A 143,675-nucleotide genomic window follows, 5' to 3' on the forward strand; every position below is an offset into this window, starting at 1 on the left:
ATTTAGAAAGACGGTACTGGCAATCCTACATGCAAGGCAGCAAAGGAGACACAGATGTAAAGAACAGGCTTTTGGACTCAGTGGGAGAAGGCAAGGGTGGGATGATTTGAGACAACAGCATTGAAATATGTACATTACAATACGGAAAAGGGATGGCCAGTGAAAGTTCAATGCACAAAGCAGGGCACCCAAAGCCTGTGCTCTGAGACAACCCTGAGAGGGGTGGGGTGGGGTGGGGTGGGGTGGGGTTGGGCTGGGGAGTGGAGGGAACTGTTACAGGGAGGTTTAAAAGCTTTAAACTCTAAGCACCTACGTCACTCCAGATTAGCCTGAAACTACTTTCACAAGAGAAAAAGATATCTCCCCCACCTCTCTACGAGGTTAAGCTCCTGAGCTCCCTAAATCACTCTCAGCTACGATGCAGTCCCTGGGAAGCGAGGGCCCCAGAACGAGACGACCGGGGCGAACGCTCGCACGGTCCCACAATGCCCCGCTCGCGCCACCGTGAGGGCGGAGAGAAAAGACGGCTGCCGGTGTAGGGAATCCGACGCGAGCTCCGAGAAGTGCGCGTGCGCACTGACCCCGGCGGACCCTAGCAACCAGAGCAGTGACAGTAGCAACCGCCGGAATGGTAAGTACCCTCTAGGCCTCGCAGCCAAAGCTGCAAGTAGATTGGAAGTGAAAAAGGGTAACTGTGGAGGGTTGACGGTGGGGGACATCCTCGAACACCGGAAGAGAGCAAGTAGCGGATGCCTGCTCGGTGGATTCAGAGGCCTGGGGCGAAAGAGAAGCCCTGCCATTGGGTTGTCTGGGGGTGAGGGCGGCCCGGGCAGAGAAAAGGCAGGGCAAAGAGCAGAAAATTCTCGAAAAAGAGCGGATTAGAGTGGGACAAGTGATGGAAGGGAGAGTGTGAATAAGGATATCTTTTTAATATAAGCAATTTACCCTCCCACCCCCAAGCGAGATGGAGGGTGGGGTTGATTAGGAGAGATTGTGTGTAACACTGGTTGCTGCAATGTTTATAAACCTGTGATGTCACCATGTTCCACTCTGAACGACTCTCAGTTCAGTTGTTAGTAAACATTGTAAAACCCTCTCTGATAGAACATATTAGGATAGTGTTTCTCAAATTTAAGTATGCATAAGTATGATTTTGGACTAAAGTGAAGTGCTGATTATGAATTTTTAACATAAGTGGGGTTCTTCAGAAATGTGCATTTCAAGTGACTAAAATTAGAGAGCTCCTCCTGACACTTTGAGAAATATTGCTGTCTTAGGCTTGAAATCTGTCGGTGGTGTATCCAATCAAATCTCTTTATGAAGTAATGATTTTACCTAGTGATGTTCATTTCCTACTTAAAGTGAGCACTGTCTTGCTTACATGCTTGGTAGATTCAACTAGTAGTTTAAGTTGGTTGGCTAAAGACCCAACCAAAGCTATTTAGCAAGGTATGTGATTGTCCTGCCTAATGGAAATATTTACTGTTGTTCAGTTGCTAAATCGTGTCCTACTTTTTGCAGTCCCATGGATTGCAGCAGGCCAGACTTCCCTGTCCTTCACTTTCTCCAGAGTTTGCTCAAACTCATGTCTATTGAGTCCATGAGGCTCTCTGTCTTATCCTCTGCCATCTATTTTTCCTTTTGTCTTCAATCTTTCCCAGCAACAGGGTCTTTTCCAATGCAAAATATTTATAAAGAATAAGTTTAATTTTCTGCTATTGAAGTGAGCAGAAATTGAACCCTGGAAATTCAAATGATGAGGAAAACATGCCTGCCCTCAGCCACCAGGTTAAATTCTACTCTTAAAAGTAGTTTCCCTTCTACATTTCTTACTATATTCCACAACCATTTAGCTGAAAAAAAAAAAAAGGAAAGTTTAAAAATTCTGGAACATAGATTTATATTCAGGTGAAGAAATAACTGGCCCTAAATAATTCTGAAAGTAGGAACCGTAAAAATTATTGAAAATCTTCAAATAGAGAATCGGAATTCGTAGTTAAGTGAAGCTCGCTGAAGCTGCAAGCTTGTAGTTTTGGGGCCCTCTATAAATACTGTCCCACATAGTTTTTTATTTAAGAAAATTAGCTTCTAGTGTCTTAAAAATGATCATATTTTACACCAAAATGCAGATTTTTGGCTTCTCTGAAAAATCCAAAATACCATATTTTACTATCAGACACATCTTTTTTCATATTTTTGTATTACTGAAATATGATGGTGTGATATAATTGGCAGCATATTTTCTTTCCTGATGGTATATAAAGTAAGGGTGTTACTTTCAATTAACAAGAGTTTTCATATTTGAAGAAATGTGATATTAGGGTAACCCTGGTCCCAAGTCCCACCTGCCAGTGGTTTTCTAGAACCGAATAGTGGTTATCCTCTTTGCATGGCCAGCTTTACCCATTAATGATGTCCACTGGTTATTTAGGTATTTCAGGTTTTAACTCCTGCTACCTATAGGGGAACTAGTCATTTTATAGACCAATTTATGGATAACTTGATTGCTTCCAACTTGAAAGTGTTCCTATAAGTGTCTTTTTTTGGATCCATCCATGGATTTCTCTATGGGCTTCCCTGGTGGCTCAGAGGTTAAAGCGTCTGCCTGCAATGCAGGAGACCTAGGTTCGATCCCTAGGTCAAGAAGATTTCCTGGAGAAGGAAATGGCAACCCACTCCAGTATTCTTGCCTGGAGAATCCCATAGACGGAGGAGCCTGGTGGGCTACAGTCCATGGGGTTGCAAAGAGTCGGACACGACTGAGCAACTTCACTTTCACTTTTCTTTAGTGACTCAGTGGTACAGAATCCGCTGGCCAAAGAAGGAGACATGGGTTTGATCCTTGGGTTGGGAAGATCCCCTGGAGAAGGAAATGGCAATCCACTCCAGTATTCTTGCCTGGGAAATCCCAGGTACAGAGGAGCCTGGCAGGCTACAGTCCATGAGGTTGTAAAGAGTCGGACATGACTTAATGACTAAAGCAACAACAAGGATTTCCCAGGAAAATATACCCAGGAGTGAGATTGTGGGATCATAGGGTCTCTGCATACTTAATTTCCCTAGGCATTGTCAGATTGGGTTCCAGAACAGCTATACTATTTCTTACTACCTTCAGTGATGCATAAAAGTTTCTATTTCTCTACATTCTCACCAATTTTCTGACTTTTGCCTATATGAGGATGTATTTTAGTATCCCATTGTTTTACTGCATTTCTCTGATTTTTAGTGAGTTCAAATATCTCATTGTTAGTCATCATCTGGATTTCAGTTTATGTAAATTTTCTGTATATATTTTTTGCCAACTTTTCCCTTTTTTTAATTTGTTTTTTAAATTTCCGTAGTTCCTTGTATATTCTAGATATTAGTCTTTCGTTGGTTTTATTTTGAAAATATCTCTCAATTTTTCTAACTTGTCAACAGTGTCCTGCATTTGCTGTATTCTAGTATTTATTAGTTTATTCTATTGCATTTTCTACACAGATGATCATCTACACATAGTTTTATTTTTTAGTGTAATATTGATAAAGATCTTTTGTACCATGTTAAACAGTGGCAATGATAGGAGATAGGCATCCTTGATGTGTCTGGGATCTTAAAGAGAATACTTTTTTCTTTTCTATTGAAGTATAGTTGATTTACAATGTTGTGTTGTTTTCTGGTATATAGCAAAGTGATTCAGTTACACGTGTATATATATATATATATATATATATATATATATATATTCTTTTTCATATTCTTTTCCATTATAGTTTATTTCAAGACATTGAATATAGTTCCCTGTCCTAAACAGGGACCTTGTTGTTTATCTATTTTATAAATAGTATGTATATGCTGCTCCTAAATTCCTAATTTATCTCTCCTCCATTTTTTCCCTTTGGTAACCGTAAGTTTGTTTTCTATGTCATGAGTCTACCTTTGTTTTGTAAATAAGTTAGTTTGTAAATTTTTTTTTAGGTTCCACATATAAGTGATATCATATGATATTTGTCTTTCTCTGTCTGGCTTACTTCACTCAGTATGATAATCTCTGGGTCCATCCATATTGCTGCAAGTGGCATTATTTCATTCTTTCATGGCCGAGTTGTATTCCATTGTACATATGTATATACCACATCTTTATCCATTCATCTGTCAATGGACATTTAGCCATGTCTTGGCTATTGTAGAATAGTGCTTCAGTGAACACTGGAATGCATGTATCTTTCCAAACTATGGTTTTCTCCAGATATATGCCCAGGAGTAGGGCTGCTGGATCATATAGTAGTTCACTTTCTTGTTTTTTTAAGAACATTCCATTTTCTGTACTGGCTGCACCAATTTACAGTCCCACCAAAAGGGCAGGAGTGTTCTCTTTTCTCCACACCCTTGCCAACATTTATTATTTGTGGACTTAAATTAAAAAAATTTTTTTGTTGAAGTATTGTTGATGGTTTTGAAATTATGGTGCTGGAGAAGACTCTTAAGAGTCCCTTGCACTTTGAGGACATCAAATCAGTCAATCCTAAAGGAAATCAACCCTGAATATTCATTGGAAGGACTGTTGCTGAAGCTCCAATACTCTGGCCACCTAATATGAAGAGCCACCTCATTGGAAAAGACCCTAACGCTGGGAAAGATTGAAGGCAAAACAAGCTCCAAGAGATAGTGGATGACAGAGGAGCCAAGCATGCTGCAGTCTGGGGTCACAAAGAGTCAGACACAACTTAGCAACTGAGTAACAATGTCAACAACAACAACATAGCTGATTTACAGTGTTGTGTTAGTTTCAGGAGACAGCAAAGTGAATCAGTATAGACTTTTCAATGATGGCTGTTCTGACCCATGTGAGGTGATAGCTGTTTGTAGTTTTGATTTGCATTTCTCTAATAATTAGTGATGTTGAAAATCCTTCACGTGCCTATTGGCCATCTGTATGTCTTCTTTGGAGAAATGTCTGTTTAGGTTTTCTGCTCATTTTTTTCAGTGGGTTGTTTGTTTGTTTTTTACCATACCATGCAGCATGTGGGATCCTGTTTCCCAATTAGAAATTTAACCTATGCCCCCTGTAGTGGAAGCATGGAGTTTTAACCGCTGGACCACCAGGGAAGTCCTTGAATTTTTGTTGTTGTTGTTGTTACTGACTTATATGAGCTGTTTGTATACTTTGGAAATTAAGCCCTTCATCAGTCACATCATTTACAAATAATTTCTTCCAACCCACAGGTTGTTTTGTTTATGGTGGTTTTGCTGTGCAAAACTTTTGAGTTTCGTTAGGTCCCATTTGTTTGTTTTTGTTTTTATTTCTTTTACCTTTTGTGCCTACGTTGTCTTCTAGGAGTTTGAGGATACTTTGTTACCTTCCCAATTTGGCTCACCTTGACCACCTTATTTAAAATAAATATCCACCATACACATATACACACATCCTGATACTCTTTACCGAGCTCAGCTTTTTCTTTTTCCTTAGTAATTATCACCTTCTAATATGCTATATGACTTATCTATTTATTTATTATATCAGTTACCATCGGTCTCCTAGCAATAGATGTAGATTCCCGTAAGGCAGGAATCTTTGTTCTGTTCATTGATATATCTGAAGCAAGTGGAAGAATGCTTGGTATATAGGAGGTAATCAGTGAATATTTGCTCAAATTAATGAATTTATTATTCAAGCTGGTATTGGTTAGAGCTTTTTGATATATGCATGAATGCATGCTAAGTTGCTTCAGTCGTGTCCGACTCTCCACGACCTATGGACTGTAGCCTGCTAGGCTCCTCTGTCCATGGGATTCTCCAGGCAAAAATACTGGAGTGGGTTGCCATTTCCTTCTCCGTTTTGATATATAGCTTTTATCAAATAAGGAATTTTGCTTTAACCCTTAGTTAAAAGCTTTTAATATCTGAGGTAGAACTTTATCAAATGCTCTTTCTGCACTTACTGAAGTAAATGTAATTTCCCACTTTTAATCCATTAATAAATGGATTACATTTGTAATAGATTTTTCTGTTGTTAAACAATCTATATGCCCCTGGCATAAGCCATTTTTGATCATGATCATTATACACCATTGGCTTTGGAAATCTAATATTGTGCATCTAAGATTTTTCAAATCTGTTTTGAGAAGTAAAGAGGGCCCCTTATCTAGTTATAGCATCAAGATTATTCTAGTCTCATAAAATAAGTTGGCAGCTTTCCTTCTTTTTTTTTCCTGGTTTCTGAAACAACTTGCATAACAAGGAATATCTGCTCCTTGAAAGGTTGGTAGAACTTATTTGCAGTTTATCTAGATTTGGGGCTTTAGGGGAAATTTTCAAATAGTTATTGATCTATTCATATTTTCTGATTCTTCTTGTGAGTTTTGGCATTTTTGTTTTTTTCTAGAAATGTATACTTTGGGTTTTCAAAATTATAATATTTTATTTTAAAAATCTCTGTGGTATCTGTGTCATCTCTCCTTATTTATTCTGTATTTTTAATTTGTATATCTCTCTGTTTTGCTCAGTCAGGCTTGCCAGAAACTTAAGAATTAGCGTTTAGTTTTGTTCGTCTTTTTTCTTCTCAGTCTGTTTTTCATTGATTTCTTCCTTTCTGTTTCCTTCTGCCTTCATGATGTACTTTTCCAAATATTTTTAATGCTTAATTTATTTTTTTTCTATCTCTTGCTTTCTCTTATTTTTAAAAATTTATTTTATTCAAATATAGTTGATTTGCAATGTTGTGTTTACTCCTGCTAAACAGCAAAGTGATTCAGTTATATATATATATATATATATGTTCCTTTTCATATTATTTTCCATTATGGTTTATCACAGAATATTGAATATAGTTCCCTGTTCTCTTATTTTTAACTTAATGTATTTTAAGCATAAGTTTCCTTTTAAGTGTTCTATTCCTCCAATTTTTACATTCTTTGTCTTTAATTTTATTATTTTACTTAAATTAATAGTTTATTTTTAACTTGTGTTATTTATTAGTGCATCTTTACTTCAGAGACATAATTCCTTTTATTATTGTTTAGGATTCTCTCTTTTATAAAATAACCTCCAGCAAAGATTCAAAGGATGTTCTTCCTTTTCTTAGCTTTTAAGATTTTAATATCATATTAAATTGAATCTAAGATACTATTGATTATAAGGTGCAACATTATTTTATCTTCTTCTAAGAAAGAAAAGTAATGATTCATGTTGTTGTACACCAGGAACCAACACAACCTTGTAAAGCAATTATCTTCCAATTAAAAAATTAAAAATAAGAAAAATAAGAAGTTGGAATTAAACTGTGACATAATTTCCTATCACGTAGAAATTTTATTTTGTATTTATTGATAGAGTTATTTTAAACGTATTTACGCATATAGATTCTTATCATGTGTTATCCTTTGATAAACATACAAATGAATATATATGGTATGTATATTAAATAAGATGGTTAATATTTTTTCTGAATCTTCATCAGTGCTACCTGGCTACAGCAATTATAAATTTTTCCTGGTTGTAAGATGTATCCAGACTTCAAAGATATTAAAATGTAAAGGAAGATATAAATCTTAGAATAATGAAATAAGATATATTTTAATATCAGTGTTGACAGCTCTGTTTTTTGTAAACCATGTGAGAGTAAAGGATAATACATGGTACATCATGATTTCCTTAATTTCTCTGAGAGGTATTTAAGTATTTCTTATTTTAGGAAATTAAAACATTCTCTTTTCATATAAAGTCTCAAAAAAAGAAATCTTTTTAATGGTAGATGCCAGGGCTAATGATTGTTGCATGAAAATTGAGCCAACAAATCACACCAATAAAGATAACCTTGTTTTTTCTTCTCTTTTTAAGGCGAAAGCAACAACAATCAAAGAAGCCCTAGCCAGATGGGTGAGTTTATGAGTTCTTACTTCCAGAAACCATATTAGGATAAGTTTTGGACAGTTATTTAAATCTGATCATTCAATACAAGGGATCTTTTGGTATTGAAAGTGTTTCGTTATCTTGATGGTGTTAGTGGATACATGAGCCTACACAGGTGATAAAATTATATAGACCTCAATACACACATGCAAACATATTCACACTCACATGTACAAATGAGTATAAGTAAAATTGGAAAAATCTGATTAAAGTTAGTGGATTGTATCAATATCAATATCTTGGTTGTGATACTATAATTTTAAAAAATGTTACCATTAGGGGAAACTGGGCAAAGTGTATAAAGACTCTCTCTGTATTATTTCTTATAACTGCACATGACTCTTCAAATATCTCAATAAAAATTTCAGTTAAAAAGTCTGACCATTGGAAAATTTAAATCTGGAAAGGCTAATTGTCTGTTACTGTGATAGCTGGAATCTCCATGTTCTTTTTCAACTTTATCGTTATTAAACCACATATCATTTTTAGGTGATAGAGTGATATGTGCTGTTGATGATCTAGGTTTTAGATAAATGATGATTTTAATCTCTTGGAGGTTAGAACAGAGACAGTCAGTGTGAACAAATGAAAATCATGCATAGACAAATGAAAAAACCTCAAATAAAAATTCGAAAATGATACTCAACATGACTGATCGTCAGAGAAATGCATATCAAAACCCCAAAGAGATATCACCTTACACCTGTTAAAATGGCTGTCATCAAAAATATGAGAGAAGAGTGTTGGTGAGGAAATGGAGAAAAGGGAACCCTTTTGCACTTTGGTGGGAATGTAAGTTGGCATAGTGTTATGGTGGAGAGGTTAATATAAACACTGTGGAGATTCCTCAAAAATTAAAAGTAGAACTACCATAAAATCCAGGAGTCGTACTTCTGGATATATATCTGAAGGAAGTGAAATCACTATCTCAAAGAGTGATTATCCCCAGGTTCATTGCAGCATTATTCAGAATAGCCAAGACATGAAAACAACCTAAATGGCTATCAGTGGATGAATGGACAAAGAAAATGTGTATTTGTATACAATGGAATATTACTCAGCCATAAAAAGAAGAAAGTCCTGCCATTTGTGACAACATGGAAGGACCTTGAATGCATTATGCTAAATGATGTAGTCAGATAGGTAAAGACAATTTGAGGTTTTTTCATTTGTGATCTCACTTATATGTGAAATCTAAAAAAGCCAACTCATAGAAACAGATTATAATGGTGGTTACCAAAGTTGAGGAATGGAGGAAATGAGGAAAAGTTGGTCAAAGGGTAGAAGCTTCCAGTTATAAGATCAATAAGTTCTGGGAATCTGTATATAGCATAGTTAATGATACTGTATTATATACTCCAAAGTTGCTAAGAGAGTAATCCTAAATGTTCTCAACACATCGAAATTTATTGTATGAGGTGCTGGATGTGTTAACCTTATTCTGGTAATCATCTTGTAATATGTACATATATCAAAGTATCACATTGCATACCTTAAACATAAATAATGTTATATGTCAATTATATCTCAATAAATCTATAAAAAGTAGTGATAATTTTGTACTGTATAGAAATATTGAATCACTTTGTTGTACACCAGAAACTAACATAGCACTGTAAGTCAATTATGTTTCAACAAACAGACAAATTCATAGAAAAAGACACTAGATTTGCAGTAACCAGAGGCAAGGGGTAGGGGTAAGGGAAATTGGATGAAGATAGTCAATAGATACAAGCTTCCAGTTACAAGATAAGTACGTACTAGAGATGCAGTGTACAAAATGATTAAATAATTAACATCAGTCCCATCGCGTCATGGCAAATAGATGAGGGAAAGTGGAAACAGTGACAGATTTTATTTTCTTGGGCTCCAAAATCACTTCAGATGGTGATTGTAACCTTGAAATTAAAAGACGCTTGCTCCTTGGAAGAAAAGCTATGACAAACCCAGACAGAGTATTAAAAAGTGGAGACATCACTTTGCCAACAAAGGTCCATATAGTCAAATCTATGGTTTTTACAGTAGTCATGTATGGATGTGAGAGTTGGACCATAAAGAAGGCTGAATACCAAAGAATTGTTGCTTTTGAATTGTGGTGCTGAAGAAGATGCTTGAGAATCCCTTGGACCGCAAGGAGATCAAACCAGTCAGTCCTACAGGAAATCAACCTTCCTATTCATTGGAAGGACTGATGCTGAAGCTGAAGCTCCAATACTTTGGCCACCTGATGTGAAGAGCTGACTCACTGGAAAAGACCCTGATGCTGGGAAAGATTGAGGGCAAGAGGAGAAGAGGGCGACACAGGATGAGATCGTTGGATGGCATCACTGATTCAATGGACATGAATTTTGAGCAAACTCCAGGAGATGATGAAGGACAGGGAAGCCTGGCAAGCTGTAGTCCATGGGGTGGCAAAGAGTTGGACAGAACTTAGCAACTGAAGAACAACGACACAGCTGTATGTTATATACGAAAGTTAAGAGAGTTAAGTCCCAAGAGTTTTCATCACAGGGAGAAAAATTTTATTTCTTTTATTTTGTATCTGCTTGAGATGATGGATGTTCACTAAACTTACTGTGGTCATCATTTCATGATTATGAAAGTCAAATCAGTATGTTGTATGTCTTAAATTTATTCAGTGCTGTATATCAGTTATATTTGGAAAAACACACAAGATATGTTTTTTAAAAGCACATAGTAATGTTAGGAAATGGCATTGTAAAATGCATTAAATTTAAACAAATATTTTGAATATAAAATTCTATAAAGTTTGAATGGTTGTATTTCAGCATTATGGATAGAATTTCCAGAGAGTATAGAGATGGCTCCTCAATTTCTATCCCCAATGATAGCTTATTTGACTGTATTATCAGTTTTTTGTATAATAATGTATCTTTGCTTTTGTAGCTGGGCTTTAAATAAAAAGTCTTTCAAGAAACTTGGTGTCTATGGAAAACAGACAAAGTGGCTAGGATAATGAAATATTTGAATTCTTGTTTTTAGTGCTTATAAGTTTCTTTATACCCTAATTGCAATTTAAAAATTCCTTTTCTGTTTAGCTAGTGAAAAATCTGTTTTGTTTCATTAAAAAAGTATAGAGTAGGCTTAGTATTCAATACAGTTTCCTTGAAGCAGATTTTAGGATAACATAATAATATTTATATTAACAAGTGGTTAGTGACACTTGGTTTATAATAACAAGTAGTTGGCTATTTGGTTTGGTTTGTACATTTTATTTATAGATTATATTATGGCCATAAGTCTTTAAGATTATTTGAAGATATCATGCTCATTCTTACTCTCATTAACACAACATTTATTAAAGATGTCAGTCTCCCATCTCCTAACCTATGGCCCACAAAAAAATACCGAGTGGATGTGTATTAGATGTCTTTCAACTGATTATATATTTTCTATTATTGATGTGTTATGATTTGATTTTTTTTTAAAGCCTTTTTTGTGTCTTATATCACACTAGTTATAGAAAACATGAGTTTGAGCACGCTCCGGGAGATAGTGAAGAACAGGGAAGCCTGGAGTGCTGCAGTCCATGGGGTCACAAAGGGTTAGACACAACTTAGCGACTAAACAACAACAATAGAAAACATAGGAAAGCCAAAAAAATGGTCCCTGAGCTGCAGTATCTTCTTGTTTTGTTGGAGAGATAGAACTAAGTACTGAGGTACTTAGGAAACATTATTAGGCAGCATATCCTGGTAATTAAAATTTAAATTGTATTAGGTACTGAAATTAAACTGTAACATAGAATTTAGTAGTAAATTATTGTAGAACAAATCAATTTGACCTTAGCTTTGTCATAAAGAGAATATCTTCCCAAATTCTTGGTATTTGGTAGTTGTAACTCAGACTGAATTGAATATAGGAACGGAAAGATAAGATGACAAAAACAGCTCATCTTATAGATCTAAATCTGATACTTAAGTTTGTTTAGGGACAAGGAATCCTTCCCAGGAAAATGTTTTTTTGTGTGTGTTTTATTTTTGTTTATTAATTGGTAGACTCTTAGATTTTAAAAACTATAGAAATAAAAGTTATTTTCTTTCCTCTTTTCCGCTTGGCTGAGACCTGACAGGGAATTATCTGAATCAGCCATATAAAAGCTAGTTATCAGGTTCAGTAAGTAAGTGTTGTCAATAAGTATACTGTCAAGAATGTACAGAATTACTGAATTTTAATAGCTATTTTGAAATAAATATTGAAAAGCCTTGAGAAAATCTGGCCTTTTTAGTTCCACATTATAATCTGGGATTATTTTCTTCCACATTAACTTTTTATTATAGGAAGAGAAAACCAGCCAGAAGCCATCTGAAGCCAGAGAGATAAAGCTGTATGCCCAGATTCCCCCTATAGAGAAGATGGATGCATCCTTGTCCACGCTTTCTAATTGCGAGTAAGTGCTTCTCTTTTTTCATCCTTTCTAGTATTGCTGTTAAGTTTCCCTTCCTTTTCTAAATATACAGACTAAAAATATTTATTTATTTTCTTGGTTTTCGTTTCTCTTCCTCCCTCCCTTCCTTCTCCCTGTGATTCTCCCTTTGGCAAGGCCAAATATTAAAGATTGTTGGTTTATAGGGTCGTTAATAGAGTAACCCTAAACTATCCTGTATCGCATTTTTGGGGGGATGGTTTTTTGTTTTGATCGTGCCGGGTCTTTGCTGCTGGCACGGACTCTTGGCTGCAACACAGAGGCTTCTCGAGTTTGGGTGTTCAGGCTTAGTTGCCCGGTGGTTCTTAGTTCCCCGACCAGGGATTGCACCCGTGTCCCCTGCATTAGAAGGTGAATTCTTTACACAAATTTCCTGTCTCTTAGGAGAAGCTAAATAACACCATAAAACTATTTCTGTCATAAACCTAGTAGTTTCTCTTGTAAAATTATCCATCAAAGTCAATACTATACTTACTCAGAAGCATAGAAGTAACTGCTTTTGAAAAATTTCTCAAATTATGAAAATACATTGTAAAACATCTAGAAAATATTAAAAACACAAAGAAAAGGAAATATCAACCAAAATTGTACCAGTTTTTGAGTACCAGGCTTAGCATTTTTAAAAATTTCATTTTATTACTATTATTATTGGTTGCTCCACACAGCATGTAAGATCTTAGTTCCCTCACCAGAGACTGAATCCATGCAATGGACGCATGAAGTCTTAACTACTGGACCACTAGGGAAGTCCTAGCATTCTCATGTAGAGCCTTCTAATTTTTTTTTTCTCATTGGCACTAAGTTACACTTACTTATAATCCTGTTTTCCCAAGACTTTAAGTATCAGATCTATGTTTATTATTTTAACTGACTTCCTGAATATTCTGCATACTTTTTAGCAGGGTTCTGTGACTAATTTGAGGCAATTATACCATGACACCTGTGTTATGTGTTATAACCATGACACCATGGTTATGCTCTTAAGCTGCAATGTCTTATCAGGGCTATAGAATGTTATAGAATCACTTGTTATAGAATATTGGAAAATCCTATATTTTCCTAAGTGTGGTTCCCTGACTACCTACATAAGAACTTCCTTGTGCAGCAGATAAGCCCCACTTCAAATTTATAGAAAAAGAATCTACTGATGAAACTAGGTATCTGGATTTACAGTAAGCAATCTGAATGACTCTTAAGCATGTATTTGTGAACGCATGCATTAGACTAATGTCTATCTTTGGAATTAAAGGGAAAAGCAAACAATTTAGTTGTTGTATGCAGCTTGTCCTTTGTGATGAGAACACAGTGTATTACATAAAAATCCACCTTAAATGTGTTTTTGGCTTCAAAATCATGATTTCAAAGAGCATTATTTCAAAGTGGTCAAATATCTTTTTATCAAACCTTGAGACGGTTCTATACCTCATACCAAAGTACCCTAGAAACTGCTTAAGAGTCATCCTGTTCATATTTTTGCTGACAATCTTTGGGCAGGTTGCCTATACAACAACTACAGAATTATTCCCCAACTGTATTCCCGCTTTTCCACTCCATTTTTCACTTTCATTGGTAATTCTTGGGAGTGGGGAATGACTAGAAAATACACACATATGACCAATAATTTACAGTGTACAGTAATTGCTTTTACTGTTTTAAGCAAAAAAAAAAAAAAAAGAATAATTCCTCTTCAAATCAAATCAGAAGGATAAGATCACATGTTCTAGGGTCAGTTTTGGGGGGTTTTAAATTTGGATATGCTACTTTCTGGCTGTGCAATAGTAGGCAAATTACTTAACATCTTTGTGTCTCAATTTCCTCACTTATAAAATATGATTACTAATATGTAGCTCTTAGGATCATTCTGATGGTTAAAATAGTTAATACATGTAAAGTATTTAGAAGAATACCAGGCACATATGAAGCATTCAATAAATTAGCTTTTATTATATCTTTGCATGAAGTTTACTAAGATATTAAACATTTTTGTCAAGAGAAGATTAATATTGTATAATTATGCTCCCTTTAAAATTTTGTTTTTATATGATTAAAGTGTATATAGGGAAAAATATAGAATATATATATAAACTGGTAAAAGTATTTATCTCTGGGGGAATGTCTAGGGTGGTTAGGATTACATTGACTTTTTGTAATATACATATCATGGACATTTTCCAAAGTTGTATGTATGGCCCGATCTTGTTTGTTTTAGTGGCAACATAGTATTTTGTTATTTGTATTCCTCAGCTGATGGGTGTTTATAAATTTTTTTCCCATTTTTTTGCTATTATAATAATATAGTAAATAGTTTAATTCATATATATTTGGCATTAGTATTTCTATAGGATATGTTCCTATAAATGAATTACTGGGTCAAAGAAAATATGCATTAAAAAAATTTAATAGAAAACACCAAATTGTCCACAAAAAAGTTTTTTTAATTTTATACAGTGAATGTTTACTAACTTTTGTAATCAGGGAAACAGTATGACGATTTCAAAATAAAAGAATATGTGCCATGTCTGAGAGGGGAAAAAAGGATTCAATGTGAAAAGGAAATGTCTGAGAGAACTTGAAGAATAATTTCTATTATACTATTAACTTTCTTTCTTATTAATTCAAGTATTCTTTTTTTTTTCTCCTTTAGGAAGCTTTCACTGTCTACAAACTGTATTGAAAAAATTGCAAACCTGAATGGCTTAAGTAAGTGATCCATAGTAACAGATGGTTCTAGAATTTTTTTAGTTATTTGGAATAAACATTCCAGAGACACTGCATAATCCTAGAAGCTGGCACCTGTTTCAACCACAGTAATTGTCAGATGATAGAAAGAATGTATAAACTATGTGTCTTGTTTGACTATCCAAAGAAAATTAGAGATAACATGAAACCTGAATAGTTTAAGGACATTTTAAAGCTTGTAGAGTTAGAATTGAAATATCTGAACTAGAAAATCAATTTTTTTTAATCTGTTTTTGTCCAGATTTCTCTTGTATTTCATACTTATTGTATCTAAAATTTTGTTTGTTTTTCCTATGCGCCTTATCTTTTTTAATGGCATTAACTCCTTCCCAGTTGTCAAGGTTCCTTATGCAAGTTGCCTCTGGGCTGCAAACATTTTGTGGCTTAAAGCTTCAGAAATTTATTCCCTCACAATTCTAGAGGCCAGAAGTCTGAAATCAGTTTCACTGGGCCAATATCAGTGTTTTAAGAGGGCCATGGTTTCTCTGGAGGCTTTAAGGGAGAATCTTTTCCTTGCCTGTTCTGGGTTCTAATGACTGCTGCATTCCTTGGCTTGTGACTGTGTCACTCCAGTCTCTGCCTCTGTGATCATATTTCCTCCTACTGTTTTGTCTCTGTCATATCTTTTTCTGTCACCCTCTTATAAGGACATACATGATTGCATTTAGGAAACACTTAGATAATCAAGGATATTTTCCCCATCTTAAGATTCCTAACTTACTCTTAGCTGCAAAATATTTTTTCCCATATATGGTAACATTCACATCCAGGGATTAAGATGTAGGTATCTTTTGGTGAGCCATCATTTGTCTTATAATATTTCCCCTTTATTTCCCTCAAGCCCTACGTCCAGGTTTATCACTGAGTCCTGTTAAATTTATTCTTTGAAAGAGCTCTCAAATAATTTCTTGTGTTTCCATTTCCAGGAGCTACAGCTTTAATTTAGACCCTCATCATTTCCCCCTTAGGTCATCTTTTTCAAACGTTTTTTACCACTTCCCACAATATGAAGTACAGTTGAATTAATAACTCAGTACATATGTTCATAGGGCTTCCCAGGTGGCTCAGTGATAAAGAATCCATCTGCCAATGCAGGAGATGTGACTTTAATCCCTGGGTTGAAAAGATCCACTGAAAGAGAAAATGGCAACCCCCTCCAGTATTGGTTGGAAAATCCCATGGACAGAGGAGCCTGACAGGCTACAGTCCATGGAGTAGCAAAGAGTCAGACACAACTTAGTGACTGTGCACGCACACACATGATTATACGTATCAAATATACACATACTCATATGAACTGGATTAAAATTTGTAAAACTGTATTTGCCCTTATAGCATAGGTTCCATTATTAAAAAATTTTAGTGTGATTTCATGGTTTTTTAAATGTTTGTCACAATCCACTAAGGTTTTTTCTGTTTGTTTTATTGGAGTATAGTTGATTCACAATGTTATGTTACTCTCAGGTGTACAGCAAAGTGATTCAGTTATACATGTGCATATAGTCATTCTTTTTTAGGTTCTTTTCTCATGTAGGTTATCACAGGATATTGAGTAGATTTTCCTGTTATTAATATATGGTAGGTCCTGGCAACTCACTCCAGTGTTCTTGCCTAGAGAACCCCAGGGACGAGGGAGCCTGGTGGGCTGCCATCTATGGGGTCGCACAGAGTCGGACGCGACTGAAGTGACTTAGCAGCAGCAGCAGCAGGTCCTTGCTGACAACCCATTAAGTTGATTTCACACGATCCATAGTGTGAAAAAACACTGCCTTACAACTTATGTGATAGCCACCCAATTGATCTCCTTATCTCCTATCTTTCTGCTCTTCAGTTGACCTTCAGCACTGACACCAGAGTTTTCTTTGTGAAAATATTGTTCTATTTATCATTCCTCCAGGCCACAGACCTTTAATGACTCCCCTTTGCCTAGTAAAGACCAAATGCCTTAAGGTTGCATTCAGAGTCATTTAAAAGCTTATAACATCCTCTTTATACCCAAATATGTCATTCTTTTTTATGACTTTGTACACTTGTTAATGAGGAACTAAGAAGCCTCTTGATGAAAGTGAAAGTGGAGAGTGAAAAATTGGCTTAAATCTCAACATTCAGAAAACTAAGATCATGGCATCTGGTCCTATCTCTTCATGGCAAATAGGTGGGGAAACAGTGGAAACAGTGGCAGACTTTATTTTGGGGGGCTCCAGAATCACTGCAGATGGTGATTGCAGGCATGAAGTTAAAAGACGCTTACTCCTTGGAAGGAAAGTTATGAACAACCTAGACAGCATATTCAAAAGCAGAGACATTACTTTGCGACTAAGGTCCATCTAGTCAAGGCTATGGTTTTTCCAGTGGTCATGTATGGATGTGAGAGTTGGACTGTGAAGAAAGCTGAGCACTGAAGAATTGATGGTTTTGAACTGTGGTGTTGGAGAAGACTCTTGAGAGTCCCTTGGACTGCAAGGAGTTCCAACCAGTCCATTCTAAAGGAGATCAGTCCTGTGTGTTCTTTGGAAGGAATGATGCTAAAGCCGAAACTCCAATACTTTGGCCACCTCTTGCAAAGAGTTGACTCATTGGAAAAGACTGATGCTGGGAAGGATTGGGGGCAGGAGGAGAAGGGGACGACAGAGGATGAGATGGCTGGATGGCATCACCAACTCAATGGACACGAGTTTGGGTAAACTCTGGGAGTTGGTGATGGACAGGGAAGCCTGGCATGCTGCAATTCATGGGGTCACAAAGAGTAGGACACAACTGAGCAACTGAACTGAACTGAACTGAACACTTGTTAATGCAGTGGTTTTCATTGAGAACAGCCCCTTCCTGTAACAGGAAAACCCTACAAGAAACAAAATTAACATTAAGAATGCAACGTTTAAATGTTATTTAGAGGAAGATCTCTAAAGACTGCTCTGATTTCCATCATCATAATTACTCTTTCTTGGAAACACTTATAACAGTATACCTTGGATTATAATCCAGAAAGTGAAGAGGAACTGAAGAGCCTCTTGATGAAGGTGAAAGAGGAGAGTGAAAAAGCTGGCTTGAAACTCAGCATTCAAAAAACAAAGATCATGGCATCTGGTCCTATCACTTCATGTCAAACAGATGGGGTAAATGTGGAAACAGTGTCAGATTTCATTTTCTTGGGCTCCAGTATCAATGTGGACAGTGACTGCAGCCATGAAATTAAAAGACACTTGCTCCTTGAAAAAAAGCTATGACAAACCCAGACAGTGTATTAAAAAGCAGACACATCACTTTGCCGACAAAGATCAATATAGTCAAAGCTATGATTTTTGCAGGAGTCATGTATGGATGTGAGAGTTGAACCATAAAGAAGACTGAGTGCCAAAGAATTGATGCTTTCTAACTGTGGTGTTGGAGAAGACTCTTGAGAATCCCTTGGACTGCAAGGAGATCAAACCAGTCAGTCCTAAAGGAAATCAAGCCTGAATATTCATTGGAAGGACTGGTGCTGAAGCTGAAGCTCCAGTACTTTGGCCACCTAATGCATAGAACTGACTCATTGGAAAAGACCCTGATGCTGGGAAGGATTGAGGACAGAAGGAGAAGGGGTTGACAGAGGATGAGATGGTTGGATGCCATCACAACTCAATGGACATGAGCAGACTCAGGGAGATAGTAAAGGACAGGAAAGCCTTGCATGCGGCAGTTCGTGGGCCTCAAAGAGTCAGACACAACTTAACAACTGAACAACAGCTTCATATATTTATTTTGAATATTAAATGAGTCAGTGTGTATAAAGTGCTTAGAATAGTGCCTGGTGCATATAAATGCTCAGGAAATAGTAGCTGTTATTATAGTTAGGAATATGTTCTGTCTCTTTAGATAATGAGCCCCTTAGGGCAAGCACCATATTTTATTAATCTTTTAATCTTCTATTCCTAATCTCCGTTTCCCCCTGCCCCTGCCTAATACCTTACTCAAAGTTGCATTCAGTATTTATATAGTGCTGGAGAGGAAGTGTTTACTATTAGAGTTGTATTTAAAATGATTCAGTCTATTTCAGTTTTCACTGACTCGTTAAACAATTTGAGATATTTCATTTTCTTCTCTTTTGGTTTCTTTGTCATTGAAATAACTTGCTTACATGAGGCTAAATTCACAACATTTATCAGTATGAACAACATGCATTTCTTTTGTAAAAACATGACTGTGACATATGAAATTGGGTAAACTTCTATAAAGGGCTGGTAACTCGTGTTCTCTTTAATCACTTCGTAGTGACTCTCAGGAAAATCACGTTAAAAAGAGTTCTAGAAATTCAGTGGGAAAGAGTACCTTGATCAATTAGTGACATCTAATGTAGACATGGAAAGAGAGAGGATAGGCATTTGTATCATGTATTTGCTATACTAGACACATCTCATTTTAGTTCTGCTTGTAACAAATGGTATTTCCGCAGTCTACAGAGAATACACTTTGTCTGTGACTATGAAGCAAAATGAAGCCAACTGATCCATATAAAATACTGAATATATGACTCTAGCTTGCCTCCTACACCTTTCCTTTCATGAGCACTGTGTCTTACCTACTATGCTAATATGAGAAGATCTGAAATAAACAAGTATTGCTATTTAACAGGGGGATTTTAAGGCAGATTAACCCTAACAGCTGTGACAAGAAAAAAGTATGATATGAGTATGTTCAAACTGTGGCTAAAAAGCTGTACAAAATAAATAATACTCTCATTTAAAGATTAAAAAGTAAATATTATTGTTAAAACAGTATACTCCTTCAGTTTACTAAATAAACATAACTTTATGATAATGTTTTGATTTTCCTCAAGACCTAAAAAGTGTTTTCCATATAGTGGTGTTTTACTTATGCAGCATATTAAAATATGGAAAATATGTAATTGTGTAATGTTAGAACAGTTAATCTATTAACTTTGATATCATAATTTATCTCCCTGGATAGCAATAAATAATATCCTTTTAGCCCTCTCATTGCCATTTCATGTACATTTTTTAAAGAGTTGTATATATTAAGCTAGATATTATCTTTGAAAGATCTGCATGTATCTGTTACCTCTGATCTGAGGTCATTTCTCAGTTCTTATCTTAGTTGACCTAAAGTGCATCTTGACATGATGATTTCTTTTTCTTTGCAGCAATTTCTTTATTGGGTTTCTAGGATACTGTACCCTTTCGATTTCCTCCTGCCTTTCTGGCTGTTTCCTCCCAGTCTCATGTCCTCAAATTTTTTAATGTTGGGGTATCCCTGGCCTCAGTTCTTGGATCTTTTTTCTGTCTTTACCTACTCCACATTCTCATCCAGTTCATGGCTTTACCATCTGTATGCTGATGGTTCCCATATTTATAGCTCAAGTCCATATATCTCCTCTGAACTCCAGACTTACACATTCAGTTGCCCGACATTTCCATTGAATGTCTACTGGACATTTCACGCTTAACAGGTTCAAAACTGAGTCCTGCTATCCTTCCCCAGCCTTTGTTAACCCAGCTTCTTGTGTGTCTGTATCAGGCAGTGACAACTGCATTCTTCTAGCTGCTCAGGCCAAATTCCTTGGTAATTTCGTGACTCTTCTGTCATATCCCCTATAAGGCCTTTTTTTTTTTTTTTTTTCTAATTTCATCTCCTATAGCTCTCCTCTGATTCTCTCAGCTAGGTTGTATTTTGTGAATACTTCTGCTATGGCCCTGCTTTGAGGCCTTTGCAGCTGAAGTTCCCTCCGCATGTTTTTCCTCCAGATAGCCTCATGTCTAGCTGCTTCATTTCCTCTGAATCTTTACTTCGAAGTCACCTTCTATCTAACATGTTGGATGCTTCTACCCCCTGCTGTTTCATTCTTTTTGCCTGCTTTTCTTTATGCTTTACACTTGTCACTATCTAACACACTTAATTGTTTTGCTTACTGTCTGCCAGAAATTAGCTCCATGACAGCAGGAATTTAAATCTGTGCTATTCACTATTATATTGCAAGCACTTATAGGTATGCCTGGCACATAGTAGATGCTCAATAATTATGTATTGAATGAATAACTTTTTGAATAAGGTTTTTATTCTGCATTAAATAGAAAAAGATAGTGTTTTCCATATTAAGCTTTAAAGAATAATTGATTATGTGATTTTCTTATACATTTAATTTCTACATATTTATAAGTATATTAGTTTGCTAGGGCTGCCATAACAAATCCCACAGACTGGATGACTTACACAATAGAAATTTATTTTCTCGTAGTTGTACAGGTTAAAGTCCAAAATCAAGGTGTAGGTACAATTGATTTCTTCTGAAGCCTCTCTCCTTGGCTTGCGTATAGCCATCCCTTTGTCTTTGTTTCTGTGTTCTAATCTCCTCTCTTATAAGCGCACCAGTCATATTGGATTTTACCTAAAATGTCATCTTACTTTAATTGCCTCTTTAAAGGTTCTGTCAACAAACAGAGTCACATTCTGAGGTACTGGGGCTTAGGACCTCAACATATGGATTTGTAGGGGACAATTCAGCCTATAACATGGGGTTTTATTTCAACTATTTTACAAGAATTAGATTGCTTTTAAAATATTAATACCTTGTTCTGAAAACTAAATGTTTCTCATAATTTGAAAATTTTATTAAATTAAATAAATTGAAACCAAAGCTTGTATAACTATAAATGCCTGATACCTATACACACATACATCATTTATTGTGTACTTACTATGGATTAGGCATTATGCTGAATATTTTAGACAATTATCTCATTTAGTCCTTATATTCCTATAAGATAGAGCCTATACTTCCTCATTTTACATAAAAGAAAACTGAGATTCTGAGAGCTTTGGTTACTTCCTTGGAGAGCTTGGATTGGATTTTGTTCTTAACCATCGAATTATGGATGTTATAGAACAGTGTTGTCCAATAAAATTCTCTGTATTGTCCCAATATAGTTCCAACTAGCCATTTATAGCTATTAAGCTCTTGAAATGTGGTTAATGTGACTGAGAAACTGAATTTATATATAATTTTAATTAAATTAATGCAGTCCTATGACTTTATGGCAAATAGATGGGTAAAAAGTGGATAGAGTGTCAGATTTCATTTTCTTGGGCTCCAAAAGCAATGTAGATGGTGGATGCAGTCATGAAATTAAAAGACACTTGTTTTGGGGAAGAAAAGCTATGACAAACCTAGACAGTGTATCAAAAAGCAGAGACATCACTTTGCTGACAAAGAGCCATATAGTCAAAGCCATGGTTTTTACAGTAGTCATGTATGGATGTGAGAGTTGGACCATAAAGAAGGCTGAGCACCAAAAAATTGATGCTTTTGAACTGTGGTGCTGGAGAAGACTCTTGAGAGTCACTTGGACAGCAAGGAGATCAAACCAGTCAATCCTAAAGGAAATCAACCCTGAATATTCATTGGAAGGACTAATGCTGAGGCTGAAGCTCCAATACTTTGACTACCTGATGCAAAGAGCCGACTCATCGGAAAAGACCCTGATTCTGGGAACGATTGAGGGCAAAAGAAGAGAGCGACACAGGATGAGATGGTTGGATGGCATCACTGACTCAATGGACATGAGTTTGAGCAAACTCAGGGAGATAGTGAAGGACAGGGAAGCCTGGAGTGCTGCAGTTCATGGGGTTGCAAAGAGTCAGACTCGACTTAGCGACTAAATAACAATGTGGTTAGTAACTACCATATTGGATAGCAAAGTTATAAAAGTTTAAGTTGTGAAAATTAAATGTATAACTTATGCATAAGTAATCACAGTAGATTTTTAGGACAGAAGTGAGATTGCATGTTTTACTAGAAATCTTTTAATTTTGAAAAATAATATGTGTACATGGTGTTATGCAAATAAGTTCAGAAGAAGCTAAATTAAAAATACCTTCCTCTGCCCATAGACTGACTCTCAGTTCCTCCCCCAAACCAACCACTGTTTCTACTTTTTTTCTTCCAGAAATAACCTTATAGATAGACAAAAGAAACATCCTTTTAAAAAACACAAATAGACTTCTTTTTAAACCAAATTACAATCTAATTATTCTAAAAAATAAAACAAAAGATTTTTAAAATGCTAATTTACTTGATTTCGCTTCTTATCTTTTGTGGAGTGAGGTGGGGATTATACATGAGAATGTTTCTATTTTCTAGTATAAGTCCTCATACTATAAGAGATTTGAAATATATATGCTCCCAAATTTAAAGTTCAAATCTTCTTTACTCTTATTTTATCTGTGTAATATTTCTTACTAGCCAGTAATTTAAAACCATGCATTTCAAATAGCTAAACATTTAAAATTTAATATTGATGTGATGTGCAGTTGTAGAGTTTACCTTAGTGATGGGTCAATGTTATTTCCTACTTGATTACCACTTTTTATTAGTACAGCCTTTCTTATTATATAAGAATATTTACTATATAAATGTATTAAAGCTTTATTATATTAGATTTATAACAATTGTGTGATATGATTCTAATAAAGCAAAATTGCTTTCTTTCCTCTACAGAAAACTTAAGAATATTGTCTTTAGGAAGAAACAACATAAAGAACTTAAATGGACTGGTAGGTTGTTATTTACTACTTAAAGAAGCATACACTCTTTTTCTTGAGTATATAAGTAATACTTGTCTGTTGCAGAAACTTTTCAAAATAGAAAAGCAAATATAAAAAGTACCTATATAAAAAAATACCTATATAAAGAAGACGTGGCACATGTATGCAATGAAATAATATTCAGCTGTAAAAAAGAACGAATTTGAGTCAGTTCTAGTGAGGTGGATGAGCCTGGAGCCTGTTATATAGAGTGAAGTAAGTCAGAGAAAACCAAATTTAGAATATTAATATATATATGGAATCTAGAAAAATGGTATTAATGAACCTATTTGCAGGGAAGGAATGGAGATGCAGATGTAGGGAATGGACTTGTAGACACAGTGAGAGAAAGAGAGTGAGATGAATGGAGAAAGTAGCATCAGCATATACACACTGTCATGTGTAAAATGTGTAGCTGATAAGAAGTTGCTGTATAACACAGGGAGCCCAGCCTGGTGCTCTGTGATGACCTCAAGGGGTGGGATGGGGAAAGGGGAGGGAGGCTCAATAGGGGAGGGATATATGTATAATTATGGCTGATTTGCATTGCTGTGTGGCAGAAACCAACAGAACATTGTAAAAATTTTAAAAAAAGGAAAGAAAAATTACTCTTTGTAAACGGGTATTCAGAGGTGAATCGAAGAGTTCTGTGCTGTTCACTTTCAGCGAACAACAGACTTCATCTATTCAGTCTTTAAAAGGAAGCATCACCCAGCAAGCTAACTTCCAAAGAACAGCTTTGAAACTGCTCCTATTTGCAAGCACTGAGATTATTGACAGTAAAACAGAAATCCTGTGGGCTGGTTTAAAAAAAAAAGTACCCATAAACCACTGCTAACATTTTGATTGACATCTTTCTTGCCTTTTTTTTCTTTGCTTTGGTGAGAATGTAGAAAGTGAAATCATACTATACATTTTGTTTTCCATCTCTCTTTTTTTTTTTTTACTTAATATACAAAGATAATGTTTCCATGTCATTCATTCATTCAGCAAATCCATACAGTATATTTCCTGAATGCCTTTTAGCCAGGTACTGTTCTAAGCACTAGAGATACAGCAGAATATAAAACAAAGCCCTTGTTCTCATTGAACTTACATTGTAGTGGAGGGAGACAGACTAGAAAATAATATATAATAATATATCAAGTGGTGGTGAATGCAGTGAAGAAAAACAGGGCATATAAGAGAACGTGGATTGATGGGAAGTCCTCTCTGAAAGTGAGAATGTAGGCTTATAGAGCTGACCGAGGGACCAGCACTCCGGACTGGAGAGGGAGAGCCAGTGCAGGTGTCCTGAAACTGAAGCTGCTTGGTTACTTGAGTGAGAGCAAAAACATTTAATGAGGAACTGCTCTCATTGAGGCTGACGCAGCTAAGAACCCGCACTCATAGGACATGAAACGATTTTAGATTTTTTTCTCAAGTGGCTTGCAAAGCCATTGGAGGTTTTTGATCAGAGGATAGTACTTAAGTTTTTAAAATAATTTGCAACCATATTCTTTTTTAATGACAGCATAATATTCTATTTTATTGATATACCATAATTTATTTAAATAAGTTACTCATTATTCATAATCAATGCTATTATGAGCCTCCTTTTAGTTATATTATTGCATACCTCTATGAATAATTCCTTGGATAAATTCCTTGAAATGGAATTGCAGGGTCAAAAGGTATGAATTTCTTTTAAGGCCTTTGTGACATATTATCAAGTTACACTTTGGAAAGGCTGTACCAATTTATACCACCACCAGTAATGTAAGAGGGTTCCCATTTCCCCTTACCAAACATGGGTTTGTTAAAATTTTTGACAGTGTATTTTATTTGCATATTTATTGGCCATCTCAGTTTCCTTGCAAAGAGGTTGAAATGAAAGAATATTGTAAAACTAGGCAAATTCAGAAAAGATGAAGTTAATTTCTTTTTCTTGTGTATGTTCCCCCAAAGACAGTAATTTTTTTAAGTGCATATTGTTAAATACTTCATAAAAACTCTGAAATATTTTGTAACTCTGGTCTCCTGTTCCCCCACCTCACCTCAGTAAGTCTAGCTTGTGCTTCATCAGAGTCATTGAGGTTGAAACTGTTTTGCTTCTGAAACTGGTAAACTACAGAATAGTAACTGCCCATGACCAGACAGGCTACAATGGCCACCACCATTCCACCCCTTTATAGAAACAGCCAAAACAGCTGAATAGCAATCAGTGTTCAGAGGAGCAGTTTTAGAATTATCTTGAATTATTTGGTAATATCCCCACATCTGCATGTCTGCATACCCACATAAATTCATAAAATGTTGGAAATTCTTAGAGATTACATTCTGAAGTTAATAAAAGGAAGTTTTTTCCCCAACACAATAGCCAGTAGATGAATTGTTTGCTTTCTAGCTAGATATAATTAATAAAATCCTAATGATATATAAATTATTTTTATATTCTAAATGATTGGTAAATTTAAATACATTTTGCTTTCTCTTCATTCTATGAGCTTTAGATGGTAAAATGTCATATATAGGGGGACATTATTCATAATGGGCAAAGTATTAAATTGTAGTACAAAATTTCAGAATTTATTATACTTCAGGCTAAACATTACTTTGAATTTTCTATAAAGGAAGAATTTTCAAATAAATACACCCCCAAATTTTTAGGACCAATATGATAGATGCTGGATTGTCCCCCCAGGTATTTACTGAACACTAACTAGATTCTTAAATATTGATATGGTGTATAAGTTCTCCCATGAAATGTAATATATACCTAGAAACCAATAAGAAATGGTAAATATAGGATTAAAGGCATGAATGGAGATATTATCTAGCTGAACCATCGCTTAGATCTCTTACTTTCTATAAACTGCTATCAGTAACCCCCAACAGTTGCTCTTTTCCCCCCTCAGTTTGTGTGTGTGTGTGTGTACATATACCAAAAATAACATTTAATCCATCTAAAAGCTTTCTACTTATGCACAGACTGAAGAAAAATAAGTCTGCATATGGGTACAGATGCTGGACTTCAGACAGCTTTACATACTAACTGGTTTATTCATCTAGACACATTAGCCTCATAGCATGATTTGAATAGCTGCCTCAGTAACTTACAAATAACTACTCTAGTATATGAAACATGGAATGTTAAATTGAAGGAAGGGAGTCTATATAAAACTACTTAGGAGAACTATTTGTTGTTGGATTTCCACATTACTGGCTCCTTAACTTTCACACTTCAGTTCAGATGTCACTTCCTCAGAAGAGACCCAACTATCCTATCCTAAAACAGAACTCTGGTCAACAACTCTTACCATTCTTAATTTTTCCCGTTTTTCTTATTTGTTTATTCTCTTTCCCTCTCTCTGTCTCTCCCTCTCTTTCTCTCTGTGTCACAGACAAATGCTGATAAGTGTATCAGTTTTGTTCATCAGCATCTACACTGGTGCTTGATACGTGTAGTAGGCACTCTGTAAATATTTATAATGACTCCAAATATTTTATTGCTACTTATAAAAACTATTAGGTTAAATTTTAAATTCTAAGAGTAGTGCATGTAATTGTAAAAAACAAATCAAGCGACTCATAAATAAATGAAATACACAGTGAAAGTCTTTCCTCTTTCTACATTAGCTCCATGAATAACAGAAATAATATTTGTATACTTTAAATTTATTTCTGTGTAGAAACAGACATCTGCGTATGTGTATGTGCATGCAAGTGTGTATGTATGTTATATTTGTACTGATAATATATTGTGCATATTTTTCCTGGTTTTTTAAATCAGGACTATCCTTCCATGTAAAAACAGGCAGATTTAATGCATTCTTTTCCATAGCTGGTTGTTTTCTACTTTATCAGTATATACGTCAATGTGTTTAACTATTCCGATACAACTGAGCATGTAGAATATTTCCATGTATTTTATTGAGGAAGGGGTGTCTTTCTCTCTCTCTCTCTTTTTTTGCTATTACATATCATACTGTAGTGAATATCTTTTTACATATATCCTTTAGCAATTGTTTGAATATTTACATAGGCTAGATTCCTAAAAATAGAAAAGCTGAGTTTATTTTTGTGCATTTAAATTTTGAAAAGTACCTCAGATTGCTCCCATGGTGCTTATGCCAGCCTCCGCTTCCATCAGTGGTATAAAAATGAGGATTACCCCCTCTACCCTCAATATCCCTGAGTATTATCCATATTTTTAGTATCTGTCAATATGTTAGAAACAATATGTTGTTTTAATCTGTGTGATTTTGAACATCTTTTTATATATTTATTTGTTAGCTATGTTTCCTCTTTTGGAAATTGACCTAACATATTTTTTATCCAGTTTCTGCTTTTATCTTTCTCTTCTTAAATTCTAGGCACTCTTCAATATTCCTAATAATTATCCAGTATTGATAATTATGTAGCAGACTCTTTACATGCATTATCTCAGTTGAAACTCATAAGTAGATAATATCCTCATTTTAAGATAAAAAATCCTCAATCTTCATTTTCAGATAAGAAACTGAGGCTCAGATAGTTATGTAAAGTGTCCAAGTATAGTGAACAGGCACTATTAAACCCTGTTGCCGAGATAAGTAGTCATCAATAGTTATCGCAGTCTTCAATGTGTATTTACTTTGTCCCAACTGTTCTATATCAGTAAAAGAGTAAATTCAGCAAATTGGCTATTTGGAGAATTGATCAAGTTGGCTATGTGAAAACTGACCAAGAGTCCTCACCTGCACATGTAAAATGACACTAAATAAGTGGAAGAACCCTAGAATTGAGCCTAAATTTTCTAATTAGTATTTAATCACTATTTTTTTCTGCTGCCTCACACGTTCTAAACTGGAGATATGAGATGGATGGGGACGCAGTACAGTGAAAATGTATGTAACAAAGTTTAAATAATCTCAAGACTGATGCTATATATTATATACTAATTCCTTTGAGAGAAGGTATCAGAATTTACCTGAGGGAGGCTGGTTAAATGACAGAGTTCTAATATAAACTAATTTAGTTCTAATAACATGCTGGAGTGGACTGATTTAAAAGTTTTACTTTGAAAACTGTTGTTTCTTCTACTTAGAAAGTTGAAATTAAGATAAACTGTGGGCCTTGGGATGACACACAGAACTAACTCAGGCCACTCCATTCTCAGCTTTTCCCCTTGGTTCCATTTGTATGGAAAATGCATTAATGATCTTTATCCAGAGTACATGTATTCTCTTATAGTCTTTGAAGTGAAGTACCAGAACATAGACCTGGGCCCTACATTCTAGACATTACCATGCAGATGTAGGTAAATTCTTTTGGGTTAAGAGGGGATTGAGGGAGTACCCTGGCAGTCCAATGGTTAAGACTCCACTCTGTCACTGCAGAGTGCACAGGTTCTGTCCCTGGTTAGGAAAGTAAGATCTTGCATGCTTGGCCAAAAGGAAAAAAAAAAAGAGGACCTTGAACGTTGAGCTGATTCTGCCTAGTAATTTTTGTTTTTTAAGGAACAAATGATCATTACATTTTGTCTTTTGTATATGAAAGAAAAGGTTTTGTGCTACCATCGATTGTATATAGCATTTAAGAGTCAGTATGATATAATCTTTATATTATAATGATGGGTTTTGAGTTTTATACATCAAAAAAAAGAAAAAGATGAATTGATGGAGACATACCAGGATGGATAGATGGACAGATATGTGATAGGAAAAGACAGTAAAATGTTACAGTAGAAACTGGGTAGTGAATATATGGATACTTACGATAATATTCTTTCAACTTTTTTATGTTTGAAAGTTTTCATAACAAATATTGGGGGAAAAAAAACCACCCTGAAATTTAGACCTTTTTTTTTTCTTTTCTTTTTTTGCTGCACCCTGTGACATGTGAGATCTTAGTCTCATATGCTGCACCCTCTGCCTTAAGGCACAGAGTTGTAACCGCTGGACCACCAGGGAAGTCTCCTAGGTCTACTGTCTAATAGCACTGTTGGGCATTTCCTGGCTGTCCAGTGGTGAGAACTCTGAGCTTTCACTGCTGTGGGCCCAAGTTCCATCCCTGGTTGGAGAACCAAGATCCCACAAGCTGCATGGTGTGGTCAAAAACAAAATAGCATTGTGATCTTAGAAAAAGCCCTTAATCTATGTTATAAATTAAATAACATGATTTTCCTATTTTAAATAAGGATTAAATAATACCATGTATAGGGAAGTAATTTGAAAAATATACTGTTCAATAAAAGTGATAAAATAGTACTATTATTCCTCCTCTTGATGATTTCAGTAGCTATTCTTAGTTCAGATTAGTTTGAAGAAAGGAAGAAAATGTTCTACATGGTTTTCTTAATGAAAAAAAAAACTCCCATACAGCCTTCAGCTCTCCTGCCAGTGGACAGGAGGGTCTCAGTTCTCTCTGCAGGCCATTGTCTTTATATTTTTATATTTAAAAAAAAGCATGTAAATCAAATTGCTTTCTATTTCAGGAAGCAGTAGGGGACACACTAGAAGAACTGTGGATCTCGTACAATTTTATTGAGAAGTTGAAAGGGATCCATGTAATGAAGAAACTGAAGATTCTCTACATGTCTAATAACCTGGTGAAAGACTGGGGTGAGGCTGGCTCTTTGCTAATCTTCTACCTCATGTTTATAGAAAATAACCCAGTAGGGAACAAGATACAATTGAGGACATTTCTTTCTCAGCACAGAGGGAAATAGCTGTATGAGTTCCTATATTTCATCTAAATATTTGACATTTACATTTAAATGGTTACTTAGAAATGATTGTAAGGTCCTAGTCCTGTTAATCATGGAAAAAATTTCGATTATTGTCCAAAGGCTAAAAGGAATCAGTTTAATAATTCTTAGGTGGAAGACTTATTTAACATGTAATTGCTTTTCTTTTTTGTTGTGCACCATCCACTTAGCATTTTTAAAGCCCTGCTGTGTGCCTTGAACCATGCCAAGCTCTTGAGATACATAGTTGAATAGGACACTATCCCTGCCCTCAAGGAGTTCACAGCTTAGCGGGCAAGATTAGTTTATGAGTTAATAATCCGAAAACTGGTGTGATAGTTCTACAGTAGAGATTTGAATGTACTTAAGGCTTTAAGTATTCAGAGATGAAGGGATGGGCCGAGACAAAGGCAGTTTAATTTAGCTGATACTGATGCATATAGTATAGAGAAGACCTATCACTGGAGGTTGATTTGTTGATTCTGAACCTCATTTCTTCTTTGTATCCCATCCTTAGACTAACACAAAGGTAGAAGAGGTATGTCCCTTTCTATAATGTCTTCAGAGAATGGCTTCCTATGGTATAATTTCCCCTGCTTCCTTCAAAACTTAACAAGTTGTTCTGAATAGTCACAAACTGAGAGTTAGTGGTACTGGAATTCAACCCCTAAAATCATAACAGTAAATCTTGCCATTTTAATGTGTAATGAATTCTTTGTACTTGTAGCTGAATTTGTGAAGCTGGCAGAACTGCCATGCCTAGAAGACCTGGTGTTTGTAGGCAATCCCTTGGAAGAGAAACATTCTGCTGAGGGGAACTGGGTTGAAGAGGCAACCAAGAGAGTGCCCAAACTGAAAAAGCTAGATGGTGAGTGACTGTGGGCCAGCTGGGAAATATTTTCTGGGTATAAGAATTGAATTTGTAGCACGGAATCATGAAAAGCAGCAAAACTAAAGAAAATGATAGGTCATCTCTCTTTTCCAAGACCATTTCTGTCCATAGGAAATTTTAAGGACCCAGTTTGGGCCAGAGTGAGATGAAAAACTTCTAGGATCTTCCCTAAACCAAAAGCTTATGAGAAATCTGGGTTTATTCTCAAATCCCAAAGATATTATATTGCAAAATAATTAGACATAAATGGTAAACAGTTGCTTTTTCACAATTGGATCAAAACAGTAGTGTTTTCTCTCCTTCTCCCTAATTTTAGTTTCCCAATACCTAAAATTGGAGAAGGAAATGGCAACCCACTCCAGTATTCTTGCCTGGAAATTTCCATGGACAGAGGAGCCTGGCGGGCTACAGTCCATGGGGTCACAAAGAGTTGGACACAACTGAGCAACTAAGCACACACACTCAATACCTAAGATAGGTGACAATGTCAAGAAAAATCCTTGACTAACTGGGTTCAAGTCCCAGTTCTACCACTTAATAGCTTTTTTGTCATTTTGCTGATTAATAATTCACCTTACCAAACTTTCTTCTTTTGTCATCTAAAAACTAGAAATGATAAAAGTCACAGACCTCTCTGGGTCATTCCTCCTGCCAGTGGTTGCTATCAGGAAGCCATTCATGCAGTATGTTCCCTTTTTTCCCTCTGGTTACTTATCAAACGGTAAAGTAACAAAAACTGTAGACTGCCTCTTGTGGGAGGTATAGGAATAAACACGAAGAGCAAACAGGTTTCTTAGATACTGGTGATGTTCTATTTCTTAAACTGGATGATGGGTATATAAAAATTGGTTGTTATTCTTTAAATTATTTATATTGTACCTATATGAAAGAATGTTCATAATTTAAAATAAAATAGCAGAAAAGAGAGGGTATATTAGAGTCTTGGACTTTAGCCTTTTTATGTTCAACTTTGGTTGGATTCCAAAACTATTTGAAATTATTTGTCTTCCTTTCTGATTGTACACAGAAAGTGAATCCCTTCCATTAAGAATAGAAAAGAATCTCTTATGTAGACCCTGAATAGCCCATGCCACATTTAGCCTTTTGGACCAAGTATTGCCTTCAGGCCAGTATGAAGAGCCCCTGGAAGAATGACCTTGGTCTACCTTAAACCAGTGAGATTGAACATACATGGCCACGGCTGCTAACAAGCCTATTTTTGCTCCTCTTCAGTTGCTTGTAAGAAAAACTGAGAGATGTTAAAGAGCTAAAATGAAAAAGACAGACTATACCAAATGTTAGTAGAAAATGGAGCAACTAGAACTCTCATAACCTGCTGGATGGCAGCATAACTTGGTATAACTTTGGAAAACTAGCATTATCTACAAAAGCACTACATACACACCCCTTATGACCCAGCAAATTTTCTCCTACTTACATACCCAAAAGAAAAGAGTATGGATGTTTACCAAAAGGCATGTATGACAATGCTTATAGCACCACTATTTTAATAACTGTAAAGTGGAAAAACCCAAATGCCCACCAATAATAGATAAATTATGACATATTCGTACAATGGAACATTAAACAACAATGAGAATGAATGAACTATGATTTCACACAATGTACATGAATGATACAAACATATTGTTGAACAAAAGAAGCCACAGAGTGTATGTAATATCATTCTAGTCATACCAATTTCAAAATCAGGCAAAATAATCTATGGTGTTAGACATTAGGATAGAATATACCTTTTGTTGGAGGATAATGACTAGGAGGGAGCTTGAGGAAGTTTGGGGGATTCTGATAATGTTCTCTTCCTAATCTGGGTGCTGGTTACCAGATATGGCCATTTTGGGTACATTTATCAATCTGCATACTTGCAATTTATATACTTTGTATGTGTATTTCATACAAAGTATGAAAACAGATGCTGTGGGAAGTACAGAGAGGTAAAACTGCTCATTGCCATAAAGAAGAATCACACAGGAAGAGGCACTGGAGTTGGTTAATTAAAGCTAGGGCTTAGATGGGAGGCGTGTTGGGAAGGCCATTCCAAAATGGAGGAACTTTGTTAACCAAGAGTCCAGAGGTGTAGTGGTTTGCAAGATAAGTTTGGGAGACAATTGAGTTGATCAGTTTATCTGGAGTGGAAGGTGACTTATTGAAGAGGTAAGACAGAATAGTTGACTAAGGTCAGATTATGGGCATGCTTCAAATGCCAGAGCTCAGAAATGGGGTTGCCCAGTGAGAGCTGAAGATGTATTTTGTTTTCTGTTCCTTGGTTCTTTTAATTTTTTTTCTAATTTATCCTCAGTGTTTAATATCTGGGGGAGTAACATGGAAATTCAAATTCTGGCAATACTGGGATTGCGTATTTTATTGTGAAAAATGAGTATTTCTATGTGTTTAATGTACAGACTTTTTCTTGTGTATAGGGCCTTATTTTTCTGCCTGGTACCTGTAGGTGTTTTTATTTGCAGCTCTACATTTGGGGAGCTGAATATATATAATTACCTAATCAGCTTGGAAATTCTTCTTACAGGTTTTTTAGATAACTTGAAATTTAAAAGATTACTTTGTGATATCATTTTATTATGGCACACTTCACAGCATTCTCAGGTTTACAGAAAAATATTTCTATTTTGAATTTCACAATCTCTTGAGAATGACCAGAAATAATTTTCTTTTTCATTCTAGGTACCCCAGTAATTAAAGAAGATGAGGAAGAAGATAACTGACACTACATTTTCCACTTTGTGTTAACTTATTTAAGTGTCATATGAATAGATAAGTTTTGTATAGTTGTTTATTTTAAAGATTCTGTGTGGGGCAAATGGTTCTTAAAACAAACCTCTCATTCCTATCTTTTGTTCTCTTAAACCTATTCAGTATCTCTCCCCCACAACTACACCAACCTTATATATTCTAGTTCTCTTTTTAGAAACTACACATTTTCAATTTTTGTCTTCAGTCCCAGTTACATACTGTGTGGCCCCATCTACTGAAACCTTTATAGACGAGTCATTTTTAATAACAAAAAAAAATGTGTTGCTTTATTCAGTTTGTTTAGATTTGTTTTAGGCCAGACATCTAAATATATATACTTAACTATTGAATCTGTAGGCCATCTTTCCTGAAGGTCCATCTCTTTATGACTCAGAAGCACAAATATGTCATGCCTTTGGTTCGGGAAGAGTTCCTCTTAGAATTACAGCAGCAGCCCTAGAATCAAGACACCAAAGTCGAATTGGAAAAGTTAGGGTGAAAAAAAGGAGAAATTAGTACCTGGAGGCCTTATAAGCCCATGTTGTATTTACTTATCTTTTGTTCCACAAGTGTGTGCATTGTCCACTGGAATTTACGTTATGTTGACCTGCATGTCCACTCAAGTCCTGTACACAATCAGCCAGTTGCTCTGTGATCCTGGTCAGTGGTTAAAATGACTGTCATGATCACTCCTTTGACCAATACTTTGGCCTTATTACACATGTGGACCTGATTTTAGGCACACTTTTTTGGTTTATAGTTCCTTATTTGTTAGATAAGGAAATGTATATACTCAGTAGTTATATATGAATTCCTAGCTTAAATGTTGGCCATTCATATTTTTTAAAATTTGCCCTAATAACTTCAGTCTGTTAACCGTCATGTTGAAAGAAGTAATTGTTGTAAAGGTAAAGAACTTAAAAGACTGGATTTGGTATCTTTCAATAAGTCAAATTTAGTATTTCAAAGTATATTTTTAGAAATGTTTAAGTTAAACAGCTCTAAAAATAAATTATGTAAATGGTTGTGGAAGGAAAAGATGTTTCATTATGGAATCCCAGGCAAATGGCAATATTTTTAAGGATTGCCTCTTCTATGAAGAATACTAGGTGATTTAACCTCAGAACTGCAAAGCAATAGCTGGATGCAGAGTTTAGAATTTATCATATAAGAAAAAATTGTTTTTGGAAAATGCAAGATATGGTAGTCAGTAATCCAGATGAAGTCCACAGTAGGCTGTGACTGAGTCACTGATTGCAAAAAAGAAGTCGAGGCCCTCTGCCAAATTGTGCCTAAAGTCCCTCAACCAGAGACTATTAATGGTTGCTATTAATCTTTCCCCATTTACTTGTGTAAAACCAGTCAAAGAAACAAAAGTAGTCCTGGCTTTCAGAAGCTTTCAGCTATTTTAGTAGGAACTACATGATTTCTCTGAATCACTCTGATCAAAAGGGACCACTGCTTTGACAATCAATTCTAAATAAAAGTCTAGTACTTTTTTAGCTTCCTTATGATCTTCCTTAGTTTGATAGGAAGAAATCTTTGCTCTGACTGGCTTATACATTCAGAGCCTTTGAGTATTTTTTTCCAAACCATAGGCAATGAGAATTACCCTTGGTGATATTTAAGGCCCATAAACTAAGAGGGAAGACTATCTTCTTTTCTTGTACTTTGCACTTCATCTAGTAGGTAAGTTTGAAGCCATATTGCTGTGCATGGATGTATTTTCAAAAGTTAACGCTGGAAGTGAATATAATAGGGAATGAATGAATGACTTCATATTGAATTTATTTATAAAATGGCTTACACTGTTCATTGATTTTTTGAATTCTGTAGTATAGAAAGTAATTTTCTGTTTCTCCTTTTTTTAAAAAAAGTTTTATTGGAGGATAATTGCTTTATCTCCTTGTTTCTTAATGTCTTTTAATCACTGGTAGTTCTCAGAGAAGTGTAAGGTGCTTTTCTGTGTTAATTTCACACACAATTTATAATTCAGTTTCAGTCAACAAATATGCACAAATGACTTCTGTGCATCCTTTTCTTAGAATTAGAGAATTCATGTCATTAGAAAATGAAAGATAAGGTATATAAAGAAGTTCAGAATATTCTTTCAACTAATTCTTTATGTCATCCTTTACTGCTGCAAATTTAGCTGATAGTAAATGCCTTTGGTTTATGCTTCTAGGATTAGATATTTGACCTACTTGAAATGGATTCTGTGCTCCTTGTTTAAAGCATAATGCCATTTTAGTGGATCATTCAATTTCTTCTATTTCTATAGTGATGGAATTAGTGAAAGTGAAAAGTGAAGGTCACTCGGTTGTGTCTGACTCTTTGTGATCCTGTAGACTGTAGCCCGCCAGGCTCCTCTGTCCCTGGAATTCTCCAGGCCAGAATACTGAAGTGGGTAGCTGTTCCCTTCTTCAGGGGATCTTCCTTGACCCAGGGATTGAACCAGGGTCTCCTGCATTGCAGGCAGATTCTTTACCAGCTGAGCTACCAGGGAATCAGTACAATATTTTAATTTTTCACAGGAAATTTTATTATAGCCTACCGAGGAATTCAGCTTCCCTGTGTTCCTCCCTAACTCTAAGCTTATATTGTGTTACCTAGTCAGGTTTTGAAAGATTTTTGTGTTCTTTGTAAATAGGAGTGTGTTCCTTTAAACCAGAGTTTCTCAACCTGGCACTATTAATATTTTATGCTGGAATAGTGTTGCAAGGCACGGCTGGCTGTTCCTGGTAGTGTGGGATGTTTAGCAGCATCTCTGGCTTTCACACACTAGAAGCCAGTAGAACACTCTCCCAAGTTGTGACAACCAAAAGTGTCTCTAGACATAGCCATCTGTCCTCTGGGGCATCAGGGTGGGAACAAATTCGCCCCTGGTTAAGAACCAGTGCTTTGTAGCAACGTTCCTTTTTCCAAGGTCCATTTATTTTCATTCTGTAGTCATATACTACCTGAGTTGTTTCAGAGAAGGTGATGTATTTGGTAATCGTGGATAGAAGGAAATGGTCACTGGTGTTTTCCTTGTAATGCTGTTTTTACTAATTTTCATGTAACATTAGAAACTCAGGGCTGGAAGGCTCAACTTATGTTTTTCAGCAGGGTCTCTACTTTTATTGTTTAGCATTCTTACTTATCTTAGGACAATAAGTGTTAACCTACCTCTCCTTACTATCAACAGAATCCAACTTTATGATAGATTTTGCTTTGTCTCTGAAGTTTAACATTTTGAATATACTTTAGAAAATGGATCATCATTCTTTAGGTGTTCATTCTTTATTCATTGTCCAATAATGCACAAATTTTGTAGACTGTAGCAGTCATTAAATACAGAAAAATATTGTATAAAATTTGGTAATTATATATGAAAGTAGCTGGCATAGACACTGATTTTGCATGTGATCAGAAGAATGTCTGGTCATAACTGGCCAGTAACTTGGTATGGTTACTGGATCTATTCCACAAATAGAGGTGGTATAAGACATGTTAATGCAGTTCCTGTATAGAAAGAGAAATTTTGGCTTGAATAGACGCTTCTGATACCTCTTACCAGTTGGCCTCAAGCAGAATAAGGAGGAGTCAGAAATGAATCTTAACAGTTAACTTATCCTCAAAGTTGGTGATGTGTAAGTTGAGTTGAAGGTAGTTGTCTATGGGACCCAGAATCTTCCAGCTGGATTTTTCTTAGGACTAAATGGAAAATGTGTAGGGCCTGGAAAGGTTGGATTAAGTGACTAACTTAAAAAAAAAAAACTGGGGGGAAGTGTCAAAGCATCGATCATGAGTAGTCTGATTGTCTAAACTGCAATCTGATTGTCTGTTCACAAAGACCTTACATTGTAAATATTGGCAAAGGGAGAAAAAGAACTGTTAAATTGGAAGTTATCCTTTAGCAGAAATCAGTTCCTTTGGCATGCATTTTATTTATTTGGCCTGCTTAATATGTCTGTAAATAACTGAATATAAAACAAATTCAGTGCAGCAGAGCTGGTGCTTCTGACACAGCTAACGACGATATTCCTTTATCTTCAGTTTAGCATGAGTGTTTTTAACTATAAAGTAAGTGCAATAAAAAAAAAATTAAGGGTATTTTTTTTTAAACCACTGAACTTTTAGAAATCCCTCATTTACAACTCCATTCCTGCCTTATTATCAACCAGCGACTACAAAGAAAGAAAATGAACAAGCAGACTGAGTCTTACCTTTTTCTAACCTAAGATAAATTTTCACTTGACTTTTGGAGGAGTCATAACTGGATTCTAGTTAATTTCCCATATTGGGCTGGTTAGAAGGAACCAGCCAACCAAATTATGATCTAGCAAATTTAACAAGGAGGTGGGGGAGAGGAAGCTATTTTACAGTAGATTTGCACTTTAAAATGAACTGGATGTTGGTGAAAAGTACTCTTAAAGGGCACCCAGCCTGCATGTGGATATTAGAGAATTAAAGTTCATCCTTGCTTGTTCTGAGCCCACCGGAGCAGTAGTTCTGTGTCAACATAATGAGAGTCAGGATTTCCTTATTTCCCTAGTTGGTGTCATCTTCCATATCTGCTACATGAAGTCATCCCTCTGGGGGATTTATTAAGTAGAATTCTGCTACTCAGAATGGAAACTTTGTGAGTTATCTTTCCTACATCTAGATTTTAAAAAATTGATTTAATGTTGGCTAGATTAAGTTGTGGCTAATGTTACAATGGTGGGATGTTCTTTGCTTTTTTGATCAGCAGGGTACCTGCCTCTGAGGTGCTATTGCCTAGAGGGATCAGTATCAAAAGACCAGTGAGTTGGTAGCTGTAGAGAATATACATACAGGCAGCTCCTTCCTCCCAGGGTGTCAGTCATGGTCACGAGCATCATTCCAGAATCTTTGGCTTCTAGAACCAACTCCATTCTGAAGAGCATTTTAACATGTATTAATACTTTGGTAATAATCTTTTATATGCAGGAATTTTGTAGCATGACTTTATGACTAAACTTATTGTGTTAAATTATTTAGAAATGTTGAGTTTCTGAATTATTTTGTGAGACTTGTTTTAAAACAATAAATTGTGTTATTTTATAAAAATCTATTTGTATCTTTTTTGGTTACTGTACTTTCATGCATTGGAGAATGAAATAGCAACCCACTCCAGTGTTCTTGCCTGGAGAATCCCAGGGATGGGGGAGCCTGGTAGGCTGCCGTCTATGGGGTCGCACAGAGTCGGACACGACTGAAGTGACTTAGCAGTAGCAGTACATTAGTTTTAACTAATATAGAGCAGTTATGTGAACTCTTAATGATATTCAGTTCCAAAGAAATTCAGTCTTTGGATAACATTCCACACAGCTTGTGTGTGAGTGAGAGGGAGAAAAAGAAGGGGGGATTGACTCATTTCTTTGTGCTAAAATTATTTTTCAGTAGTTTACTACCAATGATAATCTGTGCTGTCAAATGTAACTCTGGTCACAGAATGGGACTGTAGTGCAGTTTCTGCTTCTTTATTCCACAGTTCTTTGGTTATGAGGATATGTTTCTTGCTGTTGTCCTCCTTTATAAAGCAGATTTTGAGCCTATAAAGAGAAAACCTTAATTCAGATCATAAACAACATGTTATTTTCAGTTCATTGTTTTCTAGAATAAAGGGTGAACATCTAGAATTCTGACAGTTTTCTGCCATATATATGTATTGCATTAGTATGCGTGTATGTATACATTGATATATGCAATTACTATATATAGTGAGAGAATCCTAAGTGATGACCTTCCCTCCTAAAATGCAATCAGCTCTGCAGCCATAAAAAGATATGGTATATCCCTATATGCGGATAAAGTATGTCCATATTGGGTAAAAAACATGAAGAACCTCTTTCTTCTTTTTGTTATGAGTATGTATATATGTGTATGGTGGGAAGGGGGAGAATGTTTATGATGGCATGTTGGTGAGAAGGTGGGAGTGAGTATGTTAAGACAGGATTGTGAGAGGTAAGGAGAGTGTGTACCAGTGCCAAGCCTGTGGGAGGGGAGGAGGAAGTTTTGAGTGGGGAAGAGGGGGAATGCAGACATGCTTGTGGAGGTAAGTTAAGGTCTGCAAATGTGTTGTGGAGGTCAAAGATGTGATGTGTGTGTTGAGAGAAGAAAGGAAGATGGAGGAACAGACATGGTAAGTAAGGACATGAATGAATGTACAGAAAAATATACCATATACCAATTATCAGCCTTTATAAATAAGTTTACCTTGTGATCGTTACACAGACCAGCTATAAATTTAAAGCCCTGTTACTATGGGAAAACTCCACTGAACTCTTTATGTTCATTTAATTCTAGTAAATGGGATTGACTAGAATTTCAAAAGATGGACAACTTCAGTTACTGCGTCTCTGGAACCAAATAAACATGTTTTAAGTCTTTTTATATCCCCTTGATATATCTTTATATGTCTTTTTATATCCTCGATATAAGTGACTGCTGTGATACTAAACCATCAATTTTATACAAGTATGATGAGTTATTATTCCTGCAGTGAAACATTTTTAGTGGAAAAAAGATTTAAAATGGTGGGAGTTTGGGGGGGGGGCGGTGTGGGGGAAGCATTGCTCGATAACCTCCTAAACTCCATTTCAGGATTTTCTAACATTTTATAGTAAGTTAATATTTGTTATGTCTATTTTGCCTTCAAACACTTGTCTGGTAGAAAACATGCAAAAATTGAATATATTGAAAGGTACTGAAACTTTAAATTACATAGTATGATATAAAGCTTAAAGTAAAAGAACTGAGGTTTGGGGTTTTTTTCAGTGACATGGCGAAGTCTTCCGAAGAAGATCATAGAGCTTAATTACACTGAAAGTTTTCATACATGTCAGAAAAACAAGACAACAGAATTTTTAAAATATTTTTATTAATAAACATGTACTTGATAACTTCAAATTTAGAACACTTAGAACCAGCATGAACAAGGTAAACTTCTTCAATGATAAAGATTTGAAATGGGGGAATAGATACTGAGCTGGTTCATATTAACCTCCCTGTTCTATTCGTATCTTGTTCAGTGAAAACTTGATTTACACAACTCTAAGTGCAGTATTTCTAACAACTCCTTTTGCAGCCTCAGAACACGTCTCAAACTGATCTAGATGTTTAAAGATGAAAAATGAGAAATTTGCACTGTAAAGTTGAATAATATCTAATTCACATTTCTTTCCATTAATATAAATCAGAAACAATTCACAGTAAACACAAAAACTACTCACAATAGTAGTAATAACAACAGTTCACATTTTTACTCAACACTTCTTGTGTGAGCCAGGCCGTGCACTAAAAACTTCTGAACATGCAATTTCACATTCAGTTACCTCTGGGAAGTGTCACGAGTTCCCATGGTTTTCACAACTGATGATGATGACGCCATGACAGCTTGCAGCACTGACAATTTGCACTGTCCAAGCCTCTCCCTGGCATTGTGGCTGACATGACTCATACTGCAGCAGCTCTGGTGCTGGCTTGCAAGCTTTTACCAATGTTAACGTGAATATGCAGGCCTGACTTACCCCAGAAAAACCACGCTAAGTCTTTACCACTAGGTGACATACCTGCAGGACAGCACAGAGACACGAAAAGCAGCTGTGATCTAGGTCTGCACTAAAGTCAGTTTTCTCGGGACTCAGAAGTGCCCCTCCAGGCCTAACTGCAAGAGGGCGGCTTCAGCCGCCTCCTCCTCTTCCTTGGCCTCCTCCTCACGGATCTGCACAAGCAACTGGAAGAGGTTAGGGGCCGGCCCTTCCGCAGCCCCAGTCAGCCATAGCTGCCTTCGGATGGCCCCGCTGTGGTTGGCCCCGGCAATGACTTGTTCCAGGCGGGCTTGGTTCACGTTATCTTTATCTATGGCTCCCTTCTCCACCACTTTCTGCAGCAGAGGCTCCAGACGAATGACATAAGCAGATAATTTTTCTCCCGGGTTCTGGTAAGTGTTCAGAAATCTGACCTGCACATCCCTGGAGCTCTCCACGCTTCCAAACACCTGCTCAAGCGCCTTCAGGCATTCGGCAGTGGTAATATCTGGGTTGTTGGTCTTGAGGATGCGGATGACATCAGCAGCAGGGCCTCGAAGACTCTCCATCAACCGCCGCCTCTTTTCTATATCAGACACCTGCCACTCCTCAATGACCTCATTAGCGTGCTCCAGCCAGGGCTCAAATGTCTCCTCCCCAGGCCCCGGGATGTCCCTCCCCGAGAACAACGTCAGCTTCTTGTACCATATGGATTCTATAAGAGGCTTAATAACATTATCCAAAATATAGTTTAGCATCTCTGCTGGCATATCTGGGCCTGGGGCCGGAGCGGGGTTCTCAAACCCAAGGACACGGGCAACATCTTGCACAGTCCATCCCTCTCGGGCTAGGAAGAGATGCAACCTTTCTAGAAATTCAGCGTCGGAAGTCGGAGGCTTAAAGACTACTTTCCAGACCCCTCCTTTACCCGGCATCTCCCTAGGGATGGCAGCGTAATCCACAGTTCCAGTGAGCTCTAACAAGGCTGCTTTGGCATTCTCTTCCCTCCAGAACATTCTCCCAAGCACTCGATAGTGCACCTGGGGCATCGCAGCCTGGAGGGTCTCTTCGATTTCAGCCTCATCGCAGTTCACCGGGATCCCCCAGACCAGCAGGGCTCTCTGGGAATTCACATCCATCCCTCTGCACCAGTCTTCCAACAGTGTCATCGCCATTTTCCCCAACTATCAAGAGCCCCTGATAGTTGGGTTATCAGGGAGTTAGATAAGTTAAGACTGTGGCTCCCTGTGCTAAAGGACTTAGGACGACAGCGGACACTCCCCTGCAATTTGCCCAAGGGAGTCAAGCTTCAAGCAATCACAATTAACAAACGACACCTGAGTCCAGCTCTCGTCCTTTCACTGCCTCCACCAACGTCCGTCCTCCGCGTCCTCGGAGCGAAACTTGGGGGATGCTCAGTCACGCGCCCAACGCCATCTCGTGTCTCCGGTCGGCGTCCGCGGGCCGGGTCCCGCACTTGCAGGCAGGGTGTCGCGTCTCCGCGCAGAGGCCCGGAGGGAAGGCAGGCGGAGAAGGCAGGAGACGCCGCGCTCTGAAGAGGCCGCCGGGTGTGATCCCGGGGCGTGGCCGCCAGTTCTCCGCAGCCCAGGAGCCGGCCACTCGCTGCTGCCCCTCCTGGCATCAACCCGGCTTCCGCGGTCAGAGCTCGGCCTTCAGGCGCGCGAGGAGCCGCTCCTCTGCAGACTGCGAAATGTGCCGTCCCTGCAGGGGGAGACTGTCCAGAGGTCGCAGCGAGGCCAGCCCAAGAGCGGCTTCTTCGCTGGCGCAGGTACACCTCTCTGGGCGGCGAGGACAGTCGGATACCCTGAGCACCAGCAGCCGAGGCGCGGGAAGGAGGCGGAAGCGAGGCTAGAGGCGGCGCCGGCGAAGGCAGGCCGCAGCGGCTGCGCGTGGGCTGCGGCGAGCTGACCCCGAACGGCGTTGAGGGCCTGCCGGCCTGACCGACCCGCAGCCAGCCCAGGCGTTACTGCCGCAGCGAGGGGCGGGGCCGGCCGACGAGTGGCTTTCGCCCCGCCCCCGCAGCCGAATCCTGCGCGAGCGTAGCCAAGGCAACGGCGGCCTGGAAGACTCCAGACCCTGACGCTCCGGCTGCCTGCGGTTGCCATGGTGCCAGCTAAGGGCCCGCGGAGCGTCCTCTGATGGCGCATGTCCTTTTTCATTTTCCAGATTTTTTTTCCTTTTTAAACAAAGCACTGTGTTTAAAAGTTTAATATAATTCTGGAGTGCATTGAAGATGATATGAGTCTGTCAAGAAAGACTTAACTCACGTCGCTCCTTCAACCAGTCCAGTTCAGTCGCTCAATCATGTCCGACTGTTTGCGACCCCATGGACTGCAGCACGCCAGGTCTCCTGGTCCATCACTAACTCCCAAAGTTTGCTGTTTAAAAACAGATGCAGTACCAGCCGATCGATCGCACTGTGCACCCTCCGCGAACTTCATTCCAATAAGACTAAAACGCTGGAAGTGTGCAGTGTTCTCCTGTCAGACACTGAGTTGAGCCTTTTTCTTCTAAAATTTTGTAAGATCTAGATCTATTAAGTAACCTTTGTAGCCAGGCAAACGCTAGTGTGTTATTTCCCCTGTCCTGGCATCACTGACAAAGGGCTGATAAAACAGAATGCTTATGGCTCAAAAATTTCAAGTAATTCCTTGCAAGCAAACCAAGGCCAATTTACGTCAATCCCAGATGGTGAAAATCTCCCCTAAAGGACACAGCATTCAACTATGAATTTTTAAAACCTTATTTAATAAAAGGTTTAAAGATACAGAAGAACATTCAAAAGTAAATAAGTTACATAGGTACATTACAATCACATCAGCAAGATTTTCTTTAGTGTGTTAATTTTTTTTTTTATAAAAAGCACACAAAAAATAAAATCTTCCGTCTGGTCTATCACAACTGTACAGCAAAAGAGGTAATATTTATATATATGTACACTATTTTAATATGTAACAGTCTTTTTAAAAAAGGGTGCCACAGGCAGCAAACACACAGAAGGCAGTGTCTGATTTTTTTTTTCAAAATAAAAGGAATATACTTATTTATATGCTATTAAAATATTTGTACAATAATTACAGACTGTCAAGGCTGTTCCTGTGCTCTGTCCCCTCCAACAAGGCCTTCGACTGAGAGACAAATGAGGAAAAGGTGAAACAGCTGCAAATTGTTAGAGGCAAATATTAACACAGCAAAAATATGGGGAGGACATACAGTTGTTTTATAAAAATATGCATACTTCCTGTAAACCTAAGAAGTTAGGCTTGCCAGTCTGGTAATAAATACCATGCAAGAAAAGTGAGCCTCAATAAAAACATTTAAATAGCTGAGGCTTGAATATGTGTTGTATTCCTCCTTCATCTTAACATCTGGCACGTGAGAAGAGGTTAGGTCACTGAGGCAGTTAAATATATGGGATCCCTTTAGACATAAGCAGCACACGACCTCTGTGCCAGGGTGGAACTGGGCAGCAGAAAGGATGGGTTGTGTACCTTAGCTGTGAAGGGGGTGGCTGAAGGCATGGAGGACAGTGCTGAAGCACTGTCTCCGCGGGTGGGTAAGAGACCTCAGAGATGGTCTAGAACATAGGCACTAGGTTAATTTCATGCCCTTAGCTGAGTGTAGATGGAGGCTGAGAGATGGATATGTGAGATGGTGTGGGGAGAACCTTATAAAGCTGAAGGTGTTTATCGTTTAACTTCTTTAAGCAAAGAGTTTTGAGTAGAAGAAAAAAAAATACAAGCCGAACGTGTTCACAGGGAGAAAGCACCATAAAGGATATACCTATGCCAGTTTCTGTGGCTGCACCTACTTTATGGCAGGTCACGTGCCACAACTGCATCTGTTCCCTAAACATTTCACCTTTTTACACTGCATTCTATATATAAATTCATTCTGGAACATAAACCCTTCTAAAATACGATGTTGGGTGGGGTTAATACGGAGAGGTACCATCTTGATTTTCTCCATCTATATTCACCTGCTCTTGTCTCTGTGAGCTTAGAAGAGGAAAATCACTCTAGACAAAGGAGGTTTCTGTTACCACATGTCCAAAAAGTGGCCTGAAACTAAATGCGGTTTAAATAGAAAAAAACCTTGGGGAACATAAGTAGCACTTTGGGGCAAAGCTGCGAAGGCACTCATATTACACATGTGATTTAGAAAACAGCCTAAATTTGCTACCTTCCTGTTTTGGGAGGATATAGGAGATTTTTGCAATCTTGGGCTATTGAGCGTGTAGAAACCTATGGAAGAAACTCACTGGGAAGTTAGAGGTCTAGGTAGTCATCAGGAGTTGAGGAAGGAGAATTTTGTTACTCCCAGAGCTGGGCTCCTGTATAACCATATTAATATAGAAATGAATGCAAAAAAAAAAAAAACCAACCCAAAACCTGATAGTGCATAGTTTAGAACAAAACTCCCCACTCCCAGCTACCAATATGATGCCTTTAGGCTACCTCAGCATAGCAGAATGAATACTTTTTGGCTCCTTCCTAACATGCAGACCTGTCATATACTTGCATTCACTTGGAACTTCTTTTTACACAACTAAAGTTGAACAGAAAGATCAGAGAAATAACTCAGCCCTCCTATGGGGCTGGCAAGTGAAGGGGCCTCCTGAATTTTCTAGCCCTTTCACTTCAGTGACTCCATGCCAAATATAGCTTATTCAAGCCAGAAACAAAACCAGAATTCTGGCTTCCAGCCAATCCCTCAGGCAACTTGAATGTTCAGCAGGGAGAAGAGGTAGCAATAGGAACTGCATTTGATCTCCCTTCACCCTGCTAGTCTGTGGTTTGGTGACACCTTCCACCTGCTTTCAGTGCTACTATCATTCCTATTGGCAAAACTTCCAGAGCAACGGGGCAAGGGACTTTAGGGTCTTAGAAATAGGAGGTTGGGGGAGGGGGAGGGGTGCCAAGAAGGTGCCTTGTTTTGGGATAAATGCACTTGGGCCTCTGGAAAGAAGGAAGCCCCTGGTCCCTGAGAGGATGTTAAAAATTAAATATTAAGAATAAATAAATAGCTCCCAAATGACACAAGTCAAGGAATGAAGGCTCCTGTCCAATCTGGCTAGGAGACCTCCCCCTCCCAGGGAAGGATCCAGAAATCTCCAGCATGCACAACTGAGGGCTGAGCTGTGGAAATCAGCTAGACCAGGTAGGGCGGCGTTAAGGTGGCAGCTGCCAAGGGCAAGACAAAGGCAAGCAGGGAACTTGCACCAAGGAGGACCAGGCTGGGCTTAGGCTAAGCTCCCTTAGCAGCCTCCAGGGCCTAAAGGTATTTGGCAAAATGGTGGGAAACCAGAAAAGCCAAGGCCTGTCAGAAGCTCCCTCAGGCCGCCTAGCTCTGGAGCAAGTCTGAAAATTCCATCCTGTGCACAGTCCCTTCCCTTCAGCAGGCTGAGAGCACGCAAGGAGCACTGGCTCCTTCCCCGAACATCAGAGAAAACCTTCCCGCCCCGGCAGGCTGACAGGAATGGGTACCAGTCCTGGTCTCTCTCCCTGCCGCCCGCCCCGTTCTGGCAGCCTCCCTCCTGGGGAGGAGGTGGCCTCTCTAAGGACAGTTACCGGAGCAGCCAGACTGAGCTCCCTCTCGGAGATAGCCATCACACTCCTTCCCAGGGAATCGCTCTTTCTGGGACTTCGGGCAGGCAGGGCCTGGGCAGGTCCCCTGGGGCAGGGGGAGATGAATGCTGCCGAGGGGGCGCACTTGTGCTTTGCTCTCCATGGTGACCGACGGGAGCAGGGGGAACAAAGACGGAAGCGGCTGCGTGGTGAGATTGTGGCGCTGGGGCCCCTCCCCAGGGGTAGCCCCAGCAAGCAGGGACTCTCCTAGTTCCTGGAAAGCGGGGAGGAAAACTTCCGACAGACCAAATGCAAGAGAACTGGATCCTACAGCCCTTTACACTGCTCCTGGGGCCTTTATAAATAAAAAGGGCCGTTTATTGAATTGTATTCGTTTTGCAGAGACAAGTCCACGCGATCTCTCCCTCCGTAGGCTCGGGAGCTCCAGGCGTCAGCCTCTCTCGCCTGCACCGCTCTCCTCCCGCAGGGCCAGCTGGTGAGGGGAGGCGGCCGCAGTGGCTGCAGCGGCCGCGGCCTCTTTCTCCTTCAGCCTCAGGGCAGCTGCCTTCTTCTCCTGCTCCGCGTGGCTCTTCATGTGGGCGCTGCGACTCTTCACCTTGAAAAACACCCTGTAGCCGAACAAGAGGGGCTCCAGTCAGAGGTCTGTCTACCCGCTCTGGGACCATTGGGCTGGGGCACTTGCACGTGTCTGCGTGAGTGTGTGTGTGTGTGTGTCTGTCTGTCTGCGTCTGCAGTCGGGGCTCCCCAGCCCTTCTGGCTTGCCAGGAGCCACGTGGCCTAGCCCCACCCTCCAACGAAGAGACCGACTGGCTCCCAATTCAGTGCCATCATTCCTCTTCTAAAAGCTGCCAAGGGCCGTCACTACCCTGGAAACCCCCTGAGCCAATAAGGAGACGAGGCGCAAGCAGTGACTCCTCCTACTTCTCCCTAGGAATGGCAGCCCACCCCTCCCCCAACCGCAGCCAACCCACCAGGTACCGGTGGAGACTGGGCCTGGTGGAGACTGGGCCTGCCGTCTTACCTGCCGCATTTTTTACAAGGGAAGGTGTTCTCCTGATTCTGGGTCTTATTAAAAGTCTCTGTTTTTTTCTTCTTCTCCGAAAAAGGTAGTGCCCTTCGTGACTTTCCCGGCCCCTCTCTTGGCTTCTCGGAGGCCTGGCCACCCGCAGATCCAGGGGCGTTGGACTCGTGGCTTCGGAGGATGAGGATGTCATTGGCCTGGAGAGGGTCAAACGAGGAGAGGTGAGAGATTTAGGGAAATGGGAATCCCAAATTCTAGAACATCAGCAAACAGCAGGCTTGTAAAGATCACGCACTCCTGCTCAATGGTCCCCTAGCATCCTCTTTAATCTTTCCAGTGACAGGGCACTCACTGCCTTTTTGGAAGCCCAATCCATCTTTGACCAGTTCCGTTTTTACAAATTGCTGGTACAGTAATTTGGTGGGACAGCCCTAGCTCTGTAAGATAGGACTTCCTGATGCATCTGACAGGGGTCTTGCTTAATGACATGGCTTCATGTTTTCAGTATTTCGTCTGTGGCATTATTCCATAAATGATCTTCAAATCTATGTAACATGCCATGTCACTCAGAGGGCATAGAGGGGACAGAAGGCCCTGCCACCAGAGAACTCAGTCTGAAGGGACAGACACACAGGCAGCTAGCTCACGAAAATAGTGGCCACCATGGGAAATGCCAAGCAGGTAACAGAGAGCACGGGACACCTAGTGTAGACCTGGAGAGGTGCTGCTCAGGGTATGCGAACCATGGACCTTGGGATATGGGAGACCCAGATGGCCATTAAAAGTCACACTTGCGTGCACTGGATCATACTCCATAGGAAAGCATTCATAAAAGTTCAGCAGAACTCAGTGGAGTGTGTATGTAGAGAACAGCTCTTAGAGGAGTGCTACCAAGGCTCAGAAGGGAGCAAACCTCTGTGTCTATAGTTTGGGAGCGGGGTTTCCTGCAAGTGTGTAAGTATACAAGTTAACTAACAAAGACTCTCATACTAATTTGCCAGCAGAGCCGTCCCATGGGTCTGTCTCTTGTGGGGCCAGGAACAGCTCTGGCCAGTGTGTCTTGCTTCTCAGCCTGTGATGCTGTGGACAAAACACTGTACTAAAGTCACTTAGCATCTCTGAACCCAGTTTCCTCCATCTGCAAGGTGGGCGTCAACACTGTATGGGGTTATTATGAGGAATGAATGAGATGATGATCAGGAAAGCACTTTGCAGACGAGAATGAGGCATTATTGTTATTCCCATTGTCTCAGCTCCATTTCAGACACTTTTGTCAAGGACGCAGCTCTCTTAGGGGGAGCCCTATTTGAACTATAAGTCAGGAGTGCTTCCTAACCCTCCCACACACCTTCTGAATTTTCACAAAGTCTCTTTCCTCTATGTCTCAGATACAGAAGCAGAATAGTGTAAAATTGGTAGCAGATTCTGGAGTCAGGCTGCCTAATAGCTATCTTATCTTGGGCCTCAATCTCCTCATCTGTAAGATGGGAATGATGACAGTACCTACTACCTGGGTTTATCAGGATTAAATGAGTTAACAGCATAAAATATTTAGTACATTTCCTGCCATGATGATGACAGTCATCATCATGTTCCTGTTCTGCCCTCCCTCCCACACCCCCGGGCCCAGCTCTAGCCATCCTCCTCGGTTCTGGGCTCCCCCAGGGAAGGCCACACTTACCGACTCATTGGCCTGTAGTGTCTGTGTGGCTTTGACAGCCGCTGCCCGCCGGCTTCGCTCTCGCCCCTCTTCCTGCTCCCCTTTGTCCTGGGTCTCTGGCATCTCCTCCTCCCCCTCCTTTCTGGTCTCCTTTTCTTCCTTCTTGGGCTCTAGCCTCTCTTCATTTGGGGACTCTCTTCTGGGAGGAGGCACCCTTGGGAACTTCTGGGAAGTCTATGGGGGACGAGAACAGGGCAGTGAGCCCACAGTGCGGTCACACAGTCATAGACACTAATTCTGATCCAGCGAGGGGCTCACCAGCCCCGGCTAATCCTGCCTGCCTTGCTTGGCCAGCACAGCCTCCTGTGCTATGACCCTGTACCCTTCCACAGCTAGTCTGCCTGGAAGAGGAGAGGCTTGAGGGCCTGGGAGCCCTCAGAATGAGACCAAGCACTTGAGGTGGGGCTGGGGCATGGAGGAAACCTGCCTGTCCCACCCCACAGGCCACCTGTCTTGTTGGGTATATCCAAGAGGGATTCTTGGGGTAGGGTGACCTGGTGGGGCCAGGCGCCGCTTTGAGCTCTATTCTAAACTATCTTTGTAATGTTTTCTATCTCTCTACCCTCTTCCCATCTGCAAAAATAGGAACTAAATCACTCCCTGTCTTAATGCAGCATGTCACCAAGTGTGGACTTATGACCCCAAGATGATATTAGGTGGATACATGGACACAGGATTAAATAACATTCTCTTTTCACAGAATTGAATAACATTCTCTTTTCAGTTCTCTTTCAACCCTGATTATGTCAAGGACAAAGCCTCAAACTGGCATTAATGTGTCTTTCATATGTCTTTAGACTTAACAAGGAGAGGTCAGGCCTCATCTCAGAGGTTTGGCAGGTGGTAATACCTGGCTAGAATTTCTTAACATTGTTTGGTTTTCATATATATAGATATTTTTGCCAGTACCTTCTGTGACAAAGAGCACTGGTTTTCTACTTATGATTGTGATGTAAAGCTTCCCTTTAGAGTTGATTTAAAAATAAGTAATAGCACAAGTGGTGTGTGACATGACAAAAGTGTTAATGGTGACATGTGGTAGGATGCAGGTATAGCAGAATTCATACAGGTGACACAAGAATGATTAAAGTTGAGGAAACAGCGTCAGAGGGCTGCTAAGAGAGGACAAGAAACTGATGCTGGTACGAACGCTGGGAAATGTCCCCAGTGTTCTGCATCAACATAGTGTGTCATTACAGTGACACTGGCAGGTAGAGAGGGCAGCCCAAAGGCCCAGGGCCAGTGCCTAGGACATCAGTGCCTAGGACATCAGCTCCCTGGGCCCAGGGCCAGTGCCTAGGACATCAGCTCCCTAGGACATCAGTGCCTAGGACATCAGCTCCCAGGACGTCAGGGGCACTGCCTTCCTCTCTCTCCCCTCCAGGGAGTCCTGGAGAGCTTGGGCTCAGGCTCCCAGCTCAGCCTAAGCAGCGGAAGCTGGGAAGGGAGTCACCTTAATATCCACTTCAACCTCTTCCTGGGCCGACTTTTCATCACTCGTATCCACATCCCCGAAGGTTAGCGTCCCATTGCGGCCAATCTTCACCTGCTTCTTGTAGGTGTAGTAGAACTCCACGCACTGGGCCACGGTCTTGGTCTGGATCTGGTTTGAAGCCAAAACTGAGGTCAGAGTTCCTGGTTCAGCTCACCTGCCTGGTGGCACTACAGCCTTTCTCATTCCTGCATGCCCCCCCTTAACTTCAGTAAACACTAAATCCAGTAAACCCAGGAAATTCAAGCATGTCTCCAATGTCTGCTGTGCACAAACCACTGACCAAGTCAATTAACCAACACTTTACCATTTTTTTTACATAAAGCTAAAAAGGACAACATGGAGCCACTGGGGAGATTTGAATACGGAGTATTATTATGTCAGTTTAAATTTCTTGGGTGTGATAATGGTATTTTGGTTTTGCAGGAGAATACCTTTGTTTCGGGCAATATTTAGGTCAAATGTCATACTGTAACTTATAATGATCAGTTAAAACAGAGAACACATGTGTATGTGAGTTTATCTATGGACACAGAGAGAGAACAAGTGTGGCCAATGTTATCAACTGGTAAATCTGACAGATATATGGCTGGACATCATACTGTTCTTTCCATTTTTCTGTAAGCTTGAGATTTTTCAAAATGTAAAGTTAAAGAGGAAAAAGTCTGGGCACCATTCACATTCAAAGCCAGGCTAGGCCCAGTAACACAGCCTCTCTACATTAATCCAGGCATATGGTTTCATTATTCTTCAGGGAGCAGTGAGAACAGAACTGTCAAACTCCCTGATGTTGGGGAGGAACTCGGGGGAGACTGATATGAAAGCCCTGGAAAACCTGCAGGGGAAGCAGGAGGTTAAGTCTTGTTCTAACTCTGCCACTGAACGGCTGTGTGGCCTGAGGCAAGTCTCTTGGCAGATAGTGAGTAGGGGGAGACCAAATGATCCTGCCAAGCTCTGAAACCCTTGCCCTCCTGTTTCACAAATCCCTTTGGCCACTGGGTTTGGTTTCTGGACTACTTCCCCCACCCCCGCTGCCCAGAGCAGAGTGTTTTCTCTGAGTCTCCCCTTTCTCCCCAGGCTTTCAGACAGCTCAACCAGTTGCTGGGCTGCACTGGGAACTGGGGGGGTTCTGCCCACAGAGCCCAAGGGGTCAGTGTGGGCCCTCTGTGCACAAGCAGGGAAAAGACGTGACTCATCTCCCAGGAATAGGCAAGTCACAGATTCATTAATTAGATCCTGTTTGTACTTTTACTACCAATTCCCTCTGATCATCTGTTTGCCTGCCTAATGGTCTGTTCTTTTCATTAAGGCATTAGGGGTGCCTCAGCCAGCTTCCCAGGCATGCACTTCCCAGCAATACTGCCCAGTCAGGGAGCCCAGCAAACAACTGTCCTCACGACAGGGCCCTTGGAGGAGAACTCGTCAGCACGTGGTCCAGGCCCCAGGGCGTCCCTGGCACAACCTACAATCCCAGGAGGAAAGAGCACACTCTGGGAAGCCGTCTTCCCTCAGCTGTCTCAGGCTTTGTGACACAGAGCTGGTGGGAAGGCGCAAGTCCTCAGATTGGCAGAACACTCTCCCCAAAGAACGCAGGGCAGGGAGGACAAGAGAAACCTAGGAGAATTAGGCCCGGGTCTCCTCGACTCCATCAGCTGAGTTCCTGGAAGGAAGCCCCGGGCCGCCCCAGCCTGACAGGAAGTGGGCAGAGGCCCCCCCAGTCACTTGCAGCTCTCGGTGCCCCCGCTCTCAGGTGACCTCTTCTCCCACATACTAACTGTGGCCTTTGAAGTACTCCAGCACCTCCGGACGGCTCTCCTCTGCCTGCGACCCTCCTCCTCTTCCTCCTTCCCCTTCGGCAAGTCACTATTTTAAGTTTGGTGCTACGAGGTCTTGGTACCCACTCAGGCCACTCTGGAGTGAGACTTCAGGGTGTGACTACACTACCCTAAGATGAGGGAAGGGGCTTAGACCCAAGGTGGGAAAAATGCCTGATCATATCCCTTCTTGTTTTGTTTAGAAAAATGTCTCTGAAGCTACTAAGTGGCACTGACCTAACTGTTTTTTAAGAAGGCTTGGGAAGTAATTGCATGCTGCTCCTCCCCCAACAGATGGTGGTGGTGGTATAGTCACTAAGTCGTGTCCGACTCTGTGACCCCATGGACTGTAGCCTGCCAAGCTCCTCTGTCCATGGGGATTCTCCAGGCAGGAATACTGGAGTGAGTTGCCATTTCCTTCTCCAGGGGATCTTTCCACCCACGGATCGAACCCTGGCCTCCTGCATTGCAGGCAGATTCTTTAGCAGAGGGAAACCCCAAATCCTGCAGGGGGCTCCTGCCCTTCTCTTGCCCCTGAAACAGAGCCCCAGCTCACCAGTTTCTGCACCAGAAAGAAGTCCTTCTTGTAGATGGCAATGCCCTTGTTGAACAGCTTCCTCTCAGCCATCTTCCACTGGTCGGAGCCTGCAGGGCAAGGAGGGAGCTGAGGTAGGAGGGCAGGGTGGGCCTGGGAGCACTGCAGGGGGCTGTTCTGAGCAGCGGGAAAGCGTGAGGTCGTCCACCCACCGTCTCTACAGGCACTCAGAGCTGGCTGCACTTACTAGCCATGCTGCTTAGCCTCTGAGCCTCACTTTCCCCACTTGTGAAAGTGTGAAATGGGATCTAATAATAGAAGCCACCTCACAGCCAGTCTGTGGTGCAGACTGAGTAAAACCATGCATGCAGAAGCTTCTAGGTGCTCTGCCTGGCACAGACGGGAGGCACCACCAGACGGGCTCGATACCAGCGGCTACTACTGGTTTTGCCACTTGGTTAATGTCCTTCTGAAAGCACAGTGCCCAGTATAGGACAAGGCAGTCCCCAGGCTCCTGCTCCTGATACGCACACCTCTTGGGCTCTTTTCCCCGAATGGGCTCCCACAAGCTCGAGCCCTTCTCCCTCCCCCTGTAGGGCAGAGAGAGAGCCACTCCAGCTCTGGGGTTCCCTCACACTGGATCTTGGCTTATCTGCCCCCCCACCTCTCCACCCCCACCCCACCCCGGGTTGTGACTCCACACTGAGCCCCACTGATGCTGGAGGCCCCCAGCCCACCCCACCAGCCCACCTGTGTAGTGATAAGTTGCCAGCGGGTGATTATGGGGCCGCAGAGGCTTCTTCAGTAGCAGCTTATTCAGCGTTTCCTGAAAGGGAAGTGAGGAAAAGGTCAGGGCCCTGACAGGTTCTCAGTGGCCAAAATCCACGACTCTGAGTAGGGTGATTACTTAACTCTTAACTGCGGAGGTCTGGCAAGAGGGCAAGGTCACTGGGGTTGGGCTACTTGGGGTGTCTCAAAAGAGAATACCTGGTCCCCAGGGGAGGCAGTCACAGATAGAGAAGGTGCTCAGTGGACAGCCCTGTCTGAGGGGTGGGGGACCCACTACCCAGAGACTGGAGTGGACACTGCACAGTGAAGTCTCGAGTCCAGAACCAGGGCTCCCTCAGGCCGACCCCCTACCACCCCGACCTTGGTCAGACCCTCCCGCCTGCTTCTGATCAGCTCGCGGACAGGCTGGCTCCTGGACCAGAGACACGGCTCCCTGCCAGCCGCCCCAAGGGGCCCTCCTCCACCGGAGCGCAGGGTCTCACCAGGATGTCTCCCCTGGACTCGTGCAGACAGTGCAGGGCCAGCTCCTGGTTGGTGCCGGCTCCAGGGAAAATGCTGGAGCAGGCAGCTGTCAGCAGGTCTTCCACTGGGAGACGGAGGAGAGAAAAGCACTTGTAGGGCTGAGCAGGGCTGGGTTGGGTTGGGGCCTACCCCACCCATGGCCCAACAGCAGGCCCTTGCGTGCTGGCTCATGCCTGCTCACCTTGCCTCTGCTTCTCCCGGCTGCTCTCCAGGACCTCCCATGGCTGCCACACCAAGTCAGCCTTGTGGGGGTCTGCAGCGGCCAGGGCACGGTCCCTCATTGAGGGGATTTCCGCTTGGAACCGGGAGCCCACATTGATCCGTCTGCAGGGGTGGAAAGGACAGGGAGTGAGGTCTCCCTGTGTGGGGAGGGAGAACCCGACTTTCTCCCTGGGGAATGGCAGGGGGTGGGGGGTAGGGAGTGGCTGAGCACGGCAAGGCTTCAGCTGGGTATGAGGAAATCCAGCTTCTGTGAGGACAGCCTAGCAAGCAGCACCTGGTGCTGCCGGAAAGGCAAGGCCCAGAAGCTGCCAAGAGGAGAAGCTCCAGGTTTACAGCCAAGGAAAGAGCTGCTTGGACGGCCCTTGTGATTTTCTTCGGAGGCAAATTCAAACTGGGCTGGTCCCTTTGCCTTCCCTGTGACTTCCACACAGAGGCTGGGGTGGGGGTGGGGGTTCAGTGAAGACCCTCAGCACACAGAACCCTCCTTTTCCTTGAGGGCCTGCCTGCGTGCACTGGGCCCCAGCTGGCCACCCTCACCCCCTGGGCCAGAGGCTGGGCTGCACTTACGGCTCGATGCTCACTGGGGTGGCCTCTCCCATCACAGAGAGGACAGGCGGGGTGACTTCGGCGCTATCTATGGGACAAAAGGTAGGTTAGGAGACAGCACCCTCCTCCCTTGAACACGGCCACCCTCCCCAACCGGGGGTGGCTGCTCTGTATGCACAGGAGCCACAGCACTGACTCAGAGGTTCACGCTGGGCAGTCAGGCACCCTGAGTCCTGGCTCTGCAGCCTGCAACTGTGACAACTAGCTGTGACTTTTACCAAATACGTGGGTCCCTCCCTGTTCACACCTGCTACAAGGGGCTATTACTACCTATCTCCCTAAGATGATGTCAGGGTTCAATGAAATCATGCACAAAGCCCAGCCCTCAATCAATACTAGCTACTGTTATTACTACTACTACCAGTCACATTACTAGAGCTACCCCGGGAGCTCCCACACCACAGCATCAAGTCCAATGTTCAACTACGGTTGCTCTAGTACAAGAGGCAGACACTTCTGCTACAGGAGCGAGGCAGTGAAGGAGCCCGCTGTTTCGTAATTATCTCTTCACTTCCTGGCCAGGTTCTCTGCCTCAGTTTCTCCGAGCTAATCTTAATGCCCTATGCGATCAAGACACTCCCCCTTGGCTCCACAAACAAAATCTGCTGACTCCTCTCTGCAACCTGAGAGGAAATCTCAACTCCTCAGCTCAAGCGTCCAAGGCGGTTCCCCTGCCAACACTGCCTCCAGCCACAGCCTTGCCTGGACCGTCCATCCCTCGTGGCCCCTCGCACTCCCTGCACGTTCCACCTCCAGGCCTTTGCATCTCTCCTTTCATCAGCCCAGTGCGCCCTCCCCACCCGCTTCCTAGTTCAAGTTCAGCTCTAGCCCCACCCTCTCTTCAGTAAATGCTTTCCTCACCACCAGGCCTAGCAGCCTCTGCAGGCTCCCAAGCTTAAGGTCCGCTTCACTCACTGACCGCTGACTCCCACCCTGCCTGGACGCTTGCTTCCCTGTCTCCCAGGCCTCCACGTCAACTCCCCAGTGACCCAGCACTCTCTCTGGAACACACCACAGCGTCCCCCATGTTACTTGGTGCCCTCACAGGATCCGCTTCAGGCTTTACATACAAGTGCAAGAAAAATACTCATGGATGGACAGGACCTCTTCTCTGTCGCCAAGCTGGTCTCTACAGTGACTTTCTTCTTGCACCACCCAGGCAGGGAGAGAAGCTTCCAAGCTTCCAGTTAAAAGTGGAAGAGCCAAAGGCGCATCAGCTCAGGGGCGAGTCATTTCTCACCCAGACACCAGGGGGCACCAGAGAGCCATGTCATGATGAGGTCAGGGTCAGAGGTTAATGCAGTGACTCACCCCTGTCCTATCTCTGGATAGGTTTACTTTTTCTTAATCCTCTCTGTCACCCTGATAGGATTATCCCCTTTTTCCAGGGGAAATGTTGTGGAGTGGACAACATTTTTTTTAGCAGTTCACCACCCAGGCCAGCCAAAATGTCTGCTCTGGGCCAAAATGAGTGTTGAAGAGACCCGGGAGACAGAATCTGCCACATAATATTAAGAACGAATGTGACACATCAGAGACGATGTGAAGTGCTTTACGTGTCTTAATGCATCTGAACCTCACCACAACCCTCTGAGGCAAGCTATTAGGCTGAACCATAGGAAACTGCTGTTTGTGATTCTAAAAATAGCTGAATACATATTGGCATTTCGTCATTAACGAAATACTACAAACATCCTCACTTAAATGCAGAAGAAATTGAGACCCAGGGAGTTTAAATGCCTTCCACAGGGGATGTAACAGTAACAGTTTAAGCCCACCCCTACGTGTACTTGCACCAGGACAACCTCCTCTCAGGAGACAGAGAGCAGAGCCCCTTTCCCCACAGCATGCTGGCTCAGTCCCCAGCAGCCCTAAGCCCGAGTCTTCCCTGTCCACTGCCCTCCTCCCCTCCACACTGCCTTCCCCCGACAGCTCCCAGGGGTGGGGTTGGCGGGGTGTCACTCACTAGACCGGAGCAGGGTGCGATGGGCACTCTTTGGCGTGATGGGAGGAGGGGCTGGGATGCTGCTGGTCGACATGATGGCATTGAAATAGAGTCCAGAGCCTTCCCGCACGGGGCTGAGGATGGGGGGTGGTGTGTAGGGGGGCAGCTCAAAGCTCCGCTCGGACGGGTGGTCGGCGAGGCGGACAGGAGAGCGCAGGTGGCTCTGGTAGGGGGTGATGTTGGAGTAGACGGGAGGGGCGATGAAAGTGCCCGCCTTGGTGGGGATGATCAGAGGCTCAGGTCTTGGCCGCTGCTTTGGTTTCCTCACTGAAGGCTCCCCCTCCAACTTAACGTTCATGTCCTCAGGCTGGAGAAGAAAACAGAACCAAGATGGCTCAGCGTCCCGCATCCTGGGAACACTGACGTCTTGACCACTGCTTGCCAGTCTCACCTCCGGAACTCAGTCTGCCTACCACACCTTCGTGGGTGGGCAAGGCAAGCCCGAGACAGGGAGCAGGGGTCAGCACGCTGTCTGTCAAGGGCTAAATAGTAAATACTTTAGGCTTTGTGGGCCACATACACACATTCGTCGATGCACAGTCTTCAGTCTTCTCCCGACCCCACCCCTACCCCTGCTCTTTTTAAATAATCCTTTGAAAAGCGTAAAAACCAGTCTTAGGGCTGGATTTAGCGCATAGGCCACAGTTGCCAACACCTGTCGTGAAGTATGCTACAGGGCAGGGAACTACTGTGGTTAAGGGCCCAGGCACTGAGACTGGATCACTTGAACTGGGAGCTACTTCCTTTCCTTACCGCTTAAAGTTACTTAACTCTGTGCATTCTTGTTTTTAACATGGGGATAACAAATACCTACCGCTAAGAGGACTAAATGAACCAATACACCGGGATCACTGAGAACAGCACCTGGTACATAGTAGCTAATCAGTACTGGCTGCTATCACTACTTAAACCCCAAGCTCTACATTAGATGGAGGCCTGTATCATGTGCCAAGACCCAAGCTGGGCATGTGCCCACATAGTAAACAGGAGAGCCCTGTCCTTGAAGAACTTTGATTCTCATAGTCTTAGTCCTACAATCACAGGCTAGCCTACTTGTGCTGTCAAAAGTTAGCCCTCCTGGCTTACACTTCTGCCTGTTTGGTATCCCTCGTGGGCCTCCACACAGAATAGAGGGCAGGGATGTACAAGAATACAGGCCTCTCTTCCCTGCATCCCTACCCTCTCAAGAGAGAATGAAGTCCGACAGGAGTGAGCAAGCGACTTCAATCACCTCCCTGGGTGCACAGGTGAGACTGGCCACACTGACTAAGTGGGCCCAGGAACCACAGGCTTTCTGCCCCTTCCATCGGAGGGCCCTGACTCCTCATGAGGTCTTGGCCTTGTTTTTCAGCCATTTGCACCCTCTCTGCTGTTCCACAGACTAGGAAGAAATGACACTGTTCCTTTCCCCCCTACTTAGGGGCACAATATGATTGCACAGAAAGAAAAAAAAATGCAGTAGAGCCCAAAGCCCCCAAACTTGCTAGACAAGAAATCCAACAAAAACTCATTTAGCAGTAATGTTTTGTGATTTTATAAGGAAAATGGATTTAAACTATTCTATTAATTATCTGACTGCATTTTTCATATTGATTTTTTCAGTGTGATAATGATATTGTGGAAGGAAGGGAAGAAAGAAACAAAATGAAAGAATTCTTATGTATAATATGATGTACTTCAGATACAAAAACAAAGTATTTATGGTTAGAATAATGTGATGTTTGGGATTTCCTTAAAAAAAAAGAATTCCAGTGGCAGGAAGAAGTGGAAGTACAAATGAAAGAAGACTGGTTGCATTTTGAAAAATGTAGAAGAGGGTGATGGGTAGATATTAGGATTCATTATACCACTCTAATTTTTGCACATGACCCAAAATGTCCATAACACAAAGATAAAGAGAGACAGACAGAGAGACCTCCCCAAAAGCCTGGTGTAGAGAGAGTCCTCAGGCAGGATATAAGAGATCCAAATTCCAGGGCTAACCCTGCCACTACTTGGCTGTACGATCTTAGGTAAGCCCCTGGCCTTTTTGGGACCCATTTCCTTTTCTACAAAATGGGCATGTTGAACAGTGTAGTTGCTTAGGCTCTGTCCTGCCATCCTCAGGACAAGCTGCGCAGGCCTCCAGCCTCCACCACAAGCTTTCCCCTAACCAGAGAACAAGATTCCAGAGAGCAGAGACTATGCTGCTCATGAAAATCTTGGAGCTCTCTTTTGTGTTACAGACACTAGGCATGCAGGCCAACTCTCCAGCTGAGAATGACTAAAAAATCCAGATTCAGTACAAAGCCACATTTCTGTGGGTATCAAGAGAGCGAAGGAATTGGCAAAGAATTAAAGTGTCAAGGTCCAGGGAAAAGAGGAAAGCGAAAATGGTGAGTCCAGCATTTGGAATTGTGTTTTCCCGAGAGATAGATGCTGTTATGGAAGAGACAACTTAGAGGCTGAAAAACTGAGCAGAGCTTTTAATAAATTCAAGGATCCATCAGAATAAAAACGAGTTTAGAGCTTGCCAAAGAAGGAGAACTTGGTAAACCTGTAGGCTTTCAGCTTGGGACTCCAAAGGGCAATATCCTTGGAATAAAAGTGAATCAGAAATAGACTAGTTCTCAAATGGAATAATGCCTAGCTTCAAATTATCTGATTATGTTAAAGTAATCCAAGATTGCTTGTGCTCTTCGCTACCTGTCAGATGCAAAGACAGATCCTCTCCAGGAGAGGAGAACATCATCCAGAGTCTTTAACTATCTCAACAACTTTTCATATATAATGTCTGACATTCAATTAAAAATAACCAGATATACAAGAGAGCAAGACGGGATTTAAAAATAAGAAATAGTAGATAATAGACACAGATCCACAGGGATCTCATTAATGGAGCTATCAGATATAAACTTTACAAAAACTATGCTTGGGAATTCCCTGGTGGTTCAGTGGCTAGGACTCAGTGCTTTCACTGTTGGGGCCCAGGTCAATCTCTGGTCAAGGAACTAAGATCCCACAAGCCACGAAGTGCACCTCCCCCCCCCAAAAAAAGAGGAGAAAAGAAATACATGCGTAAGTTATGCAACAGACTAAAAGGCATGGTTGAGAGTCTCATCAAAGAACTAAAAGCTCTAAAAATGAACCAAATGAAAATTCAATAACTGAAAAATAACTGAAAACAAGAGTATAATGAATGGGCTTAACAACATATTATCCAGATCTAAAGAGAGAACGGGTGGACTGAAACATAGGTCAGACTAAGGAAAAAAAATTACAGGAAACTGAATGACAGACAAAATATGGGATACAATGAAAAATTCTAACAAAATATGTAACTGAAGTCCCATAGGAGAGGAGACAGAAAATGGAGCAGAAGAAATATTCAAGAAGCACTCTAAACAGGATAAATACAAAGAGAATAATATTTAGGTATTACAGCAAAACTGCTGAAAACCAATGACCAAAAAAAAAATCTTAAAGCAACAGGGATAAAAATATACTTTACATTCAAAGGAGCAACAATAAGGGTTATAATGACTTCTCAATACTGTAACTATAATAGAAGCCTGAAAACAATGGAATGACATCTCTAAAATGCCAAAAAAAAAAACAAAAAAAACACACCAAAAACCTACCAACACAGACTTCTCTACCCAGCAAAGTTATTTTTAAAAAATGAACATGAAATAAAAACATTTTCAGAAAATCAAAGACTAGTAAGATTTATTACTAACAGACTCACACTAAAGGAAATACTAAGGGATGTTCTTCGAACAGCATATAAATGATCTGAGATGGAAACTTGGAGATACAAGAAATAAAAAAACAACAAAACAATCTACATATATGAATAAATCTAAAATAAACAACTGAACAAAACAGTAATGTTATAATGTCCTGATAATGTTAAAATATATACAGAAATGAAAATTCATGTCAATAATTCTACGAGTTAGGGATTAGGGGAAAATGGAGTTAAAAGGATTATAAGAACTCTGCATTCTCCAAGAAGAGGTAAAGCACTAACTTACATTAGATTTCAATAAGCCAAGAATGCATTCTCTAGGAAACAAAGAATTAAGCTCTAATGTCATAAGGCATTCACTGTGTAATAAGTGAACCTCTCTCCAATGCATCTAGAATGGTACTAGCTATGTAACATCCTCCAGATAATTGAGAAAATGGTCACTCAAATCCCTTTCTGTAGGGCTTAGTTCTCTCATAGAACTCCAGGTTAAAAAAAGGCTCCTAACGGTAATCACTAAAGGAGTAATACATCAAGTATATAACTAATAAATTAATAAAGAGGGGAAATGGAATAACAAACTCAATCCAAAGGAAAACAAAAAAGAGGCGGGGGTGGTGGGGGAGGGGGGAATGCTGGAGAAAGAAAAGGTACCTGGCAGATTTAAACCGAAGTTTAGCAGTAATTACATTAAATGTAAACCATATCAATGCTCTAACAAAAAGGCAAAGATTGTCAGAACAGATAATAACAAATCTTAATTACATGCCACTTGAAAGATACACCTTAAGTAGAATGATATGGAAAGGCCGACAGTAAAAAGATAGAAAAAAGTACAGATCCCATCCTCCCACCCACACTAACCAAAAGAAAGTGAAGTGCCTGACAAAGCAAACTTCAAAAGGCAAAAAAACTACTAAAGATAAAACATTTCATGATAGTTTCTATGCCAATTCTAAATGAGCATGCAACAAACACTGCATCAAAATGCATAAAACAAATACTGACAGAACTAAGAAACAGACAAAACCTCAATCTTAGCGGGCGGGAGGTTGCAACACACACGTTTGTACTGAGAGAACAAGTAAACATTTCTAGGTCCCAGCGCTCAGCACAGGGCCTGACCCATATAAGAGGCCCAATCGAAATTTGTTGACCTAAAATAAGAGAGACTCACACACCCTGGATTTTCCTAAACAGTCCACGTTTCAAGTATAAAAGTGTTTCTTTGTCCTCTGTAAGTGCCATTTTTCCAACAGTTCCGTTCGGAAAATATAAATAATATCCCCACGGGGGCTTGAATCCCTCCTATACTGCCACAGTCTGCTTTTTCCCATATAATGTCACTACTAAGGCACCAGGAGCACTCAGGTACGGCGCTGTTTGCACGGGGCGCCTCTCATACCTGAGCTGGGGCATCAGTCCCAGGGATACGGGTGGACCGCCGGCGGGTGACAATGACTGACGGCTTGTGCTCAGCGGGGTTCTGCTCGGGACCCTTTCCATCCTCATCAACACCTCCAGCTTGGGCTGCCTCAGTTGGGTCCACTGCTCGCACAGGCACAGACACTGGGATGATGAGGGGCACCATCCCGCTGTCCTCTCGTGCTCGCTTGGCTAAGGAAGGCTCAGAAAACTCCACCCCACACTTGGTAGTTGAAGCCAACACACTTTTCCTCTTCTCCTCAGAGCCACTGGCATCCTGGAGAAGGGAACCGAGAGGAAATGAAAACGCAGATGGTTAGCAGGTAAGTCCTGATCTGCTGGTCCGGGACCCCTAGTCCCATAGGACTCAGGCTCAAACACCTAGGATGGTTCCCAATGGTCCATGGCAACGTGGCCCTTCCCTGACCACCTTTCCCCCACCATATTCCCAAATATTCTCCATAACCTCCCTTTTGCCAGGTTCTCCCATCTTGGCCTGAAGCATGAGTCCCCAGATGGCCATCTCAGGCCACAAATGGCTCACAGACATATTTTGTTTGGCCTAGACAGTGAGTGGCATGTGAAATAGCATCTACATATTCAAAACACATTTCTGCAAAATAAAGTAAGCAAGGAACCTGTGGCAAAGTAAGGGTGGTCTTCGTTCTCTATCTCCCCACTGACAGCTGGGCTGAAGTCAATTCTACAGCCTCCTATACAAAGGTCTGGCTATACAGATTTTGCAGATTGAGATCTCTTGTGAAAGAAGGGGCAAACACTGGCTTTGGAGTCAGATTCTAGCTTCTATCGTACCTTTATGACCCTGGGAAATCCCAGCTGGGCTTTAGTTTCTTTAGCAATAAAATGGGGTAAATGCCAGCATCCCAGGATTCCTCCAATAAGGTTTGATGAGAAACTACTGGTGATCAGGGATAAGAAACTCCAAGTACAACACAGGTGCTCAAATTCTATTCATTCTTCTTCCCTGTTTAGACTGTCTTTCTTTCAAATCAACTTTCTTGCAAGATAATTAACATGCAACAAATTGCACCTATTTTTAATTATAGTTTGATGCAGTTTGACAAGTATAACCCCCTGTGTAACCATGACCACATTCTTGTCTTTTAGCATACTGGATCTGGAAATGGTTTCACCTCCCCCTACTTCCAACCCTGCAAGACCCAAATGAAGAAGGAAACCCACCGCAAGGGGCACTGCATTGCCCTGCCTGCAAGCCTGCACGTGAATAAAACCCGTCTTCCCGTCAGGTGTGGATACACCTACATATCCATAGATGAACTTTTGCGGGAAGTTCAAAACTCTCTGAAATAGATGGGTTCTTTCATTTCCTTCAATGAAGGGAGAAAACTGCCCTTGTGGACCTGGAGTCCCTTGCTCTTCCCTGGCTCTAGTCACGGCTCACCTTGCCCTCTGCCGGGTCTGCCCCCAGCCCCAGCCACTCACCTTTGTGTTCTGCAGCGAGGCCAGCTCCACTGCCTTCTGGGCCAGGGTCAGCAAATTGGCCTCCTGGGATGCCCGGCGCCTCCGTCGGGTGCTCTGGATCACCCCACTCCGTAGCACCTGCCCACAGTCCCCTGTGCCCACTGCCCGCATGCCCTCCTCACCACCCATGGCGGGAGCCTCCCGCTCCCGACCATTGGGTGCCAGTCTCTCCCCGTCGGACAGCAACTGCGACTCCCTCAGCTCCAGTGGGAACCCCAGAGCTTCGGGATGGGGCTGCCCCAGCGGGCCGGGTGGTGGCTGCTGTGGTGCCCAGTGATGTAGGAACAGGTTGCTGGCAGGCTCCTGCCCGGGCTGGGTGCCGGCCCCATCCAGGGCGGTGGAAGGCAAGACGCCCTCCTTAGAGAGGCGGCGGGAACGGCGGGGGAAGGCGATCTGGGCCTGAGGTAGCACAGGCTGCGGGGCCGACTCCTGCAGGAGGGCCTTGCGCAGTTCTGGGTTCATGTCAGGGTTGGGGGGGAAGGAGTAGGGTGCCATGCTGTGGTGGGCCAGGTGGGACTGCCCCAGTGGCCCGGCCGGCTGCAGGCCAAAGTCCTGGGGCTGCTGAGAGGGTGGTGGCTGCTGCATGGAGTAGAAGTTCTCAAAGAGCTGCATCTGGGGCAGGGCCGCCTGCTGCTGCTGCTGCTGCTGCTGCGGTGGCTGCTGCTTCTGGGGCGGGAAGGCCGCGACGGGGTTGGGGGGCGGTGGGCCCTGCTGGAAGACCTGCCGGTTCACCTGGTGGCCGAACGCCAAATGGAAGGACTCCAGGGGCAGCGTCTGGTTTGGGGGCTTCTTGGCCACGTGGAAAGAGTTAAGGGGCGCCTGAGGCCGCCCCACCTCCAGCTGCACCTTGGGCGGCACCATGGGCCGCACAGCGTTTCCGTAGTGGTCCAGTTGCGGCCCCCCTCCCTTCTCTCGCTTCAGAGGCTCTGGGTGGTTGTAGTAGGTAGAGACCCCCATGCCAGGATGAGAGCTCCCCTTGGGTCCGCTGTAGAGGGGCAGGCTGTGGCGGTTCCACGTCGAGTGGGGTGGAGGCTGGCCCGGCTGCTGCTGCCAGCCACTGTCGCTGACACCCCCGCCCCTTCCCCGCTCCGGGCCCCGCCCTGGAGCCATCACGGAGTTGGGCCACTTGACCGAGCCCACCTGCTGGGACAGCATGGTCCGCTCAGACCCGTACACCACAGAGTTGAGTAGGGCCAGGCTGTTGGAAGGGGGCAGTTCCACCGGCTGGGAGTGGGGAGCAGCCCCTGCTGGACCCTCGTGAGCAAAGTAAGGCTCCTCCTTCACTCTGGACTGCGGAGGGGCCGGGGGCTGCTGGGGGGCTTGCAGGGGCTGAGGCTGCTCCTTGGGAGCTGGTTCTTGGTCCCCAAAGAGGCAACGCTTCCGCTTGTTCTGAGACTTGGGCTGGGCCTGGAGGTTCATGGTGTGGCCAGCAGGGGCCCCGGCAGTGAGACCTACTTCACCAGTCGCCCATCCCCTGGGGGATGGTCCTGCTGGAAGCCCGGCCCTAATCCAGCAGCCAGAGGGAGGACCAGCGGAAATGCTGGATGATGCGGTCAGGCACAAGGAGAAAGAACGGCGGGCTCCTCCTTCCTTTCTGCCGAGAGGCTCTCGGGCTCCTCTACTTGCCCCGGGTCATGATGCTCCGCAGGGCCCTGGAGCCTGCAGACAGAAAGAAGAACAGCAACAGTGTCAGCCGCAGCCTCCCAAGGATGCCCCCAGAGGTCAGTATGCGTGTGAGGGGAGGGCCTTGAGGGTCCTGCAGCTCCACTGCCTCCTGGGGACAAGCTCAAGGCCACAGACTGACCATGGCAAGGCAGCAGCCAGGGCCTTGGGAGAGCTACCAGGAGGCAGCAACATCTCCCAGGGTGCTCTGGGACTCTCCCCTAGTCCCACCACCTCACCCTACTGGTTAGTGTTCAAGACGGCTCATTTGGTTGTGTAACCTCCAAACTTGGCACAAAGGCACCTGCCAAGGGGGCAAGCTGGGGCTGAGACCCAGCCGAGCCCCTGCAGTCAAGCTGGGATCAGGGGTGACAAAGGCCATATGGGGTTCCCTTCTCCTCTGAAGCCAGGCCTCAGCCCACTGGGCAGCCAAGCAGGTCCTCTCACATCTCGGTCCAGACAATGGCCTCCCCAACAGAGCCAGCGGGAGTGTTTTTTTCAGCCAGTGCCTCCTCTGACACTCCACGCACATCTCAGACAGGAAATGGAGAAAACAGGAGTCGCTTCCAACTGTGCAGCTACAGGGTCGGGAGCCCCACCAGGCCCTTGCGGAGTTGAGGCCCAAGGCTACACTGCCGTCCCCTGCATGCATATAGGTGAGGCCCCAGAAGGGTGTGTGTGCAGTCCTAACCCCACCCCTGGGAGGAGCTGCTGGGTGGGACTGTGGCAGCCACAGTCTTCCCCAAAGGAGCAGGGAACCTGTTTGGCAACCTGCGCTGGCAGGAGACAGGATGCAGCCCAGTAGCTGGTCAGTCCCCACCCACCCTCTTCCACTGCCAAACAGCTCCTGGCATCTTGAGCAAAGAACAGCATAGCTGTGATACTGAGGGGAGGTGGATTTCTAGAACACAAGTCCTGAAGGCTTCTCCCTGACAAGGCATGACCAACATGCTCCCAGTGTTCCTATGTTTGCTTTGTAGCTTGATTTAAAAGCAACAACAGCATTGAAACATGTATAATATCCTATATGAAACAAATCGCCAGCCCAGGATCAATGCATGATACAGGATGCTTGGGGCCGGTGCACTGGGATGACCTAGAGGGATGGTATGGGGAGGGAGGTGAGGGGGGGGTTCAGGATGGGGAACACATGTACACCCGTGGCAGACTCATGCTGATGTATGGCAAAACCAATACAATATTGTAAAGTAAAAAAAATAAAAGCAACAACAAACAACACAGTCCATTCTTTTTATCCTGCTACTGAAGAGAAGGCATCCAGACCAGTATTTTATAATTTAGGTATGTTTTTATTACTTGCATGCAAGTTATAACTTACACCTAGACTGTGCATATATTTTTGAAGGCTTTTTCTTTCTTCGGAGAGGGTTGGTTTCATTTTTTTGTTGTTTTGTTTGCCTCTCTGGGAAGTTGGTGAGGGTGAGAGCTACATGGCCCACCTCTTGCCCACGCTAAGATTCAGATCCAGAGTCACTTAAGTCTAGAAGGAAGGGGAGGGGAGGGAGCTCGGGAAGCACCCCCTCCCCCGCCCCGCCCGGCCCCCGCCAAGAATACATCTGCAGGTCCTGGCTGACCTCGGCATCAGAACCTAGACGCCCCAGGTCACCGTGAGCAGCCTGGGGAGTTCTCAGGAAACCAGCCGAGGGGCGCAGAGGCGGGCTGGCTGGGCTAGGGGCAGGCTCCCGCGTGAAGCCCTGGCTACACCCAGCGACGGCCCAGGCCGCGGAGAGGCGGCAGTGCTATCGCTCCTCTGCAGGCTTCCGCAGCTCCCTTCCCCTCCCAGAGCGGCTGTGACTCACTCCAGCCCCCCTGCTGCCTTTCACTTTCACCCAGCACCCAGAAGGGGAGGAACTTCCTCCTCCATTTCCTTCCCCAGCTCCCGGCCCTGCTGTGACTGAGAGCGGCTCTCCGAGCGGCATCCCCTTTGTCTCGTGTGTGTAAGCTGGGGGAGGGCGAGAGTCACCCTGGCGCCCCCTCACCCACCCCCCTGCCACACCCCGGGAGGATTTGGGAGGCCGCGAGCGCCGAGGCCACAGAAACCACCTTCTAAACAAACTCCTTTCTCTTGCTTTTAAACTCTCACGCCCTGACAGCCAAGCCAACACATAGAGCAGAGAGAGACCCAAAAGCCAGCCCCCAGACCGAAAACAAGCCTGGGCGCCAGGGTGAAGCTGCAGGGTGGGACTGTCCCGGCCACAGGAGTTGGCTCCGCCTCTCCAATCAGAATGAAGCACTACAAGACAGAGGAAGGAAGGACATGCTGTGTGTGTGTGTGTGTGTGTGCACGCACATGTGTGCGTGTACATGTGAGTGTGTGTGTGTACATGTGAGTGTGTGTGTAAGGGGGGGTACGAGGGGGAGTTGGTAGGTCCACGTGCCTCCAGGGAGCAGGGACCCTCCCCTCCCGTGACAGAGCAGACACACAACACCCCCCACCCCATCCCAGCCCTACAGCCTGGTGAGCCGCAGCACAGGCTTGGGGCTTGGAGGAAGGGAAAGCCCACGTGGCCCATGGGCCCGGGTGCACGTGCGAGTGTGTGCCTGATGGAGGTGCCCAGGCACGGCCGCTCAGTGCAGAGGGGTTGGGGTTGGGGTTGGGGAGGTCAGGGCGGAGTCTGAGAAAGGGCATCCGAGGCAGGGCTGCTTCTGCTCCAGTCCCACGCTGGCTCAGCCACAGATGTTTGGTCAGGCCTGGTCTGCCACCCACCCTCTACCCTGCCCATCAGGGAGGGCCTTGGCTCCTCACACCGCAGCAGGTTTCCAAAGCTGCTGGGCCAGGGACTGGTTGAGAAAAAAATCAAAGGGGCCAACTCTGGGGAGGCTGAAGCTTCTGCACCCCCCACTGGAACACTGCTAATAATGCTAAGAGCACAGATACCCAAGCTTGTGACCCTCAAAAAAAGATCATTGTCCGGGGGGATGGAGAAAAGAGTGGAAGACACCTGAGAAGCCCGGAGGAAGGAGGGGAAGACACACCAAGACAGCAGGGCAAGAAGTAGTAGTGGCGGCAGTAGTCAGTATTTATAATAATAAGAACGAGAGTGCACCGTGCCAGGCAGATCCTAAGTACTCTGCACATGTTTAATTCCCACAACAGCTTTATAAAGCAGCATGAAGCCAAAGCATGAAGCCCTGTTATTTAAACCTCTAATTTACAGGTGAGTTAGGCTCTGAAGGGCTAAATAACTTGCCAAAGGTCACACGGTAATGATCCTGCAGAGCCAGGGCTTGAACTCCAAGACCAAGCTCTCATTTCTCATTCCTAAGACATGCCGGGCTGGGCTTCCCTCATAACACTTGGTAAATCATCTGCCTGCAATGCAGGAGACGCAGGTTCAATTCCTGGGTTGGGAAGATCCCCTGGAGAAGGAAGTGGCAATCCACTCCAATATTCTTGCCTGGAGAATCCCATGGACAGAGAGGAGTCTGGCAGGCTACAGTCCATGGGATCACAAGAGTTGGACATGACTTAGTGACTACCACCACCAAGGCATACTGCTAAGACACCAGGGCCCTCTTTGCATACCACCCTCCCAGAGCACAGCAAGAATTGTCTGGGCACAGATCTCCCTCCTCATTGGTGCTGGGAAGCCCCTTAACTGAACAGCTGGCGGGGTAAACCTCTATTTTGCCCTAGTACAGCTGAGGCCCTCAGACCTGCAGGAAGAGAAGGAAGGTGGGGTGGAGGGGCCCACACCACAGAGACACCAGCAGCCGTGGGAGGTCCACCCACAGGGAGGACCTGAGACTGTGCTGGTCACTTCCACTTCACTCTCAGAGCTGGACCCTCCAGCCCCTGCAAGCCCACCCCTGCCTCAGTTCTGGGGGCTACTGCAGGGGCTTCCAGCTCTGAGCCCACTCATACCTCACAGCCTGCAGCTCTGCCCAGGCCCAAGCCACATCCTCCCATTTCTTGGGCCCCAGCCCTCCTCCTCTGTCCCTCTGGTGGAAGTCAGCCTGGCCTTCCTCACAGTGAGGGAGACATAGGGAGCCATCCTTTCTGAAGGTTCCCACCCGATGCAACCCTGAGGTTGCAGGGAACAAGGTATAAGAAGGAACTCCTGCAGGCAGCTCACCCTTGGGACCAGCTGCAGGGCCTCTGACAAACGGATGCAGAAACACGGCAAAAGGAAACCCACAGACATCATGGGGCCCCAGACACTCACACCCACTCTATCAGTCTGTTTGACTGTCTGTCAAGGCTCTATGTGCTCTTGCCTTCCTCCGGGAGCCTCGCTGCTACAACCAGTCCCTGACCACACCACAGACAGCCCTGGGCAGAAGACACAGCCAGCACCTGATCTCAACAGCCAGGGACCTCTGGGGCTTTCAGGAGGACCTACGGTGAGAAACACTTTCTCTCTACAGAGGAAAGCAGTGTGCACAAAGAAAAGAAAACAGCGCTGAACCTACACGTGTTCTGCGGACACATGAGGGAAGGTGCCGAAAAGGCTCTTGGGTGTTTTGCACTGGTGGTGACACCATGCTCTCCAAGGACGGCAACTCGAACACACACTGCTCCCCACGTGCCATCAGCAGCCCAGCTGCATGTGGACATTGACTGGGAGAGGCCAGTGAGCCCTCAATGGCCATGGGGCTAGGCCATGGCCACTAAGGGGACAACCCTCAAGCTTGGGGCATTCGGTGCAGTCTTCAGAGAGCCGAGATTGCTATGAGTCAAAGTTACAGAGGCCGGGAAAGGGGTGCCCAGCCCAGTCCCAGTGGCCTTGGGGCCTCAGCTCTGGCCTGGGGATGATGGAAGGATCCCTCCACCTCAGGATGCTAATGCTCCAAGTTCCTGCTCTTACCTCTGCCACCTCTGGCCCCACAAACTCAGCACCAGGAAGAAGGGGAGTCAGAGCTCATGCATCTCCAACATGAGGCAAACAAACCTAAATAAGGCACCCAACAAGGACCCAGATCCCTAGGCCAGCCAGCTCCATATCTAGCTATCTTAGGACAAAGTCTAAACTCCCTACCCGGCCCACAAGTCCCTGCAGACTTGGGCTTCTGCCATTTGTGTCAACACTCCATGCTGGAACCATCATTCAGAGTGGCTCCTGCTCCAAAACGTTGTTCCCACTTTGTTCCAGGTCTCTGACCAGGCGGTTCCCCTGCCCACTACACCTTTCCACCCTTTTCATCTGACCAAGTGCTGCTCATCCTGCAGGTCTGATAGACACTGCTTCCTCTGGGAAGTCTTCCCTCATCCCAAGTCGGAGCCAGGGGCTATACTCTGAGCCCATAATACCTCCTAAACGCCAAGGCTGGGCTCAGCCCACTGAATTCCAGATGCCTATTTCTTTGTCCCCCAGCAGACAACAAGCTCCAGGGAGCCAGAGTCAACAGATCATTGTACTTTGGTTCTCGGCTTGTACCTGCCTCTTAGGTTGCTCATTCAAGACTGCGCCCAAAGTGAGTCAGAGCCCTGCCTGGGCAGAGCCACTGTTCATGCCAGTGTGTCCACCCTGGGCTCCTGCCCAGCTCTGACTTCCAGTCCCTCTCTCTGATGTACATCAGAGCTCCTGAGCACATCACCCTGCGATGAAGTAAAGTCCAGCCTTATAACTCCATCAGTGGCCCCAGACCCCATCAACTAAGCTGAACACAAATCCTTTTCCAACTGTGGGCACCTAAGCTACTTGTCCCCTGACTCTCACTCACTGCCCCACATGCAGGTCAGGACGACTGAGAAAGTGCTAGCCCCCCACTGTTGTCCCTGGCCCATTCTTTTTTCCTGCAAGGCTTCCCACTCTTGCCTAGACCAAGACCAGGGACATGAGCCTGTGGATCTGTTTACCTCGTGTCCTGACATGGCTGGGCAGAGCCAATGTGTCTGGCTATGATGCCCAGGGCAGTGACAACAGGCCCTTTCCAGAGGAGCCTGGCATGGCCCAGCTGGCCCTTCAGCCCAGGCTCATATCCTGAAAAGTTCTCGCTCAGATATTCTGGGCCCATTGGCTGCAGGCAGACTGGGCAAATGGCCTGCAGCTGCCATCGTGGGCCAGCTAGAGTTGCCCAGGCCCTAGGTAGACCTTGCCTCTGGGCACAGTGTAATCATTTGCAGTGCTGTGTGCCCGTCTCTAACTGGAAGTTCACACCCAGGCTGAAGGGCCCCATTTTTCCAAGCCACTGGACACACAAGTCCTGTTCTCAGGAGGCATGCAAAACCAATAAGGAAGGAGACGCCAGCCACAGAGATGAGGACCTGCCTCCCACAAGTGTCAGTTCCCCTAGGGGTGTGAGAGAGCAGACCCATGATCTGCCTGTTCCCAGCCCAGAGAGAGTCCTCAGATTATCACTTCTCCAGACTGAACCTCAGCCTTGAAATGCAGAGGCCAGGCTGACAGGCCACCGTGTCACGACTCCCAGGGGTCCCAGTCATCAAGCTGGACAGGCTCAGAGGCTTGGCCAGAGTTCGAGATGCCTGCAGTTTGAGCTTGGACTGTAACAATGCCAATACGGAGATGCTTTTAAAGGGATACAAGTGAGAGGAAATCCTCTGTCATGGGAGGCACCTGCTATGGGGCTCCATTCAGGCATCTCCCTTTATCGTCCCCTCCCCTTCTGCCCCCACAAACACCCCCAGGATGTCTGAGAAAGTCGGGACACTCAGATCCGTTTTACAGCAGGGAAGCTGAGGCAGAGAGAAAACTTCAAGGTCGAGGCAGAGCCTGGAAAGGACTGAGCTCCTGGTCCAGCTTTTGTCCACACTCGGGGTGGGGGGACTGGCCTGCTTCCCTCCTGGACAAGGGCCACCAAGGACCACAGGCAGCTCAGGAAATCCCCTTCTACAGCACTCGGGACTTCCGGGGAGGGGGGGCAGACGGGGGAAAGTGGAAGCTGGCAGGCTTGGGCTGTCTCCAGAAGAGACAAAGCAAGTGTCCCTGCAGCCAGCCCTTCAGTGACTGAGCCTCTGGAGAGGGCTTCATGGGGACTTCACAACTGTCTCTAGGCCCTACAGGGTTCACGCCACCAGAGGCTGCTCCAGCTCCACCCTCCCCTTCTGGAAGCGCCTGGCTCCTCTTCTGGAAGGGCCTTGCTTGCTGGCAGGTCTAGGGCAGGGCTCCCTGGAGTCTGTGCCTGAGCCCCAGTGCCAGATTCTGCCCCAGACTAACATACAGAGAAGGCCACTCGCAGGGACCTCCCTCATCGTGGCCCTGCCCTGCCTGCTCCCCCTCTCTTTCACACACACACCCTTCTGTAGCCCTGCAGGCCTGCCCATGGCCCCTTCATTCACTCAACAAGCATTTGGTGAAAACTGGCTATAAGCCAGGCTCTGAGGAGACACAGGAGATGAGGTACAGTCCCTACCCACACAGAGCTACCAGTGGAGTGGGGGAGAAGAACAGAAACACAAATAAATTATAATGCAAGGTAGCCTGTCCTGGGGCTCGAGATACATGCAGGGAATAGGTGACCCTGGGAAGAATTCCCTGTGTTCGAACCTTGGCTGGAGCAGTTCACTCTGCCTGGAAGCCCTGCTGCCACCGGCCTCCCTTCAAAGCCTACCTCCTCCAGGCAGCCCTCCAGCACACACTGTTCTCACCCTTTCTGAATCTGCGTGCTTTTACTCGGTGTTAACCACGAGTCCACAAGGCTTCTTCAGTTCCCTTCTGTTTCTGCAGCAAGGCTGGGAGAAGCAGGGCCTGGAGGCAACGTGGCCCAATGGAGAAGAAACGGTGAACTGGTTGTCAGGTAACCATGTCTGGTCTAGAACCCACCACTCATTGGTTTCTTCTGCCTTTGAGGAATTTAGGAGCGAGGGAGAGGGGACCAAGGCCTGTATCCAGGAATCACTTTTGTGACAAGCAAAGCCACAATACAGAGTAGCCACTAGCTCTGCTCATGTGTCCAGTGAGTGTGAGTATTGCTTACTTGTACAACCACTTATTCCTACCTGAGAAAGGAGAAAAGGTTAGCTCTGGAAAGTAACTTCTACCAGGCCACAGCCTGAGGTCCCAAGGGAAGAGCCAGGATTCTAACCCAAGCCTGCCATCAGGTCTCTGTCACACTCTGTTGTCGGCGCTGAGCAGTGGTTCTCAAACCACTGAGAGATCGGTTCATGGGTCTGGTAACTGGGTACAGGCTCCAGGTGGGGAAATCTGCAGTGCTTCCTGAGCAGCCCAGGGGGTGCCCGGGAGCTGGAGCAGAGGAAAGGCTAGAGGTCAGATCCTGGCCCAGGGCAGTTTGCAAGTACCTACTGCTTCTCACTCCCCTGGGAGCCACCAGCCAGGTCACCGTACCCTGCCCAGGAGGCATGAGGGGTCCCAGGAGCCGTAGGGCTGACTGTGGCTCTTACAGGGCCTAAGCCCCACCTGAGCTTTTACTACCTGGCAGACACTGTGCTGAGCACACCGTAGGCAACATCTTATTTAACCCTTACTCTTCTTTGTCCCATTTTACAGGTCTGGAATGATATCTATTTAACACAAAAGAAAATATTAATAGAGTAATAGAGGAACAACAAAAAAAGACATCAGACATGGTAATCAAACAGCAAAAATGGCAGACATATAATCTAATCTTTTCAATAATTATTTTAAAGGTAAACAGACTAAACACCCCAATTAAAAGGCACAGATTGGGGAAATAGAATAAAAACAAAACAAAACCATGATCCAACTGTTAACAAGAGACACACACTTTATATTCAAAGACACAAATAGGTTGAAAGTAAAAGGAAGGGGAAAAAAGTATACCATGCTAACAGTAACCAAAAGAGAGCTGGAATGGTTCAGCTAATATTAGACAAAAGTTTTAAGACAAAAACTCTTAGAGACAAAGGAGAATGTTTCATAATAATAAAAGTGTCTATCCATCAACAGGATATTACAAACGTATTTGTACCTAACAACCGGGCCCCCAAAACACATGAAGCAAAAACTTTCAAAACTGAATGGGAAAACAGACAATTCAACAATAATATTTGGAGCCTTCACTTTCAAGAGTGGATAGAACAAATAAACAAAAGATCAACAAGGAAACAGAAGACTTGAACACTATAAAGCAAACAGACCTAACAGATATCCATAGAACATTTCACCCAACAACAGGAGAATACATATTCTTCTCAAGGGGACACAGAGTATTCTCCTGGAAGGATCATAAATTAGGCCATGAAACAAGCCTCAATGAATCTGAAAGGGCTGAAGTCATACAAAGTGTGTTCTCCAATTGAAATGAGATAAAATCAGAAACCAAAAATAGAAGGAAATTTGGGGAATTTACAGGAAATGAAGGTTAGAAGTAACTTGTCAAGTTCTCACAGCTCAGAAAGGCCACCCCCTTACTGAGACCATATTCCCCACACCTTCTGCACAGCCCTAGGAAGCCACAGATCTCAGCCTTTTGCAAATGCCTGGGTAGCCCCTCTCCCAGCCACCACCCCAGACACACACTGAAACTGACCCCAGCCCCAAGCTTGATCCCAGAATCAAAACAAGCTGGGGAGGGAGAGCCCTTTAGGGCTATTACAGCTTGTTAACCAGACCCCTTCTCCCTGGGAAAATGGTCACAAGCAAATATTTCACTCCCCCAGCCAATCTACCAAATGTCCAAAAGACAGATCTTTCCCCGAAAGAAGGACGCTAACATTTACCGAGGACTTCCCCCATGCCAGGCAGCTGACATATCCTAATTTACAAACACAGTCTCCCTACCCAGGCATCTCCTCATTGTCCCCATGCTACAGAAGGAAACTGAGGCTCGGTTATTAAGGTGGCAGAAGCAAGATTCAAAATCTTGTCATCCGCCTTTAAAGTCCCTGGTCTTTTCATCATAATTCCAGGTAAAAGTCTCAAATCGTGTTGTGGGCTTCAGAAGGAATGCTACACATGAGAACCCCACAAAGCCAGCTGTAGACCCTCCACTTTCTCATGTTTCCTCATAGAACTGCTGCTTTTCCTAGGGCCATTTCCAAGTAGAACATAGTATATAAGACTCCCTCCCAAAAAATAATCCCAGCCCCGGTCTGCAGGAACAGTCTCCCTCAAAAAATAATCCCAGCCCCGGTCTGCAGGAACAGTCTCCCTCAAAAAATAATCCCAGCCCCGGTCTGCAGGAACAGTCTCCCTCAAAAAATAATCCCAGCCCCGGTCTGCAGGAATAGTCTCCCTCAAAATCACGAGCATCTCAAGACCCTCTTCGAAGTTAGGAGAGCCCATAGTGCTTTGAGGTGGGAGGACTATGGGGATGAGTTGGGAGCTGCAGAGTCAGCAAGATCACCCTCTGGATTAAGGGTCTCCACACCACATGGAGAAAGGTGGCTTGTGCCTCTCTTCAGAGCCAACCACCAAAGCAGAGCAACAGCGGGGGAAGCTAAACAGATTTCAAATCTCAAGAGATGTCACAGTTCACTCGATTCAATTCCACAAAGAGCCCAGAAAAGGAAAGAAACTTGCCTGCAGATACACAGCCCGGACCAAGAATCAAGGACGCCAATAACAATACTTCATGCCACCATTTAGGAGGCCCCACCTTTTGGCAAGATATGAGGCAGGGCTTGGAGCCCAACATCGCAAAAATAAGGTTTCTATTTCACCATCATCACTACCTCCGACATTTCTAGAGGGCACTACTGTGTGCCAAGCATGGTGCTGAGCACCCTACACCCAGGAGCCCGTTAAATCCTCAAGATAAGGTGGGTATGACGACACTCTCCCTTCTCAGAGAGGCACCTGAAGAGCTGAGGTCACAGCAGTACAGAGGCTACGCCAGGACTGGAACCCAGAGCCCCGTCTGCAGGGCCGCAGGCTCAGTCTCCTGCTGGGGTGCGCCTCAGGCTCTTTGGGATGGATGGCAGCAGCCTCTGGGCTGTTTCCATCTTCTCCCTGGCTTCAGCTGGCCTGAAAACTGCTGTCATGTCCTGGAAGTGTGGCTGGTCAGGGAAGGTGAGTGAGCGAGGCCTGGGAGGCAAGTGGCTTTTGAAGATGAAGATTCTACTACTACTGGTGATTACCATCACTGGGCCAACTTGTAAAGCTCAACATCTTCAGTTTAAGAGGAAGCCACATCCCTCCCACACACTCCAGCCCCACACCCACGATCGGCCAACAGCTCTTTAAAAATAAAGCCGTGACTTGCCTCAAATCCCCATGGGGGCCTGGGGTTCCTGCCCCCTCCCTCTGGCACCCTGAAATCTGGGTCAAGTCAGTCCATGCTTGGGTTCCTTACTAGTGCCAATGGCCCCCACCCAGGGCGCCGAGCATCAGCCCCGGCACCTCTCTGCATGGGACTCTCAGAAGGGTTTCTTTGCAAGAAGTGAAATCTCCAAATAAAGATTGTTCACCGTGCATCCTGAGTAAAGGAGACAGATGCTCAAGGCCACCCCAAAAACCATTGGTCCGAATCTTGATTTCATGGCTGATGGGACTGAAATCCCAAGAGGTAACGTGACTTGGCCAAGAACACACAGTCAGGATCCCCAGGGGATGTTCCCAGACTCAGTGCTCTCTCAGACCTGCCACTGCAGCCTCTCCTTCTTGGGAGGAAGGGGAGGCGGGTGTCTAGGTGTGTATCTTCATCGGCCCTGCTTATCCCGCCTGGCCCACCCTAGAAGGAACCAACACCTACCTGATGGCCTGGTGCGGGGGAGGGAAGGGAGTTTTGTTTTTTTTTTTAGGGGGCACCCTGCTGGTTTGGAGGATAAGAATGGGGACAATATGCAATATGGCTCTCCAGTACCTGTCAGTGATCAAGAAGCACAAAACCTTGCTGCCAGCAAGCATGCGGGCTCTCAGCATGGCTGCCCGGGGCCTCCCAGATGGGCTGCAGAGCAGGCACATGCCTCACTCGTCCAGCCGTCCAGTCAGTGTCATGGCCTTTCCCAGCCCCCGGTCAAGATGCAGGGCCTCTGCCAAAAGCTCACACATTCCTTGCGTTTCTCCGGGTCTCTGAGCAGCTGCTGCAGGCCCTTTTCTCCTGTGTTGATTTATTCTTTATTGTTCCTGAAATACACCCAGAGGCCTTTGGCACCCAGCACCGGCAGAGCATCCAGCCCAAGGCTCAAGTACACACCAACCGGGCTCTCTGGGACCTGGGCCAAGTCAGCTGGAACGATATAGCCAGGAAGGGGGGCCCAAGATCCCACCTAACCCCAACCTGTGGCCCCAGAGCTGTTCTCAGGACAAACAGTGGCTGGGATATTTGGGGAGGAGGAGATGCTTAGAAGGTCTCTGGGAGGCCTAAACTTACTTTCCACTCCTCTCATGCATGAGTGACTTCCCAGCAATCCACCACTGCCCACCCACCCCCAACACACACACAAACACACACAGAGCTGATCCCTATGTGTCTATCGACCTCCGCAGCAGGGCCTGGTGGCTCAGGCTGGGCTTCCGGCTGGCCTGTAAAGTTCAGAGAGAGAGGCCTCAGAGGGGTCTTCCCCACCCTTCCCTGCCCAAAATATTTCCCCTATCAGCCAGTCTAATGGTGCCTGAATTCCTACCATCAACACTTCATTCCAAGGGTCAAAGCATTGTTCCCTGTGCACGTGAAAACAACCAGGAGAGGTGTGGGAGCTGCCTGATAAAAAGACAGGGCTTTGGGGTCAAACAGAAAGTGTCCCAGCTTCTCCAATCACCTGCCTCTCTGTGGGCCTCAGTTTCCCTACCAGTAAATGGGCATAATATCTTTACCATGTATTACTGTAGGATTAAATGAGGGTTTTATATATATATGTATATATATGAAGTGTCTGGCACAAAGTAAGAGCTCAATAAGTATGAATTCATTCGCCCTTGCTGGGCAGGGGCAGATCATTCATGATTCATCTTCAACACCTGGAGGGCAACAAAATGGCCTGACCCTTCCAGTTCCCCAGTCAGCTGAGAGCAGGACTGGCCAGGCAGAAGAGGAGGGGGACCAGGAGTCCTGGCAACAGCGCGGGGCTCTGCAGGCGTCTGGCCCAGGCGCCTAGGGGGAGCACTCAGCACAGGCCTCCCCAGACTTCCCCAGCTGTGTCAACAGGGCCCGCAGGGACACAGTGGGACAAGAGCCCCTGGATGACACCTGGCAGGGCTTCCAAGCACGTAATAGTGCCTCCACTCTCCTGGGCTCCCTCTCAAAGCAATAAAAGGGAAAGTGCCATCACCTGAGGGAGTCTTGGGAGGGGGGTGCAGTCAGCCACAGACAGTCTGGGCACGGAAGCCGGAGGCCCTTGGGGCCTGCAGGGAGCAAGGAGGCCTGCCCCAAGGCCACCACAGTGAGTGTCCCACAAGTAGAAGTGCCCGCCTGGTTATTTTTGGCAGCTCTTCTGCCCAAAGCCAGCAAGGAAAGGCAGCTGCTAGCAACATGGAAGGGCTGTTTATGCTCAAGTGTGCAAGCGCTGAGCAGGGATTAAAAAGAGCAGCAGCAGCCACCTAGCAGAAGGGCCTCTGCCCATGTCTTCCTCTCCTGACTGTCCTGTTCCGGCCAATCTGCATGCTGCAGAGCGCACAGAGCGTGGGTACTTCTGCTTTCAGTCAGATCCAGTCTCCCAACCGCAAAACTCACTCACACATACACACACAGACAAATAAATAACTATGGAGCCAGCCGAAGACGGGGCCACACCCAGGAGCCGAGACAGTATTCCTCTGGGCTCTTCCTGCACTGAAGCGGCCCTTCCCCATTTCTAAACTGGGAGGGGCAGGGTAGTGGACCAGGGACAGGACACAGGAGCCTATCCCCCTTCCTAAAGCGAAAGTGGGGACAGTCCGTGGAACCTCAAGGAACTCGCTGCTTTCCAGCTTCCCTCTCTGAACATGAAGGACTGTCTCAAAGTGTTTTTCCAGCTCTGGGATGACTCCTGGAAGCTGGGGAGCCCAGAACAATGATCCAGGGCTGGCTGGGGGGGTCAGACAGAGCCAGGTCAGGTAGGAAAAAGGATCCGAGGCCAGCCAGGTGTGCCCCATGAGCTGCCAGCAGGCTGGGAAGAAGAGGAGAAGGTGGAGGAAAAGCGGGAGGAAGGCAGAGGGAGGCCAGCCCACACGCACTCTTGGGACTCTGAGTTATTACTCTGACTGTTTCTAAGCTCCTTTCTGAGCTCCAGGGCCTTCCCCTCCAAACAGCTGGCAAATTCTGGCAACAGAAGGCTGGCTTAGGGCCTCTGTCCACCCGGGTGCTGGAAAAAGCTAGGAATCGAAATCCCTCACCATTTGCCTTTCTCTCTTGACCCCACCTCCCCGGAGGAGATAGGTGGCCTTCCAGAGGGAAACCTCTTCTGGCTGCAAGCCTATTTATTGTACTTCCCTCTCTCCAAGCTTAGACCTGGACAAACCTGCCCTGGCTGCTCCCCTCCTCCGTTCCTGAGACTCCTGGAGAAAGAAGCATTGCCTAGAAAAAAATAGCTCTCACCGCGAGCTCCCTGTGGCTGGAGAGAAAGGCAGAGGGTACAGGGAGCGCCTTCCGCCTGGCCATAGTACCAGGCTCTATTCCAGGAAGAGCACAATCAACAACCACTGCCAGGGACGCCTCCGGCCTCCAGCTCCCTGTCCTCCCCACCCGTCCCCGAAAACCACACCTAGCAAGTCCAGTCCCTCAGGAAGCCCCCGACCCTCACCCCTGCAGAACCCCAGCTCTCTTCCCACACGTGGCAACTTTCTTCTTATATAATAATACCTTGGTGGCCCTCCCACACATACCCTCCCACTCTGCCTCTGCTACTTCAATTGCTGAAAGACCCAAGGCACTCTTAGGAGCAACTCCCACCCCAGGCTCCACCCCAAACCTCCACTGAGGTCACACTGAGAGGCTTCAGGTGAAGCAAAGACAAGGGGACTTTTTCCCTGACTGAGAAAGCAGCCTTCCTCCCACCCAAGTGAGCAGTTCAGCCTGAGGCCTGGGCGTGTAGGTTCCTGAGAGCAGTCTGATCTCTGGGAAGTTGAGCCCTTAACCATCGGCTGCAGGAACACAACCCCTTGCAAAAGGACCCAGGCAGCAGGGTCTGGGCTGGTCTAGGCAGGAGTGTATCATGCAGTTCCGCCCAAGGCTTAGGAAATTCGAACAGGAGTTTTATTTCCACAAGCCCCAGTGGCCTGGAATCTGGGCACCCTCCTATCACAAGCAGCACACCTTTCCTATCCCCCTCCCTGGAAAGAGCAAAAGGCACACAGGAGCTGGCTGCGGGAGGAAGTGGTGAGATGCTAGCTGTCATCTGTTGAGTACCTGCTACAGGTCAGTCACTTTGCATGCATGATCTTGTTCAACCTTCACAGCAACCCCATGAGGAATTATTATTCTCCCTATTTTATAGGTGGGGAAACTGAGGTCCAGGAAGGTAATCAACGCTGAGCCACACGGCAAGCAGGGAAGCTGAAGAACAAACCCAGGTCGGCCGGGGCCTCGTTCACTTGTGCCTTCCAGGCTTCCTTCAGAATCACTGTCCAGCTACTGTCCACACGCCATCCAGGAGTGGTGCTCGGAGTGTGGGGACGGAAGTAGGTGTGGACAAGTTTTGCCTGATGGCTCTGGAATCTGAACTGCTACTGCCCTGCTAACTGTTATTGTTCCCAGGTATGTGACCGTGAGGGCCCTATAAGTGTGCGTGTTGTTAGGGGTGGAAGGAAGGTGATCTGGATTCCAAAGAGCAGTTTCCAACACCGAACTTATGCTGTAATGCTTCTGATTCATAAAATGAGCTCACAGTCTCACGGTATCCTGAATGTTGCTTTGAATGCAAATGCAGATCCCGTAAGTAAGAACTGGGGATTTCAGCACACTCCACCCAGCTTCAGCCCAACTCGAAGTTTAGTTCAGCCCCATCCAGGCACGGTGATCCCATGCAGAAGCTACTCTTCCAATGGAACTCAACCCCTGGCTGCATTTTCTGGAGCCTCTGGAGGGTCCAAGAAGGATGAAGGCCCAGGCTGCTTCTATACTAATGCATGCACACACAGGAAGGGTGCCAACTGGCATGGCCAAAGGAAATGGCCAGGTTAGCAGATTCCCAGGCAGGAGGCTCCAGTACCCTTTCATTCCGAGGTCCCTTTGGGGTCAGAATTACTGGGACACACTCTCCAGAAGGCCAGCCATTGGGTAGTGCCAGAAGACTGGGTTCACCAATATCCGAATCACACATGGACCAACTCCCTTGAAACCAATGGCACAGTATGAATTCCAGCAGCCGGACTCATTGGGCCCTCCACATGCTAAGTTTACAGTTTTTGGATGGAGATCTTTCATTCCCTTGTTTAGCTAAATACTAGATGTTGGACACTATGGGAACAACATAGAGCATATACTAGAGCGAGCTATGGTAATGCTGAAATGAGCTTTCAACATTTGATGTATAGATATTAACCTGCAAAATCCTCACTGCAGTTCTATGAAGGTATAGAAACTAGCTCCCAATCTGTGTTTTGACCACCACCCTACAGTAGGTACACAAATGACTATATAAGGAGTATTCAGAAGAAGGCTGAGGCTTCTCCAAAGAAATGGCTTTTGAAACAGGATTACAAGGATAAGCCGGAGTCTCCCCGCTACTTGTGGTCATCCTCTGCACCAGGAGCAAGGGCTCCTTCTGTGAGACCCAACTGCATCAGAGGGGTTGTCAAAGCCAAGATTCCTAGACTGATCCCACTCCCCATTCCAGTATATTCTGCTCTGTGTACCCCCCTCCCCCAATCCTTCTTCCATTCAGCAGGCCCAAAGGCCTTGGCTCCACTGGGCAGCCCTTCTGAGTTCCCCTACCACAGGAGGCCTTCAGCTGAAATCTGTAACTGCATATTGCCTTTTTATTTTTCTCCATTTATTAAAAGCAGTGGCCCACAGGGCTAAACACTCAAGCTATTTTTAAATTCCACATTTAAAAGCTGAACTCTTATCCCCACAAGCACTCCAGGGCACTCTTTCCAGTTGAGGGGGGTGGGAGGGTGGGAGGTGAGGGGCTGACAGAGCCAGGAAAAGAGTGGGTTCTCTGGGATGCTTGGAGAGGCCACAGTGGCAGCAGTCAGGTCTTCCCAGAGCGAGCTTCGTGGCTGGTAGAGCGGGAGGAGAAGGAACCCTCCAGGTTCTTCACCCCTCTGGCCCCTGGGAGCTACTCAGACCAGAGTAACCTGCCAGAGGCCAATCCAATTAGAGAGGAGACTGGGCCAGAGACATTCGATGAGATGGTTTATCACAGTAATTGAATGTTTACACTCCTATTATTCACTGTCCAGAGCCGTAGGAAAAAAAAAAAAAGGATTCATAAATTTCCAACCAGGGATGGCTTCTCCTTTCCCCTTCCTCCTGAAGCCTTCTAACCACCTATGAAAATGGTACATTTCTCTGACTCAAAAGCGGCACGTGCACACCATCACTGGGAGGTTCTGGAGCAAAACAGATGATTTCCTTGCCTCAGCCGGGGCCCCCACAAGGAAAGAGAGGTTTCTCCGCAGAGCTGCGGTTCATCCTCCTTCATCAAGGCTCCAGCCTCAGTCCTGGAGCTGCAGGGCCCAGCAGAGGCCAGACCTCCAGGAGGCCACCAGGCAGGCTCCCCCTGCTGGAGCAAGCCAGACCTCCCCTCCCCCCTCTTCCCCGCCCGGGTCACCACTGCCAACAGGGATCCCCTGCACACACGTGCCTAGGTGGCCTCCATAATCAATCAAGGCCAGCCAGCTCTCGCCCAGCCCACCGTCCCCTGAGCAAGACTCCACAGGCTGGCACCCAGGTCCCGGTGGGATGGTGGAAGCAGGAAGTAGCCACTAAAGTTTGTGACCGACAAAGTTTTAAATGGGGGAGAGGAACTTCCCCTTTCATCCTTCCAGCAGCTCACTCTGGAGGCTGGGCTGGAATACCCAGGGTACCCCCCCGACCCCGAGCCCCGCTTAGACTGGCAGGTACCTTCTCCAGGCCTGGCTTCCTGAGGCTTCCTTGGGGCTGAGGCTTAAAAGCCCCAGGTCCTTAAATCCAGAAGCCTGGGTAGGGGGCCCTGGAGATGCAACCCCTCCTGCATGAGTTAAATGAAAGACTGGTGTGACCACCTTCACCAAGCCGGCCATACGCAGGGTCCAGAAAAAGACCCGGGCTCCCAAGCTCCGCACAGGAACCATCAAACGCACCACCACCAGGTGAGGCAGCGGGAGGGCTCCGCAGGCCCGAACGGCGCGGGGCGCGCGGGGGCGACCGCGGGGTAACAGGTCCGAGGTGCGCCAGCAGGGCCGGGGTGAGGCCGCTCCGCCTGCCCGCAACGCTCCAGCTTAGGCCTCTGCTGCACTAGCTCCGGTTCCCCACCACCTCCGTCCCCAAAACTCCGGGCGCGGGCGCAGTTTCCACGTCCACTCTCCGGTGCAAGGGGAAAGGCTCTCGCGCCAAGTTCCCGCAGCTCGAGAGCCACCCCCACCCCACCCCCCGCCTCCCGGAACTCGGCTAGGTCATGCAAGCGAGTCCCGTAGGACACCACGTTTCGCTCAGGCAGAGGAGCAGCCGTATTTCTGAGCCTGCCGCGGCCGCCACCGTGTGCCGGCGGCTTGGGAGGGTTTTCCTGCCGGGGCCGCGCCCGGGTGGGCGGGGGCCGCGCGCGAACTGCGTAGCTGCACAAACACCGCGGGTCAGCGCTGCACACGCCTCTGCGGGCCCAGGGGGTGCGGGCCGCGGTGGGGCGCGCGGCGGGGCGGCAGACGCATGTACACGCGCGCGCTTCCCCCGCCGCCCGGGCCGCAGAAGTTGCCGCCGCCCGGCGCCCGCGCTCCGGGCCGCGCCTGCAGACCTGCAGCCCGCGCGCCCAGCAGCCGCCTCTGCTCGCGCGCAGCCCGGGGTCCCTTGGCCGTCGCCGCCGCCAGGGCGGGCTCTGCGCCGAGCCGCGTGCAGGCCTCGGCCGCCGGCCTGGCAGCCCCACTTACCCCGCTCCGGCCCGAGCTCCCGCATCGGCTGTCCTTTTTCCGCCGCGGGCCGCCTTCGGTCGCCTCCCAGGCTCCAGCCGCCTGCACGCACTCCCGATTTTAAAAACAAACAGGCGCCTCCGCCGCCGCCCCGCGGCGCTCTCAGTGTTTCCGCCAGCCCGCGCCTCCCGAGGCTGGGAAGTTTGCTGGCGGGGCCCGGGCGGGACGCGCGGGCTGTCACCCCTTGCTTGCGGCGCAGGAGCCTCGACGCACCCCGCGCCCGTGGTTTCCGCCTCGCGATCGCTCTCCCTCCCTCCGTGTCACCCCCAGTCCTGCGATGCAGTGTCAGGATTGCACTGCTCTGACTCATCGGTTGAGCTCACAGCTTGAAAAAAAAAAAAAGAGAGAGAGAGGGCGAGAGGCAACAGCGAAGGAGGAGGACTCTCTGGCGTGCTACAAAGGATTGCACAACTCCGGGCTGGGAGCGCGGAGCGCCCAGCGGCCGGCCGGCGCGCGCGGCACGGCGGCGAGCAGGAACCAGCTCTACCACTTCATCAGCACAACTGTCTCGGGTCGGCCTCTCAGCTAGCAGGCCCGGCACCGCCCATTTCCTGAGACCAAATAAGGCAGGGGAAGGCGTCTTTAAACCTCCGGCGGCTGCCCGGGCTGGGGATTTCCAGCAGACCTCACCTCCACTCCAGAGTCAGTCACCACCCTCCCCCAGCCCAGGAACGGTGCCCCCCGATGGCTTTGCTGGAACCAACAGGCCACGCGGCTCGTTCCTTTCACACCAAGGTCAGGAGGAGACGGTGACGAAATGTTTGGAAACCCATCGGGCCTGCCAGGAAAGTCTGTGTGTGATGCTGGGGGAGGACACAAGTCGCTTTCTTCCACAAAGAAAACTCTGGTTTTGGATACGGTAGGGCACGCGCAGTCCTCTCCAAGGCACTTTATTAACAGTCTCCCCCAGTTTCCCTTTTTGGCTAGCGGTGTTAAGGTTATTGAGAGACCGGTCCCAGCTCCTAAAAGACCCATGTCTCGATTACCTAGATGTAAAAAGCGCCTCCGTTTAATTCTAGCAACTGAGGCCAGAGTTGGGCAGCTTTAGGCAGCCTGCCTGTAGTTCCCCTACCTTTCCTACCATCACCTGATGCCATTCTGTGATGCCTCCTCAACTGGCGGGGAAGATGGGAAACATTTCTGCTACTCAGGTGGTTCTTGCTGGCCCCCAAGTATCCTTACTGTGAGGCTCCAGGGCCAGGAGTTAAGTCCTGGGGAGGGAGCCTGTTTTCCCTGGCTCTTTTCATTTGTTTTTGTTTTTCCCAAGGAGATGGGTCAGAAGGAGATTTTTCTTTGAAGGAAAAGCCACTGAAGAATATACCGTGTCCTGGCAGCAGCCGCTTTTCCCCTGTGGCCAGTCCTGAGAGGCAGGTGCATCCTTTGCTTTCTCAGGGGGAAGGGGAGGGGCAGCAGAATGTGATTCTCACCGCCCTTCTGAGCCTGCAGGGCAAGGCCCTTCCCCACCTCGGCCCTCACCCTGCCCCCAGTGGATGACAGAGACAATACTGGTACCTTCTGCCTAGAAACCTTCAAAACCCCACGCTTGCTTCTAAGAGGCATGACCTTCCTGGCCTCTTCCACCCCTTCGCTGGTGGGAGCCCCTGTGTGCAGCTGGAGCTCACACCTTACCCAGGAGGAAAAGGGCTTATTTACACATATGTCACAGTAATGACAACTTAGTTTTATCTGCAAAATAAAGATAATTATGTCAGGGGACTGGACCCGATGACCTCTTAAAATTCCTTCCAGTTTAAAATCCGTGATTCTGTGATTGCCAAAAAATGAATAGAGGAGCCAGGGAAACCACCTCCAACAAAGAAAAGCCCAGGCTCTCGGATTTAGCATCTGCTCTGACAGTATTGTTCCTGGCAATCCTCAAAGCATGTCCCCTCACACAGCCTACTGAACAACCCTGTGTGTATGAGAAGTTTCATCTCACTCAGTTTATGGATGAGAGCACTGAGGTTCAGACAGGTTGAGTGACTTACACAAGATCACAAGTCAAGCCAATAGTTTGTCACCTCTCTTCCTCTTCCCATCTCCCCCAGAGGAAGGCAGTGAGTCACTGAGGGATTGAGGTGCTCAGGCACACAGGCCCCCAAGTGGAGGCTGGACTCCCGGGACTCCTGGCAGAGGTTCTGTGCAAAATCTTTTTTGTTTTTTCCATTTGTCTCATGTTTTCCTTCCCACTGACACCTCATCCAAGTGAGGGAACCAAAGCAAAGCCACCTGGTCTCTGGTGCTCACTGCTGCCAGGTTCCTCTGCAAACCTGCAGCCATCCTGACCTCCCCCTATGGCCTGGTCCCCAGAGGTGGGCTTGGGCCAGCCCAGCGCCAGCCCCCTCAAGAGCCAGTGCAGACCACCCCAGGGATGTTCCCCTCCAGAACCCTAGATGGGGAGCACATTCCTAAAAAAGCCTGCCACCACAGAACCAGAGCCCAGCCTCCAGGGAACAAGTGGGAGCCACTCCAAAGGGCACTCCTCAGCCTTGTCCCGCCAGGACTCCCTCCCTGTCCCATGCAGGGCTGCTGGGCTAGGCCCAGGAAGCAGCACAGCGAGGAGGGGTGGATGGCAGGATGTGTAAGAAACAGGAGTCAGTGACCTGGAACAGCCCTGCTCATCTTGGAGTAGCTCTCGCTGGAAGAGAGGGAGAAGGGGCATGTGCGCGTGGAGGGGAGGCAGGCCCAAGACTGTCCCAGATGGCGCCTGCCTGGCAGGAGAAGTCTCCCTCCCAAAGGCTGGCAGATGAGGACATGTAAAGAAAGCTGCAGCTCTTCTAAGAAGGCCCTGGAGGTCAGTTTTGCTGCAGGTATGACAGTGCAGAATCACTGACATGTGAAGTGAAAGTTTTGGTTCTAGAAGCTCTAACCCTTCCTACAGGGACAACTAAAAAGGGTGCCGACTGCGGAAGAAAAGAAAAAAAAGAGAGAGAGAGATGGTCCAGGGACCTTACCCAGAGAGCAGGCTTTTCTTCACCAGCAAGCTACAAACTACAGCAAAGAGCACAGAGCTCCAGGTCCCCGGGAGTGTATCTGCTGAGAAACACTCCAGGAAGCAAAGCACCCTGGGGCCCCGTGACCGTAGACTATGGCATTCAAGAGGCTTCCAGGAACAGCATGGGCTCTCTGGACTCTGTGTCGAGTTACCCATCACTGCCCTGAGTGGTCATCATTCACATCCTCTTCTGGGGCAACCTGAGACCATGAAGAAACTTGCATGGGGGAATACTGTGGTATATGAATTCTATCCCAATAAAGCTGTTACTAAAAGATAAAAAGAAGCTTCCATGGAAGCCAGGTTCTCACCACCCGTCCTCCTTCCTCCATTAACCTTGTTTCCATCATTCATTTACAACAGTTTTCTTCACCCTAAACCCCACGCCTGCTTTACAGTCCTTTTTCAATTGTCCTTTCTCTGTCATGACTTTCCATCCAGGCCAGCGCACATAGTGTGTTTAAGTGAATAACCAACCTTTGCAGGAATGTGGGGAGTTGAGAGCACAAATACCTTTGAGGAAATCTCAAGTCCACCATATGTCCCTAACGTGCCTTGTGTCCTGTTGTCACTTCCCTTTTCAGAATAAAGGGACTACCTACCTCTGGGACCTCATGACCTACAGTTACAACAGAAGAAAGACAAGGCTATATGTAGAAAGAACAGGGAACGAGGACTGAGTCTGGATCCTGCCTAACTAAAGCCAATCCACCGTGCGATCTTAGGGAAGTTGACACTTGGCTTCTCTGAGTCTTGAGTTCTGGGTCCCTATGAGATGCACTGTACAGTATTTGCGACACAAACCAGAAAAGAATGCCTTCTAGGGATTTAGAGAATCACAAAGACAAAAATGGTTTTATAGCTGTATACCATGTACTTATATGAGGTTACAATTTTTTTTTTCACTATTTTATCCTAGATCCTCTTCTCCCAAAATTAGCTTTTCCCTTTCAAGAACCTCGCCAAGATTCTGTTTGATCTGAAAAGCCCCCAGCTCCACCCCATCAGCCTGGGGTGACGCTCTCTGCTGGGCTCTGCCCAGAGACACTGTTTGCAGCACTGACTCAGTGTCCCTTCCAGGTGTCTCTCCAAGGCTTCTGCCCAGTTCCTGCACTTTGGATCCTTCCCTCCAAGCTTCTCCACTGCATGCCCACCCGTCCCCAGTAGGGACACTCCTTTGACGCCTATGCCTTCTCTTCACACCCTTTTTTGGCCAAGTCCTTTCTGAAGGAGCAGAGGGCTCGAGACCCCAGCTGTGAAGTTAAGGCACTGTGTGCTGACAAGTCCCTGCACTGCCTTCTCTTCTGCCCTTGAAAACCCAGGGGGCCCTCCGCCTGCTTTCACACTGACCTCACCTGTTCCGCAGGCGTGGCCCTGCCCCAGCAGCCTGTCCTCACGCTGTGGGCCACCCACCGACCCCCACCTCTACCTCCCTCTCTCACAGGCCTGGGCCAGGCTCTCAGTGCCTTTGTCAGGCCCGAGAGGGAGCTTCTGCAGATGTCCCCAGTTGCTGCTGTCACTCTGGGACAGACGTCTGGCCGGGGATAGGGAGAAGGACAAAACAGGTGTGGCCTTCAGGGAGGGTGGGCCGCCAGGGCTACAAACAGAAACGCCCTTTTTTCACAGAACCAGAGCTGCCAGCTTCCCAAAGGCCTCGTTTCAGCACAGTCCAACGCCCCCTGCAAAACCAGCCCCAGAACGGACTCCTTCATGGGCTGTTCTCTGGAACTCAGCTTCCCTACCTTATGGCTGTGGGTCAGGAGGAAGAGGACCCCTGAGATCCAGTGTACGCACTGGGCAGTTTCCTAAAGCCTTATTTTTAAATGAAAACAGATACAAGTGATGCATCTTGGACTAGAAGCCAAAATTCATAGTCATGAGAATGTACAGGTTGGGGGCACAGGCTGAGACCTGAGTCCAGTTCTTGGCTCGCACTAGCTTGATGACCTTGAGCAACTTACTTAACCCCTTGGTTTTTCATGTACAAAATGGGGATGATAAGAGCTTAAAACAATGGTATACGTGAGTCTTTCCTAAGTGTTGGCTACCATTTTTTCTCCTCTCCTAACTGATCTAGTCTAGGACATTATCACCCGTACTGCCATCAGAGTGATCACATCCCTTTTCAATAGCTCCCACCAGACTTCCCTGATGGTCCAGTGGTTAAGAATCTTCCTGGTAATGTAGGCGACACGAGTTCACTCCCTGGTCGGGGTGGGGGGTGAGGGGAGCGGGGGAAGGATTCCATATGCCACATGGTGCGGTCAAAAAAAAAAAAAAGCTCCCATGACCTGCTGCAAAAAGCTGTTAGCCAGGCACTTACGGTTCTGGAACGATCTGGCTCTGCCCTACTTCCCAGCCCCTGGCTCAACCCAGTCAAACAACCTGAAGTTCCCCAAGACGGCTGCTTTCTCCCATATGCTCCTCCTTCTTGCATTCACAGGCAAATGTTACCCTGCTCTTGAGCTTAAAGGTTGTTCTTCCAGGAAGCCTTCCTAGACTCCTTCAAGCAGAGGACGGCCACTGCAGTGAAGACCACTGGAGTCCCCCCAACCCCATCCCCTTTTATCAGGCTGGTACGCCATTCCCCAGCTACTGTTGAGTGTTGGCTGCTAAGGGCTCACAGTTGCTCCCTTCTCAAAGGAAACCCTTCCTGGGAGAGAGCACTGCAGGCAATGATTGACTGGGGGTGGGGGGGTGTCAGAGAGGGGTGGGTCCAAAAGATGGGGCCCCCTTCCCTCAAGGTGGGATCATATCTGTGCTGGAGCAATGCCAACTGCAGGGCTCCCTGTGGCATCTGGCTGAAGCTAGTTCCAGCTGCAACACATCCTTCCCTGCTCAGCTTCTTCCTTAGCCAAGAGCCACTTCACTCCCTTCCTCCTCCGCGTGCGTGCTCATGCTCAGTTGCTTCAGTCGTGTCTGGCTCTTTGTGACCCCATGAACTGCAGCCAGCCAGGCTCCTCTGTCCATGGGATTCTCCAGGCAAGACTACTGGAGTGGGTTGCCGTGCCCTCCTTCAGGGGATCTTCCTGACCCAGGGATCGAACCCACATCTGCCTGAGTCTGGTGCACTGCAGGTGGATTCTTTATCCACTGAGCTACCTGGGAAGTTCTCAGAGAACTTCCTGTCAATCCCAGGCACTTCCAACTGTCACGGTCTCTGCCCCAAAGGATCAAAACAGCCACGCTCTCTCCTAACTCCCATGGCATTCTCTGTTTTTCTTGCCTCCGTCCCTTACACGTTCTACACGTGAAAAGTTGAGGTAAGCAATAAAATGTAACTGTTACTATCACTACTTTATTACCATTCTGTTTCTTCCATTCTAAGATGCACACTTCCCCCATTTTAATATCTCTGAAATCAAGATGCATCTTACAATGATAGCACATCATGGTTTAACTAGCAGCATTTTCTTTTTCATAGTTTGCCTAAAATAATGGTTGTTTTATAATCATTGGCTTCTTAGGGTCAATGGTATATGGTATTATTATTATTATTTTTTGCCACACAGCTTGCAAGATCTTAGTTCCCCAACCAGGAATAGAACTCAGGCCCTGGCAGTGAAAATATTGGGCCCTAACCACTGGACTGCCAGGGAATTCCCTGTATGGTATTATTATTATTATTATTATTATTATTACTACTGCTACTGAGAGTGGATCCTCTGGGCTCTGGGGATTGCAAGGCAAAGCCCACAGAGCTAAGTCTCCATTACATGAGCTCAGTAACTGTCAGGCAAGCTCTCATAAAGTGACTTGTATTTTCCCAGAGGTCAGAAGGACCCCTGTGTCCAGACATCTCTGAAAATTCCCATGAAAGCAGGCCAATGTGATATGAAACAAGCTCTGAACAAGGAGTCAGGAGAGCAACGTTCTGGGCCTAACTCTTCCCTTAATTTTCCAGATTACCCCACGCAGGACCTATCAACACATTAACTGAGCATCTACTAAATGCTAGGCATGATGCGATCCCAACGGGTCCACCCAGCACCCCAAGGAAGCGGTTATCCTCTTTTTTATAGATAAGGTTAAACAGCTCTTCCAAGGTCAGACAGATGGTACTTGACAGCCGGGCTTTCTGAGTCCTGATCTCTGCTATATGAGGATGCTTCCCTGGGCCTGTTTTCCCAGAAAAACCATCAAGTAATGAGGGGTCACAGGTTGGAGGCTCACAAGCCAGGCTCATTCCCAGATACACTTCATTTGACCTATATAAGGTATTTTATTTTTATTGAATTAAATGTATTTCCAAACATTTATTTAAATCAGGAGATTTAAGTTAAAAATCGGGACTTCTGGTTTATCATTAAAAAAAGAAAAAACAAAAAAGGAACATTGCTTACATTGGGCCCTCCTTCTCCGGGATGGAGTCATGTAGCTGTGCCAGGCACTGTGATGGGAGGTACACGTTCCAATTTTCCACAGATTCCACCCCTTCCTAGGCCACGGGTCACTATCATTTATCATCTAGCCTGTGCTGTTCTCTTGCACCCAGCTAGCCTCTGTTATTGAGATCCCCCTACTCCCTACCAGCCTTTCAGTGGGTGACCCTTAAACCAGATGCACTCAGGTGCCCTCTGCAGCCCTTATCTGCCTTTGGCTCCTCTCAGATTCTCCCAGCACAGCCTCCCTCCAAGGAGGTCACTTTAATGAACCTATTTCAGAATCAGCAGGCAAGCCCCTGCCTGGCACCTACCTCCCCTCTGCTTCCATCACAGGCACAGCGCCCCCTTCGTTGGTATCTCCCACCCCCACCCAGAATGGAGAGGAGTTAGTTCAGGTCGAGGGGCGGGGCCCCATCCAGGAGGCGGGGAGGAGGGCAGGACTTCGCATTTCCCAACAGGAAAGTGGTTCCGAGGAGATAAATTGTAAGCGGGGGAGGCTCCGCAGTCACAGATGAGCACAGTTTGACACATAAGGAAAGACAAACAGTAAATCATCAGGAGGAAAAATGCCGGGTCTCAGCAGCAATTTGAGATATGCAAATCAGAACACCATTAAGGACCCATTATGACCCGAGTCAAGGTGAAAATAAGTAAATAAATTAAACAAGAAAGCTGCTGTTGGCAGGTCATCAGGAAACAGCTGCAGATACACTGAGGTGCTGCTGTAATCTGCTCAGATCCTTCTAGAATGTGATTCCACATTGTGTTGCAAGAGATGAAGACTTGATCAGGTTATTACAGTCAGGAGACCAGATCCCATGAAAACAACTCAAACTACCACCTCAAAGGAGTTTTTATAAAAGAGGCTCATAGGAGCCTATATTTAGACTCCCCTCAAATGGAACTTCATTCAGAATACAGGATGGTATGGTAACAGAATGAAATACAAAAGGATTGACACAAGGAAACAATCTGATGAAACCATTTCATGAACTCATGTTAAGTGACAGAATCAGAACAAAAAATAGTAGAGGGGGACTTTTTAACTATGTTAAAACTCCATAGGAACATTTAGCAATCAGAAAATTCCAAACAGCGCAAATTGCCAAGGTGTAATGTTTATTCTGTTAAGTTGATCAAGATGGTTTAAATAATGATGATGATGATAATGATAATGGTAATGATGATATTGATGATGTAAAGGCCTTTGGACAGAATTTCCTCATCATAAAAATACCCCAGCCCAGGTCCCAGGCACAGGTAGGTCCTGCCCCCTGCCTTGATGAGGAAGGAAGAAGGAATGTAAACTGGGAGAGGAGGGGTTACGACTGTGGGCAGGAGGAGGGCTCTAAAAGACACTTCTGCCCAAGAAACAATGTGACACAAATAAACCCACACCATTTAACCTCCAGAGTCCTGGGTGCTAGCTCTGAACTGCTGCATTTGCGCTCTCAATTTTACTAATACATTATTTCAGCAACTTCGTAGGTGACACTGGGGCTCTTTGCGGGCTAACCTAGGAACCAGCCCAACCACCATTTATAGCATGTTTCTATGGAAATGTGTTTCAAGCTACAAGAAACTGAGCTGCTGACAACCCTGGGGCACGCACGTGGTCTCTAAATTAGGGAACTGAGACAAGCAGTTATTGCTGGGTCCTGGGTTCAGGAAGACAGCCTGTTACTTAGATTCTGTATCAGTCAGTACACCAACCAGCAATGGTCCCTTTGGAATTGGCTTGAGATCACTGTAGGGGGTGGGAATGGGACCACAGCATCGAAGAATGAACACGATATTCAAGGGAAGCACGTGGATATTCCTCATCTCTGCTTCCACACTTACGCACAACCTGAGTGGCACCCACGCACAAGCCTGTGTGACATGAAGGACATGAAACTGGCCTGAGTACCCTTGTGAGTATCCAGGCAAGCCCTGGGCCCACACGCTCTCCAGCTTCCCTCTGACCCTGGCAAACCTCCAGCCACAAGGCCCTATTTCAGTCTGATCATGGAACAACAAACTCCAAATCTTTGAGAGTTCAGGAATTTGGCTTTAGTGCATGTAGGCTTGTGATAAACCCATCTTTCCACACATTCTGTTGCAGTGGCTTCTGCGTTAGCAGGCTCCAACCTGCCCACTTGAGGTCTGCCCAGGGCTCTCCTGGCTCCACCCACCCCGGGACTCCAAACAACACAAGGAGTCTCCATTTCCTGCCTTGGACTGTGCTAGTCACAGGGCAAGAATGATCGTGGGCCCTCCAGACACTCCACGTGACAAGAAAGCTCCCCACCGAGAAGGCTACCTAGAGTCTGTCATACAGAGTGAGGTAAGTCAGAAAGAGAAAAGCAAACATTGTGTCTTAACACGTAGACAAGGAATCTAGAAAAATGGCAAAGATGATCTTATTTGCAAAGCAGAAATAGAAACACAGACGTAGAGAACAAATGCATGGATACTTAGACAGAAAGCTGGGGTGGGGTGGTGGTTGGGGATACATTGGAGATTTATGTGTATAAAACAGATAGCTAATGAGAGCCTACTGTATAGCACAGGGAACTCAGTGCTTATGGTGACCGAAATGGGCGGGCACATGTTCTCAGTCACTTCAGTTGTGTCTGACTCTTTGCGACCCCACGGAAGGGAGACCACCAGGCTTCTCTGTCCATGGGATTTTCTCAGCAAGAATACTGGAGTGGGTTGCCATGCCCTCCTCCAGGGGATTTTCCTGACTCAGGGATCAAACCCACGTCTCCTGCATCTCCTGCACTGCAGGCGGATTCTTTACCATTGAGCCACCAGGGAAGCCCAACCTAAATGGGAAAGGAATCCAAAAAAGAGGGGGCAGATGGCCGATTCATTTTGCTATACAGCAGAAACTGACACAGCAGTGTAAAGCAACTATACTCCAATTTAAAAAAAAAAAAGACAGGGAGAAGGCTCCACACAGGGAGGCAAATCCAAGGGGGAGTGGTGGGTAAGAAGGCCGTTCACTAGGCACCTCAAGGTCCTGAGATGCCAGAGACACAAGGTGGTCAGACACGGTCAGAAGACAGTCAGCTGCTCAGCCACAGGCCACACCTGCAGCTGCAAGTCCCAGCAGAGCTCTTGGCAAGATGGGAGGGGTCAGAGGGCCCTGCCGGCCAAGCCAGAGAGACTGGATGAATGTGGGGGCTTCCTTCCTGAGCTTGGTTAAAGTCAAGTGAAAGTCGCTCAGTCGTGTCCAATTCTTTGCGACCCCATGGACTATACAGTCCATGGAATTCTCTAGGCCAGAATACTGGAGTGGGTAGCCTTTCCCTTCTCCAGGGGATCTTCCCGACCCAGCGATCGAACCCAAGTTTCCCACATTGCAGGAGGATTCTTTACCAGCTGAGCCACAAGGGAAGCCCCCCGAGGTTGGTTAAAGGGCAACTCTAATTTTTTCTAAGTTTCAATACTATAATGAATATGTGCAACCCTGCAAACATCCAAGACACAAAGTCACTGGGGTTCCACCTGGGTCAGGCAGAGCCACAGGAGGTCAGTTTGCAAATTACACCCTCTCTGCTGCCTGTGTGAACTGCAGAAGAGAGAATCTGCCTCCCGCTGCGGCTAGGCCTGAGGGACCAGGCAGAGGTGAGTGGGCAGCTCAGAGCCAGAGTCTCAGCTTCAGGGCCACACGTGCTCACTGGGCTGGAGCCCTGGAAACCCAGGTGCAAACAATCATCTGGGACTCTGAGGCCACTGGGGATAGCCTGCACCAGGCAGAGTCCATGCTGGGAGCCCCAAAGTTATGCAGTTAGTCGCCTATGAAGTCAGGCCGCCTGTTACTAAAAGACTCAGTTAGCCAATCTGAATTCTCCAGCCTCTGCAGTGCAGCGTGCTGATAAGACATACCAGTTCTTTCTTTCAGGTGGTAGCAGATGGGAGGTTTGGAGTTCCTCCCCTGGGGCCTCCTTCCCACCCAGATCCAAAGACATTGATACGTTAAGGTCTTTCTTTAAAGAAAAGTATATAATTATGTAATACAAGTAAAATATATATAAGCTTATACATTTATATGTTATATAAGTATATATATATATTAAAGTAGGACAGCAAGGAGCTCAAACCAGTCAGTCATAAAGAACACCTGTGCTGTGTGCTGTGCTTAGTCGCTCAGTTGTGTCTGACTCTTTGTGACCCCATGGACTGTAGCCCACCAGGCTCCTCTGTCCATGGGGATTCTCCAGGCAAGAATACTGGAGTGAGTTGCCATGCTCTCCTCCAGGGCATCTTCCTAACTCAGGGATCGAAACCAGGCCTCTCTCATTGCAGGTGGATTCTTTACCATCTGAGCCACCAAGGGAGTGCTGAATATCCATTGGAAGGTCTGGAGATGAAGCTCTAATACTTTGGCCACCTAATGTGAAGAATCGACCATTAGAAGAGACCCTGATGCTGGGAATGACTGAGGACAGGAGAGAAAGGAGGTGATAGAGGATGAGATGGTTGGATGCCATCATCAACTCAGTGGACATGAGTTTAAGCAAACTCCCAGGAGATAGTGAAGGACAAGGAAGCCTGGTATGCTGCAGTCCATGGGGTCATAAAGAGTCAGACATGACTTAGGGACTGAACAACAACAACAAATATAAATGTTGTATAAATACAATATATATTAACGTATGTGGATATAATGTTATAAAAGTATAATAAAGTATAGTACTATATAACATGTTATATTGATATAAGTATTGTTGTTATTTAGTCTCTAAGTCGTGTCTGACACTTTTGCAACCCCGTGAACTGTAGCCCACCAGGCTCCTCTGTCCACGGGATTTCCCAGGCAAGAATTCTAAATGAGATACTGATATAAATATATATTAAAGTATTATATAAATGTATATATTTATACATTTTAAACACACAAATACTCCATTCATGACGTCACCTAAATCTTGTATTTACCTTATCCTAACTGATACCACAATTTATACCACAGCCAAGGTAATCAGTTTTTATGCGCTCATTAAATAAGTATATCTGCAGTTTTGCCTGTTAAAGCAGAAGCCACTTTTTCCACAATTCTTCAACATTTTCCCATGAATTACTATCATCTTCATACTAGTCTAACAGACTATTCATGCTACTTCATACTAGACTATTGTTGGCACAATAGTCCACTGAGTCTAAGTAGTCTAAGTCTAAATTATGTAGTCATGTAGAACACTCAGGCTGTTTACAGTTTTTAGCTATTTCAAATGATGTTGTTACAAATATCTTTGTGCATATAGTTCTTTTCTTATCTAGAATTATTTCCTTAGAATAAATTCCCAATAGTAATACTAATACGTAAAAGGAAATTAACCTTCTTTATAGCTTCAAGTTCTACATTTTAAAGATATATTGCTCTGTGTGAGTTATCTTGATTATCTATTTTCCAAAGTAGTTTTCTTGACAACACCTTCCAATCCTGCCAATCAGCATCTACCCTTAAAGTCAGTCCACTTTTCCCAGCTCCCGCTGTGCATTGGGCATCTGGAGCATAAATCCTATGACTGAATGGATGTTAGAGGGAGTGCCACTGAATTTGCTGGGGAGGGATGAGGAAGGAGGCCAGAGATGTGGGTGGGAAGGTGAAGGACTGAAATGGACAGGAAGAGGGAGCCGGTCCCAAGGAGGCAGAAACAAAAGCAGATCTGGAAAGCAATCCACAAGTGGGCCAACATCTCCCCAGGACATCAACCCCACCCCACCACCCAAGCTTCCTCTGGGCTGACCTTCCAGGTGCCAAGAACAAAGACACACTTCAGTGGGTTCCTAAAGGAGCTTTTAGAAACTATTGCTTTCGGGTTCTGCAAACATATTTTGCAAACAACAGAGGCCACGCACTCACTGGCCGTCAAGTAGGACTACGTGTGTATGGACTCAGCAGCTAAGGGAGAGTCGACTTGGAGAAAGAAAATCTTTTCCGAAAGAAAGTCTACCTCATCAGCCATGGCAGGGAAGATGCTTCTCCACGGCTCTCTCTTCAAGTGGCATGCAGACCCCTGATAACTGTTCCAACACCAGGAGGGCCCCTGAGAGGTAACACGGGTCTCACTGTGAGGCATCATAAATTACACTGCCTGCCAGGCTCCGCTCACAGGCTTGGGGAATTTCTGAGCAGGAAAAGAACCACATGTGTCTAAGTATCTCATTTTATAGACAGAAAGAGACCCCAAGTGCCTGCTTTGGGGCTCCTGCTGCACCGTGCTGCAGTCGTCGTCAGGGAGTGCTCGTCCACCCCGTCCAACAGGAAGAGCTGCAGAGCAGCCTGTCCTGACCACCACTCGACTCAACAGGGCTTTCATTTTAAAACCTCAAGGTCTCCTCTCCCGGTCTGGCTGACTCGTTCTCCCCAGTTCCTTCTCTGTGCAAAGCCGGCAGACAGTGCTGGGCACATCCTCCGAGGGCAGCTGGTGTTTCTCCTTCTCCAGGGATTGGGCTGATGGGGGAGGGAAGTCTTTGCCACCTTCAAACCAGCTCCTCACTGCCATCACCTGCTCAGAGTCCTCTCCAGGAAGAGGGGGACCCATGTGCTGGCTCTCTGTGGCCCTAAATCCCCTTCTTCCCCTCACCCGGGTCTCCCTCAGGCTCAGAGCAACAGCAAAGCCCCCAGCTCTCCACAGGTGCCAAGGGAGACTGTCAGCTCACTCACAAGTGCCCCTGACCTAGACCAGGTCCTGGGCCTGTCCCCCCTCACCCCCCCGCATCCTCACATCCCCTCAGGCCACCCTTCCAGTCACATCACGGACACCTACTGTGTGCCAGGCCAGGGAGGAGCCAGGCACACCTGCGGCTGATGCTAGCCTCCTCCTATGGGGAAGCGCGACTGCAGAAATGCTAGGGTGGCAGCTCAGGAAGGCAGCAAGGAAGCAGGTGACTTCTGGCCGGCTCTGTGGGCATCCGCCAGCAAACGGACAGGGAGGATGTTCCAGGCAGGGGGACAACACCACACAAGGCACAGGGGCTTGACCGCCGTGCTGAGGAGCAGAGACAACATAAAGGGTGGCTCGAGGGAAGTGCGTGTGGCAGGAGGGGTGGGCTGGGGCTCCCAGGGCCTCGGGCGCCTTTCTGAGGATAGGGAGCTTCCTCCTGCAGGACTTGGGCAGCCCTCAAAAGCTTTTAAGAGGGGTGACATGATCTTGCCTGGAGGATTCCATGGACAGACAAGCCAGGCGGGCTACAGTCCGTGGGGTTGCAAAGAGTCGGATACGACTGAGCGACTAACACTTTCACTTTCACGATCAAAGCTGTGTTTCAGTAACATAACTCAGATCCCTCAAGACTTCTTTTTCTGCTTCAGTGTTGTTTTTAACGCGATTCCGTTTCATCTGGACAGAAATGGGCAAAAGGGGGCAAATTGTGCCAGAGCCAACACTGGCCAGGAACACTCCTGCTCATCCCTCCTGGGGGTCACCCTGACCCCACATTGGTGAGCAGGCCTCAGGCTCAGGCCTCACCTCCAGTCCAGGATGCAAGAACTTGGCCCTTAACACACTCAGCTGCATGGCGGCAGCAGCTCCCCACCAACAAGGCACCAGGGAAAAAATCTCCTGAAACACTGGCAGCCACCACAGACATGAGTCCAAAAGTTCAAAACTGCATATTTCTCTTTAAAGCAAATGAACTGCTTCATCTAAGTTTATTGGAACTGAATGACCAAGATTTCATGCAAGATGTGGCAACCCACTCCAGTACTCTTGCCTGGAAAATCCCAGGGACGGTGGAGCCTGGTGGGCTGCCATCTATGGGGTTGCACAGAGTTGGACACGACTGAAGTGACTTAGCAGCAGCAGCAGCAGTCCTTACTTCAAAGAGTTATAACCAGAGGGCCTGGGGGCAGGAAGGGAGCTGGCGCTCACCTAATCAACACCTCGTCTGGATGAAGAAACTGGGCAGGGATGTGACTGGCAATGCTGACAGTCCCAGGCAGATGAAGCCCAAGCTCCTTTAGTTCTTCCTCAGCCAGGATAGTGGCTAAAATGCCTCCACCAGGTTGACATCATCAGAACTTGAGAAGGGTCCAGTCCTGTTGCTCTGGACAGCTTGGGCACCAGGGACCGCAATCATTCCATACACCAAGCAAAAGTGAAAGTGTTAGTCTCTGGGTTGTGTCTTGACCTAAGAATCGCACAGAATCAGATTCTTTACCATCTGAGCTACCAGGGAAGCCCTCCACAAACCAAGCCTGAAGTCAAAACGCCAGCCTTCAGTGGAAAGCAAGACAGCACCTCCCAAACACCTCATGGCCCTGTGGGTCTTGCCTAATCCAGAGGAGAAACAGAATTCACGCTGTAGCTGCCTGTTAGGCAGAGAGAGCCAAGCCTTGGCCTCCGTCCTTACGAAGCAGCACTGAAGTTTTCCAAATGTTCAGGGAGGATCCAGATGCTGGGATGAGCTCTCTTTTCCACTGGAATCATTCAGATTCCAGAGGAAAAACCCAACTGTTAATGAAACGCTCAAAAGCACAAAAGGATCCTAAAGTTTAGCTGGAAACTAGATTCAGAAAGACGTCCCAAAGGACTAAGATCAAAATGTGGATATTTTCAGTGGCCTAAGGGGGATGCCCTGTCTCCACCTCCTATGACCTGCACTGTCCAGTCTTCCCAGTTTGAGGGTTAGGATGGGTTCTGGCTTCCACGATGGACACCTGTTCACCGGGCCTGTGCACCCATCCTCAGGTTTCAGGAACCTGGCACTGTGAGTCCTTGTGGAAGGAAGAGTTTCACTTGCCACTGGGGAAGCTGTAACTCCAGAACATATGAGAACATGAGCATGTGACCTAAGCCAGCCAACCAGATGTTCCACCTCTGCCTCTGGATTGAGTGACACCACAAAGAATTAAGGAGAGTTCAAAACTCATTCCAGAGGTGGTGGCAGCATTCGGGTTAGCTGGCAGCCAGACCAGAGGCATCATCACTTTGTCTTCAGTTCCACCTACCCAGCTTCGCACAGATCCTGATGGATTTCTGAGCCTCCTTCTCCAGATTTCCAGGACATTCAGTGAGTCACCAGATATCCTTCCAATACATTCCTCTTCTCATTAATTTAGCCAGAGTCAGCTTCTGCTTTTGCAGACCAAAGACCTAGACTACCCCAGCATGTCCTTCGACCTCTACAGACTCCTCTGGCCCCCCTGAGACAACACCTTTGCTCAAGCTTCTATTCTTCCCTCTGAGAAAAGTTTCATTTAAATACTCGTACATAGGACAGGATTATAGCCACCTTATAATCACAGGTATGAACAAAAACACGTAAATGCTGAATATAGCGATCCATCCTACCCTGGTCCTAAGTAGATGCCACAATTTGGGGAATTAATACCAGAAATTAAAAGCATTACCACGCTCTTGGACTCTTCTCTGTTTCTCCATCAGTTCAGGGCAGGGTGGACTTGCAGTCAAGAAACCTGAGTTCGAGAACTTGCACATGTCCTTCCAACCCTGGGGCAGGTGGTACCTGTACCACCTATTTCTCCAAGAGGTTAAATCAAATGAGAAGACCCTACTCATGGCAAAACTCCAGGAACTTTTAAATTCCTAAGTCAATCAGTCCTTTCAGTCCTCTCTTTCTTGATGTCCCCAGGGATGAACAGGTGATCAATTTCAACTCAATAAAAGACATATGAAAGTATGTACCATGTGCTGTACTTGGTGAACAAAATCATGGTCTCTGTTGTCATAAAATGTAACGCTTCCTCCTCCTTTGGCATCTGTGACACCAGGCTCTCCTAATGTCCTTCCGTTCTTCTTGGTCTCCGTTGCTGACTCCCCTTGTACTGCACCCATTAAATGGTGATCCCCTCACCTCCATGGGTGATGCCATGCTCTCCATGGGTGATGCCGTCAGCTCCCCTAGCTCCAGCTGTGTCCTGGTGATTCCCAAGTGTCTGTTTCAGAATGTCTGACCAACGGGGGCTAACGGGAGGTAATCAGATTTGTCTAGAACTTGTCTGGAAGCTGTAGCTGCACAGTAAGGAATCATTTTTACTTAAATGATATGTTTATTGGTTACTTAAATGATACATTTATTGATAGCCTGCTTAGAGTCCATGGGGGAAGCAATGCTCCCCACTGCCATCCTCCAGTGGTATATCTTACCCCAAGACCTACATGTCCAACTGCCCACTAGAACTGCTTTCTCAAATGTCCTGCAGTTGTCTCCAGAGATTAAACTCAGTGTCTCTCCCCTAAAACCTGCTCTTTCCCCTTTACGTTTCAAGTAGAAAGCTAAGCAAACACTCCAACCTCCCTTGCTCTGTTCATTTGGTTGGGCCTCAAAGCCTGTCAACCCAGCTCCCATGACACCTTCCTAATCCAGCTTTTCCCTCCCGCACCGCTCTGGCTCCGACAATTTTTCATCTTGCCCCAGGGACCACACTGACCTCACGCAGTGACCTCCTCACTGGTCCCTTTGCTGCCCAACTTCCCCATCTCCAGTCAATCCTCCATATCACAGTGAGTGATCTTTAAAAAGACAATCTGATCCTCTCTCTCCCTCACACACACACACACACACACACATCCATGGGGCCCCAGGGGCTCCCACTGCCCTCAGAGTAAGGTCCAAATCTCTCTGCTGACACCAATGGCTGGCCCACGACCTGGTCCCCACCCGCCCCTTTTCTGCACGCCCTCCCACCAGCGCGCCACCACACCCACTGCTCCCGGAGCAAACCGTGTTGTGTCACACCTCCACGCCAGGCCCTGCCTGAGTTGCTCCCTGGGCCTTGAATGGCCTGACCCCCTTTGCCACCTGGTGGACGCCTACTCCTTTCTCAGGACTCGGCTCAAACACCAGCTCCTCCAGAAAGCCTCGTCCTCATTAATTCCATAGCCTTCATTGGGTACAGGTATGGGGCAAGGCACTGAGGCCATGCTAGACCTTGCCCAATGGTCCCACTCTCCTCTGCCCTGGATGAAGTGACCCCATCCTGCTTCTGAGCCCTGCAGACCCCTGAACACTTTCACACTGACATCCGTGGCACTAATGGCTCTTAGCTTTTGTGCGTGTGTTTCCCTCAGAGACTGTGAACCCCTTGAAGCGGGAGGCTGACTCTTCTTTATCTTTGCATCCCCAGCACCTTGCATATGGCGTGAGTGAGTGAAAGAATGAAGAATGGGAAGGGGAATCATTCTATAAACCATGACAGGCAGCGTTCCACTGCTACTGGGAATTCACATCCGAAATGCTAGCTGGAAACATCAGCACAGGCTCCTTGGAGGAAATCCTGAGCCTTCCCTCACCTCCAGTGCAAGTGGAAATGGGGATCCAAGAGTGGCTTTGACTCCTAAGTTGTCCCACAGCACATGCTGTTGGGAGGCCACAGAGGAAGCAGACACAGGCTCATGGGATAGATTCCTCGCAGGCCTCTTACAATTGCCAGTAGTAGGGAGGCTGGGGAGGGGAGACAGGGGAAGAAGAGAGAAAGAGAGCAGATGGGGAGGACTATGGCCTTAGATCAAACTGTCTGCCATGCATGGCACTGCCCTCTCCCAGCCCCACAGAAATGACAGGTCACCCAAAGCTTAAGTCCTTCCTCTGCAATCCTGCAGTTTAAAACGCACTCCATGGATCTCTGCATCACACCCTACTCACCTGTTCAAAGAACCTTTCTTGCTTAATCTCCTATGGTTACTTCCTAAATTATAAACCTGCCGTCTATTCAAGGGTGAGCCTGGGCTAAGAGCCCTGAGCCTGCTGTCTGCCGGATGTCACAGTACAAGCATTCAGCATGCTGGGTGAGACTGTACTGTTTGAACACACACATATTTCATACTACAGAGCCCCCAAGTTCAAGCCAACCACTTTATCTGCTGCCTGACCTTAGAAATGACAACTTCTTCCAGAACTAGAGGAACCGGCTAAGATGAAGTATCAAGAGCCTGTGTGTCTGCCAGCTGCCTGCTGCCCTACTAAGGTACTTTCAAGGTTAACCTTGATTGCATTCTTATCTTTCACTTTTCACACTGACTTTATTTTACTGTTATTTATTAGTTGCAGCACAAAGGATCTTGATCTTCATTGAGGCATGTGAACTCTTAGTTGTGGCATGTGGGATCTAGTTCCCTGATCAGGGATCAAATCAAGGCTCCCTGCACTGGGAGCTCCAAGTCTTAGCCACTGGACCACCAGGGAAGTCACGACACACTGTTTAGAATCTGATCCTCAGAAAATGCAACTCCACCAAACTGCATTTTCTTAGCTGACAGGTCCCTCTGGCTATAAACCTATCTCAGAAGCTGACTGCCAGCCTCCTGGAGAGAAGGGGCAGGCGGGATCTCTGATTGGGCCACATGCAGTGTTGACAAAACCGCAGTTGTTCTACAAATGCTCAGAGAGAACAGTCAGTCTTGCATTCATTGGCTTTCCCAGAGGGTGCTAGAACTGTGTTCCTGGGCCTTCTAGCACCCCACTATCTTCCTAAAGACCTCGCTTTCACCCTGGCTTTTGGTTTTGTTTTTCTTTCAAGTTTCTCCATTTTAAATCTTTGTGCACTGCCTGAAGGAAACTAAAGAGAGTACTGTAAACAAAATTCTTGGTTTACAAATACTGGAACTGATGATTATGATGACTAAGACGATCGATGCAGGATGGTGAAAGAAAATGGAACGTGGGGGTTGCACCTGACTGAGTTCCACTGAGCAGCTGTGTAGCCTTAGAGAAGTCACTTATCCTCTCTGAACCTTTTAGTTAAAAATGAGTTACCTCAGGTACCCTCTCCAGCTTTAAATTCTCTGAGATGCTGTTACTACGGTTACTATAAAACAGGATGATAACAGTCCCTAAGGTCCTAAAGCTATTAAGGGCTCATCAGTTCTAAAAACTGATTATTTTGTGAAACAGCAGATTCTAGGCAATGCGGGTTTATTAAGTGCAGTTTATGCACAATTTTTCAGAAATAGTTTTCTAGGAAAATCCCAGTTTCACCCTTATAAGTGCATCAAGAAACTTCAGTTAAAAGTTGAATTCAACATACTGACTGCAGCATTGCATGTAACGGCAAAACACTGGAAACAACCCACGTGCTCTTCAACAACAGACTAGTTAAAGAACTTCCCTGGGGGTCCAGTGGTTAAGAATCTGCCTTGCAATGTAGGGGACCTAAGTTTGATCCTTAGTCGGAGAACTAGGATCCCACATGCCACGGGGCTACCAGAGTGCCACAACTAAAGAGCCTGTGGGCCATATGATGCTGTGAAGGTCCTGCGTGCTACAACTAAGACCTGACGCAATCAAATAAATAAATATATATATTTTTAAAAAAACAACAGTTAAATAAATGATGGCATTTTCATACAGTGGAATACAATTTAGCTAACGGAAACTATGAAGCGGCTCTATGGGCACTGATATAGAACAATCTCCAAGACACACTAAAAGGGAAAACCGCAGAATGCAGAACACTCTGTAGAGTACACCAGCATTTGTTTATATATTCATATTTTCTTCTATGTGCAGAAGCCACATCTGGAAGCATGGCTGAAAAATGACAAATTGTAGTTGCCTAAGACAGAGACACTTAAGGACTGAAGAAATGAGCAACATTAGAGGATGGGAAATTTACTTTTTCAAAATATTATGTTATCAAATTTATCAATATTTTCTTATGGGTTCTGTTTTGTCCTTTTCTTAAGAAGGTCTTCCTAAAAAAAAAAAATTAAAAAAAGGTCTTCCTTCTCTCAAGGTTAAAATACATAATCATTTTTCTAATTCTATTGCCCATTTATATATGTTTATATCCATATCAGCTTCCCTGGTGGCTCAGCAGTAAAGAATCCGCCCACCAAGCAGATTTGAGTTTGACCCCTCGGTCAGGAAGATCCCTTGGAGAAGGAAATGGCAACCCACTCCAATAAAATCCCATGGACAGAGAAGCCTGGTGGGCTACCATCCATGGGGTAGCAAGGAGTCAGACTTGACTTAGCAACTAAACAGCAGCAGCTGTTTAGTACATATATAAGTCTGTACAGTAATCTATTGTCTATATTGAAACTATTTTTGAAATTTACTTTACACTGTATGGACTTTTCTGGTGGCTAAAATGGTAAACAATCTGCCTGCAACGCAGGAAACCCGAGTTTGATCCCTGAGTCGGGAAGATTCCCTGGAGAAGGAAATGGCAACCCACTTCAGTATTCCTGTCTGGAGAATTCCACGGACAGAGAAGCCTGGCAGGCTATAGTCCACAGGGTTGCAAGGAGTTGGACATGACTGAGAAACTAATACTTATACTGTATAACTTACCCCTATTGAATTTTGAACTATATGTATGTATTACCTGTTTTTTAAAAATCCAAGTATAGTTGATATACAATATTATTTCAGGTGTATAACATAGTGATTCAGTATTTTTATAGATTATATTCCATTAAAAATTATTACAAGATCACAGCTATAATTTCCTGTGCTATATAATATATCCCTGCTGCTTATCTATTTTATACATAGAGGTTTGTATGTCTTAATCCTATACCCCAAATTTGTCTCTTTCACTTTCCTTTCCCCTTTGGTAAGCACCGGTTTGTTTTCTGAGTCTGTTTCTATTTTGCGTATACATTCATCTGTATTATTTTTCAGATTACACATATAAGTGGTATCATACAGTTTTATCTTTCTCTGAGTTAGTTCACGAAGCATAATATTCTCTAGGTCCATCCATGATGCTGCAAATGGCAGAATTTCAGTCTTTTAATGTCTGAATAATATTCCATTCTGTATATATCTTCCCTATATATATATATGGGCTTCCCTGGTGGCTCAGATGGTAAAGTGTCTCCCTGCAAAGCAGGAGACCTGGGTTCGATCCCTGGATCAGGAAGATCCCCTGGAGAAGGAAATGGCAACCCACTCCAGTATTCTTGCCTGGAAAATTTCATAGACAGAGGAGCCTGGTAGGCTACAGTCCATGGGGTGGCAAAGAGTCAGACATAACTGAGCAACTTCACATTATATATCTTAATCCATTCATTTGTTGATGGGCAACTTGGGTTGTATATTATCTTTTTGAGAATAAAACTGAGGGGGGAAAAAAAGAACCTATCAGATTTTTAAAATTTATTCATTTTCTTTTTGGTCTCACCACTTGGCATGTGGGATGTTAGTTACTCAACCAGGAATCAAAACCACAGCCCTGCACTGGAAGCACAGAGTCTTAACCACTAGACTTCCAGAGAAGTCCCAACCAGATTTTATTTTTAAATAAAAATTTTAAAGAATCTAGCATATGGGGTGCATTTTATGGTACGTGAATTATATCTCAATTAAAAAAGAAAGATTCTAGCTTATATGGCAAGGTTGAGATTAATAGCACGAGAACTGAGTGGAGTCAACAGAATCCTCCCAGTTAAGCCTGAAGTTAAGGTTCGGCCAGGATCTCCCCAAGACTCAGCTTTATAGAATAGTCTAGTTTTATAGGTCAATACCTGTTTGGGCAAATCAAAGCTGCAGTCAACCAGGAAGCATCTCTTTGCCTTCCTCATAATTCTTGTCTGAGAGTTCCCCAGTTCTTTGTATCAGCTGGTTCCCTTGGAGGACCAGGACAACCCAGGAAATGGATGGTCTCCCCTGCCTTAGCCAGTGCTCAGGCTTAGGACATCCTGGGGCAGGTCAGCTAGGTTCAAATCAAGACAAGGAGGAGCCAGAGCTGAAGCTGGACAGACTCTGTCTAGCACCCAGGGGGAAGAGGCACTGGAAAACAAGCCGGACAATGAGCTGCAAAGCCAGGAGATACCAGAGAGGCTAACAAGCAGAAGGAGGAGGATGGCTAGATGTTCAGAATAGACTGGGAACCATGGATCCTGGTGCTTGGCTCGGGTGTGTGTGCCTATGCACAGCCAACAATATCTGAAGACCACTGCACTGCTGCAACCTCACCATCACTACCATCATCCTCCTCATCAGACATCCCCTGGGAACACCAGGGAGGACAAAGATAAATAAAACAGGGACTTCCAGTATAGTTAAAAGTGATAATACTGATCCACCCAAAAGCACATTTATGAAGCCAGATGAAAGATGTTATTGGAGCTATGATCCAAAGCTGAAAGTCCTTTAGACCAAGTTTCAAGGTTCCTCCATCAGGGGGCCCCAGTGGATGTTACTGGAATCTCAGGGAGAGGCCCACAGGGTGGAACAGAGGAAATCCTTAAAGAGAGAAACAAGAACAAGGCTAAAAAGGACAGCAAGACTAAGCCAAGTGGGAAAGAGGAAAGAGAAGGCATTCCAGACTTCTGGGAAAGCATGAAAGGTAGGAACGCTTGCCACCAGCAGTTTGGACAGACACACAGAGCGGGTCACAGGGTCAGAACAGAGGGTTAGGGCAGGAGAGTGGTGGAGGCCAGACCCCTGTGTGGGAGGCCCCAACTGCCAGCTTAGAAGTTTGATCCTTACCGTGCAGACAGTGGGGAGCCATTGAAGGTTGCTGAGCAGGAGGGTGACCCTTGCAAACAGGCGTTTTTAAGTGAGATTACACAGGAGCCCTTTATCCCAGGCTCATTCAAAGACCTGTGTGTATTTCAAGTGGCACTTGAGACAGAAAGTCGTAAAGCAGTGCCCTGTGTCATGTAGAAGAAGAAGAAGAAAAGGAAAAGGTTTAAGGGTCTCACAAAGAGATGCTTCAGTGAGAATGAGAAAAGAAGGGGGGCACATTTTAAAGAAGGAAACAAATTTGCAGGACAGAACTACCAGTCATCTGGAAAACTGCAGCACTTTCTTCAGAGTCTGGAATGCCCTCTTTTGGCTAGAGTGGTTCTGCCTCCTTTTTTGGAGGTTAGTTGTGATGTCAAAACACAGGCTTGTGGTGCAGGGAGGCGGCTGGGAGGAGGCAGATGAACAGAAATATAAATACTGGGCCCAAGAGCATAAAAGGCCTCCACACTAAGACCACCGTCTTGCCAGGGGGACTTCTCCATCTGCCTCTCTCGAGTGGAGCCTCAGAGTTTTTGTCAAAGCTACTGGGAGCTTCCTAATTACCCAAACAGCTTCTCCGCTTAAAACAATAAAGTGATTTTTTAAAAAATCTGTCAAGTGTCGGTATTATTCCTACACGTGCATAGTGAGGCAGGAGGCAGGGCTGTTCTGGGGCCACGAACTGGGGAGTCACTTTAGGCCATAAATCAGCATTTATATAAAGTGGGAGAGGAAGTCAGGATTAAGTTTCCAGTCTTAACCTGGGCTGTGTACAACTGCAAATTCTGTGAATACAGAGGCAAAGCTGAGTGAGCCGGGGAAGGGCCTGAGTTAGACACAAAAATCAGCCAGGCTGAACTGATGACAAGGGCGGGTGACTGCTCCAGGCGGCTCTACAGTTCCAGGGGTGGGGAGTGTCTGATTCCTTTTTTAAAAAATAATTTTATTTATTTATAATTTTTGGCTGCGTTGGGTCTCCGCTGCTGCACAGGTTTTCATCTAGTTGTGGAGAGCAGGGCTGCTCTCTAGCTGCGGTGCTCAGGCCTCCAGATGTGGCGGTTTCCCGTGTTGCGGAGCACAGGCTCTAGAGCACTGGCTCAGCAGTTGTGGCACTCGGGCTCGGTTGCTCCTTGGCATGTGGGATCCTCCTGGACCAGGGATCGAACCCAAGTCCCCCGCCTTGGCAGGCAGATTCTCATCCACTGAGCCACCAGGGAAGCCCTGAGTCCTTCTTTCTTTGGCCTCTGCTAGAGGTTCATCTCCTCTGCTCTCCTCCCACAATCCCAGGGGGCCTTTGGGCACTTTTAGTCTCTGCACAGTCTATATGAAGACAAAAAATTGCAAACTCAAAGCTGTCTTTCCTCCGGAGTCAGAAGGGAATGCTCCCCTCCTCTTCCCCTCTAGACTAGTGCTGTGTACCAGTGGGCTCTTACTAAAGTAGCCCTGATCAGGTGATGCAGCTAACCAGGACCTTGACAGTCAAGTTCAGTAAAAACCCAAATGTACACAACACAAGGAGTTGTGCAACTCATGGGAACTCCCACCTTTACAGTGATTTTGCCCTACCCTTCCTTCCCCTGTGGCAACTGTGTCTGGATGTCCCAGACTTTCCAGAAATGTCCCGATTTCACGTGCTCTTCCTTGAGTCTCTGGAAGCACGTAGGTGTCTGCCAGGGATTATGCCCTAATGGTTTAGTTGGACAAATGGTCACTGTGCCCGTGACATGCAGCTGGCATGAGGTTGCAAAACAGCGTTTTCCCTCCGGGTGAAACTCCGTTCCTTGGTTGGGGAGAAGGCCAGGCATGGGGAAGCTCCAGGGTGCTGGGCCATGGGTACCCGTCACCGAGTCACACAGTTCCTTCAGCAGGGCTGAGTGCTGCCCTGGCAGAACCTTCTGCCTAGGGCACAGAAAGAGTGAGCTGAGATTTGGCATGTTGGAAGAAAGGCCCAGCATGCAGCCTGTCCATGTTTTCGACTGTGTTTTAAATCCCTCTGCTACAGTTAGCCACCTCTGAGGCCCTCAAGGAAAATCTGTTTGCCTTCTTTCCACACTTGAAGGCTTAGCTCCCTTCCTGCCACATGGCAGCTCAGAACATGTGAGGACCCCCTCAACCCTGGTCTGTGTAGCCCAGCTTGCTCAGGAAGGAGGGAGGGGTTCCTCTGGAGAAAAAGAATATGAGTCACTCCTCCACCCCCACCCCAGACACTGGCCACAAACAACAGTCTCAAAGACCCAGCACTTTTCCCTTTGCCCAGAACACAATAAAGGAATTAGCGACCCACCTACTAAGTTTCTACATCTGACACTTGACGGCTCAAAGTCTAGCTCACCAGCACAGTCACACATGTCTGACGTGTCCTCTTTGCAGCCAGGCCCAAAGCCAGTCACCATGCAATTTTGCTAATTCAAACTGCTTTCCCGTTTAGAGAGGTCGATAGCCATCTCCCATCTCCTTTTCCTGCTGACGTCATCTCACATTTTCTACAGGCACAAATAAGGGTACAATTCCTGGGACAGTTTTCAGGAGGTTGGGAGTGGAAGGATCCTGCCCTCCCGGGTCCACTCTACTTCTCTGGCCATTTGGCCAATTATCCGAGGTGAAGGGAGAGGCGAGGAAATAAATCACCTCGCTAAGGTGAAAGGTCGAAAAGAACTCGGCGACTGCAGCTCAGACCCAGATCAGTCCTGGGTATTTGCAATGCAAATGCGCGTTTTGTCCGCTGCCACCGAGGTCTTGCACAATAGCCTGTGTATAAACATCCAGGCCAACAATGCCTGACTGTGCAATCACGCTGTAATTACAGGCCGGCAGGAAGCTGCTGCTAGGAACTGATCCATTCAACTTCTAGACATCCCATGTCGGAGTCTCCACCGCACCGACGAACATTCCTGCACACACCAACGCGTCCCCGACGCGGCCGCTGCCGCTCCAGTTGCAGACTCCAAGCCCCGGAGCCCGGGCGCCACCCGCCCGGCCCGCCAGTCCCAAGTTACTTTGCAGAGATGTCATAAATTTCTCAGCTGTTCTTAAAAAAAAAAAAAAAAAAACAAAACCTACGCCACGAGGCTACCGAAGGCGGCGCGAACCACCATCGAAGTTCCCAAGCACATTCCTGCAAACCCTAGCAGTTTGGGAAGAACAGAAAAAGAGCGAGATGCCTCAGAGCCCACTGGAAGCGGGGTGGGAGTTTTATATAGAAAACACTCACATATGTATGTGGGTGTGCTGACAGTTTTTATGGCTAAATTGCAAAGTGTTAGGCCTTAGTGATTACTGTCGGGCTCGGGACGTGGATTAGGAGAAGGGGGTGGGGGAGTCAGAGGAATTCGTTCAAAGGGGACTTTGGGGCCGTTCTGGGTTTTGCCTTTTGGAAATGCGTAGGGGTGTTTCCCAAACTTCCAAGTGGTTGTGCTCTTCCTCACTGTCGGGCCAAGCAAAGAAAAGGGGGGGAAAGTTCCTTTAACTTCCTTCCTGCAACCTCAGCGAGCGCGCATCCCTGGGAAGCCGGGCGGGGGCTGGGGGACGGCTGCGCCCAGCCTGTCGGGATGGCCGCCCCCACCCCCACCCGGGGCAGAGTACTAGCCCGGGACGCCGGCCACGGGAAGCCCCTTCCCTGCACCCCTGCGCCCGCCAATGGTGCCTGGAAAGGCCCGACTGCAGCCCCGGGCTGCTCTGAAATCCCGCGGCCAAACAGGGTCGCAGCCAGGGCCCGGATCCCGGTCGCAGAGCTCGCTCCCTGCAGCGGCCCCCGCACGCCACCCCAGCGCCGCCGGCCCTCCCCGCCCGCGCCGCAGAGCCCGAACCCCGAGCGTTTCGGGGGCCCCCGCGGCGGCGCCGCGGCTGCGAAGCGGGGGAGCCGAGCCCCGCGACTCACCTGCGCGCTGGATCCCGGGGCGGCTAGGAGGGGCGCGGGGCGCAGGCGAGCAGGGCCCGCAGACTCAAACTTTGTTGCTCTCGGGACGGCGCAGTCGTCACTTCCTCGCGGAGCGGGTGGCGCGGCCCGGGCGGTGACCCAGCAGCTCGCGCGGTGGCGCGCCGGGCCCTGCAGCCGCCCGCGCCCCCGGCTCTGCGCGCCCTCGGCCGCGGAGGAAAGAGGGCTGCGGTCCGCCTTCGTCCCTCCGGGGGAGGCTCGCTCCAGCCTGGTCGTTTCCGAGCTGAAGATGTGCTGGATGCGGGAAGATGGTGTTGGGGTTCAAGGGCCCAGAACTGGAGTTCCAAGGAATACAAAGGATGGGAAAGGAGGAAGAGAAAGTTTTTCTGTTTGGCGTTGAGGCTAGAAAATCATGTTAGAAAACACGGAGCTCTGTGTTCGTTTTTGCTTTGCTTTTGTTTCGTTTGCACCAAATAATACCTAAGCTGGGCCTTAAAACTCGGGTCTCCTCTCCCCACATCCCCTTAAAAGATCGGCACCCTTGCCCTTCGTCATTTCCAGAGATAATAAGGGCGCAGGACGTAGAGCGTTTATGACTTCAGGGGGCAATCTCAGCGCCCAAATTGGGGCTGCAAAATAGTTTCTGTTCTAATCCTCCCTCGCGATTTCCACCTCCTCCTTTACACTCAACTCACAGACCTCTTCGGGGCCTGTCGCAGTCTGTGTTTCGTCATGGACCAAAAGTGACTTGGAGAGTAGGGTGGCGTCCTGACAAAAGGAGCTTCAGGCAGTAGTAACTCTGAAATCTATCATCGCCCAAAGTACATTAGCTCACATTATTAAAAACTACAACAACAAAAAAGCCATCTTTTTAGTTTCCGATAAGTAGCAGCAAAGTAGTTTAAACGGCAGTCTTTAAGGAAGAATTCCTGATCCAGTAAAGCTGGAGAGAAAACCAGTTAGCCTTTGCTGTGGTTAAAAAAAAAGAAAAAAAAAAGCAGACATTTGAAACAGCAGTGGAGGGCTTTCATAACAGAAACATTAGCTTCATTGTAACTTGTGAAAACAGGGACCTTTTCAAAGGTGGTTCAAAAGCATCAGTTAGGACTCAACAATTTCCCCTTTTTTCCCCAAATACTGCTGCTACTAGCACATTGGCCAGATCACAGAACTGCCTGTTCCAAGGCTTCATCTTTTTACTAAGGCACAGGAAACCGCAGAGTTGAGTGAAGGTTTTGTCCAGAAAGGTGGATGTAAAACTGATAGAAACTGACACCTGAGAAATGATCCTCAGGTCTGCATTAACATCGAGCGGGAAACCACGAAGCAGGCTCACCGGAAGGTTAGGAGTATTGAAGACAAGGTCTCCTAGCAACATGTAAGCCCCTATATGGTAGCCCTGTATGCACTGCTCTCATTTCTGCTGAGACATTATTAATGGCATATTTTAAATAGCCACATGTATCAGGTGAGAAAACCAATCTTGCTTTGAGAAATAAGTTCATTATTAGACTCTCAATCATTATAAATTCTCTGAAACTTTCATGACACGCAATTTGGGGGTGGTGGTGGTGGAGGGATTGTCTATTTCAATTGTGAAATAGAAGTTAATTTCTCAATATGCTCTGCTTAAGGCAGGCAATGATAATCTAGGCATAGAGAGAATATGCTTTTGAAAATCTTGTGGTACTCCATCTTCTATAGAACAAGAGCAGAATATTTCTTTGTTCAGTATTGTGATTCTGAATTCTCAGTCACAGTTTCATGAATATTCAGTATTACTGCATGCCCAGGAATAATTAGCAGACAGTGTAAATGTCTGAAGGATACTTATGCATGCACGGACATGCATCGCTTTTTCTCTGTATAGGGTGACATATTTGCTGGAGTATCACCAAGTGCAGAAGCTGTTGCAGGCACCTTCGCAAACAGCCCCCTGCTAACAGGGGTCCCCTCCCTCTGGGTATTCATGCCCTATACAATCTCTTCTTCTTGAATGTGGGCTAGACTAATTGACTCAGTTCTAACAAATCACGTGTGGCAGAAGTCATGTGATGTCACCGCTGAGACTAGGTTATAAAAAAAACCTAATGTGGCTTCCATCTTGGGTGCTCTGTTTCTTTTCTTGCTCTTTCTTGGATCACTCACTGTAAGGGAAGCTAGTTGCCATGTCATAAGGCAACCCTGTAGATGAGGCTCAAGGCCGCCCAACAACCACAGGAGTTAGCTTGACAAGAGATACCTCCCTTTGGCCCCCTCCCAATCAAGCCTTCAGGTAAGGCCTTCAACCCCAGCCAGCAGCTGCCTCATGAAAGCCCTTGTGGCAGAGACATCCAGCTAAGCTGCCTGGATTCCTGACCCACAGAAATTGTAAGATAGTAAATATTTGTTGTCTTCAAGCTGCTGTATTTTGGAGTAATTTGTTACACAGGCACAGATGACTAAGGTGCAGGGAAAAGAGAAGTAAATCATTAGGGGTCCAATAAGAAGCTCACGCAAATTTCCTGGTCCCTCACCTGGAAAGCAGGGCATAGAGAAAGAGGCAGGGTCCTAGACCAGTCCTAAGTATAACAAGCAAATCCTAAGAACAGAAGACCCAGTCGTGACCCTTTTTTACAGAACAGGGGTCATCCTTAACTTTAAAACAGGTCAGAGAGCATGTGTCGCTGCTCAGTCCCTGGCAGCCCGGGTATTGTCATCAACCTGCTATTGAATGCAGATGTCTTTGTGTCACAAGAATTGACGTCTGTCCAGGTGTCCTCTTCCTCCTCCTCAGGACATCTGCTCTGATCCCCAAGACCTTGGCACACCCAGTGGCTCTGGAGTCAGACCCTGGTCCTGGAAGGGAGCTCAAAAGACAGGCCTTCAACCCTGGCATCCAGAAGAGACAGGTCCAAATGTGGGAACACAGAAAGGATAGGGGATTTCAGCGGTGGGTCCAAAAGAAAGACATGGGGTCCTGCTGTCGAAGAGCAAGCTGCGAACTATCTCTGATAAGAATCGTCTCCACACTGCTTCCAGGACTACAAAGAACTTTCTGTCCATGTGATGGTTATCTTTCTCTCAGCATCACTTCCTCTCTGACTGGAGCTAATTATTTGAAAACACCAAACAAAATTTTAGGAAGCAGGAAAAATGTTCTACTCCTTTGCCCCTTTCTGTGGCATCTACTTAGGGCTGCTCCCCGCCCACCATGTTCCCCTCCCCTCAGCCAGTCCCACAAAAGCTGGCAATTGTAGAAGCTGTTTCTGTTTCCCCTCCAGAGACACTAAGCTCTGATTCTTCTCATGTGCAGTGGCCACAGCTGCTGTGTTGCCATGCCGTCATCCGGTTGCTATGACTTACGAGGTTGTGGATGTGCCAGAACGTGAATCTATTAATTTAACAGGAACTAGGCTCAGCACATACATTCCTTGTTAGGTCATTTGCTTTGCCACCTAAACCACATCCAATGTGTTCAGCAATGGAAACATTTCTTAGAGTCTGGCTTTGCAAAAATGCTAAATGCCCTGAATTTTGCATCTGCACAGTCAGTTTTATATTATTAAATTATTGTGGAGGACATAAAGACATTCTAGCAGGGGTATGCAAAGAGATTAGCTCAGGGGAAAAAATTAAAGGGAGGGAAATAGTCTCTAGTCTTCATCCTCTACATTCTGAGGTCCTTTCCGCAAGAGGCGTCTGTCCTCACTTCAGTAGAAATCCTGTCCTGAGCCCTGGCTGGTCAGTGACAAGGTCTAAGCCCTGGGACACTGGTGATGGGTGCCTCGCTGAGAGGAACCGCTGTCCTCTTCTGGGGCACCCGCAAGCAGGAAATGTTCATTCACCCCTTCAATTAACATTTACTGAATGTCTACCGGTGGGTGTGCAAGAGAAACAAAGATGAAAAGGACAAAGTCTCTGCCTAGCGGAGAGACTTGCATAAACTAGAACCTTGCATAAACTAGAATGCGAAGAGAGTGGTAGAATAATCGAGTTCTACCTCCGGTACCATGAACTTCCAGAGAAGGAAGCAAGTCTGTCTGGAGAAGTGGGTTATGGGCCACTGCCAGTGTTCTTCTCTTTAAAAAATTGTTTTCAAATTATCAGATGCATTGCATTAAGTAATAATAAGTATTATTTTGTAAAACTTTTGTTTCACTTGTGTATAATAATACATAAATTTTTATGGAATCATAGTGTAAAACATATTTCCTGCATACAGTCAAAGAAGTGTGAAAGTTCTCGGTTTAAAGAGTAATGAAGAACTACCAGGACTACTGACAGCCTATGATGGGCCAGGCCTCAGGGTGTTGTCCCATTGGATAGTTGAAGAGACAAGTCATGACTTAAGACAGTCTTTAGATCCTTCTGAATTCTCCTTTAGTAAATCAAGACCAAGCCTAATGAACCAGCTCCTTGAGTCCTCTCTGAACAGAGCAGAGGCCCCTTCCACCCAAGCCAGTTAGGCCACCTCTAAGGCAATGAAAGAGCAGCCACTGCCTTTCTGGCCTGCCAGACGATGGGAGGGGAAAGAGGAAAGTGAGAAGAGGGTCAGAAATGCATCGTGGAGACTTCCCTGCTAGTCCAGTGGCTAAGACTCCATGCTCCCAATGCAGGGGGCCGAATCAATCCCGGGTCTGGGAACTAGATCCCGCCAGCTGCAGCTAGTATTCATATGCCACAAATAAAGATCCTGCATGCTGCAACTAGGAACTGGTGCAGCCAGGTGAATTTTTTCTTAAAAAAAGTATTATGCTTTTCCTTCTCTCCAGGTCTCAGATGGGAGTGGGGAAGGTGCATTACCTAATGAGTGTACTTCAAGCAGGGGCTTCCTAGGCAGCACTAGTGGCAAAGAATGCAGTACAGGAGACATAAGAGACGCAGGTTCAATCTCTGGGTTGGGAAAATCCCCTGCAGAAGGGCATGGCAACCCACTCCAGTAACCTTGCCTGGAGAATCCCATAGACAGAGGAGCCTGGCAGGCAACAGTTCATAGGGTTGCAAAGAGTCAGACATGACTGAAGCAACTTAGCGCACATGTACATAGGCAAGCACAAGGTGGGAGGGAGTGGTTCTCACCCAGCACCCCCACTGTCACTCTGAGATGAAGCTGCCTCCACAGTGGTTTTGTACCCTGTAGAGGGCAGCCATCTCAAAGTGAACCTGGCGGTCAAGCTGTGTAGTCAGAGCCAGGCCTGAGGCTTAGTGCTCCTGAGTTCCTGCGGTTTCCACGTGGCATAGCCAGCCTGTTGAGAGCCAGCAGCCTTCCGTGGAACTGCCCTGGTGGAGCAAGCTGACCCTGCAACAAGCTCAGGGCAGACATGGGTCTGCACTAGTGAAAACACAGGGGAAAATGAGCACCAAGTTGCAAAGCAGGAGATGCCAGTGCTGGGAGGTAGGGGGTGGCTTTACTAAAGAATCCACAAGTTCATGTGCTGAAACTGGTACCATCAGGGGCCTGCCCAGCTAGCAGAAACCGAGAGGACAGGGCATCTTGATATGATGGTTAGGAACAAGGACCTGGGGCTGCCCACACACTGCCTGGTTTCATGTCCCATCTCTGCCACATACTGCCCATGTGACCTTGGACAAGTTACTTAGCCTTTTTGCACCTCAGATTCCTTGTCTATAAAATGAGGATCATTGCACATACTTGATAAGGTTGTTATAACATTTAAATTAGTTTGATTTTTTTTTTTTTTTACTGCACCGGATCTCAGTTGCAATGCTTGGGATCGTCAGTCTTCAGTTTGTGGCACGTGGGATCTTTTAGAGTGTGGGATCTAGTTCCCTGACCAGGGATCGAACCTGGGTTCCTTGCATTGAAAGTGTGGAGTCTTAGCCACTGGATCACCAGGGAAGTCCCAATAATTAATTTGTAAGGTCTTATATATGTGTTCCTTAAGTGTCAGTTATATGAGGAAATTGTTCACCAAGCAAAAGGAATTCTATAGGGATGTCATAGGACTCCAAGGCCTTCAAATTGGATTTTTAGTAAAAAAAAATCCCCCCAATCATCAGCTGATGAGCAAAGTTGGATCAGCTGTAGACTATACATTTAAGATATGGTGTTAGTTAAAAGGTTTGGCCCCTCTGCATAGTCTGGCTGAAAAGATAGACATAGCAGTTTTTTAAGTAAGACATTCAGTTCAGTTCAATTCAGTCTTTCAGTCATGTCCAACTCTTTGCGACCCCATGAATCGCAGCACGACAGGCCTCCCTGTCCATCACCAACTCCCAGAGTTCACTCAAACTCATGTCCATCGAGTCAGTGATGCCATCCAGCCATCTCATCCTCTGTCATGCCCTTCTCCTCCTGCCCCCAATCCCTCCCAGCATCAGGGTCTTTTCCAATGAGTCAACTCTTCACATGAGGTAGCCAAAGTATTGGAGTTTCAGCTTTAGCATCAGTCCTTCCAATGAACACCCAGGGTTGATCTCCTTCAGAATGGACTGGTTGGATCTCTTTGCAGTCCAAGGGACTCTCAAGAGTCTTCTCCAACACCACAGTTCAAATGCATCAATTCTTCGGCGCTCAGCTTTCTTCAGAGTCCAACTCTCACATGACCCCTGGAAAAACCATAGCCTTGACTAGACGGACCTTAGTCGGCAAAGTAATGTCTCTGCTTTTGAATATGCTATCTAGGTTGGTCATTACTTTTCTTCCAAGGAGTAAGCGTCTTTTAATTTCATGGCTGCAGTCAACATCTACAGTGATTTTGGAGACCCAAAAAATAAAGTGTGACACTGTTTCCCCATCTATTTGCCATGAAGTGATGGGACCAGATGCCATGATTTTTGTTTTCTGAATGTTGAGCTTTAAGCCAACTTTTTCACTCTCCTCTTTCGCTTTCATCAAGAGGCTTTTTAGTTCCTCTTCACTTTCTGCCATAAGGGTGGTGTCATCTGCATATCTGAGGTTATTGATATTTCTCCCGGCAATCTTGATTCCAGCTTGTGCTTCTTCCAGCCCAGCATTTCTCATGACATACTCTGCATATAAGTTAAATAAGCAGGGTGACAATATACATCCTTGACTTACTCCTTTTCCTATTTGAAACCAGTCTGTTGTTCCATGTCCAGTTCTAACTGTTGCTTCCTGACCTGCATATAGGTTTCTCAAGAGGCAGGTTAGGTGGTCTGGTATTCCCATCTCTTTCAGGATTTTCCACAGTTTATTGTGGTCCACACAGTCAAGGCTTTGGCATAGTCAATAAAGCAGAAATAGATGTTTTTCTGGAACTCTCTTGCTTTTTCCGTGATCCAGCAGATGTTGGCAATTTGATCTCTAGTTCCTCTGCCTTTTCTAAAACCAGCTTGAACATCTGGAAGTTATTCTATTGCTGAAGCCTGGCTTGGAGAATTTTGAGCATTACTTTACTAGCATGTGAGATGAGTGCAATTGTGCGGTAGTTTGAGCATTCTTTGGGATTGAAATGAAAACTGACCTTTTCCAGTCCTGTGGCCACTGCTGAGTTTTCCAAATTTGCTGGCATACTGAGTGCAGCACTTTCACAGCAACATCTTTCAGGATTTAAAATAGCTCAGCTGGAATTCCATCACCTCCACTAGCTTTGTTCGTAGTGATGCTTTCTAAGGCCCACTTGACTTCACATTCCACTTACCTTTAATTGTCCAAATGTAATTTAAGAGAGGATTGTGGTTGGTTAACAGAATAACAGTCCTCCTCAAAATGTCCATGTCCAAATTCCTAGAACCTATGCATGTTAATACCCCCAACAAGGGAAGGTTGCTAATTGTGCTATGCTGTGTTGGGTCGCTCAGTCGTGTGAACTCTTTGTGACCTCATGGACTGTAGCCTGCCAGGCTCCTCTGTCCATGGGGATTCTTCAGACAAGAATACTGGAGTGGGTTGCCATGCCCTCCTCCAGGAGATCTTCCCAACCCAGGGATTGAACCCAAGGTTGCTAATTAGCTCATCTTAAAATAAGGAGATTATCCTGGATTGTTGGGATGGGCCAATGTAATCACAAGGATCCTTAAACAGAGAAGAAGGAGGCAGAAGAGGAATCAGCGAGAGGGAGATTTTGGAAGAATGGTCAGAGAGATACAAGGTTGCCAGCTTTGAAGATGGAGAAAAAGTGTCATGAGCCAAAAACGGAGGTGACTTCCACACACTAGAGAAGGCAAGGAAACATATTCTCTCAGAGACTCCAGAAAAGAATGCAGCCCTACTGACACCTTGATTTTAGCCCATTAGATAAAAATCTGCATTGCTTCAAGCTAACAGTTTTGTGGTAATATGTTACAGTAGCCATAGAAAACTCTTACAGGAGCATTTTCTAAATGTAGTATTTTCTGGGAAGTATTTGCATCATGTGTTAGACACATGTGTTACAATATGTATTAGAAGCCCCAGTTTTCAGATTACAATTTGAGCAGGAAGTCTGGCTGGGTGGGCCAGGCACAGTACTAGAATGTCAGCTCCCTGGCAGGTTCCCAGAGTAACAAGCCCATGAAACTCGGGGACAGGTCTTTTAAAGTACAATGATATACAGTTTCATATGCTGCTTTAGGGATGAACTCCCAACATGCAAAATGTTTCTTGGAGCTTCTCAGAAGTGGTAACTGCTGCTGCTGCTGCTAAGTCACTTCAGTCGTGTCCAACTCTGTGCAACCCCATAGACGGCAGCCCAATATCCCTGGGATTCTCCAGGCAAGAATACTGGAGTGGGTTGCCATTTCCTTCTCCAGTGCATGAAAGTGAAAAGTGAAAGTGAAGTTACTCAGTCATGTCCAACTCTTTGCGACTCCATGGGCTGCAGCCTACCAGGCTCCTCCACCCATGGGATTTTCCAGGCAAGAGTACTGGAGTGGGGTGCCATTAGCAGGCCACAATGTGGAGGGCAAGTGTAGAAATGGTTAATGAAAGTAAACCAGAGTCAGCTGTCAAAAGCTGCTGTGGAAATTCTCTGTGCATTTGATGACCACACTTCCCCAGAAAGGCTGTGTTACCACCCAGAGTTTGTAAATGAAACTTTCTTTTCACAATGAAGAGGAAAACACAAACCCAAGAGTCAAGGCAGTTTACACAGCATTCCTGGGATCCGGGTCAGCCAGCAATGCCAGACGTCAATCACTCTGCACAGGTTGCTTTTTCCTGTTCATAGCTCAAAGGTTAAGCTCCCTGCACGGTACGGAGGAAGTCTTGTCACAATCCTCTGCCAGTAATAAATACTGGTCCTGGGACATCAGTCTTAGCAGTAAAGCAGGGGGTGTCATTCGAGTTCTCAGGCCAAGAAGTTGCTAGACATTCATGAGATTATCTTAGGTCTTATGACTTATGGGAAAAGGAAGTTCTCCTATTCTGGGTGTGGTAATATCTGGGGATTACCACACAAGGGACCACATAGTGTGGCCATATATAGAGTCTGTGAGCTCTTTGGGGAGTCTTTGTGAACTGGAATTTTTCACAGTATCTCCAAGGAACTGTGTTAGAAAAGCTGTAGTTTGTGGATTTCTTACACAGGGCTCAAGACCCCATGGACTCCCTAATGTATCCCCTTTTATTGATACATCCTAATCAACCCTGGGATTTCTTTGGAAGGAATGATGCTAAAGCTGAAACTCCAGTACTTTGGCCACCTCATGCGAAAAGCTGACTCATTGGAAAAGACTTTGATGCTGGGAGGGATTGGGGGCAGGAGAAGAAGGGGACGATGGAGGATGAGATGGCTGGATAGCATCACTGACTCCATGGATGCGAATCTGAGTGAACTCCGGGAGTTGGTGATGGACAGGGAGGCCTGGCGTGCTGCAATTCATGGGGTCGCAAAGAGTCAGACCCAACTGAGCAACTGAACTGAACTGAATTTCAAATAGTTTTCCAGAGGGCATTAAGGTGGAAGGACCACTTTGGATGACCAGGTCTACACTTACATTTAGAGCAGCCCAGGCCATCAGCTGAACCGTTTGTGGCCTCTCTATCACTCTTGTATTTTCTTTTTTTGGCTGCATTGGGTCTTTGTTGCACCATGTGGAATCTTTCATTGAGGTACATGGACTCTCCAGTTGTGATGCACAGGCTCCAGAGAATGAGGGCTCAGTAGCTATGACATGTGGGATCTTAGTTCCCTGACCAGGGATTGAACCCACATCCCCTGAATTGCAAGGTGTATTCTTAACCACTGGAATACCAGAGAAGGTCCTCTATCACTCTTTTAGAATCACTCTTGAAAGCTATCCCATTTGAACAGCCTTTGGCCTGCACTGTGGGGCTTTGCCTGATTTCCTGACATAATTTTTCCCTTTGCCCCTAGTAGGAGGGTGTGGTCACTGACTCACCTTCCAGGCTCTCCCCATCTGAGTTCAGTGAATTGGTTAACTTCCACTTAAGGTGGTTGCAAAGAACTGGAGGACCTATAGAATGCCACTGAACCCCCATGTGGACCATATCCAGGTTCCTGGTGTTCTGACTATGTCTATGAGCTCCTGTCTTGAGCTGCATTGATCTTCCTTTAGCCTAAGAATTCATCCTCCGCTAGGCAGAGTACCCAGACCAACAGCCTTGATGCCTAACAATCAGCAGTCTAGATTCTGGATCTTGGTTACAGGATTCAAAACAACTGCTTTAGAGATGGAGACCATGTAACAGTTAAAGGCTGATTTGGTGACCCATCTAGTCTTGGTTTCAAATGAGAGACTAGAACAAGTTGGGGGGGTCTTGTAAACTGTATTGTGGTGACTGGCAAACCTTACCTCGTTTATTACAGGTATTGACGGACGTAGTGTGAGAGATGGCTGTACATCAATACCTGACTGCAGTGTGGCCCCCGTGGCTCTCCCAGCATGCCCTATTTCCAGGAAGCTGATTTGGAAAGCTACATTCTTCTCCTTTCTGTGAAGTTATGGAGCTTCTAAAGGTTTCTAACAGCTGTGCAAAGAAACACTTTGAATTGCCTAAACCCTATCAAGGCAGTGAGTCAAGGGCTACGGGCATCAAAAAGCGAGACACGTGCTAAAATCCACAAACAAACCTTCACATGTTCTTTCCACAACTGAAACCAATAGGAATCAATAGAGCATGGACAGGATTAAATGACGGGCACTTCCACTCGCCCGTCTTCCCTATCCCTGGCCTTCTGCTGTAGCTAGAGGACTGTGAGCTCATGCACATCACATTTCTGCATGCCTTGTGTGTGTCCGTTGTGAGCAAACTGCCCTTTGTTCCAAGCTATCCTTTTCAGATAGTGTCTTTCTCAGAGCAAAGTACAGGCCTGCTTACTATTACTTCAAATCTGGTTTCCTAAAGCTTAGGGTTCCTCTCTCGCAATGGGCCTCACTGTATGGGCTGGTCACCTGGCCCTCTTTGTGTTGCCTTTGGGAACTGGGACTCAGGAATCACCACAGGAAAATGTCCATACTCTTGCTACTGTTGCTGTGGATAAAGAAGTCCTTTGTTTCTGATGCAGAGGTCTTCTGTGTTCTGCCAGCATCCATGTGGGAAGTTAACTTGTTAACTTGCAAAGTGGGTAAAAAAAAATCTGAGAGCCTTCACAGTTATTGACAACTTTTTTTTTTTTCTCATATAACACTCCTCCTGACCCACCAGCTCATGCCCCTCAGGCCTGTGATCCTTAAAGCCGCTTTGGTAGTTTGGGGCCAAGGGGAAACTATTCCTACAGAGGTGGAGACAAACCAAAAAACCAAATTAAAGAGCAAGGTTGAAGCTAGGGCAGGACTGAGATATCAAGAAGCTTGGTTTAAACCCAAGACTGGGGACAGCTTGTACTTCTGGGCTGTTTATAGCTATATCGTTGATTATATGTTCCAGTCAACTGACAGGCAATTCTAAACCTGCTTAGGTAAACAAACTCATTGATTTTCTCATATGTAAAATAAAGTGATTTGGCTTGCATTATTTCTGAGGTTCTTTCCAGCTACGATATTTGTGCTTTATGAACCTGTGACAGAGCTGCCTAGTGCACACATTAGGCCCTCGACCTAATTTAAAATAATGATTGCAAAGAGGACTGTGATGTAGTAGAAAGAACATAGCATTATAACTTAAGAAACCAGAATTCCAAAATGAGAGGCAATCTATTCTGTGCTGTGTGCTTAGTCGCTCAGTTGTGCTGACTCTGGGACCCACTGACTGGAGCCCACCAGGCTCCTCTGTCTAAATGTGTATAAAGTCTTTTAATACTCAAATAACCCATTTTTTAATTTTTTGAGACAGAAGAGGGGTATTTATGAGATCTAGCTAAAAAGTGGATCACATTGTCTCAGGTTTGGGTTTCAGTGAAAACACTTCTTTCTACTAATAAAGTTATTCACTGTTGGGAAAAAAGGAAGCCTGAATTCCAGGACCATCGGACAAGTGACTTGGCAAGACTGAGGAGGCAAGATGTTTTTAGGTGGCTCAAGAGTGTGCATTAAATCACAATGAAAAAGTAAGTTTCTTTTCAATTCTCTTTTTATTTTTCTGATTATGTCAAAGGGAGGGAGTGAGTGAAAGTTGCTCTGTTGTGTCCGACTCTTTGTGACCCCATAGACTATACAGTCCATGGAATTCTCCAGGCTAAAACACTGGAGTGCGTAGCCTTTCCCTTCTCTAGGGGATCTTCCCAACCCAGGGATTGAACCAAGGTCTCCCGCATTGTGGGCAGATTCTTTACCAGCTGAGCCATAAGGTCCGTTTGCTGTCAGCATGTCTTTGTGTTTAGTTGCTAAATTGTGTCCCACTCTTTTATGACCCCGTGGACTGTAGCCCGCCAGGCTCCTCTGCCCATGGGATTTTCCAGGCAAGAATACTGGAGTAGGTAGCCATTCTCTTCTCCAGGGTGTCTTCTTGACCCAGGGATGGAACCCACGTCTCCTGCATTGCATTCTTTACCGCTGAGTCACCAGGAAAGCCCTAGTGTGTCTTTAACAGCTCATTAATATGCACTAATTTTCCTTTTCACAAAGAAAGAGAGGCCTCAAGCTCAGACACTTCACAGACTGCACTGTTCCCTGACGCACAAAATGGAAAGAGCAATAATATCTCCCTCAGTTTGTTAAGAAGGAAATAACATAGCAGCCGAAACCCTCAGCCCAGGGCCCAGCTGGTAGATGGCTTCTGATAAAGTAGAAAGGTTGATAACTTGGCTCAGCATCCATCCCGGTGCAGCCCTGGCCCTTCACTCCCACATCCTCATGATAACCCTGTGCGGTAGGTGCTGTTATTCCTGCTCAATAACCCACGAGGTAGCTATGGTTCGCCTAGTGTTACAGATGAGTGAGCTAAGGCTCAGAGAGGTTAAGTAACTTGCCTGGAGTTTTAGAACGGGTAAGTGGCTCCAGGTGAGGTTCAAACCCCACTCTAACCGACAGAGCTCTACTCTTTCCCCTCCCACCAACTATGACACCAGACCTGATTAAATAGGAACCCCCTGGCTAGCGGTGGGGACAGGGGTTCACAGAAGGAACTCTGAATCCTTCTCTTGCTGGTGAGCATCCTCACTCCCCCTGCCAGTCTGGGACAGCCGCCGGGACCCTGGTTCCCGGTCCTCTTTTCCCGGTGTTTCCCTTGTCCCCATTTGCCCAGTGGAAAATTCTCTGTCTTCATTCAGTGATTGGAGTCCTTTCATTAGCCTCTTAACTCTGTTGCTGGATCTCCACCACCTTCTGCTGGGCTTTTATTCTACAACCATCTTGGCTGTTTAGACTTTGGCCAATTGCCTGACACTGGATCCATGGAACCTCTACCTCCCTTCGCTCCAGTTTGTTGTGAGCAGGTGTGTGGGCAGCATCTAGTCTGCTTTCCTCTCGGGCCACTGCCAGTCCACGATTCAGGCCACCATTGGCTCTTGACTGAACAACTGCAACAGACTCCCTTCTTGCTTAACTCCCTTCCTTCTCCAAAGTACAGCTAAGAAAAGTTTTCTGACGTGCCACCCGATTGTGAAACTCTCCTGTTTATCCTTCAGCATTTCCTTTGGATTAAAATCTTGACCCCTTAGTCTGGTTTTTAAAGGCCTTTGTGAACTGGTGCCTGCTGAACCCTTCAGCTTATTCTCTCTGCAGTCTTCTTTCCCTATGAGCCGGTCATGTGTCACTAGCTGCAGTCTCTGAATGCTTCTGAATGTCCTTGGCACCCAGTCGGTGTACCTTTACATGCTCCAATAGTATACTGCCTCATCCACTATTGTAATGAGGCAGAACCATTCTAGTGGGGGAGCTAGGGGCTTAAGCCTTGGGGTCAAAGTATAGATTGAAATTCTAGTAATGCCGCTTGCCCGAGCTGTATGACCTTGGGCAAGTCACTCAGCCTCTCTGTGATTCCATTTCCTTGTCTGTAAGATGAAGATAATAATAGTGTCTACTAATAGGATTCTTGTGAGGACTACATGGAACAATGCATGGCCAATGACTTAGCGCAGAGTCCAGTGCCTAGCGAACATTCAATAAATGCTAGATATTGTTATGTCACCACACTCTCTAATGTATTGTAAAGATCAGTCCCCTGTTTTGTCTTTCTCTAAGCATCTTGAGGGCAGAGAAGGTCTCACTCACCGTTAAATCTTTGGGTGCTGCGAGAAAATTAACAAGATGGCACCAGTCAGGCTCTCTCAGCCCACCTTCCCACTCCTTCTTGCCCCATGTTCTGTAAACAATGACTTTGCATGGCTATGTAACAGCTGAGATCACTTATAGCACTGCACGTGTGCGTCATGAGGTATGCACTTGGTCACGAGCTGCGCACTTGGTCACGAGCTACTTTGCGGTGTAGACCTGCATGAGCTTCACCATGAAAGCCCTGGCTGCTGCTGCCCTGGGCTACATCGGAATGCATCATGATGATGTCATATGAGGTTATGTTATGGCCCCATTATGGCTGCTGCTGCTCCTGCTGCTAAGTCGCTTCAGTCGTGTCTGACTCTGTGCGACCCCATAGACGGCAGCCCACCAGGCTCCCCCATCCCTGGGATTCTCTAGGCAAGAATACTGGAGTGGGTTGCCATTTCCTTCTCCAATGCGTGAAAGTGAAAAGTGAAAGTGAAGTCGCTCAGTCATGTCCGACTCTTAGCGACCCCATGGACTGCTGGCTACATTGTGGTTATGTTGTGGCTGCAGCCACAGCTGCTTCATCAGCCAGGTGAGAGGCTATCTTATGGCTTCCGTGGCAGCCAGGAGAGAATAAATCTGTCTGCAGTTCCTACGGCTCCTCGAGTCTCCTTTCAGCCCCTTAGGTCAAGCCTTGCCTACCATGGGTTCAGTGAACATGGCGCACAGTGTGAACAGCAAGGCAACTGGCATCACGAACAGGATCAGCAATACTCGTGCCCAGCTTAGAAGCTGACACATAGGGTACTCAGTACATATTTACTGAACAAACGCATGGATGAGTGAATGTCTCGCTCCCTGGTTTAGCTAAGTCAGCTTTGCCTGATCCCACTTAGGTGATGGTGCACTTTCCCTGGTAGTCGAAGCATTAAGAATCCGCCTGCTAATGCAGGAGACGTGGGTTAGGTCCCTGCTCCTGGTCCAAGAAGCTTCCTCAAACTGCGGAATCATACTGAGCAAATAAGCTCAGGCACCGCAATGACTGAGCCCACCCCTAGAGCCCAGGAGCCTCAGCTACTGAGCTCAGCTGCTGCAGCTACTGAAGCCTTCAGCCCTGGAGCCCACGCCCCGCAACAAGAGAAGCATGGCAAGGAGAAGCCTGTGCACTGCAATGGAGAGTACTCCCCACTCACTGCATCTAGAGAAAGCCCACATTCAGCAGTGAAGACCCAGCACAACCAAAATCAATAAACAAGTGGCATCAATCAAGGTAGAAATACCCCCAGGAAGGCTAGAAGGAAAATCTCTCACACTGTTTGTCCTCTCAGCACCTCCACCTCCCTTTGCTCTAGTTTGTCGTGACGAGGTGTGGGCAGCACCCAGACAGACCAGGACAGTCATGCCTTCGATGGGGGTTTGCTGGACCACCCCCTGTTGCGTGCTGAGGATACCCAGGGAGGCGGGATAGGGTATGAGCCCTGCCTCCAGGAGCTTCCTGAGGGGTGGCCAGGTAAGATCTGACTGGCCAGGCAAGGAGATGGGCAGTTCCAGTGCAGGATGCACTCAGGAGACATGAAGATCTGACCTAGCTGCTCAACTGGGAGTCAGGGCGTAAATGCAGGACCAGGGAATCTGGTTCCCAGGATCTGGAGCAGCAAGTCAAAGGTTAGGGCAGAAGGTTAGCCACGCTGAGAAGAGGCAGAGTTGAGGCCAGCAAAGTTTGGAGCCCAGCAGGTGAAGCCCTGCACCAGTGTGGGGGCTATTGTCTTCTTGCTCTTTTATTTATTTATTTTCTTCTCTCAAGGCAAAGAGAAAATCACTCAGGATTTCTCATCTCAAAAGTAAGGGTAACTAAAGGAGCAGCAGCAACCACAGGCCAGTATTCAAAAGCAGCTTTGGGTTTTCCAACTCCTCAGGAAGGCAATAGCTGTGGGGTTGGCCCCTGGGACCTGCTCCTGGGCTAGCCGCTGGCAGCATGGGGATGCAGGAATGCTGAGCCCTGGGGCACAAGGCTGGGGGCCTGATTTAAAGCAGCTCTGCAGCCTCGTGTAAGTCACTGGACCTCTTGGGTCTCCATTTCTCCACTTAGAAAAGAAGGGTTTGGACAATGAGAAGGGTTTCCAACCTTCAAATTCAAAGACTTATTTTTCCAAGCAAAAAAGTTTCAAAGACTCCACAGGATGGCGGTGGTCATTTTGGTAGCTGTGGATCAATGCAAAATGATACAGAACAATCACCGCTATCTTTTAAAGGAATTTGCATTTTATCAACCATAAGAGCATCTGCTGTCATTTATAGGAGTGCAACACCGTTAAAGGCCCACAGTCAGATCCTTCACAAAAAGCTTCTACCCAGACTCAACCAGCAGAGCTGTCATTTTCCTTCGGATTCATAGAGATTAGTCACCTATACCTCTCACTTGAAAAATGTGAGGGACACCGCAGCACTGGGTGAAAGTTTTTCAGACTTATTCATTATGAAGTCCATCAATGATGTTAATATGATGGAACAAAATTTGTGAAAGCAGGGGTGATGGGTGACGTTTGTCACTTTTTGGCTGACCAGCTTCAGAATCCCTCTGCATTTGTGTGGAAGACTTCATCTTAAGTCTTAGTAGACATTAAATTATCATATCATGCTTATAATCAGTCATGTCTGATTCTTTGGAAACCCCTGGACTGTAGCCCCAACTAGCTCCTTTGTCCATGGGATTTCTCAGGCAAGAATACTGGAGTGGGTTGCCATTTCTTCCTCCAGGGGACCTTCCTGACCCAGGGATTGAACCTGCATCTCCTGCTTGGCAGGCAAATTCTTTATCACTGAGCCATCAGGGAAGCCTGGAAATTAGAGCCCACTGCTCAATTCTCACTGCTGTTGCTAAGTCACTTCAGTTGTGTCCAACTCTGTGTGACTTCATAGACAGCAGCCCACCAGGCTCTGCTGTCCCTAGATTCTCCAGGCAAGAACACTGGAGTGGGTTGCCATTTCCTTCTCCAATGCATGAAAGTGAAAAGTGAAAGTGAAGTCGCTCAGTTGTGTCTGACTCTTCGCAACCCCATGGACTGAAGCCTACCAGGCTCCTCCGACCATGGGATTATCCAGGCAAGAGTACTGGAGTGGGGTGCCATTGCCTTCTCACTACAGAGGCTGAAAATGCCAGACACTTGCTTCCCAGCCTCATTTATAGCCAGAGCTTAGACATGTGACCTGGACTCAGCCAATCAGGTGCAGTACCTTGAACTCTGAGAGACCACAGAGTCAGCTCCTCAGATAACCTTTTGAGGTGGGGTGGTAGGGGCTGCAGGGACCATGTCTAGATCCAAGGGTGTCAGCACAGTCATCACTCAGGCTCTAACCCTGGTTGTGCACAAGTTTCCCAGGTTTCTGAGGCCAGGCCCAGCTTCTGTGCTACCATTTTGGCCATGTTCCTGGCTACTTACCCGCATCCTTGATTTCATGCATGCCGTAAGCCTGGCTCTCCTGCCTTCCCAGAGATTCTTCGGGTTATTCAACATCCTTCCCATTAATTCCTCTTCTGCTTCACTTATCCAGAGTCAGTTCCTGTTGCATTTTAAAGTTAGTGTGCATGCTAAGTCACTTCAGTCATGTCTGAGTCTTTGCAACCTCGCAGACTATAGCCCGCCAGGCTCCTCTGTCCATGGGATTCTCCAGGCAAGAGGATTGGAGTGGGTAGCCATTCCTTTCTCCAGGGGCTCTTCCTGACCCAGGGATCGAACCCAGGTCTCCTGCACTGCAGGCAGATTCTTTTACCGTCTGAGCCACCAGGGAAGCCCTTTTCAGTTGAGAAAACTGAGGTACCAAGGAGTGGAATAATTGGCCCAAGGTCAAGATTTAAATCAAGGCAGCCCCTGCACCAGGGTTTGTGTTCGTAACTCCTGCTAACAGTGTTTTTTCAAGTTTGTCTTTTGAGATTAAAATTAAACCACCCTAGACAGTAGAAAGAGAAGAGGAAAATTTTGTTTCAAAATTGAATGAGTAAGTATCAAAATATCCAACAACTGTTCTTCATCCTCATCATAAATGTAAATAAAAATCAGGCAATTAACAACTAAAACTTACAACACGTACTAAACAAACATGACATTTTATCACTCTGTATGCACTGTTACAAGCCTGCTGGTTTATGGAGTCTCTTGGACCCCAGAGCAGGAAGTACTCAGCTCTTCATTGCTCTGACTTGGTAAGCAGACATGCTCAGGCTGGCACGAGGCACACCCACTATCAGGACCAACCTAGGCTTAGAGACGCCAGGAGGAACTTGTGCCAAAGTCCACACAAAACTGAGTTTACTAAAAAAATATCACATTGATGGAGGTATGTCACAGGGCACAAGAATAAAAGAGCTCCTATGCCCAAAGCTTGAACAATTTGAGGAACAAAATTAAGTTGTATCAAATTATAATCCAAAGTATAAAATAAATATCCATGAGTCCATATTTGCATAAAATCTTTTAAAAAGAAAACTTTATAGTGGGGAAATTTAGGAAACATTACTTTAGGCAGGTATCTACTTCAGGCAAGGTATCTACTTCATAAGTCATGTTGATAGCATGTACCTTTGATATGATGTAATGCAAATGGTACTTTACCTCTGTGAGCATCCTCCCCAAAACCCATAACCCTAATCTACTCACGAGAAGAATATCAGACAAATCCCAATAGAGGGGTTGCAAATAGGATAAAAAGCTCAGGTAGTGCTCACAGGCAAACAGTCATCAAAAACAAGGAAAGTCTGAGGAACTGTTACAGCCTAAGACATGGCACGTTAATGTGGTTTCCTAGGTGGGATCCTGAAACAGAAAAAACAAACAAACAAAAAAACAGGAAATCTGAATAAACTCTGGACTTTAGCTAATAATAACATCTCAATATCAATTCACCAATGGTGACAAATATACCATACCAATATAAAATGTTACTAATAGGAAGGAGTGGGAGCTGGAGACAGGAGGATAAGATGAGGATTCTGTTCAATTTCTTCGTAAATCTAAAATTTTTATTTTAAAAGTCTACTATATAAAAAGAATCATAAAATTGACTAAAAGTGAAAAAGCGAAAGTGTTAGTTGATCAGTTGTATCTGATTCTTTGCGACCCCATGGACTGCAGCCCACCAGGCTCCTCTGTCTATGGCATTCTCCAGGCAAGAATACTGAGATGGGCTGTCATGCCCCCTTCCAACTTGTTTGAGGGGCCTTCCCCTCAAAAAATTTCATTTACCTGATGGTGCAGTTTAAATCACTGAAGTCTCAACAGGCCAAAAGTGTCTATTTAATTCATTCATGTTGTTATAGGCTAGATACCTTTTATGTTTTTTTTTTTTTTCTTTACTATCTGAGCCACCAGGGATAGATACCTTTTAATAGCAGTTTTAAAAATACTTATATATATATTTTATATATATATAGGCTGCACTGGGTCTATTGCTTTAAGCAGGCTTTCTCTAGTTGCAGCGAGCAGGGGTCCTCTTCTTTTCTGTGCAGGGTTTCTCATCTAGGTGGCTTCCCTTGTTGTGCAGCACAGGCTCTAGGGAGCGAAGGCTTCAGTGGTTTCAGTGCATGGGCTCAGTAGTCGTGGCTTGTGGGCTTAGTCGCTCTGTGGCATGTGGAATCTTCCGGAACCAAGGATTAAACCTGCGTCCCCTGCATTGGCAGGCAGATTCTTATCGACTGCGCCTCCAGAGAAGGCCACCTTGATATTTTTAAAATGAAATTTGAATCTTCATATTGCATTCCTGAATCTCCTTAGAGTGGTTGAGCACAGTTTGAGCTGCTCTGACGGAGAGGAAATCAGAGGTAATGCCTTTGTTTCTGTCCCTAAAATCTTCCAGATCTCTGAAATGGAAAGAAAACACCTTACCTTCACTCGAAGCACTTCAGGCGAAAATGACACAGTAACTTCCCATCCCCCCAGCTCCACCCAAGACATTGTGTGAGCAACTGTTTGAAGCCAAGGCTGCAGTTGTCTTTGTCCTGAATTTGCCTGTCAAGCCCAGTCCTTCTCCCCAGTGGGAAGGGCAGAAGGCTGGTATGAAGCAGGGCAACAGATGGCTGGGACATGTCCTCATGAAGCTCAGCTGCCCAGGCCAGCCTGCCAAGCTGTGTACATTTCAAACGTTTGAGATTCAACCAAAAGAGACAAGTAATGATTTTAAATCACTTGTTGAAACACATGGCTAATCCTTGGGTAGCCAGAGAAGAGCGCTTTAAAAACTCACTTAAATCCAGTGTGGGAGACAAGGAAACTCTGTGTGCTGTTTTGGCTTTGAACCCAGATCAGGTCATCCTAGGGGCAGCTGAGCATTTGTCCAGGATCCCAATATGCATCCTGCTTTCTCTGCTTTTGGATAGGGTGTGATGTTTCGGTACGTGTGGTTATTTGGGGTGGGAGTGAGGAGGGGAAAGGCTGTTAACAGGTAGGTTTGGATCCTGAGAAACTATGCACCCTGGCATTTGTCTCTGGTCTGAAACTGGGAGCTCTCTAAGTTAGCTTGCTTCGTAAGTTCAGTCAGTTCTATTTTGCTGTCTGGGTTCAGGTCTTTCTTATGACTTGGCTGGCTTGTTGTAGCCATGCGTTCCGGGAAACAAACTCACTCAGAAGGACAATGCAGATAGTGGAGTGCAGTTTATCACATCAGCAGGCCCAAGGCAGAGTCTCCTCTTAGCCAAGGACCCCAACCAGCATTTGTGAAAATCTTTTATACCCCATGTGTACGTGTCTGAACCCACCAGTCCAAATTCCTTGAGACTTACATAAACTAAGGAAAATACAGTCCCAATATCCCCATCATTCACATGCTATGTGCTCAGGTGCTTAAACAGTCAAACAGTTAGCCAATAATCAATAAAGCCGAGGTTACACTCCGATTGATACAGAAAAATTTATGTGCTGTCTGGAGGAAGGGGTGATTAGTGTATGTTTTCTCTCAGGCGATGAGTAACCTAGATACGATCTTCAAGGTTCCCCTGTCTGGAGGGGGTCTTATCCTTCTGCTGTTGTTTTCATAGGCACTAAACACAGAGTTCCGGTACTCTTGCCTGGAAAAGCCCATGGATGGAGGAGCCTGGTAGGCTGCAGTCCATGGGGTCGCGAAGAGTCAGACACAACTGAACGACTTCACTTTCACTTTTCACTTTCATGCATTGGAGAAGGAAATGGCAACCCACTCCAGTGTTCTTGCCTGGAGAATCCCAGGGACGGCGGAGCCTGGTGGGCTGCCATCTACGGGGTTGCACAGAGTCGGACAAGACTGGAGTGACTTAGCAAATACAGAGTTCAGAGTCCATTGGGAAAGTGGCCGAGCATGATCAGCATGAACAGGCCTAAGATGGAGTCCAGCCCCTATGAATTCCTTCTTCAGGCTTACACGAACGCTTTCCTGCGGTTGCTTTACTGTCCTGCACCGTTAGAATCTCCCGCTGCATAACTCATCTCCTTCATGACACAGTGACTCCAATTTTGAAGGTTTTTTCCGTGCCCCCACATCTCCCTCCAGCTACTGCTCCCATTCATTTCTCCTTTCACCACAGAGCTTCTAGAACCAGTCATCTGCTCTCCCTGGTTCCAGTCCTCACTTTCTGTTCATTCACCTGTTTCTCCTCTATTACTGAAACCTCTCTTGTCAAGGTCACTGGCAACTTCTGTATAAAAAACCCAATGAGTCTGTCTCTGCCCTCATCAATGTTGATCTGCCAGGAGCGTCTGCCACAGTTGACCACTTTCTCCTCCCTTTCACTCTTCCCTCTTACCTTCCACTCTTCTTTCCACTTCTCAGACTCCTTGGCAGGCCTCTCCTCCTTCTTCCGGTCACTCCACATTGGGGTATCTCAGGAATTGGTCCTAGAACAGCTTCTAGTGTCTGTCTAAAGCTCTCAAGATGACCTCATCAGGTCACAGAGCTCTGAATGCCACCCTAATACTGAAGACTTCTGATTTTACACCTCCATCCCTAAGCCCGGACTCACCTGCTTGCTTTATGTCTCCACTTGGCTGTTAATAGACACCTTAAATGATATAGTTCCAAGATGGAGCCCTTGAGTCTCTTCATTCTCGAACTCTCCCTCCTTCTCTCCCCTCTTACCCCTCTTAGCTTCTTCATTCATCCTTTTGCTCAGGCCAAGATTCTAGAAGCCACCTTTCGTTCCTTTTTCCTCATCCCCCACATCCAAGCCATCCCTGTGTCCAGTCAGTTCCACCTCCAAGACAATATAACTAGTCTTTTCTCTCTGTCTCCACCGACACCTTCTTAGTTTTAGCTACCACCAACATTTATCATCTGAACAACTAAGAGATGCTTGCCTGGCCCCTCTGCTTCACAGTTTCTGCTGCTGCTGCTAAGTCGCTTCAGTAGTGTCTGACTCTGTGCAACCCCATAGATGGCAGCCCACCAGGCTCCCCTGTCCCTGGGATTCTCCAGGCAAGAACACTGGAATGGGTTGCCATTTCCTTCTTCAATGCATGAAAGCAGAAAGTGAAATTGAAGTCACTCAGTCGTGCCCAACTCTTAGGGACCCCATGGACTGCAGCCCACCAGGCTCCTCCGTCCATGGGATTTTCCAGGCATGAGTACTGGAGTGGGGTGCCATTGCCTTCTCTGCTGCTTCACAGTGGTATCTCCCAAATTCACTTTCTCATATTCTAATGTGAGAACCTGGAATCCAACGACATCCTTTCATTGAAGGAATATCTACTGAGTGCCTACTAAGTACAGGCAGTGAACAAATAAAAGTTTCTGCCCTCAGAGAGTTTACAATCTAGTGGTGAGAGATGGGCAATAAACATGATAAAGTAAACAATGTGATATGTTAGAAGATTGATAGATCATATGGAATAAAGTAAATCAACATAAGGGTATGCCAGGGGATCCCAGGAAATATATGTTTTTGCTTTGGGAAGTTGTTATAACTTTAAATAAGGGAGTCAGAAGTATTGGATCTCTATATATCATTTCCCACTAAAGGGAATTCTAAGAGAGATGTCTGATTCCAAATTTGAATTGGGGCCAAAAATGTGTAAGATAAGTCTGGAACATCTCATTGCATCTGAAAGCAAAGAAGATAACAAAGACATCAAGGATGGCGTTACAAGGACTCAGAAGTCAAGTTAAAGGGGCTCCCACTGGCTGAAGATGGGACAACTTGAGTATTTAAAAGAATACAGATGGCAATGGATCAAAAGACATACCTGTCAAAATCCCTGAGTCCTTAATGACTCTTTGAAAGGAAAGAACCCAACTCATTGGTCACCTTCGGAGGATGTTAGGAACCAGTTATTCTGAAAACTTGCAAATGAAAGAAGTAAGCAGGGGTCTTGCCTTTCCTATATGAAAGAGATCAGGTAATGGTTGCTAAGGGGAAGTTTCTCTTTATAGCCATATTCCATCTAAGAAGTGAAGAAAAAGAAAATAATTAGAACATCACGATTTTATAACCCCTAGGGAAATAACTAATCTAGGTCATCATCATTAACAGCCGCTAACACTGCAAAAAAAAAAAAAAAGAGCAAGCAAGATACTATGTGCCTCTTGCTGGACAGACACAATGCCTCTTATAAAGTAGTTAAAGGTGAACTTCAGATAAATAACAAGTAATGCTTAGTATATAAATAGATCTCAAATATTCCATGAGATATTTTTATACTAAAAACTGTTCATTATTTGTATGAAATTCAAATTTAACTGGGAATCCTATGTCTATTTGCCAAGCCTGGCAACCCTAGAAGTAGTCTAGCCAAAAAAGTCAGACCTGAATTCTGATTAAACCTCAAAATCTAACCACCAGAAAGTACAATGAGACAGTGAAACATGCTTAATGATACCATCACAGCAGTGTCATCAGCGATATATGAACTGTAAGCACAGACTGCTCAATTTTTTTTTCAACAAATAGGGGAGAAAGGAAGAGGGAGGCAGAAGAGAAGTTTATTGGATTCTTGTTCAAACATCAAGGGTAGGTGCAGCCACTGTGAAAAATAGTCTGACTTATAAAGTCCACATTACTCTGACTCCCAGCTTGGTCTCTGGTCTCACGCCCCCTGCCTTACACTTTATAGTCCAGCTGCTGCTGCTGCTGCTGCTAGGTCACTCCAGTTGTGTCCGACCCTGTGCGACCCCATAGACGGCAGCCCACCAGGCTCCTCTGTCCCTGGGTTTCTCCAGGCAAGAATACTGGAGTGGGTTGCCATTTCCTTCTCCAATGCATGAGAGTGAAAAGTGAAAGTGAAGTCACCCAGTCGTGTCCGACTCTTCGTGATCCCCTGGACTGTAGCCTACCAGGCTCCTCCATCCATGGGATTTCCCAGGCAAGAGTACTGGAGTGGGTTGCATTTTCCTTCTCCATTATAGTCCAGCAGCACCAGACATATTGAATCAAGGCTTCCTAGAAGCAATCTGAGACACCTGAGATCAAGTCTTGTTTTACTAAGCCAGGTTGCTAGTGGAGAGATCATGTGGGGAGGAGAGAAAAAACTAAGATCCTACTTTGAGGGTAAGACAAGATGAGAGATGCTTTGGGAAAGTAGCAGAGATGCATCAGAGAGGTGAGCAGGAAGTTTTCTTGGTGATGAGTGGGGTATGCCTCTCCTTGGCCTGATCGTGAAAGGCCTTTGAAGCAGAGTGATCTGGATGCAGGGATAGGCCTTCAGGGTATAGCAGGGTGGTTCAAAGTCCTGGTTATGTTCAGACCACATTGTGCTAGATTCTCTCTCTCTCTTTTCCATGAGCCCCTCAATACTAGAGACTGTGTTTCCAGCTTTAGATTTCCCACTGCCTGTCAACATGCCTGTTGCTTCATACATATCTGGTGAATGAATGCATGAGTGAATCCCCTTGTATCCTTTGCAGAGATGGTGGTCTTCTTTTGATATAAAAGATTATAATTTATACACACACACACACACACACACAATTGGGTTTCCCTGGTGGCTCAGGGGTAAAGAATCCACCTGCCAATGCAGGAGACGCAGGTTTGATCCCACGTGCTGCAGAGCAACTAAGCCCACGTGCTATGACTGAAGCCCATGCGCCTAGGGCCCAAGCTCTGCAACAAGAAAAGTCACTGCAATGAGAAGCCTGCCCATGGCAACTAGAGAGTGGCCCCTGCTTACCGCAATTAGAGAAAGCCCACGCAGCAGTGAACACCTAGCACAACCAAAAATAAATAAAATTAAAAAAATTTTAAATAGATATACGATTGCGACATGGAACACTGAATTTAACCTTGGCCATTTCTAGACATCGCAAAGGAATATTTTAACCTGAGAGCTAAAGGTCAGCTTCCTGAGGCACAAGCACAGGACACTCTCTCAGACATCTTGAGATGTTTTCCTCCATAATGGAAAGCCCAGCTTGCTTCCTGTTTTCACTTGCAGCTTCCACTCTGAGCGTCTGCTCTGAATGTGTCTTATGACAGGTTGTGGCAGCTGTGATGAGGCTCACATCACAATGAGATGACAATCTTGGAAGAAGATCCCTGGACAAGTCAAGAAAATTAATGAGGGCAATCAAGAGTCTCACCCTGGGATGCACTCACTGGCTGTTTTGAAAGTTCTGAGTCCTGCACTCATCACCATCTATTTACTCGAGTAACATCAAGAGAAAAAAGAGATAGGGAGGAAGAAGAGACAGAAGACCCTGCCCCTTCACCTGGCCCTCTATCTAGAGCAAAGGAATGACAAAGCAAAAAGATCAGTGAGGCTACTGAGTGAGGACCTTATGCTTGAGATAAAAGCATCTTCTTATATGACCATGATGTTATAAGATATTTTTAAATTTCCGAATAACATTGTTATTCCACATCATCACCCTTTGAGTTATGAAACTATCCCATTGTTAGCAAAATTTTTGCTTTTTGTTTTTTCTGAAGTTATTAGGGGAAAAACAAAGACCTAGACTTTTTTTTTTTTTTTCAGTTTAATCATACACCTCATTCCCCAGACACGACTATGAGGATTCTGGGTTGTCCAAAAATTCATCTCTTCTCTTCAGAGACAGAAGTTTGTCACCACTAAGGATACGCTATGAGTTAGGTAGGTGTTACTCAGTGAGGAAGCCTGGAAGGGTTTACAGACAGCAGCAGTGGAATCATGTGAGACTGCCCCTAGACACGAGCAAAGTCCTGTCTGTCCATCACCGACATGCTGCAGGTATGCAGTAAGGGTTTGGTGAATGACTGAGTGACCGATAAAAACTACCAATGCATACAGAAGTTTAAGTTGGGGAACGTGTGTGAAAAACTAGAAAAAAGAAGCCCAGTGTTTTCATTCACTTGGTCTTACGTAGAACGTGAAATTGGAGTTTCCAGGTGCTTCTCTAGGAAGCTGAGCCCATGTCATGAGAGTAAGAGGAATTAGAGCCAGCACTGGACTGTATCCTACATTCCAACACTTTCAAAAGCAGCACTGAAGTCCTAGGGAATTTGGAGAAAAAAAAATCAGGAAAAAAAATGCCAAATTTCAGCCCTTCAAACAGACTACAAGCTGTTTTTTGTGCACACTGAGAAAACATCAGCCTGGGGAGAATGTATTAGTTTCCTAATGTTGCTGTAACCAAGTACCACAAATGTGGTGGCTTAAAACAACAGACATTTATTGTCTTATAGTTTTGGAGTCTGGAAGTCCAAAACTCAGGTCTCAGCAGTGTCGCACTCCCTCCTAAACAGGCAGGAGGATCCCCGGTCTCTCCCTCGCTTCTCTCGCTTCTCTTCTCTTCTCGGGGTTTGCGGACGCTCTCTGGCGCTCTTTGGCATGCAGCTGCCTCTCTGCAGTCTCTGTTTTCTTCTTCACGTCACCTTCTCCTAACACATCTGTCTTCACGTGACCATCCTCTTAGAAGGACACCAGTCATCTTGGATCAGGGATCCTTTCTACTCTGCTTTGACATCTTAGCTAATCATACCTGCAGTGAGCATTTTCTAAATAAGGTCAGATTGTGAAGTGCTACAGTTAAGATTTCAACATATGTTGTTGTTTTTTAAAATTAGAAACCTCTAACTTAAAACAATCTGTTTATTTTTAATTGAAGGATAATCACTTTACAATATTGTGTTGGTTTCTGCCATACATCAACATGAATCAGCTGTAGGTAACCATATGTCCCCTCCCTCTTGAACCTCCCTCCCACCTCCCACCCCATCCCACCCCTCTAGATTGTCACAGAGCACTGGGGGAAACTCTAACTTAAATATATATGAATATATATATTTATTTATTTTGACTGCTTTGGGTCTTATTTGCGGCTGGCAGATCTTGCTTGTGGCATGCAGGCTCAGTTGCCCTGTGGCTTGTGGAATCTTAGTTCCCCAACTAGGGATCGAACCCATGTCCATCGCATCGGGAAGCAGATGTTTATCCAGTGGACCACCAGGGAAACCCTCAACATATATTTTTGAGGGAACACAACACAATTACTGACAGGATGCATTTTTGGAATATGGTACAATTAAAATAGGGTTCAGGGACCCAACTGACCCAGAGAATAAAATTGTTACCTGGCCACTACCTCCTGAAAGTCAGCGTGAATCACCAGGCCCCAGTTGACCAAATTGCCCAGTGGATTAGCCAAGCCAAGCTTGATTGGCCAAACCCTTCTGGCCTGCTGGTTTATAGAACTCTAACCCCAGGGTCATGCTAACTGTAGATAACTCATTTCTGGGAGACACGATTTCTCTGCTTTCTTCCTAAGCAAAAACTCTATGACCAAAAATACATCACTAGGGCAAAAACATTTACTTGTCAATTTCTGGCCCTTAGTGGTAAGAAATAGTTTGAGTTCTAAGGTTGGCAATGCCACTGATGCTAGATCATGCTTCCCCTTCTTATGTACATCATGACAGACAGAGGCAAGAAAGGTAGCATTTATAATGCCTGGGGAAAGGGACAGGCACCTCTAGTCACCTCAGATCCTGCCCAGCTTTCTGAATACTAAAGAGATCACCACCCCAGGCCACCAGGCATCTACTGATTCAGGGACACTGGGAGGGAAGCCTGGGTCTAGATGACTGGACTCAGATGTCCTCGGGGCAGGACTCTGACTCCATCACCACCATTCTTCACCTCAGTGGATCTTTCCTATTTCTTTATTTGGCTGTGTTGGGTCTTAGTTGTGGCACACAGGATCTTCGCTGTGTCATGCAGGATCTTTCGTTTCAGCACACAGACTCTCTAGTTGTGGCTCGCAAGCTCAGTAGTTGCAACATGTGGGCTTAGTTGCTCTGCAGCATGTGGGATCTTAGTTCCCTGACTATGGATTGAACCCATGTCCCCTGCATTGCAACATGAATTTTTAATCACTGGACCACCAGAAAAGTCCCTCAGTGGATCTTTATTTGGTGATTCTAGACTTTCCTCATATATATGAACATCTGACTCACCTGAATAAAAGGAAAGAACCGATCTCCATGAAGAATGACCACAGTGCTTATTCCTTAGGGGAGGTAATCGTTCACAGGTAGAATAGATCTGAGGTGTCTAAGACCACAAAGCAGTCCAATGCCTGGATCAGGACTCACAGTTAGAACCCATGGCCACATTCTTCTTCTCCAGGTTGGAGCCCTCTCTCATGGAAGCTAAAAGTCCGGGCACAGGAGAGATGGCTGGTTTGTGAGCAGGGAATGGGCTCTATCTTGGATCATCAGCTTCCTGAGGCTACAGGTTCCTGACGTAGCAGTACCTCCTGAAAGGCATGGAGGAAGCACTCTCAAGTGCTTCCTCCTCCAGGCAGCCCTCCTTGACCCTCCTGCCTGAATCTGGTGACCTGTCTCTGTGCTCTGGAATTTATTTTCACCATGGCACCTATTGTACTGTAGAGTAGCTGTCTGTCTCTTCCCAGACAGTGTGGTAAGCTCTTGGCTCTTACTTTCCTTTTATTGCCTACAGTTATCCCTGGGAGGCACACAGTCTTACTGAACAAAATGAATGTCACAAGTCACTTTGAGGATAGTGGGTGACTATTTTCACAAATCAGCCTCCCTAAAAACCACACAATTGCTTGGTGCCCTTAACCTCTCCCTGTCTGCTCACACCTGGTTCCAGGCAGCTGTAAAATTGGCTGTGCTTTTTATTTAACTCAGAGAATACCCTGGCTCGTCCTCCTACCTTTCTGCTAAGCCCTCTTGTTCAGTTCAGCTTTTCTGTTTCCATGGGTCACCACCTACCAGGATTTTTACACTGAAAGGTGATGTCTTGAGAGGCACTGGTGACACCTCTGCCCATGGGTGTCTTCTGCTCATTCCTCACTCTTCCCTTGGTAACTTGCACGTGGGCTAGGGCCTGGCTACCCCACCCAGGTCAGCACCCAGGGCCTCAGGCTCTTGCTTATTGGGGAGAGGGAGTTGGACTGTCACTGATCTTCATTCATTTATTCATGGAAGCGACTTAGCAGCAGCAGCAGCAGCTCCTAATTTATGTATTTACTGTAATAACTTTATTGAGATAGAATTCACATACCATAAAATACACCCTTTTAAAGTATGCAGTTCAGTGGTTTTAATACAATCACAGAATTGTGCAAACATCATCACTCTCTAATTCCAAAATATTTTCATCACCCCTGAAAAGAATCCCTGCAGCCATCAGCAGTCCCTTCCCATTCCTTCCTCCCACAGGCCTTGGCCACCACTTGTCTACTTTCTCTGGATTAGTCTCTATGGATTTGCCTGTTCTAGATAAGTCATATAAATGGAATCATATTTGTGGCCTTTTAATGTCTGGCTTCTCTCACTTAGCACAATGTTTTCAAGGTTCATTTACTGTAATATTTATCAGTAGTTCATTCCTTTCTAGAGATGACTAATATTCCATTGTATGGGCAAAATGCATTTTATTTATTCATTCATTAGTTGGTGGACATTTAGGTTGAAACAACCTGTGTTTTGGCTATTTGAGTAATGCTCCTATGAATATTCATATACAAGTTTTTCTGTAAACTTATGTTTTCTGTTCTTTTGGGTATACACCTGGGAGTGGAATTCCTGGGTCACAAAGTAACTTTGGGTTCAACTTTTTGAGAAACAGCCCTTTTGAGAAAGGGCTGTTTTCTAAAGGGACTATACCATTTCACAGTTCCCACCAGCAATGTATGAGAGTCCAGTTTCTCCAGATTCCTGCCAGTATTTGCGATTATCTGTCTTTATTATTTTAACTATCCTAGTGATATGATGGAAAAGGCAATGGTATCCCAGTATTCTTGCCTGGAAAATCCCATGGATGGAGGAGCCTGGTAGGCTGCAGTCCATGGGGTCATGAAGAGTCGAACATGACTGAAGCGACTTGGCAGCAGCAGCAGCAGCAATGATATGAAGTGGCATGTCATGTTGGTTCTGATTTGCCTTCCTCTGATAGCTGATGATGTTGAGTGCATTTTCATGTGCTTATGGACTGCTGCTACTGCTAAGTCGCTTCAGTCATGTCTGACTCTGT

General features: G+C 45.6%; 3 protein-coding genes and 2 long non-coding RNA genes across 6 annotated transcripts; 3 read left to right on the plus strand and 2 right to left on the minus strand.

Moving 5' to 3' along the window:
- Positions 1-316: 316 nt before the first annotated feature.
- On the plus strand, positions 317-39,099 carry DNAL1 (dynein axonemal light chain 1). Its single transcript, XM_069597025.1, has 8 exons — positions 317-631; positions 7,819-7,857; positions 12,192-12,301; positions 14,982-15,037; positions 23,568-23,623; positions 30,111-30,237; positions 31,090-31,230; positions 33,958-39,099. The coding sequence occupies exons 1-8, from the start codon at positions 629-631 to the stop codon at positions 33,996-33,998; spliced, it is 573 nt and encodes a 190-aa protein (XP_069453126.1). The 5' UTR covers positions 317-628; the 3' UTR covers positions 33,999-39,099.
- Positions 39,100-39,908: 809 nt separating this feature from the next.
- PNMA1 (PNMA family member 1) lies at positions 39,909-43,789 on the minus strand. The gene has a single exon (XM_069597024.1). The coding sequence runs from the start codon at positions 42,734-42,736 to the stop codon at positions 41,675-41,677; it is 1,062 nt and encodes a 353-aa protein (XP_069453125.1). The 5' UTR covers positions 42,737-43,789; the 3' UTR covers positions 39,909-41,674.
- A 520-nt stretch (positions 43,790-44,309) lies between these two features.
- MIDEAS (mitotic deacetylase associated SANT domain protein) lies at positions 44,310-112,913 on the minus strand. Of its 2 annotated transcripts, none has more exons than XM_069597021.1 (13): positions 112,756-112,913; positions 64,516-66,213; positions 63,032-63,328; positions 57,858-58,203; positions 55,853-55,919; positions 55,245-55,387; positions 55,024-55,127; positions 54,503-54,578; positions 53,774-53,862; positions 51,365-51,514; positions 49,873-50,085; positions 48,192-48,388; positions 44,310-47,778 (listed from the first exon to the last, which is right to left on the minus strand). In XM_069597021.1, exons 2-13 carry the CDS (start codon positions 65,971-65,973, stop codon positions 47,601-47,603), a joined length of 3,318 nt encoding a protein of 1,105 aa, XP_069453122.1. In that variant the 5' UTR covers positions 65,974-66,213; positions 112,756-112,913; the 3' UTR covers positions 44,310-47,600. The 2 variants fall into 2 exon arrangements, with proteins under 2 accessions (XP_069453122.1, XP_069453124.1); XM_069597023.1 differs by lacking the exon at positions 112,756-112,913 and adding an exon at positions 85,044-85,578.
- On the plus strand, positions 94,145-97,163 carry LOC138443886 (uncharacterized). The gene is made up of 3 exons (XR_011258346.1): positions 94,145-94,375; positions 94,567-94,788; positions 96,759-97,163. It is a non-coding gene; the product is annotated as an uncharacterized lncRNA (long non-coding RNA).
- LOC138443887 (uncharacterized) lies at positions 104,253-112,280 on the plus strand. The gene is made up of 2 exons (XR_011258347.1): positions 104,253-104,388; positions 111,685-112,280. It is a non-coding gene; the product is annotated as an uncharacterized lncRNA (long non-coding RNA).
- Positions 112,914-143,675: the final 30,762 nt, after the last annotated feature.

Source organism: Ovis canadensis, chromosome 7, assembly GCF_042477335.2.
Source record: "Ovis canadensis isolate MfBH-ARS-UI-01 breed Bighorn chromosome 7, ARS-UI_OviCan_v2, whole genome shotgun sequence".
Classification (NCBI taxonomy): domain Eukaryota; kingdom Metazoa; phylum Chordata; class Mammalia; order Artiodactyla; family Bovidae; genus Ovis; species Ovis canadensis.

What these genes read in the sequence shown, in the direction of transcription:
- DNAL1 (XM_069597025.1), top strand. An exon ending in AAGAAGCCCTAGCCAGATGG is followed by an intron (nt 7,858 to 12,191) that starts GTGAGTTTATGA and finishes TTTTTATTATAG; the next exon opens with GAAGAGAAAACCAGCCAGAA. An exon ending in CAAACTGAAAAAGCTAGATG is followed by an intron (nt 31,231 to 33,957) that starts GTGAGTGACTGT and finishes TTTTCATTCTAG; the next exon opens with GTACCCCAGTAATTAAAGAA.
- PNMA1 (XM_069597024.1), bottom strand. Translation starts at nt 42,736, where the DNA reads ATGGCGATGACACTGTTGGAAGACTGGTGCAGAGGGATGGATGTGAAT.
- MIDEAS (XM_069597021.1), bottom strand. Translation starts at nt 65,973, where the DNA reads ATGAACCTCCAGGCCCAGCCCAAGTCTCAGAACAAGCGGAAGCGTTGC. An exon ending in CCTCGCTGCAGAACACAAAG is followed by an intron (nt 63,329 to 64,515) that starts GTGAGTGGCTGG and finishes TCCCTTCTCCAG; the next exon opens with GATGCCAGTGGCTCTGAGGA. An exon ending in AGGTTGAAGTGGATATTAAG is followed by an intron (nt 50,086 to 51,364) that starts GTGACTCCCTTC and finishes CGTCCCCCATAG; the next exon opens with ACTTCCCAGAAGTTCCCAAG.